Here is a 144,179-nt window from a genome sequence, read left to right as displayed (position 1 = left end):
GCGCCTTTTGTGTTTTTTGGCTAGTAGTTTGCAAGGTTTTTGTTTAACAGGATAAATTGAAGTCCAGGATCAGGGGCCCAGCACAAAATAATGACATCACAGGTAAACCATAAGTTCATTGGTTGGTGATAGCTACTGATTTGACTAGCGGATTGAAGGTGACGAGGGAGAATATTTACATGCTATAAAGTTTAAAAACAAAACTAGAACGAAGTTTTAAAAATCAAATTAAAAATTAATTATAATAGAGATGCCGGACCAGACGATGTGTTGTAACTACATGATGTGGGAGCTGGTGGACCCCATGGTGGTTCATATTGACTACATTTGTAACAAGTGTTGGTTGCTTGAGGAACTCTGACTCTGAGCTGATGAACTGGAGTCTGAGCACCGAACACTGTGACATATCAGGGAAGGGGAGAGGTACCTGGTTGCTGTATTTCAGGTACAGTCACATATAATAAAGGAATGACCTCAAATTCAGTCAGTGGTCAGGAGCAGGAGGGTATGACCATCAGTGAGGCAGCTAGAGGGAGATCAGCTGCATGGAAAATTAGGAAAAATGTTGAAGGGGGGAAAGGGCTGAGCAGAGGTTATTAAAGTTTCCAGAGCAAGTGATAGGATATAGAGAATGGAAAGGGTCAGGAATCTAACTTCACGCACAGCAGACAGGGGACAACTATGAGAAGGGGGGGCAGTCATCACAGAGATGATGTTGTATTTAAATGCATGCCATATACGTAACAAAGTAAATGTGCTAACAGTGCATATTGAAATTGGCAGCAACAATGTTGTGGGTATCACAGAGTTGTGGCTGCATGGAGATCAGGACTGGAAACTAAATATCCAAGGATATATGTCCTATTGAAAGGACAGCCAGATGGGTGGGGGTGGGGGTGGGGGTGGGGTGGAGTGGTGGGGCGGGTATTAGAGATGGGCAGAGTTGCCTTGCCAGTAAGAAATTAAATTAAATCAGTAACAAGAAATGATATACAGTCAGAAGGCATTACATGTGTGTGGGTAGAGTTAATGAACCGCAAAGGAGCAAAGACCCTCATGGGAGTTGTGTACAAGCCTCATAAGAGTGGTCAGGATGTGGGGAAGAAAATAAATCAGGAGATAGAAAAAGCACTATTAAGGAGTCATGGGGAACGTCAATTTGCAGGTGGACTTGTAAAATTAGGTTGATAGTAGATTTCAGGAACAAGGATTTGTAGAATGTATGTGAGATCGTTTTTTTGGAGCCTCTTGTGGCAAGGGACAGGTGATTCTGGATTTGGTATTGCGTAACGAGACAAACCTGATTCTGGAGCTTAAGATGAAGGGGCCTCTAGGGTGCAGTGATCATAAGATAAAAAATTAACCCTGCAGTTTGAGAGGGAGAAACTGGATTCCGATGTAACAGTATTACAGTTGAGTAAAGGCATGAGGGAGGAGCAGGCCAGGATTGATTGGAAAGGGAGACTAGCAAAGAGGTGATGGAGCAGCATTTGGCTGGAGCTTTTGGAGGCACAGCAGAAATTCATCCCAAGGAAGAAGAAACATATTTAAGGGGAGCACAAGGCAACCATGGCTGCCGAGGGAAGTCAGGGACAGCATAAAAAGTTAAAGAAAACGCATACAGTGTGGTGAAGTTTAGTGGGAAGCCTTAAAAAACCTGCAGTGGAGGACAAAATAGCAATAATGGAGTTGGGAGGGGGAAGCGGTGGAGAGGATGAAATATGAGAGTAAGATAGCTGGTAATGTAAAAGAAGATTGCAATAGTTTCTTAGATATCTAAAAGGGAAGAGAGAGGCAAGAGTGAACATTGGACCGCTGCATAATAAGGCATGGAAAAGTAGTAATAGTGAAAAAAAGAAATGGCGAAAGAACTGAATAGGTATTTTTGCATCAGTTTTCACACTGGAAGACACCAGCAGCATACCAGAACTTCAAAACAGTCAGGGGGCAGAGCTGAGGTAGTGGTCATCACTAAAGAGAAGGTGCTGTGGAAGATGAAAGGTCTGAAAGTGGATAGACCAGCTAGACTGGATGGATCACACCCCAGAGTTCTGAAGGAGATAGCTGAGGAGATTCTATTGGTGCTGATCTTTCAGGAATCCCAGGAGTCACGAGGGTTCTAGAGAACTGGAAAATAGTTAATGTAATACCCTGTTTAAGAAGGGAGGCAGGCAGAAGATGGGAAAATACAAGCCGGTTAGCCTGACCTCAGTCATTGGTCAGATTTTAGAGTCCATTATTAAAGTTGATTGCGGATTACTTGGAAATGCATAGTAAAATAGGGCTGAGGCAGCACGGCTACATTAAGTAGAGGTTGTGCCTGATAAATCTGTTAAACCTCTTTGGGGAGGTAACAAGCAGGTTAAACAAAGGTGAGCCAGTGGATGTGATCTATTTGGATTTCCAGAAGGCCTTTGACAAGGTGTGGTATAATTAACTGCTCAATGAGATAAGAGCCCATAGTGTTAGGGGCAAGGTACTGGCATGGAAAAAGGATTGGCTGACTGGCAGAAGACAGAGAGTGGGATTAAGGGCTCTTTTTCAGGATGGCAACCAGTGACTAGTGGAGTTCCACAGGGGTCTGAGTAGGACTATTCACATTAGACACTGAAAATAAATATAAAGGAACTGAGAGTAATTCTGATAGTTTTGCAGATGATATAAAGATAGTAGGAGGGATAGTTGAGGAAGCAGGGAGGCTGCAGAAGGACTTGGACAGTCCAGGACAATGGGCAAAGAAGTAGCAGATGGAATACAATATGGGAAAGTGTGAGGTTATGCACTATGACAGGAGGAATAGAAGCATATAGTATTTTTAAAATGGAGAAAGGCTTCAGAAATCTGAAGCACAAAGGAACTTGGGAGTCCTGGTTCAGGATTTTATCAATATTAACATGCAGGTTCAATTGTCAGTTAGAAAGGCAAATGTAATATTAGCATTCAATTCAAGCTAGCTGGAATACTAGAGCAGGGATGTATGGCTGGGACTGTATAAGGCTGTGGTCAGACCACATATGGAATATTGTGAGCAGTTTTGGACCCCGTATCTAAGGAAGGATGTGCTGGCCCTAGAGGGTATCCAGAGGAGGCTGACAAGAATGATCCCAGGGATGAAAACCTTGTCATATCAGGAGCAGTTAAGGACTGTGGGTCTATACTCAATGGATTTTGCAAGGTTGAGGGGGAACTCATTGAAACTTACAATGAGGACTGGATAGAATGGATGTGGAGAAAATATTTCCACTAGTAGGAGAAACTAGGACCCAAGAGAACAGCCTTAGAATGAGGAGACGACCCTTTAGAACTGAAATGAGGAGGACTTTCTTCAGCCAGAGGGTGGTAAATCTGTGGAACTCATTGCCACAGAGGGCTGTGGAGGCCAAGTAGTTGATTGTATTGATAATTGGTTCAAGAGTTAGGTGGACATGGCAGAAGAATGGGGATGAGAAACATATCAGCCATGATTGAATGGCAGAGCACACTCAAGGGGCTAAAAGGCATCCACACCAGTATTTGTTAAGATTCAATGCCACTATTTCAACTAGGGGAAAGTGAGGACTGCAGATGCTGGAGATCGGAGTTGAGAGTGTTGTGCTAGAAAAGCACAGCAGGTCAGGCAGCATCGGAGCAGCAGGAGAATCGATGTTTCTGGCCTGAAACTTCGATTCTCCTGCTCCTCAAATGCTGCCTGACCTGCTGTGCTTTTCCAGCACCCCTCTCTCGAATGCCACTATTTCAGTCTGAAATACAATTGTGAAGTTACTTTTAAGGATCAAGAATTCATTTTTATAACACTTTTCTTTCCAGATATTGCACCTTAACCTATCAATGGCATATTTTCACACAATCCCCCTTGCGATAAATTTGAGGCTGGTTTATGATGTTCAATTCCCATACTGGCTGAGGTTACCATGAAGGCACCACCTACTCAAACTCAGGTTAAAGTCACCATCAGTCATCTCTCTCTCTGATGAGAGAGCAGCCATATGGTCCTGTGGGACTATGACAACTTTGAAATGATGAGAGGTATATGATTTATATATAATTTTTGTTTTACAGTTTGGATTTCAAACTAATGATTGTTTGTCTATTTTATGAGGAATGTTAATAGTTAACTAGTTCAGACTTTCTAGAACCTTGATTTACTGTGATGGACCAAAGGGCCTTTTAATGTGCTGTAGATCTCTCTGATTGCAAACCATTATGTGCTTCCTGCAATATTAGTGGAAGTTTGTTAATATTGTGCGGCTTTATGACAGATGCGGGAAAATATTTAAACGACTTTAGCTTGCTTTTGGATTTAGAATAATCAAAGATTGATTTTAGTTAAAAAAAAACAGTGATTGGGCAGTTTTTGTGCCATGCAAAAGGCTTGCCTGACGTCAGATACAAATATAGCATCTTCCAAGGAAATAGAGATAGTTTGGAGCAGGTAAGGAAAGAAGTTATGTCGGTGAAACCGAATAGTTTGTGAAACTTCCAGACAAAGAGTGCTTGGTTAGAAATCTGCATTAGTTATTCAAAGCTGAGGAGTTCTATGATCTTAGCTGTGTGAATATTCTAGGGGAAAACACTGTACAGCTCACAGGGCAGGAACTGAGGAAAAACAGTCAAGTCAAAGCTATAGATCGTAGAGTGAAGGAATATTTCTCTGGTTTTTGACTTTCTGTAAAGTGATACATTGCAAAGTAGAATGGGATTTTGTTTTACCATGTGTTTTAAATTTTTGCTAAGTGTGTTATATGTAGATAGCTTGTTTTTTTCACTTTTGTGTAACAAATGTCAGTTTTATTGTTAAAAGTAAATCTGCAGCCTTATGTGCTTATCTTTCAGTGAAAGACTGCTGTGTTAAATTGAAGTAAAGGAAAAAATGGTCTATCGGGCCGGATTTCATTCTGGCATCTGATATATTTAGTTGTAACATCAGCTGGAGTAGCGCAATGTCCAGCACGAGATTCATAAGAGTCAAATTTAAAATAGATTTTCACTGTATAAACAAATGGAAGGCAGGCTGTTGGGCAGGTACACGTGAGTAATCTTAGAGCACATTTCACCGAGCATCTCAGCCGGGCCCATAAGGGCAAACCTGACCTCCTGGTCACAACCTCCCGACTCCCCTTCCCACTCTCTCTCTCTGCCATGTCCATCCTTGGCCTCCTCCATTGCCACAGTGAATCAGACCACAATTTGGAGGGACAATACCTCAGCCTGGGCAGCCGACAGCCTGGAGGATTCAACATTGAATTCTCCAATTACAAATAACCTCCCTTCCCATCTGCTGACTCTCTTTCCAGCCCCTCCGCCACCCTTCCACCCTTTTGACCGACTCCTCTTTCCAGTTACCAACTGGATTCATTCCTCCCATCGACCAACCACCTCGTAGTACCTACCTGCTATGCTCACCTACTACCACCTCACCACAACTCCCCTCTCCAGGCCCATAACTCTTCTCCACACCCACCCACCTTTATCTGCAACTCCCCCTACCTGGTCCCCCAGTTTTATACCCGAAACATCAGACTTCTCCAACTCTTGATGCTGCCTGGTTTGCTGTGCTCTTCCAGCCTCCTGCTTGTCTGCTGGGAATATCTGAGAGGCAATTTCTCCATTCTGGTCCCAACCATTTCTATTGGGTAGGTGAGGTATCAACCTGAAACAAGTGGTATCCTTGTGAATTAATGCGACTGGGTGTTATTGTGCATTTGGGATGAGATTACACTCCACTATCCCTATTGGATAGAAAGTGACCTGGAGACAGAACAGGTTCCCTTGTAGAAACAGGAGCAAGAACATTTGTCCAGGTGTCACAAGTGCCATTGCAATTGGAAATTAACATTCTCCTCCGCCATCTCCACCACCCCCCCCCCCCCCCCCCCCACACACACACACACACACACACAAAATGACTAATGGTGATCGAGGACTGCATGATCTTTACCTGTCAACAACCCATTAATATCCTCTGCTTGCCTATGATAACTTGAAGATTTAGTGATTTGAACTAAGTTGGCTCATGGACTCTCTCTCTCTATAGCAATGCTCCTGGATTCCTATCTGCTATTGTTGCTACAGATTTGAATATCTGCGTGCTGGGACATCTGATTTTTCATTATGCACTGGCATTCGAAATCACAGCAGCAGGAAGTAAGAAACTAAATTGGTGTTATGTGGGCACGGAAGACAGGTGTTTGTTTCTGTTAAATTCTGACTCTACAAAATAACATCAGCTGGCAGGTGTGATGCTTGCTGCTAACTCAAAGAACATCACAGAGAGCCAGGTAATCTGTGAATGAGATCTCAGGCAGCATACCACTGAGAAGGAATGGTGTGTGAGAGACGGAAGTAAACAATCACAATTACTAACACAAGAACATAAGAGATAGGAGCAGAAATAGGCCATTCAGCCCCTCGAGCCTGCCCTACTATTCAACAAGACCATAGCTGATCTACCCCATGCTTAAATTCCTTTTTCATGCCAACTCACCATAGCCCTCAACTCCCTGAGGTTTCAGCAATCTCTTGAAATACTTACGGTGATCTAGTCTACAGACTCTTGGGGATGGAGAATTCCAGACACTCATTAGAATATGAGGAGGAATTCCTTTGCATTTCAGTTTTAAAAGAATGTCCCCTTATTCTGTGACTGTGACCCTCGAGTTCAAGATTCCTCACCAATGGAAGCATCTCCTCATCATTTGCCTGTCAAATCCTGTTAGCATTTTGTATGTTTCAATAAGGCTCAGTGGTTAGACCTGGCTTTGATTCCAGCCTCAGGTGACTGTCTGTGTGGTGTTTTTACCTTCTTCCTGTACCTGCGTGAGTCTTCTCTGGGTACTGCAGTTTCCTTCCAGTCTAAGCATGCACAGGTGGATCAGCCATGCTAAATTGCCGATAGCGTCCAGGGATTTTCAGCCAGGTTGGTTATCCATTGGAAATACGGTTGTAGGTCTGGGTGGGATGCTCTTTGGAGAGGCAGTGTGGGCTCGATGGGCTGAATGGCCTGCTTCCACACTGTAAGGATTCTATGAATTCACCAAAGATCACCGCTCATTCTTCTAAATGCGAATGAATAAAGGCCTAACCTGTTTAGCTGTTCTTGACTTTGCAATATCTTCATTCCAGGAATCAGCCTGAATCTCTCCTGAATAGCCACCAAGGCCTATATATTCTCTTTTTTAAATGCAAGGACCAAAACTGTACACAGTATTCCATGTAAGACCTCACCAACACCCTGTACAGTTTTTTTACAAGACTTTCATATCTTTAAACACCAGCCCCATAACTATAAAGGCCAAAATTCCATTTGATTTCTTAATTACTTGCTGCATCTGCACACAAACATGTTATGTTTCATGTACAAGAACAACCAAATCTCTCTCTGCTGTTCTTTTTACAGCCTTTCTCCATTTAAATAATAGTGTGCCTTGATCCTTCCTACTAAAGTACCACCAACAGAATCCATGAACATCACAACAAGATAATAGATTGAGTGTGGATGTTTCACAGATTCCACTGTGAAAGGGCTGTGTCAGTTCTACACTTCCTCTGGTTTAACCCCTGCATTTAATCATTCTGGGAATGCCAAAATGGATCAAGTGTTGCCTGACTTTCCTGAAGTACCAGGCTCTTTCCCATGGTTCACTTCACTTGAACCAAGTTGTGAAATCAGAATGGCGAATGCAAACTAATGACTTTGACCACCATCATTCCAAGGAGAAAGTGAGGACTGCAGATGCTGGAGATCAGAGCTGAAAATGTATTGCTGGAAAAGCGCAGCAGGTCAGGCAGCATCCAAGGAACAGGAGAATCGACGTTTCGGGCATAAGCCTGAAGCCTGCTGCGCTTTTCCAGCAACACATTTTCAGCACCATCACTCCAACCCTCACTTCAAAACAGATTCCAACCTATAACATACTCTGCAGCTTGGCAGGACCTTCACAACCCTTACTATACCTGTGGATTGTGGAATATATGTATGTATTCTTGTTTCTTAAATTAAAAAATGAATTTTAAGTATATTCCTTCTGATAATGTCATTTTGAAAAATGTTGCAGGCAGAAGCTGGAGCTTTATGAATTCGGTTATTATTTCCAGCATGCCAGGTTGCATTAATAACAAAATGTCAAATTATAAACCATGAATTCTGCAGCAGTCGATGTATTTAAATTTAAGCATATTGCAGACTTAAATAGCTCCAAGCTTCTCTCTCTCAATATTGTATTAACAGGTAAGTAAAACCTATTACTTTCCTGATTAAATGAATTATATTTTGTGTGTGGAATTTGTGGGTAATTATTCCTCGAATTGAGCAAATATACTTAAGCAATTCTAACTGATATGGTAATGGGGTGGTCTGAATGATATTGAATGCATTAGATAGGAAGGGAGAGATTAGCAAAGTTTTCTGATTCACCCCCACATCCAATCCCTCTCATCTTAACATCGGAAATGAATTTGCAATGGAGCTGCACTGAAACACTTCATTCATTAGCTACTTCCTTCAAAAGCAGCTTGATTCATGCAGTGTTCAAGTATAGATCAAATTAAAGAACATTCGTAGTGATGTCTAATAGATGGCATTTTCATTCATCAAGGATCCTTAATCTGCTTTTGACAAAGCCTTTTTTATTGAGGATTTTGAATTATTTGAGTCATTTGTTCAGTCTCCTGGGATGACAACAAGTCCTCAGACTCCAGCTGTTAATTGGAGTAGATTGTGTTGTCTACTCACATTCCCTCTGTTCACCCTGCTTGTTCCCAACCTTAAATACACATTCATGAAAAGTACATTGTAGGCAAATATCAGATTTAATGAAATAAGATTCTGTTTCTGCTTTGTGTTAAACATATTCCTGCAAATCCTTCTGTTCTTTTTTTATTGGTTGAAGGGGTGTGAACATCTTAGACTGGACCAGCATTTACTGCCCATCTACAATTGTCCTTGAGAAGGTGATGGTGATGGGCCGCCTTGAACTGCTGCAGTTCATTCAGTGTAAGGACACCCACAGGTGCTACCAAAAGAGTTCCAGGTTTTGACCCAGCAATAATGAAGGAATGACAATGTAGTTCCAAGTCAGGATGGTGAGTGGCTTGGAGGGGGACGCTGGTTGATTCCTACGTATCTGCTGCCTTTGTCCTGCTGGGTGGTAGAGGTTGCAGATTTGGAAGATGCTATCAAAGCAGTCTTGGTGAATTAATTTTACTATAAACAATGCATTTGGATAAGTGTTTGTTATTTGACAAATTCTATAAAACATACAAACGGAAATATGATTTCATTTCAAGTCTGGTGTTTTCTGTTTCTGTCTCCATGACTTTCCATCAATTCCATTCAACCTTGGATTTCTACCCATGGGCGCTCAGGTTTTGAATTATTGAGTCCACCTTCAGGGTTGAAATGACGTAGAGTGATGCCAACAGTGCAGGTTCCATGCCTGTACTGGCTGAAGTCACCATGAAGGATCCTTTTTCTCAACCCCGTCCCTTGCCTGACACACAATGATCCTTGGGGCAAACTCACTCTCTAATAAACAATTGGCAAGAACCAGGAACTGCTTTCATGTGGCATGGCAAGCAGTAGAGCATACCACTGAATGTATTGCTGCTACTCCCTGTACTGCAATATGAATAATACCACGTCACCAGTTAAAGGTGTGCAGATTTAGCAGTACCCACCTGCCACTTTGCAGCTCAGACATCATGGCCTGGGCTTCTCAGCTTATGTTCTCATATCGGAAAGAAGGTAACTTTTTCCAGCAGCTAAAGTTGTGCCAAAATCTGTTTATTCAATAGTTACTTGATGGGCTTCTACCTTCACTGTCATGGAAAAGCCAAAGATAGCTTTTGCATACAGCAGTGTAGCAGTTGTTGATATATTGGCCACCTCAACATTCTGGAAGAAGAGAGCCACATGCTTGCCTTATATGTCATTGAATACGTAATCAAGATTTCAGGTGTAAGGTTTGGAAATAAACATGCCTGCTCTAATGCTGATATAATTTCAGTGTATTCATAGATTGGGTGTAAGTTACAGCTCACAATTTTGGAACTCTTCACCCTTTCATCCAATGTAGAGGCTGGAGAAACTGCATCTATTGAATACCTCAAATTCTAAACCATTAAAGAGACCTGTTAGAAGTCATCTTATACTTTGCAAGTTAATGCACACTGATACATGCTTGACAATATATGAGAAAAAACTGTTTTTTGTTCTCCTACTTAGTGTGGTAATAAAGACTGTAAGATTATAGATTCCAGTTATAGATATACATGAGAAATTGGGACTGCTAGTGTGTCTCACAGTTCATACTTTCAAGATGTCCCATTGAACCAGGCAAAGCTATTTACAATGATAATGCCTAAGCTTTTGCTTAGACAGACAAATATAGGGTGATATGGGCATAGACCATGAGAAGAACTGAAGAGTTAATAGTTTCAGATATGCAGATAATCAAATGACAGATTGTCTGTTGATGTAATTAAATGGTTTAAAATATATTAATTCTCTTGCCAGCTAAATTCCTATGAAAATTCAACCTTTTATGAGCAATGTATCAAAAAATTGTAGGGTTTTTTTCTTCCAATTAGTTAACGTAGCCCTTCAGATTTTCATGAAAAGTGATGACTCACTTTATCAGGCTTTGCCCAATGTACTTATTTTTCACTTGTTTTTCTTTTCCTTTAGAAGATTGCACTATTACGAACTTTTCTGAATATATTCTTCAGACTTAATGCGTAACTGAAACTTGTTGAGAGCTAGACTGTGCCTGTAGGGTTAATAGGGTTGTTTTGAAGGATTAAAGAAGCTATTATTATTGGAGAGATGTATAAGTACAAAATTCATTCACTCCAGTTTTTAAGTCCAGAGTCGTGCTCACTGTCCTATATTTCTCAGTATGTAAGACACAGAATATGTCCATGCTGATCATCTCATCTGAATGATTTCTATGCAGTTTCTTGCATCGCCATTGCTGATCTCTTCGGCGTAGTGCTGTCAGTCAGTATTGCCCTCCACAACAGCCAGTTTAACAATGGCAGCATTGTTAAACATCACATGGTGCAAATACAGTCTGGCTCTTAAAAAGAGGTTGTATTTTTTAAAATGTTGAATTTCTGCACTGAATGCAATGCAGATAGTGGATTCCAGATTGATGAATGTAGTGGTGGGTCATTAATAAAGTAGGTGGACTGGGGGAAACACCTTATGGTATCATAGATCAGGGTAGGGGGTAGGGTCAGGAGACCCTCTAACCATCCAAAAGGGAGTGGAAGCAAATGACGAGGACATTCAGTCCCTGAAGTTTGGACCAGATTACAGAACTGGCTCAAAGGTAGAAGACAGAGGGTGGTGTTGGAGGGTTGTTTCTCAGAATGGAGGCCTGTGACCAGTGGAGTGCCACAAGGATCAGTGCTGGGTCCGCTACTTTTTGTCATTTACATAAATGATTTGGATGCAAGCATAAGAGGTACAGTTAGTAAGTTTGCAGATGACACCAAAATTGGAGGTCTCATGGACAGTGAAGAGGGTTACCTCAGATTACAACAGGATCTTGACCAGATGGGCCAATGGGCTGAGAAGTGGCAGATGGAGTTTAATTCCAATAAATGCGAGGTGCTGCATTTTGGGAAAGCAAATCCTAGCAGGACTTATACACTTAATGGTAAGGTCTTAGGGAGTGTTGCTGAACAAAGAAACTTTGGTGTACAGGTTCATAGCTCCTTGAAAGTGGAGTCACAGGTAGATAGGATAGTGAAGAAGGCGTTTGGTATGCTTTCCTTTATTGGTCAGAGTATTGAGTACAGGAGTTGGTTAGGCCACTGTTGGAATATTGCGTGCAATTCTGGTCTCCTTCCTATCAGAAAGATGTTGTGAAACTTGAAAGGGTTCAGAAAAGGTTCACCAAGGATGTTGCCAGGGTTGGAGGATTTGATCTATAGGGAGAAGCTGAACAGGCTGGGGCTGTTTTCCCTGGAGTGTTGGAGGCTGAGGGGTGACTTTATAGAGGTTTACAAAATTATGAGGGGCATGGATAGAATAAATAGACAAAGTCTTTTCCCTGGGGTCGGGGAGTCCAGAACTAGAGGGCATAGGTTTAGGGTGAGAGGGGAAAGATATAAAAGAGACCTAAGGGGCAACTTTTTTACACAGAAGGTGATGCATGTATGGAATGAGCTGCCAGAGGAAGTGGTGGAGGCTGATACAATTACAACATTTAAAAGGCATCTGAATGGGTATATGATCAGGAAGGGTTTCGAGGGATATGGGCCAAATGTTGGCAAATAGGTCTAGGTCAGATTGAGATGTGTGGTCGGTGTGAACGTGTTGGACTAAAGGGTCTATTTCCATGCTGTATGACTGTATGTCTCTATAACAGTCTGTAGTCATGGTCATCCGTACCACCCAAAACCTCTCAATCAGTTATCTTTCTTCTTACACTCCCACTACATCTCAATGTAGTTCCTGGTTCCAACAGCTGGGATGGAGAGAGTCTGCTGACCAGGTGAGCCCACAGACTATGGAGGTTTACTGGTGAACTGTGGGGGCAGGTTTATCTGGACAGCCCAGGCATTCTGAGGTTTTAGTTGCCAGAGGCAACTGAATCCTCTGTGGCTGCAACTTCCAAGGTGGGATGGGCTTACAGGCAGTGGAGAAGCAAAGAGGGCCTGACCACCTCTGGAGTGTCCTAAGACGAAACCTCTGAGGGTTTTGTGTGGGTTACCTGTATCCACCCTGTCTCTTTTTGAGGAAGGGGCACCTAGAGTGGTCTTCATGTTCCCTTCGGTCCTGATGTCCAGTGTCTGCTGTGATGGAGTGCAGGTTTTTGCCTCCCTCCAGCAGCCCCTGAGGGGTCTGGACCTGCCCCTCTCCCTGGCAGCTGCCAACCTGTCTATGGGAGCAGACAGATAGTCATGTGACTTCCAGCCTGCTGCAGCTTCTGCGCCGTGAGGGCCATAGTGCCCCACATCCCTGCCTGCTGCTCCTGCCCCTCCCTGTGCATGACAAACTCCCTGATTGCTGAGCCCACCAGGAGGCTGCTCTCCTGCCTGGGCCTGAGCAGGAGCCTGGTCTCCTCCCGAGAGCCAGTGGCCTGGGCCGTTCCTTTCTCAGCCAGCTGTAGGGCTGACCCAGTGAGGGGCTCAGCAGATTGAGAGCCCCCGCACTGTCCCAGTGAGAGGCTCAGCAGATTGGGAACCCCGCACTGTCCCAGTGAGGGGCTCAGCAGATTGGAAACCTCGCACTGTCCCAGTGAGGGGCTCAGCAGATTGGAAACCTCGCACTGTCCCAGTGAGGGGCTCAGCAGATTGAGAACCCCGCACTGTCCCAGTGAGGGGCTCAGCAGATTGAGAACCCCTGCACTGTCGCAGTGAGGGGCTCAGCAGATTGAGAACCCCCGCACTGTCTCAGTGAGGGGCTCAGCAGATTGGGAACTCCACACTGACTAACACCAATATTCCCACAGAGGGGGCAGTACTTGGGCTGGTGGTGGGTACAGGAGGCTGGATGCTTCCTTTAAGGCCTCAGTATTCTCTTGCCCTGAGGTGGAGGGGGGTGGCTGCTAGGGGGAGCCATTCTTTTCACCGTGGAAGTTGTGGGTAGTACACAAGAGAAAAGGATTTAGAAATGTTGTGCAATGGCTGACACTTTTGGCAAGGTTAATGTGAAGGTGCAAGAGAATGAAGAGTGAGGGAGCTTGGTGCAGGTTATAGTGAGAGTTGTAGAGCATGAGCCTTGGTTGCAGGTGAATACACTTGCAGAGATAAAATGAGTACAAGGTACCAGAGAGACAATTGTGAGGTTCACCTGGTGAAGCGATAAAAGTTATTCACCATCTTACGGTAACAGCTGTCCATTTCTCCAGAACATAGTGACTGTGCTGACCAAGGTGACAACATTGGACCAGACCTCTAGGATCTGGGGGGATGCAGCCTCTTCTGCTGATCCTACACGAAAAGAACTGCACTCCTTTAGATAACCCCCTCCATCAGGACCTGCAGGTCCCTGTCAGGGAATCATAATCACACTTCCTCCTCTTCTGACTTTGTTAGATCTCATATTGTCCAATGAGAATCCAAGTGTGGTGGTAGATTCAGATACAACTTTATTTCGGTACAACTTTTCTCACACACATTTCAAACTGTATGCAATTAAAACTTAGAATGTACACACTCCTCCCTTTAATGCTATTGGTCAGCGGTGCTGAGATGTCCCTCTGTAATTGGATGTCTGGTACAGCACCTTAAAGAGATGGACAGACTGGTGGTCCACCCATGGTCATGATATTTTAACAGACTTTAATGATAAGGGGGCTGGGGACTCTTCTATTGCCTGAATCTCTTCTTTGGTGATTTTTCATATATATGTGAATTTATAGTTACTTTGGAATCCATATCTTTGATTATCTGAAGAATGCTAACTAAAGCCTACTCTTAATATTGTAACAGGTTGATTAAATTATTCAAGAGAAATGGCCACTTTGTATAAAATGTTCTTATCTATTTAAGAAATTGCAGCTGTACATTCCACCCCAACCAGTTAACCTTGATTAAACTGTCCTGCTATTGTTTGACGTGCTGAGACTACGTTAAGAAAATATTCTCCCAGGCTTCCTACCTACTGTCAGCCATGTTCTGCTGTAGAGTTAGTCAGGGGCAAGTTGTCAGCTATAAACTGAAACATACAGAATACTGAAAGGCCTGGACAAAGTAGATATTGGGAAGATGTTTCCATTGGTAGGAGAGAATAAGACCCGAGGGCTTAGCCGTAGAGTAAAGGGAAGATCTTTTAGAATGGAGATAAGGGCAATCTTTTTCAGCCAGAGAGTGGTAAATCTGTGGAATTCATTGCCATAGTGCCTGTGGAGGCCAGGTCATTGAGTATATTTAAGACTGAGATAGATAGGTTCTTGAGTATCAAGGAAATCAAGGGTTACAGGGATGTGGGAGAATGGGGTTGAGAAACTTACCAGCCATGATTGAATTAGTGAGCAGACTTGATGGGCTGAATAGCCTAATTTATGCTCCTAGGTCTTTTTAGAACTAAAGTTAGAATCTCTACATTGTGGAAACAGGGCCTTAGGCCCAACAAGTCCACACCGAACCACCGAAGAATGAAGAGTCTTATGGTCTTATTTTGTGCCGCTCAGTCATGGGTAGTCCCTTCAGACTTTGACTGAGCAGGATTACTTTGCAATGTCAGTGTTCATTTGGGTGCTGGGGATGCTGGTCATTCTGTAGATGACTGGTGAGGGGCGTGTGGTTCCAGAACATTGGAGGGATATGGGCCAGGACCAGGCAGGTGGGACTAGTTTAGTTTGGGATTATGTTCAGCATGGACTGGTTGGACCAAAGGGTCTGTTTCCATGCTGTATGACTCTATAACAGTGCATGGTGAAGTGGGACAGGATATTTAAGAAACACCCCACTGGTCCCATTAAATTCTGATCTTTCTTTTGAAGTCTTTCATTTGCTATCATAAGCTGCACAGCTCCTTTGGGCTGTCTACTGTCTCAAGAAGCATTGTTGAGAATTTTTTCTTCATTGCTAACTGCAATATATCTGTGAGGAGACAGTATTTCACAGTGGAGAGGTCAAATTTGATAATTGTGTTGTTATTAAAGGACCCTCTCATTCATCTTATACAATTTCTCTCAGCAGCTTTCCTTCCAGCAGGCTGTAATTGAATTGAAAGTGTGCATTCTTCAGTGTTTGGTGTTGAAATATTAAATTTTATATTTTTATTCGTGTACCAGTGACAGTAAACAGCTTTGTGCCTTTTTAACACATTCCAAAACGGGAAAGGGCACTGATCTAATTAGCAACATCGTAATGGTCTTCCACATAGTCATTCTAGTTGCATATTTCTTAAAAGTTGCTGTTGCCAAAAGAGTTTTCTTTGTGGTAAATACATGAGTTGAAGGAATGCGTCATGTCTACCATTACGCAGGACAAAATCTATTGGAAATTACTTCTTTCTGCAGACATCAAAATAATGACCTTAGAATCCTGAATATTCCATTCAAAAGATATCCCAAAAATAAACCAATTAAAGTGAATGAATCCTGGGAGCAGAAAGACAATCCAGGCATAGCTAGGGAAGATTTTCATGTGTATCATGTATGAGATCAGTTTGTATCACAATGGGAACATTTCAATGATTGTGAATGATAAAGAAAATTTTGTTTACCATGAGGTTGGATTTTCATTCTCTCTGATCCTATTCAGGTGACTCACTGAATGATTTCCAAAACATTATCTGTCACCATTAAGATGGAATTTGTGTGAGCAATACTCTCATTGCTGCTGTGCACAAATACAGCCTTCACAATAATTGGATCAGATATCAAAGCATTTTATACAGTTCCCATTCTGTGTCTCCTGTTTTGGTAAAAGTAAAGCTCCTGGGTATGTTTTTCTTCTCCATGCTCTTCAGTAAGAGTATTATGAAATTCTACAAAAAGATGTATGAGATGTGCAAAACATAAGAGCCAGCCTTTTTTTCTTATTTTCAGTACCCTAAGGCTTTTCATTTTTTAATACTGGCTTTCACATCATACGTGCAAGGTTCAACTTCATTTGCGAACAAAGATAACAAAATGTCACAGAGAGCACTGGTTTATTAATGGATTATATTGATGACAGATGATGTGAATAATTAGCTGCCCAGTAGCAAGCTGTTTGACTCTGACCTTTAACTTACTCAGTCGAAGATTGGATTCTGCCACAAAGTGAGACTTCATTCACATAGCCCTAAATGTGAAGAATTAACCTGTCCACCATGTGTGGGTGTTTATATTTCGTAGAAAATCAGCCCCATTCCCTTGAGGTTATCCTGTTACGACATGACTTTAACGTCTGACTCAGTGTATGACTAAGTCGCTAGATTCCTTGCTTCTCATTAGACTTTAAAGGTAAATTAGATGAAGCACAAGAGAATCACGTATTAAAAAGGTTACTAATTGGTATTCACAATTAATAATTACCAGTTTAGTTCAAATTTGTTGAACTTCCCCATATAGTTTGAAAATCGTCTTGCAGCAAATCTAATTAAGCACACTGATACCAGCCATGACAACAATTTCCCACTTGTGCAGCCACTTCTGCATTCTTTCCTGTAGGCGATCCCTGTTTAGTTTGACTGTTGCTTTCTCATGCTTGGTTTGTCCCTGGTACTTGCTTGGTTCACATTGCTGCTGTTATTTCTGAAATCAGCTAACGTTCCACCATTCCTTCACCAGTTTCAATGTCCTGGCAATCAAACTCTTTAGCTCTGGGAAAGCACATGGTGCTCAGTGCTGACCAAATTAGGAAGGATGGGGCTGATTTCTATTTTTGTCCTACTCCCAAGGTTTGGAACTGGGGGTACATCAGGGCCAGGGAGCCCACTGTGCTTGGGTCAACACCTATGATTTCTGTCCCTGCTCACTCCAGCATTAGCCACAATGGTGTATACAAAAGGGAGCGGATATTACCAATTCTTTATATTATATAGTATAAGAATCAAGTCAGCCAGGTTTCTTATACTAATTACTAAACAATTAGATTCATTGCAAAGAAATGATGCAAAAATAATTAACAAAATGTTTAAAATGTACGCACATGTCCAGTTACTCCTCTTGAAAGATAACATGCACACACAGACAACTGTAACCTACAAATACAAAACTCTGCAGAGTATTATCTCAAAAGAATTTTGTTCAAGTGACAGTTAAATTCAGGGTAGAATAATTATTCACAAATTGTCCAAATGCTGGTCTGACCAAAGTCACATTCCAAACAAACTCTTGATACTAGCGTTTCTTCATTGATCAGCCATGGCTAGTTGAATTATTTTCTGGAGACAGTGATGTTGATTCAGTATATCTGCTTTAAGAATCTTTCACTTGCAGCAATGAGATATTTCAATACACCAAGTTTGGTGAGCGTAGTTTCACAGAAAACATGAGGGAAAAGGCAATTGTCAGTTGGTTGTTTCTCTCTGACTGTCTGTATTCCAAATTAATATATTTTACATTCACAGGCTGGATTGTGTAACTTTGCTCTGAAACGATTATGGAGGCAGGGTGGGATGTTATAGGGGGCCTGATGACATGCACTATGGCAAGATTTGTGGCAGAATTGGATGAGTAGACCTCGAGTGAAGTCTGTTATATTTTATTGTGAGGGGAATTGAGTGCAAGCATAGGAAGGTTATGCTTTGGGTTTTACAGGACATTGGTGAGTGTGTATCTGGAGTATTGTGTGCAGTACTGATCACCATACTTACTGAAGGATGTCACTGCATTAGAACTAGTTCAGAGAAGACTAATATAGAAGAAAGAACTGCGGATGCTGGAAATCTGAAAGAGAAACAGAAATTGCTGGAGAAACTCAGCAGGTCTGGCAGTATCTGAGGAGAGAAAGGAGAGTTAATGCTTCCGGCACAGAATCCCTTCCTTAGAACTGAGTTCGCTGACGAACTGAAAAGGCTAGGCTCTATTCCTCAGAGTTTAGAAGAGGCAGAGGTGAGAGGATTTGACAGAGTGGACGTTGAAAGGACGTTTACTCTTGTGGGAGAATCTCAAACTAGGGGTCATAGTTTTAAAATAAGGGGCTGCCTCCTTAAAACAGAGATGAGGCAACATTTTTTTCTGTTAGGGCTGAGTGCCCTGTGCTTGTCAAGAGAGAGATGTGCTGGAAAAGCACAGCCGGTCAGGCAGCATCCGAGGCACAGGAGCTCTTCATCAGGAATGAGGCTGTGAGCCAAGGAGGCTCCTTTGGCCCACAAGCCTCATTCCTGATGAAGAACTCATGTTTGAAATATTGATTCTCCTGCTCCTCGGATGCTGCCTAATTGGCTATACTTTTCTAGCGCCACAGTCTTGACTCTGATGTCCAGCATCTGCAGTCCTCACTTTCTCCCTGGCCTATGTTTGTTCCTTGTTTGTATGTTCATATTTTGTCAGCTTCCAGGATAGCTGGCAGGGTCCTCTAAGGCCATGGTAGTGATAATCACAGATGACTTGGACATTGGTTGAATAGAATTCTTTCCTTTTAATGAGGTCAGCATGTTATTATATGACACTGTCAACATTACCTGGGTCAAATCTTTAGTACTCTGGACCTAGGGGAAGCCAGTTATTTTGGCAAAGCCTGCAGCATTGGCTGCAGTACTGAACTCAGAATGGAGATTGAGATGTAGCAGTTTGACTTTTGCACAAGTCATGTCGGTTACGGGTCAAGGGGTTGTGAGATCCCCAAATGGATCCTTGGAAGCAGCCAGCTGCATAAACTTATGTGCAGCTATCAGGTTGATGGCTATTGGGATAGGATGGCCATCCACTTCTTCAGATCACACATCCTGCTCCAGCAGATAACACAGTTTTTGGTTAAATCCTCACTCAGTAGCTGCACTGGACTTCACTCATCTGGAGGCAATGACATTGAGGTTTGTCAACTCTTGCCCTCCAGGATCTTCTCCATTGCCTGAGGGGATGTCCTGCTGCAACACTTCATGTGCAGGCAGTTCAGTGGCTGCTGGAAGTTGCTGCTGGTCCTGGGGATTGATGGCATCTTTGTTCCTCCTCGGTTTCTCTGCACCTTTACGACCCCAAGGCCAGAGTAGCAATAACGCTGGATCCACTGAGGACGGTTCCAATCAGCCCATGTGGGGAATATCAGAAACAGACTATTGATTGGTAACATGACTAATCAGCAATCACATCACACACTAATGAGAGTGTACCATGGCCCTCAATACAACAGGACAAGGAAGCCTCCCATGTGGGGGGTCTTAGCATGCCTCTAATGTATTAACCTTATTTAGACAAATGTCATGTCACATAAATGTGGGAGGAAGTTATAAGTGCTCATGGGATTTCTGAAACCCTGACTCCACACTCCTATCCCCAACATCACCCAAAAATAAACACAGCATTTCAAATTAGGGTCCATGTTCTCACATACTTAACGGTTCAATACGGGGTGGGAGGAGTGACCGTGGGAGGGAAACAGCTCTGCACCCTCCTACACCCTTCGGAATTAGTTTGGGAATTGTCAAGAAGATTCTAAAGATCACCTGTGATCACCTCTGCTCCAGAGAGATTGCGCAGATTAATTTGTATCAAACAATGACATGGTAAGGATTGCTAAATAAAAACCGAAAGAACTATGAATGCTGTAAATCAGAAACAAAAACCGAAATTGCTGGAAAAGCTCAGCAGGTCTGACAGCATTTGTGGAGAGAAATCAGAGTTAACTTTTTGGGTTGAGTGACTCTTCCTCAGAACTGATGGTAGCTAAGAAAATGACTAACAGTCCCCATTAACAGGTATTCACCCTCCTAGCCAAATCATTATCCACTCCTTTGTCTGTCTAACTGTTCTTCCCTCTCTTTGGGCTCTATCACTACCTATCTTACTCCTTACCGTCTCCCCTTATCCTATCTCCTGCATATAAACCAACATTTTCCTAGCTACCATCAGTTCTGAGGAATGGTCGTTTCAATCCAAAACTCTGATTTTTCTCCACAGATGCTGAGACCTGCAGAGCTTTTCCAGCAATTTCCGTTTTTGTTTGTGGTAGGGATTGGCCGGGAATTGTCAATTATGTTATCAGTCATTGCATGAGCTCCAAATACAGATCCTTGTGATTGTAGATGTGTTCAGCCTTGAACTTGTCAGTGCAATTTCACCTCGACCAGTGTCACAACAGCCAGATGTGGAGGCTACTCTCGCAGACAAAACACACCATACTTACTCAGCCCACTCTGGGTGTGCTGGCTGCCATTTTCCATCTTTATTGCACACTTGAGATTTGGTTGAAGATAGAAAGCTTTCCAGATCACACTTGAGAGTGAGAGAGAGATCCATAGGTTCTGCCTGTTCTCCTAGGTCTCCTTCTTCGTTGCAATGCTGCTGTCAGGTTGCTTTGCACACAGGGACAGGCACCCATCTTATGCATTGGAACAGAGTGCATCTCAGGTACCTTAGCTTGCTTACTTAACTCTCAAGCATCTGATGCTAACTTGAATGCTCACAACAATGGATGCAGGTACAGTTATACCATTTAAAAGACTTTTGGATAAATATATGAATAGGAAAGGCTTGGAGGGATATCGGCCAAGTCCATGCAAGTGGGACTAGTTTAGTTCAGGAACATGATTGAGTTGCACCTCAGGGTTTGTTTCCATGCTGTATGACACTAACTCTGCATTGCCATCCTTTTTAGCGTATTGCTGCTTCATTCAGGACTCATAATCTCCAATCTTCCCATTCCATTCTGCATTGCAGTCCCTGTCATCTCCATCATTTTGGAGCCTTCCCCATTCCCATACAATCCTTTTAATTAACTGTTTATCTCCCTGGTGTCCCTTAAGCCTCAGGCCTACAACATTTCCAGGTCCACTATTGTTATCCATTGTCCCCCCTTCCCCCACTGCAACCCCCACACCCCCCCCCCCACCCCAACCATCAAAGCCAAAGTGATAGAGACCATTCAAGACCCCTTTCTCACAGTGACCATTCCCAAAAATGCAATATTGACTCCCAGACTTATATCCAGATCTTTTCTTTCACGGTGATTGTCCCTCTGCATCCCAGCATACTGACTCCAATCCCCACATTTGAACTTTCCTCATTTCCCTAAAGCAGCACTGCTCCTTGATATTTATTATCCAACACTCCCTCCCCAAGATTGACTGTGATCCATCCCTCAGAATGACTTGAGAGAACAACAATGATTTAGGACGGCTGGCCCTCTGACTAATTTCTGGACAGTTCCTCTGCTGACATAATGGAGATCCCTGGATTGCAAAAGTGGCCAACTAACTGTGGCCAACCACTTAGACTGAGATCAGATTGATTATGATACCCCTGGCTGACTGTTGCTGCATCCCCTGACTGTCTATTGTCCACCTTGACTGGACTAAGGACTTAACTCCCTTTTGACTTTCAGACATGGCCATATGCTTGCCGTATATGCAATGTATTTGCTGCATAACATTCTGGTATAAGATGTACCTGAAATTGATGGAGCATGGTGTAGTACAGCACCATGTCTGTTCCTTTGAATGTTCAGTGTTGGCAAGCAAGACAAGCCACCTGGCTGTCAGTGCTAAAAGTAAGACAAGCAAACAACTGCTTTGAGATTATGAGTCCTGAATGAAGCAGCAATACGCTAAAAAGGATAGCAATGCAGAGTTAGTGTCATACAGCATGGAAACAAACCCTTAGGTGCAACTCAACCATGTTCCTGAACTAAACTAGTCCCACTTGCATGCACTTGGCCGATATCCCTCCAAGCCTTTCCTATTCATTTATTTATCCAAAAGTCTTTTAAATGGTATAAATATACCTGCATCCATTGTTGTGAGCATTCAAGTTAGTATCAGATGCTTGAGAGTTACGAAAGCAAGCTAAGGTACCTGAGATGCACTCTGTTCCAATGCATAAGATGGGTGTTTGTCACTTGTGCAAAGCAACCTGGCAACAGCATTGCAACGAAAGTGTACAAATGTCATAGTGAAGCATTGAACTGTATTATAAGTGATAAGTAAAAACAGAAATTGCTGGAAAAACTCAGCAGGTCTGGCAGTATCTGTGGAGAGAAATGAGATTTAACATTTCGGTCCAGTGACGACTCTTCAGAATTGTTGGTAGCTATGACAAAGTCAGTTAATTCTGATTTCTCTGACATTTTTCAGCAATTTCTATTTCTGCTTCTGATTTCCAGCATCCACGGTTCTTTTGGGTTTTTTTGTTTTGTATTATGAGTGAACCCGAGATGTGTCATAAGAACGTGGTGAGGCTTATACTTTGCTGACTTCTGTGACTGAGAAGAGTTGCTGCCTGTGAGATGTATCTGGGATGCTGGGGAATGGTGGACAACGTGGAGCTCAGAGAAGACACCAGCAAGAATCAGCTGTAAGTAAGGACACTGACTTTCAAGTTGGGAATTGGTGCTGTTCAGTTTCTCACTCCTACCAGGGGGCTGTATTAACCTGCAGATAAATGAAGTGGGAATAGCTATTAATGAGATGCAAATATATACAATAGAGCCCTCGCCACATCCTAGAAACATTCTCATGGGCTACTGGAACCTGAATTGGAAAACTGGACTTATTTTTCTCTATTAATCTCACTGTATTCTCCTAAAGTTCTCACTGTTTCCTATGTTGTTCAGACACTAAAAATTCTGCCTGTGGTCTCACCCATGGCTCTGTAACATAACTTCCAAACTTGCATGTTCAATTCTTTACCTAATAAGTTTATCACATTTTATTAACTTTCCTAATTACTTCCTGGACCGGCAATTTGCATTTCGTGACGCATATGTTAGAACTCTGTGATTCTCAGAGCTTTGCAATCTCTCACCATTTAGATAATATGTTTCTCTTTTCATGTTTCACAAATTAAAATCTATTTCCCAGATCTTGCCGACTCACTTAATCTAACTACTTTGTTTTTGTCACCTCCTTGTGTCCTCTTTGCAACTCACTTTTCTAGTTATCTTTGTGTTATCAACAAATTTGGCAACCATACCTTCACCCAAATAATATATATAAATTGTACACAGTTGAGGTCCCAACACTGATCCCTATGGCACTACACTGGTTACATAGAACAGTACAGCACAGGAATAGATCATCAGCCCTTGATGTTTGCTGGTCATAAGGCCAATCTAAACTAATCCCTTCTGTATTCCTCCATTTCTTTCATATTCATGTGCTTATATAAAAGTCTCTTCAACACCCCTGGAATCGTGTTCCAGGCACCTACCACTCTTTGTGTAAAAAACTTGCCCCTCACATCGCCTTTGAATTTGCCCCCCTCACCTTAAATACATATCCCGTGGTAGTAGACATTTCAATTTTGGGTAAAGGATTCTAACTGTCAACCCTATCTATACATCTCATAAATTTTATAAACCTCTATCAATCTCCCTCCAGCCTCTGCCACTCCAGAGAAAACAACCCAAGTTTTTCTAGCCTCTCCTTACCCTTTATCTGCTTGAAAATAAAACATCTCTGCCTACGCTCTGCGTCCTGTTAGCCAGCCAATCTTCTATCCATACCATGAGCTTTTATTTTCTGTAATAACTTTTGATGTGACATTTTATCAAATGCTTTTGGGAAATCTAAGTACAGTTCATCTGCTGGTTCCCCTTCATCCACAGCACATGTTATCTTCTCAAAAAGCTACAGTTGATTGGTCAATTCTGATTTCTCTTTCATAAAAGCATGCCTGATTATCTTGAAATTATCTATCATTTTTTTCATTAAAAAACCTAACATTTTCCCTTTGACAGATCTTAAACTGACTGCCTGTTTTTCATGGTACTTGTCTCCTTCCCATTCTGATTAATGGAGTTACATTTCCTATCTTCCAATCTGCTGGGACCATCCCCAGATCGAGTGAGTTTTGGAAAATTAAACCAATGTATTAGTAGCATCACCAGTTACTGAAGTCTTTAGGATTCAGGGATTAATCAGACTGCATTTTCAACAGTTTACTCAGTACTGCATCTCTGGTGATTGTAGTTTTCTTGTATTCTTGCCTGCCTCCAATTCTTGACTTATTATTGCTCTGGGGTATTAAATATTTCTTCCATAGCAAAGACCAATTCAAAATACCTTTTAAATTCATCTGCCATCTCTTTCAATTCCATTATGCATTCTTCAGACTCATTTTCCATAGGACAAATACTCATATTTATCAATTTTTTTCTTAAATATTTATAGAATCTCTTAATATTTGTTTTTATGTTTCTAGCTAGCTTTCTCTCATGTGCTAATTTTTCCCTTTATGTTAGTCATCCCTTTATTTTTTAATATTCTGTCCAATCTTTTGACTTTCCACTTGTCTCTACCCAATTATCTGCTTCTGCATTTACTTTGATACTATGTTTCACCGTTTTAGCTAACCAATAGTGGATTCCTCTCTTAGAATTTTTCTTATTAGTTGGAATGTATATATCCTATGAAGTATCCACTTAAATGTCAGCCAATGTACTTCATTTGACCTATGTACATCAACCTAACTTGAAGAGGGGTGTAGTTGTACTGGAGGCAGTTCAGAGGAGGTTCACTAGGTTGATTCCAGAGATGAGAGGTTTGTCTTACATGGAGAGTTTGAAAAGTTGGACCTTTACTATCTGGAGGTTAGAAGACTGAGAGGCGACCTAATTGAGGTACATGAGATACGAAAGGGGATTGACAAAGTGGATGTAAAAGAATTAGATTCCCTGCAGTATTGAAACAGGCCATTTGGCCCAAAAGGTCCACACTGACCCTCCAAACAATAACTCACCCAGACCCATTCCACTACCCTATATTTATACCTGACGAATGCACCTAACACGATGCACAATCTAGCATGGCCTATTCACCTGGCCTGCACATCTTTGGATTGTGGAAGGAAATCTGAGCACCCAGAGGAAATCCATGTAGACACAGGGAGAATGTGCAAACTCCACACACAGTCACCTGAGGCAGAAATCAAACCCAGGTCCCTGGTGCTGTGAGGCAGCAGTGTTAACCACTGAGCTACTGTGGATGTTTCCTCTTGTAGGGCAATATGGAATGAGAGGTTTTCGTTTTAGAATAAGGAGTAGCAAATTTAAAATAGAGATGAGGAGAACGTACTTCTCTCATAGAGGTCGTAGATTCACTGCCTCAGGGTGTGGTGGATGCTGTCACAGTGACGTGCTTACCAGCTTGTGAACCCAGACTGTTTTAATGTGACCTTCCCACTGACGTGCCAAAGAATGACTTCCAGAGTTCCACGTAACAGTAATGAAAATTACTGGAAATATTTGTCTAGTTCCCTTCTACATGGTTGTGATCTGTCTTCTCATGTAATGAGAGAAAGGGAGTTATTGAATGAGGCAAACATGGCTGGCACTGCTGTTAGTGCTGGTGTACGTTGTCGAAAGCTGCTGGGATGATCCGGGTGAGTCAGTAACAGCACAGAGGGCATTTAGGGTTAGTTGTGTGGGGTGGTTGGGTGCAAACAAGAGTAAGATATGACTTGCAATAGTGAGAGTGGGCAGACCACGAATCTTAGCGGGAGCTGGGTGCAGTGACGGAGATAGAGTGAGCATGACATAACAGTGAGAAGATTGTGATACTTATCCTGATGGAACGGAAGTCATTGACCTTAGAGTCATCGAGATGTACAGCATGAAAACAGGCCCTTCGTCCAACCCGTTCGTGCCGACCAGATATCCCAACCCAATCTAGTAAACCTCTATAAGGTTACCCCTCAGCCTCCGATGCTCCAGGGAAAACAGCCCCAGCCTGTTCAGCCTCTGCCTATAGCTCAAATCCTCCAATCCTGGCAACGTCCTTGTAAATCTTTTCTGAACTCTTTCAAGTTTCGCAACATCTTTCCGATAGGAAGGAGAACATAATTGCACGCAATATTCCAACAGTGGCCTAACCAATGACCTGTACAGCTGCAACATGACCTCCCAACTCCTGTACTCAAAACTCTGACCAATAAAGGAAAGCATACCAAACGCCTTCTTCACTATCCTACCTACCTGCAACTCCACTTTCAAGGAGCTATGAACCTGTACTCCAAGGTCTCTTTGTTCAGCAACACGCCCGAGGACTTTACAATTAAGTGTATAAGTCTTGCTAAGATTTGCTTTCCCAAAATGCAGCACCTCGCATTTATCTGAATTAAACTCCACCTTCTCACAGCATTGCTGACTGCTCCTCCGCACATTGATAAGGGTGGTGCTGGAAAAGCACAGCAGTTCAGGAAAGCCTTTCTTAATGAAGTGCTTTTGCCCAAAACGTCGATTTTTCCTGCTCCTTGGATACTGCCTGAACTGCTGTGCTTTTCCAACACCACTCTAATTTTGATTCTGATCTCCAGCATCTGCAGTCCTTATTTTTGCCTTCGCACATTGAGACAGCACTGACCTGGGTTATGATCTTGGACCAGGCATCTGGTGGCATGACCCCCTCTGCTCATCCACTGGGAAATAGACTTCCACTCCCCTAGCCAACTGGGAACCATCTCCTCCACGTGCCTGCTGAAGAATTGCGGTGCCACTTCCTTTTCTCTGACATCTTTTGGATGAATGTCCGTAGGCCACCTTCAAAATGTCAGTGCTCATCTACGTGCATGGGGATCTTCATACAGATGGCCTGGGCACCAGGGGTGCTGCACTTTTGGCAAATATCCAGTGAGTGGTGAATTCTTCCATGGTAACATGGTGAGAGGATCGAGTGAGGGGGACGCTAGAAGGGTGGGGAAGGAAGTTAATGAGGTGAGTTTGGCAAGATACGGGAGAAATCTTGATCAGTCTCATGGAGAGAAATCCTTCAACGAACCTTTTGCAGCTGACCTTTAAAACATTAAGATTCAACCTGAAAATGTTCTTCCCACCAGCATTCAACCACACATAGGAATGAAAAACTATATGTAAAACCAATATTTCTTGATTTTCAAATGCTCCTTGTTGCTGACACAAATTGTTAATGAGATCACAGCAGCATCATTGAAGCAAAGAATCCTATTGTGCAGGAGACCATTTGGCCTCATTGGCTTCTTTGGTGTAAAGATATCCCGTTGCCTTGCACTGTCCCCATCAGCTTGCACTTTTCTCCTATCTACATACTTAACCAATTCCATTTTGAAAGTTAACTGCTTTTCAGGTACAACATCCCAGGACACAACAATGGAGAACAAGTTAACTATTTAAAGGACCAGTATTGTAGCCTCTGATGGCTTTCCATGATTGTTAAGACTGAACCTCAGAGATGGTGCAGTTCTTTTGGAGCTGACTCTATTTGATTGGTTTTCTTGCATTCCACAGTGTTGGAGGTTGTTGGGGTAATAAGGGAAAGGTGATGGCTTAGTGGTATTATTGCTAGACTTTTGATTCGGAGACCCAGGTTCAAATCCCGCTGTGGCAGTTGGTGGAATTTGAATCCAATGGGAAAAGAAAATCTGGAAATAAGTATCTAGAATTACCATTAAACCATTGTTGATTGTCCTAAAAAAAAAACCTATCTGGCTCACTAATGTCATTCAGGGAAGGAATTTTGCCATCTCATCTTGTCTGGCCTACATGTGACTCCAGACCCACGACAATGTTGTTGACTCTCAATTGCCCTCTGAATTGGCCTAGCAAGCCATTCAGGTGTACCAATCACTGCCAAGTCTCAAAGGAAGAAGGCAGCTTATCCCCACCTTCTCAAGGGCAGCTAGGGATGGGGTAATAAATGCTAGCCTAGTCAGTGATGCAGAAATCACATAAAAATGCATTTTTAAAAAAAATCACGCTTGGTATATTCTTACTTGGTGTGGTGGCAAAGATTTATGAACAGAAGCTGTAGACATGACATTAAATCAACATGCATAAGAATATTTTTCTTCAGCTGATTGCAAAGCTTTAGAAGCTGTGTGCATTCTGCAATCTATGACGTGACACTTTAAAGCCTGAAGGCCTTGGCACATGAAAATCATTGACCTTCTGATACAATTGTAGCATCCTGAAATCCAGGTTACCATGTGTGCAGTTTTCCCGTCTAACAGTGAGGTCCACCCAACGAATTGGGCACCAACATTTGCAAAGAGTTCATGGAAATCGCAGCATTGTATTTGTTTCTGTGGCAACAGAAAACAAACAAAAAAACTCCAGTGTTTCTGAAACCATTTATAAATGCATCACAGTTGTTAGCGCTCTTGCAGTAACTGTGGATTTTTGACACTATATTTGCTGGCTAGCATTATACAAAACTGCTCACCAAAGTGTCTGAAATTTCAACAGCTTTCAACCAGGTTCTAGAGTGGAATCTTGTACCTTAAGGACATCACAGCTCCCACTGTTAGTGCCACTGAATTCCTGTTTTCTTGGAGAAGCATATCTTCTTGTCACGTTTTCCGGGCAGGAGCCAATCCATGATTTTTCTCCCTCCAGAGCACAGGAAGGCTACACATCATCAGTATCAGCAATGACCCAGTTGATGGCACACTTCTCTCCATTAGAAGAATGTGAGTTGAAGTCTCACACAGTAGACTTGAGCACATAATCGAACTAGTGAGTGAGGCAGTACGGCAGGAGGTGCAGTCTTTTTGACAAAACCATTAAACTGAGACCTGATCTGTTGCCAGAGGTAGACATAAAGAATGTCTTGGCACTATTTTAAAGAAGGCTGTGGAGTTCTTGTGCCCTGGCTAATATTTATCATTCAACCGGCATCGCCAAAAAGGCTTCATCTGACCATTGCTGTTTGGCTGTGTGCGAAATTGGCAGCCAGGTTTCCTATGTTTCAGAAGGTGTATATCATTGGCTGTTGAGTGCTTTTGAAATGGTTTGAGGTCAGAAAAGGTGAGAGGAAATTGCGTGCCTTTCTCTGTGTAAGCACACATCTCCAATGTGTAAATTCTGTTAAGTTTTCAGGACGTCTTGGTCACAATCAATGAATTGAAACATTCACTTCCAGAGTCTGGCATCTATTAGATTTTATCAGCTTGTCAACACAGTAAAAAGATCTGAAATAATATTGAGCCACGGTGGACTTATGATGAATGACAACCAGTAAGCAGATGCATGCGTGCTGATTATCCGACACAACTGCACTCTTCCTATTGACAAACAATGGAAACCCACGTGAGGGGATGAAAGGAAATGGCTCCTTCTCCTAGGGTGGATTACTCTCTATCTGTGCAAGTGTACGTGGTTATAAAGCACTGCTACTTCAATCTCACTGTGATCGCTTTAATCTCACAAGGGGGTGAAACTCTTAATGTTTTGATTTTTAATTTAATTTTCAGTGCGTGGCAAAGTTGGAATTAGTGTAGAGTGTCAGCCACAAACTAAAATGAAATGTTATGTTTTCTGAAAAAAAATGTTGAAAATTTGGAAGAAAGTATACAATATGTGAATTGCAACTTTTTCTATTCAAGACTTGTGGATGCTGGGTCAATTGAAATTTTTCAACACAGAGGTTGATAATGTTTTGTTCAGTCAGAAGATTGGAAAATGGAACCAAGGCAGGTAGGTACAGTCAATATCCAGTTCAGACATAATGGAACTGAATGGTATGAGCAGGCTTGATGGCTGAATGACCTGTTTCTGTTCAGTCCACTTTCCTTGGGTTTCTTTTTCACACTATTTGCTGGTGTAATATATGCATGTGTCTATAATTTGCCCATGACCTAGGGCATAGAGTCAGTTTTGAAATTGCTGCAAAATCTAAATGAATGTGTGGTGACAATGGCCAAAATATCTGCTTGCACACATTCAAAGACAAATTGATCTCATTCAATATGCACAGTGTAACTGTTTCTTAATGATGCTCCCTTCAGGGCTATCATTCAAGTGCAATCGTGGTTGGTGCCACTTGTCATGTGAAATGCTTTTTTTCCTCTTGCTATTGTTTATTTTTCATGCTTATCTGTGTTTTCAAGCACTTCTATAGCTGAAACTCAACTTCACACTAAAGGCAGCAGGGCTTACTTGTACTGTTTGCTGATGTACAGTGCATGTAAAATAATTACACTCCAGCTAAGGAGCAAAAGTCCTATTAATTAACTCAATTGTTAATTTAATACTCTGGCTGCAGATCCTGAATCAGGTCTTAGATTTGAGTCTTCATCCAGCCTCTCTTCGCAATCAGGATATGGTCAATGTTGCACCCTCAACAATGTTACAGACGGGGAAGAGAGTTGTTTTTAAATTCTTCTCTCATTCCATCTTTAAACACAATGGTTTTATTTTGAACAGTCTGCAATGTGTTTTCCAAAGGAGAGACACTTACAAACACAAACACATACACACAACTCTCAAATTTCCTTGGATTGCAGGAAGGGCATAGCTAGCTGAAGGTAGGAGTTTCAAAATTCTTTGTAAAGTTGGCCAAGGTGCAGCAAAATGAGGTTCACAGAGAGTAGGTGGCAATGTAATTTAACTCTAGATTCACCTTTTCATATCCATTGCCTTATGCAAAACCAGCAGGTTATATTAGCAGCTGGGTGGCAACAAATGTTTATTGGTCAATTGCCTGCCAACAGCCGCGTGATTGGTGGTCAGGTAACTGAACAGCTATGAGCTGAGAATGCATTACAGAGAAGGGGTTTGATCTCCACCAGCTCAGAAGCCGTGTGTCTGTTCTCTTTAAAGCACTCTTTAAACCCGAAAAAAATCCAGCTAACTTTTCCTTTAACAGTTGTTTTAAACTGTAACTTTTAACTGATATGTCAGAGACATTTTGCAAGTAGACCAGCCACCCCATGCCTCTTGAAAACCGATGGAAACATTCGGAAAAGGGGTGCCAGGAAGAAATGTTTGGATCAGCAAGAGCCAACTCAGTAGAATTTCCACGTCAAACACTACTAAATCGTCTTTATCTCCTCTGTCCATGTGTTTTCCATGTCAATAAATCTGTCTCTGTGTGCATATGTAACGGAAAGTTTATAATTGGATTAGAGTTTTAAATAGTAATGTTATATGCTGATTGTTTATAACTGTTTGCCAAACTAGAGTCTAATTTTTTATAATAAATAGTAACTTTTGTTCAGTGCAGAAATCTGGTCCATGCTTTTTTGTCAAGCTATGTCTGAAAATTAGGTAAATTGGAGAATATTATATACTTGTTTACAAATAGTTAACTTCAACAGTTGCTGGAATACTGTGGCTTAATTTCCAGTAAAATACATCACTGAGCTGTGATAATAGTAAAGTTGTTTTAAATATTTTTAAAATTACCGTTGTGTCTTATGGATATGACAATGTGATGGAACTGCTAGTATCAGCTACTTTCATTTCCAGTGGTATCCTGATCGTTTCATTATGAGTAGATATACTTCATTAAGTGTTAAAATAGTGTCTTGTGTTCATTGGATTTAAGTATTTAAAAGCAGCTGATTGGCATTAATAAAACTCATAGTCCTGAGAAACTAAATTTTTAAATTGTACCATCCATATTACCCAGTCTATAACATAGTCTTGTTTCATTTATTATGATTGATATTTCTTGTGAAAATATTTTTCATAAACCATCTTTCATAAAGCTATTGGCCTGCAAATTTTGGATAAACATCAGTGTTTGATAATAAAAAAATTCTTGTGTATCAGCAAACTCTATGCTAATCAATGAGTTCCAAGGTGTATAAATCTCTACTTGAACATCTGCATGTAATGTGTGTTACAGTGCTGATCCCACACAAACTGCAGGCTGCTGTTCTATGCACATTCAATAAATTAATGTGGCGAGAAACAGGAAGCATTAACAAAATATAATCAGTAAGAATCCTGACCTTGAATTGGAACTTGACTGTTTTTAGGGCAGGATGGGGAGGAGGTGGTAAATGAAAATTTAATGGTTGGCTTTCTGAAAATAAGCTATTGTAATAGTGCGAACAGCAATTAGTTTTAAGTGCATTACAAAAATTGATGTCATGTATATTTTCCCCACTTAGCTGGGAGACTAATTTTACATGCTTCAAGTAATCAAATTTTAGAATGAAAATAAAGGTTGATTTTACTAATTTACTTTTAGAAATCACTATGTAGCAATACCATTTACAGAACATCAACATTATATGGATTTTTAAATGAAAATATCTTTCACTGGGGTACAGTTTTTGCAGGTCCTTACAAAATCTATGTTAAAAGAAAATTCCCTTTCTCCTTGTTGATTCTGTAAAGGTCAGCATTAACAATGTATCAAATGTCTTGTGTCCAAGCTTGTGCAGTAACCTTTAAAAGGAGTAAAAAAGGATTTTTTTTTAAAAAATGTAGATTTAGAGGTTTACTGCAGACAAATGCTAATACTGTCCACAAAACTGAAGTTTGGTTTTGCCTTTGAGGCAGCCAAGGGTATTTTCAATAACAGTTTCTTAATGTGCTCAATTGGTAAACTACATCAAAAGTGACAGTTTGTGTATGCATATAATTAAAATAAATGATTACTGGCAACACAAGCAGATACAACTACCAATTTCAAAAACTGGCACTTGTGTGGAATAATTCCATGCTTCTCTCTCAGATACAGAATTACCTATTGCAAAAGCACAATCTAAAGGAAGAAGCCTTTCCGTTCAATAAATTTAGAAGTTAGTCTAATTCCATGTAATTCACTTTTGTGAGATAAAGTGCCTTAAAAGGGCAAGTGTTTTTTTTATCTTTGTAATTTGTGAAGCTTTTGAGTAAAAATGCAGTTTATTTAGAGATTGCCGGCTAAGGGATTAACTCATCTGCAACCTTATTAAACAGCAAATGCATTTGCATTATGATAAGTTGAGATCAGAGGTGTTAAATATACAGTCAGTGGACATCATTCAGACCTTGTCATTTTGTATGCCATGTTCACTAGTGTGATATGAAAACTATTTTCTGCAGCTAACATTTCATGATTTTGTTCCTTTTCATGTGTCACCTCATCAGCAGATGTTTATTTACAGCCAGGCTGCTGGCAAGAAGGTCTTTTATGTCTACAGCGAACCTCTGTGCCCATATATATGGTTGCTCATTTAACATGGTGGAATCAGAAGTAATCTGCTCCTGTTTGTAAAATGTTTCAGGCAGCACAATACATTAATGTTTTGGAAAGCGATTTAAAGAGTGGTAAGAGGTGAACGTGTTATGAGTTTGGAAATCAGGTAGGGGATGCTTTCTCTCCAAGCAGGTTCATAGAATTCATCTAAGTGAACCGTATCTTTTGCAGTCCAGAAGGTGTATTTTGTTTCGATGGTAATAAGGTAATTATCTGAAGTCCATGAGGGACCATAGGCATGTCTCGCTGTTAGAGGGAGACAAGTGTTCCTATAGTTTGAGGGACACCAGTCTGTATCAAGCATGGGACAAGGTAAGGTGGAACTGGCCTGTATGAACTGTTCATCATAGCACTGTATGATCTGAGTTTGAATAGCTGCACTTATTTGCAGTAGTCTACTTGCTGATTATACAACAAGCCATTGTATTCAGGTTGAAAGCCAGAATGTATAAATGGAAGAGCTAAAAATATGCATTTATAATAAAATCTTGAAGTATAGCTGAAAAGAATATGGCCAACTTACTAAAGTGTGAGCTTAGCAACAAAAAAATCCATAAATTTTAAGATGTTCCTTTTCAAAGGAAGTTCTTTAAATTGCCAACTCTTCGAGCTTGATTTTGATGGGAAGGTCAGGATTGGGAAAACTCCAGACTTAGCCAGACCTGTCTCTGTGTGCATGTTGGGAGCATTTACAACGTTTCATACAGGCAGGTGGGGCTGAGATGAGACAAGCCCATCCATCAGAAGTAGTTCAGGGGCAGAGCTGAATCCTGCAGGAGGAGGATCACATCATGTTATAGGTGCATGATAAGAGCAAGCCTGGAAGCTGTACTGCTGTAAAGGTGGGGGTGGGGGTGGGGGAGATGCTGGAGGTCACGTGAAGACTTGTGGCAAGAGACACCAGTCACCTGAGTAAGAACTATAATTGTTGACCAAAAGGTTAGTTATACTGGAAGAGATGGTCTTCTGTGGGACACCAAAGCATTAATGTTGTCTGTTGAACCAGTCAATGCCGCAGTCATTAAAATGTGGCTAAAGCTTCACAATGGGATGGGCTTCAGATTAGTATGACAGGGCCAAAGGGCCTGTACTGCGCTGTAATGTTCTATGTTCTATTAACCCCCAGCCATGCACATTTCCAGTCAACCCTAACAGTTTGAAATTGAGAAGGTTGGATATAGGAGCCGAGGTAGGCCTGTCAGCCCATCTAGGTAAAAACAATGACTGCAGACGCTGGAAACCAGAGTTTAGATTAGAGTGGTGCTGGAAAAGCACAGCAGTTCAGGCAGCATCCGAGAAGCAGTAAAATCTAGCCTGTTCCATCATTCACATGGATTGTGGTTGATGATCTACCTTGATGCTATTTTGTAGGAACATAGGTGACAGGAAGTGAGATAACTGCTCAGGGGCTGATATCTAGACTTTGCATGTGCATCCTTAGCTGTTTCACTTACCTGCGATATATCTTCTATATGTACCCAAATGTGTCCTGCCATTACCCTCCCTCCTGCCAAATATATTCGCTGATTGCCTGAGATCTGCACTCATGAACACACCATGCAACTCTGGCAGGAAAACAATCAAACGTGATCCCACCCAGCATTTGTGCTACCCCCTACTTCCATCAGCACCACTGTCACCTGTTGCCTCCTGCTGCCAATTGATATTCAGGTCCCTGCATGTGAATGGACACAGGTTAAAAATTAGGCTCCATGAAGCAAGACTCCAGGTTTGTTCATGTGCTTTTCTATCACTGTCATTGCCAAAATGTCACAGAGAAGGCTCCCCTTCCTCAGAGAGTCGGGGAGGCTCACCAGCCCAGCTTTGTGACCAGGATCTGAAGCCCTTGCAAAGCCAGAAGAGTATATTATACCTAAGAGAAAGTTTGAAACCTCTGAGCATCACAAAGAGAGAATAGTCCAAAATAGTAGCAGGGGAGTCTCAATGCTCCTGGTTAGGGAGCTGAAGATGGCTCCTACAATGTGCTGTACTCTGTCAAGGGGAAATTGTTTGGCAGAGGCAAATGCTTGTCCGATGGGTGACTGCTGCGTGATACATCAGCTGGAACATACTTGGTGGAATGGACTGTTCCAATCAGCTGATAATTTCTGCCTTGTCAGTGGTGGACTATCTTCTGGGAGTCAGAAGGTGAGTTATTCATTGCTAAGTTCTCAGTCTCTAACTTGGTCTTATGACCGGAGAATTTAAATAGTTGGTCTAGATATGTTTTTGATTAATGGCAGAACCCCCAGGATGTTGATAGCAGGGCATTCATCAATGAGAATGTTTTTGAGCATCAGAAGGAAATGTTTAGATTCCCTCTTTTTGGGCATGGTCGGTGTTTAGCTCTGCCACTGATCAGTTCAAAGTTGAATGTTGCACAGGTCTTAAGAGTTATGGGAACATACTGATTTAGTATCTGAGGAGTTGCAAATAGCACTGATCTTTAAATCATCTGTGAATATCTTCACTTCTGCCCTTTAAAGCAATGGAAGATGGTTGGACCTAAAAGATTACCCAGAGGAACACCTGCACTAATGTTTTGGGACTGAAATAATTTACATTCAAGAACTACAATCATCTTCCTTTATTTTATGTGCAACTTCAACCATTAGAAAAGCCCTCCCCACATCCTCTGATTCCCATTAACTTCAATTTTGCGAGGGTGCCTTGATGCCACATTTGGTGCATTGATGTCAAAAGCAGTCACTCTCACCTCCCTTCAGGGATTCAGCTCTACTGTCCATGTTTGGACCAAGGTTGTAATAAGGACTTGAGCACGGGGTCCACGATGTTGGTTTTATTGGGATAGCTTGTCAATGGTCGCTGCTGGTTCTGGAGCGAAAGTACAGAGTACTACAGCTGGGATGATCTCAGGGCCCATAGCATTTGAAGTAACCAGCGCTTTCATTCATTTCTTATTATCAAATGGAAGCTATTTAATTTGTAGAAGAAAATGCTGGGTATCTCAGGAGGAGGCCCACATTGCACTTGAGCTGAAGATGAATGCAAATGCTTTAATCTTGTCTTTTGCACTGATATTCTGGCTTCACAATCTTTCAGGACCAGCATGTTTGATGAACCTCTTCTTCCTGTTAGTTGTTTAATTGTCCACCACCATTCACAACTAGACAAGGCGGGACTGCAGAGCTTGGATTTGATCCTGTGGTTGAGGGGTGGCTTAGCTCTATCTACCACTTGCTGCTTATCTTGTTTGCCATGCAATTAGTCGTGTGTTGTAGCTTCACCAAGTTGAACTCATTTTCAAGTATTCTTGGTACTGCTCCTGGCATGTCTGCCTGCACTCTTCATTGAACCAGGCTTGATATCCTGGCTTGTTTGCAATGGTGGAATGAAGGACATGCCAGGCTGTGCAGTTACAGATTGTGATTGAATTCAGTTTTACTGTTGTTGCTGGCCCACAATGTCTCCTACAAAGACTGGACCTGATCTCCAAAAGGCGGCTTTACTAGGCAATCATAAGGAGTAGGAGCAGACCCCCATTTGGCCCCTTGAGCCTTTCCACAATTCAATATAATCACATCTTATCTTTTTGTGACTTCAATTCTTTTTGTGCTGCCATCCATACCCCTGAACTCCCTTCTTTTTATACATGGGTATCGCTGGTTGGGCCAGCACTTTTTGCCCATCCTTAGTTGTCCTTGGGGAGGTGGTGGTGAGCTGCATTTTTGAACTGCTGTAGTCCACTTGCTGTAAACTGATCCACATTGCCATTAGGGAGGAAATTTCAGGATTTTGACCCATTGGCACTGAAGGAATGGTGATATATTTCCAAATCAGGATGGTGAGTGGCTTGGGAGGGGATGTTACAGGGGGTGGACATTCTCATATATTTACTGCCCTTGCTGCCAGGTAACTGCTCTGACTTTCATGGCCAATTATTGCCATCTACCTTTTTGGGCAAGGAGAGGAAAGTTCGAAGTAGTGTGGAAACGAGATGAGTTGGGCTAATAATGACATGTCCATGCATGGAACTGAGATAATTGCGAGTAATTAACAAAATTCAGAACTTTCCAACTATTACTAAAGGGAAAATTAGAAGTTTTTTCTTGATGTCAAGAATCTGTGTTAGCATGGACAGAAGATTAGTTAACTAACAGGAAGCAAAGAGTGGGGATAAATGAGTGCTTTTCTAGTTGGCAATCAGTGACTGTTCATGCACATCAGGGATCAGTGTTGGGACCACAATTATTCATAATTTACATGGATGATTTGGAGTTGGGACTATGTGTAGTGTGTCAAGGTTTGCAAATGACACTAAGATGAGTGGTAAAGCAAAATGTGCAGAGGACTGTGAAAGTTTGCAGAGGAACATAGTTGAAGTGAGTGGGCAAAGTTCTGGCAGATGGAGTACAAATGTTAATACATGGGAAGTCATCCATTTTGGTAGGAATAACAGTGAAAAGAGCTACTATTTAAATGGTAAGCAATTACAGCACACTGCTGTGCACAGGGACATGGGTGTCCTTGTGCATGAATCACAGAAGGTTGTTCTGCAGGTGCAGCAGGTAATTAATAAGGCAAATGGAATGTTGTCCTCCATTGCTAAAGGAATTAACTTTAAAAGTAGAAAGGTTATGTTGCAGCTGTGTAGGGTACTGGTGAGGCCACACTCGGAGTATTGCATGCAGTTTTGGTCTCAATACTTGAGAAAGGGTGTACTAGTACTGGAGGGGATGCAGAGGAGATTCACTAGGTTGATTCTGCTGATGAGGGGATTGGTTTATGAGGAGAGACTGAGGTAGACTGGGATTATAATCATTAGAATTTAGTAGAATGAGAGGGGATCTTATAGAAACATAAAATTATGAAGAGAATAGATAGGATAGAGGTAGAGAGGATGTTTCCACTGGTGGGTGAAACTAGGACAAGAGGGCATTGCCTCGAAATTAGGGGGAGCAGATTTGGAACTGAATTGAGGGAATTCTTCACCAAAAAAGTTGTGAATCTGTGGAATTCCCTGCCAAGTGAAATAATTGGACTTTCTCATTGAAAGTTTTTAAAGCTAAGATAGATAATTCTTTGAGCAGTAAAGGAATTAAGGGTTATGGTGACAGGGTGGGTAAGTGGAGCTGAGGTCATGAAAAGATCAGCCATGATCCTATTGAATGGCGGAGCAGGATCAGATGGCCGACTTCTGCTCCGAGTGCTTGTGTTCTTGTTTAGCACTTTCCCTAATTTTCTTGCCATTGCCCACCCTGCTCAAAAGAGTGAAAAATCCAGTCCATCAGTATGGTTTTGGACCTCAGGAAATGTGATGTAAAAAAAACTCGCTTTAGAAAATGTGTCATTTGCAGAACGCTGGGACTATTTCCCTTCCTGTCACCTTGACAAAGAAATAAGACGAGGCTTGGAAGAGACAATGCTGAAAAGACATGGAGTTGAATTTTCTACTTCCTGGTGTGGTGAGAGTAATGATGGCAATGATGAGAAAATAGGGTGGGAATGGAGAAGTCAAGATTTTCGACATTGAGAAAAAAATTCCCTCTCAATCATTAAATAGTGGCTTCAGAATCTCACCTTTGACTAAGGATCACCTTCCTTCCATGCATTTGGACCTCATCAGAGCCCTATCTCACTCTATTTATATCCCACATTCAATTCTCTTCTATTACACCAAGAAACTAGGCAGCACAAATTCCCAATAGGGGTATATCAGAGTCGAGAATGTGGTGCTGGAAAGGCAGTGCAGGTCAGGCAGTATCCGAGGAGCAGGGGAATCGACATTTCGGGCATAAGCTCTTCATCAGGAATCTGGGGTAAATCAGAGCATGTACCTGGAGGCTGCAGCACATTGATCTTCTGTCCTGGACATAGTGTCACCCGGTTCTTTTGTACATCGCCTGCTTCATGGCCACCAAGCCCTTCTCTACTCTTCATCCATTCAATTCCACTCTGGCAAAGCACCAGTCTCACCACATCACCACCCCTGCTCATGGAACAACTTGGCCACCTAAGGCCTTCAACACTTTACTTTGGACTTGATGGTCACGTACAACTTGTGTGTCTCTGCCAGGTTGTTTTGTGCACAAGGATGTGTGCCCATCTCATGTATCCACATAGGATGCTTTAGCAAGGACATGGGCATCTTATGGCTCTTGACATGTTTTCTTAGTGTTCACTGCTGACTTTAACACTGAGTTAGGGGTTGATGAGCTCAGTTAGCTGCACGGCTGATTTGTGGTACAGAATGGTGCCAATAGTATGGGTTCAATTCCCACACTGGCTGAGGTTACCAAAAATGTCCCACCTTTTCAGTTTTGTCCCTCACCACTAATCATCTCTCTCTTGAGTGAGAGAGCAGCCCTATGATTCTCAACTTTACCTTTACTCTACAGGCTGCCAGCCTCTATATGATTAGATTAGATTACCTACAGTGTGGAAACAGGCCCTTTGGCCCAACAAGTCCACACTAACCCTTCAAAGACCAATGCACCCAAACCAATTCCCCTCCGTTCACCCCTGACCAATGCACCTAACACTATGGGCAATTTAGCATAACCAGTTCACCTGACCTCCACATCTTTGGACTGTGGGAGGAAACCGGAGCACTCGGAAGAAACCTCCTGTGAGGAAACCCACGCAGACACTGGGAGAATGTGCAAACTCCACACAGACAGTTGCCCGAGGTGGGTATTGAACACGTGTCCCTGGCACTGTGAGGCAGCAGTGCTAACCACTGAGCCACCGTGGTGCCCATATGGGCCACTTAGAGCACAAGCTCTGCAAAACGAAGTTTCAGGCTGTGAGCCACTATGGTTCAGATTACTTTTTAGCACAGAAAGGTAAATGCTTCAATCAGGGAAAGGTAGCCTGGACACAAATTTCAGCCTAGGCCAGTGCTGTGCTCTGAGTGCAATGTGATGCCCAGCAGCACAGGAAGAAGGTCAATGATCTTCTGCACTCTGCCAGGGTATGCCCTGCCACCTTCCCTCTGCTACCTCACCTTGGGCTGCCCATGTCACTGAATGGCACCTTGCAGCTTCTATGCCATCTCACACACACACAGACAAAGGGGAAGAGTCCTCAGTATGGGGTGATGGGAGATTATAGTCAGTCAGGGGATACAGTCACAGTCAAGGGACTGGTCTGATTCCAGTACAGGAGCTTGGTGATGGTTAAGTAGAAGCAGTGTGGGCATTAATAAGGATGCTGTTGAGACATTAGTTGGTTGGAGGTGGTGATGGGGAGCTGTGAGGAAGGCCAGTTTTTCTTCCAATAAAACAAGAGAGGGATTGAATGTAATGGAAGTGGATACAAGAGCTATTAAAGGTCATTTAGGGGCAGCGAAAATGTTGAGGTGTCTGCTGAGTAAGTAGGAAGCACTGAGTTAGTTGTTTAGATTAGATTACTTTACAGTGTGGAAACAGGCCCTTCGGCCCAACAAGTCCACACCGACCCGCCGAAGCGCAAACCACCCATACCCCTACATTTACCCCTTACCTAACACTACGGACAATTTAGCATGGCCAATTCACCTGACCTGCACGTCTTTGGACTGTGGGAGGAAACCGGAGCACCCGGAGGAAACCCACGCAGATACGGGGAGAATGTGCAAACGCCACACACACAGTCGCCGGAGGGAGGAATTGAACCCGGGTCTCTGGCGCTGTGAGGCAGCAGTGCTAACCACTGTGCCACCGTGCCGCCCGGTGTTCATGCAGGTAAGAAAGGTGAGAGCTGTTGAATGGGTTGTAGTCCATCAGCTTTGGTGGGTTCAGCAAGTGAATGAATGCTGACCCTGTGAAGGTGAGGTAGCAGAGGAAAGGTGGCAGGACATACCCTTGCAGAGTGCAGAAGATCATTGACCTTGTTCCTGTGCTGCTGGGCATCACATTGCACTCAGAGCACAGCACAGGCCTAGGCTGAAATTTGTGTCCAGGCTACCTTTCCCTGGTTGTGTGGTCTTCTTTGGTGGGCAGCAGGGAAGGAGTGGCCCTCATTTCCAGCACCCCATCCAGGAACACCTCCAGATCCCTGTTCTGGAAGCGGGGAGCCTTCTCTCTCAGGCATTTTCTCATCAAGCACTGCCCGTTGCAAGAGAGTTCCTGGCTTTATATGTCTGAAGCACTGAAACATTGAAATTTAACTAGAGAATTGGAAGCATGGAATTTGGAATGCCTGTGCCTCATTTGCCACACAATTATGCCCAATGATTAATGAGGTGAAAGTAGAAGATAGTGAGAAAATTCACCCTTGGCTCTGGTCAACCGACACCATGAAACTCCATCCTCCACCACATTTTAACAGAAAATTCAGCCCACCTTCTAGCAATCTCTCATTTTCACTTTTATGCTGTATGCCACATTGATTTGGAACAAAACAAGCAAACTCCATGTCTATGTTTGTCAAAAATATTTAAGGGAATGTCAATGCCTGTCAGAGGTATTTTTATGTGCAATTTGTAAGTATCTGCTCCTCTTATGCTTGTCAAATTAGTTGTAAGTAGCACTATAATCATATTGACAGGTTAATGTCCTTCTTTGCCTCTGCTGAGTGTTAAGCTCCTTCATTTTATTTTTTTATGAATAGATAGACAATCCAAAATGTCATAGAGTCAAATGTTAGTGCCGGAAAAGTAAACATTTTCATACCTTTTGACACTTACCATTAACCATTGTCCCCATGTCAGGAACAATTCGTGGGCACTTAATCCCTCAAATTTGCCTCAATCATGCACTCGAACCACAATACCTATTTACTAATGACAGTTTTGTGCTGTAAAGATACAGTTGGGAACTGTTCTTTTAAATTTGTTTTACGTAGGACATCTAATAAGCAAAGAAGGCTTTCATTTAATCATTCAGGGTGAAATCCAAGTCCAAAAGGCGGAAGGATAATTGCAGTACCAGATCCCAAACTGTATGATTCTGTTGTATTGTCACTCAGTGCTTAAATGTTAGTTATTTGGCTGAACGCACCCAGTTTGCAATGAAAGGAATAAATGCATTCCATCTAATGTGTGTCTAAATTTTATTTGCTTCCCTATTTATTACTAGGAGAACCAAGCTGTAACAACCAGTTATATGAATTAGTCCTGATGGTTTGTGAGAATGCAGATTAAGCTGATGATTTTATTTTAGTTGCTATATCTCAGAGATCCTGGCTACTTTGAGTCTGCCAGCCTTGTTCAGCACTTTGGTACCCATTGACATTTTATAGATTTTATAACATCGTGAGGGGTATAGATAAGGTGTATTTTCCATAGGGTGGGGATTCTAAGACCAGAGGGCATATGTTTAAGGTGAGAGGAGAAAGAGTAATTTTGTTTTACACAGAAAGTGGTTCATGTGTGGAATGAACTTCCAGAGGAAGTGATAGATGTGGGTACAGTTACAAGATTTAAAAAATATTTAGATAATTACATGAATAAGAAATGTTCAGAGGGCTTTGAGCCATGCGTAGGCAGGTGGGACTAGTTTCATTTGGGATTATGGTTGGCATGGACTGGTTGGACTGAAGGGTTTGTTTCCATATTATATGATTCTATAACTCTATGAGATGGGCACTGATGGCAGCTGCCTCAAACATGGGCAATGATATTGGCATTCCTCCATTCATAAGATTGTGGGTGCTTCTGAAAATCTACTTCTTTGTTTCAGTCCTGAGATTGTGATCAGAGCTGAGAACTTCAGCAATTTAATTCCTGCATGTAGCTGGACAGACATCATCAGGTTATCCAAGTACCAATCAACTTAAAAAGTTTTACTCATCTGTCCCCATGCAAACAGGAAACAAAGGCATTTGCAATAATATCGCTGAACTTTTGTTTTATGTTGCACAATGTACAGGTTGTGAAGGTAGAAGATAAATATCCTGAGAAAATATTTTTCAAGAGAATAACTTGGATAAAGATTGTTAAAATCTCTGGATTAATAATTTAACAGCATCCCAGCAATAGCACATTATATTTTGGGGAACTTGTGTTCTTCATCAAATTTTTAAACACCCAATAAAAACCACGATGGAACAAAGTGTGACCTTTTTGGGGTTTGAATGACAACATGGTAGTAGGAAATCTGAAATTGTCTCTGATTTTCAGTGATTGCCATCTCTGGGGGTGGAGCCACCATGCAGACTCTGTCAAAGCCCTGAGTGACAGACTAACCTGCGTTTCCTGAAGTTGAGTGCTATAGGTTTCAGATCTATCCAGAGATGACACTCCAGCTTCTATATATAGAGCAAATTTTATTCCCAATGCTTTAGAATGGCTGATATGTGCTCCAGTTGTAGTTTCCAGCTCTTTATTCTGTTAGCTCTGATGAAGTCATCTCCACTTCAAAGGTTAGCTTACTCTCTCTCCAAGGATGTTATCTGACCTGCTGTGATCTCCAGCATTTGTCTTCAGTTCAGATTCCAGCATTTGCAGTCATTTGTTCCTAGTATCCTTTATTCTGTTTGTTTACTTGTCTGTCTGTCAGTCAATGCCCAGGCTTTTAGCCAACTAAGCACACCACCGAATATCAATAGTAAACATAATCAATTATAGAACAAAGGAACACCATAATGGGCAATTTCAAAGTGGTTTGATGGTGAATGTTGATAATTCAGCGTAAATGGCCCCTTTCCCCCCCATCCCAACCTCCCCTACCCCTATTCCCCTCTAACTCCAAGCCAATGGCACATTATCTGCCTCAGTGTCCGTTTTTACATGATAATCACTCCTGTGGAGTGCTTCAGGCCATTTTACCTTGTCAATTAACATAAATGCATGCTGCACTGCATTGGCCTAGAATTTGTTTCCTGATCAATTCCAATGGTCTGCATAGCGTTGGATTCCATGAGAGACAGCGAGAGAAGAAAACAGTGCTGAATCATTTCATTTGGATAAATGTAGGTCTTGATAAATATTCCATTTGAAACTGGTGACAAATCAGACAGGCAGTATTGACAATTCCTCTCTCCTACTGCAACCTACTTGTACTTCAGTGGATTTTTCAGTATGGATCAAATACAGTTGCCAATCCAAGCAGCCTACATTTTTGGAACTAAGGAGTCCATCGCTGTCATATTAGTAAAGACAAGTGAGCAACTGAGTGGTCAATCTTCCTTGACAAGAGTTATTGATTTGCCCTTCTTGGCACAACAATAATGCACCACTTGACTGCCAAGCGCCCACTTCTGTCTGTCTTACTATGTCTGTGCTTTAGTATTTGCTTCTCTTTCAATAGGGCAGTTAAACACTCTGGTTCCAACAGCAAACTGTGGTTATGAAATCTTTGGAATTGCTCCTGCCCCATTATCGGACGTTTCTGAATTTATAATAGCAACAACATTTTGCTGCTTTTCTGGCAAAGTTATGGTGAATGAGCAAGTGTAGCTCTAAGAACAATTATAGACCATCGTGGGCCCTGGCAATGCCAGCTCCTTCCATATGTTACCTTACTTTCTCTTTTTGATGTTGGCATATTATGATTTTTTTATGGGAAATGAGTGTCACTGGCAAAGCCAGTGTTTACTTCCCATCTCTAAGTGCTCTTCAGCTGAGGGGCTTGCGATGCTAACACGAATGCAGTTAAGTGTCAGCCACATTGCTGTGCGTCTGGAGTCACAAGTAGGCCAGACGACGAAAGAAGGCATATTTCTTTATTTCAAATACATTAGTGAACCAGATGTTTTATTTTAATGACAATTGACAGTGGTTTTATGGTCAAAAAGAGTGGTGCTGGTGAAGCACAACTGGTCAGGCAGCATCTCAGGAGCAGGAAAGTCGACGTTTTGAGTATAAGCCCTTCATCATTCCTGATGAAGAACGCGTGCTCAGAACATTGACTCTCTCGCTCCTCGGTTCCTACCTGACCAGCTGTGCTTTCCCAGCACCACACTTTTTGACTCAGTTCTCCAACATCTGCAGTCCTCACTTTCTCCTAATGGTTTTACGGTCACGATTAATGAGCTTAGTTTTCAATTCTAGCATTTTTTGACTGAATTAAAATTCCAACAGTTTCTGTGGTGGGATTTTAACTCCTATTCACAAAGCATTAGCTTGGGTATCTGAGTTACCAGTCTATAATGTAAATCAATAGCTAAGACGACAATGCCTTCATCTCCTGTGCTATCAATAGAACTGCAGAAAGTTTACAGTATTGAAACAATGCAAACTGGTATGCACAAGTGTTTATGTGCCACTTGAGTCTCTTCCAACCATTTCCCTCTAATCATATCAATGCTCTTTACTTTAAGTGTTTATCTAGCTTGCCTTTACATGCCCCTTGAAAACATTTATATTGATTATGTTAAATATTTGTTACGGTAACAAGTTCCACATTCAAACCAATCCTGAGCCAAAATGTTTTCTTCCTGAATTTCTTTTACAACTTGTGACTGACTATTTAGTACTAATGGCATCTAATTTTGGTCATCTCATAAATGAGAACGCAATAACACAGATGCTGCAGTCACCAGTGAGGAAGTAATTTTGTCATTCACTGTCCTGATTGTTGCCCAGAGTTTCTATGAGTGTTGCGAGTATAGACATGCTGTTATTCCAGCTACATACAAAACAATGAATGAGATTGAAAAATTGCTATTGAGCAACATAGATTGTAAACTAAGAAATGTAAGTTAGTTTAAATTCTGAACAAATAGTGAAGAAGGACTAAAAGAAGATTTGACTCTGTACGTGGGAGGGAGAAAGAAACACAGGAGTTAGAAAATGTGAAAGGAAAAACAAATTTTGGCATCTTCAGCACTAAATTAATTCTAAACAAATGAGATTACAAACTTTTAAAATATTTTCCCACTGCCAGGAAGTTGGTTTCACTTACTCTTAAAAACACCACGCCACATCTATTCTGTGCTTACTGGGCAACTAGTAGTTAAGCCTCACAACCTCATGCATTTACATGGATTTCACCGCTGAGTCGGACCAGCAAGGTCTGTTATAGTGCAGCACGTGCAGTAATAGGGTGTCCCTGACAGCAACTTACAGCTTTCTGTGTTTATGTGCAGCAGATATTAAAAATGACTGTTGGATTTACTCTATTACAATGATAAGTGTAGCACTGTAATAAGTGCATCGGCATTATTGACATTGCAAAATCCAAGCCCTTCTCTATGTGTACCCTATCAAACCTCCTCATAATGACCTCACTTTCCTCATGTCGAACCCTTCACTTCTCAAGAGAAAAGAGTCTCGTCTTAGGCTATTTGCTGAGACCAGCTACATAGTCCTGATGTTTTCTATATCAAATTCAGATTTTCAACATGCATGGTTTTTCTCTTGATGTCTCCTGCAGGGATTAAAATGATTCATTTGTATCCTGCTGTGCTTTAAATACAACTTGGGCTCAGTGTTGATCTTGGCTGTTCTTTCTTCAGGATACATATCCGATTATTCAAAAGCACAGCTACAGACGATGGCACAATTTCTAAGAGATCAGCTTCTGTGCTTAAACAGTTAATGGAATATAAAATCAAAAAGGTCTTCAAAGAATTGCATATTTAATAAATACATAAATTAAAATGCAGATGTCTGAAGATTTAAGTTTCATGTCTTGACAGCTGCTTGCTGACAGAGGAATCCACATGTGAAGCAAAAATAAATGACAATTTGAGCTGCCAGTGTTAATCTCTGTCTGAAAGGGACTTCGAACTAGTGACTCTGGAGTGGAACCTATACTGTTCCTTCAAAGATTCTTAAAGCAGCTGAGGTGAAATGATAAGAGGTTTGCAAAGGAAAGCACAATTGAATCCTCATTGCTGCTTAAATTGCAATCTGAGCCAAACTGTCCCTATCATAGCCATAAGTTGAGAATCTCCTGATCACATCACCACTCCATTTCCCATGGCTTCTAGTCCAAGAACGATAACAGAAGGTGTTTATTTACAAGCCCGCTGCATTGCTGCAAAAATGCTCGTCAATGTTCTTCATTAATGGGTTGCTATTGGATCTAAAATGGTTTGGAATGCAAATAAAATGTTGGAATAGAAAGAAGACTGACTGACTGTAAGAATAGGAGGAGGGATGTTTAGCCCCCGGCTCTGTTATATCACTCAGTGAAGTTTTAGCCAATCCATTTGCCTGTCTAACAAAAATCTATCAATCTCGGTCTTGAACATTTTTATTGACCCAATCTCATAGGGTACAGATATTTCCTTGTGTGGAGAACTGCTCACTGATTCATTTTGTAATTCGCCTATTTCTAGGGGCAGGATTTTCACTAGAGGTTTCTATATCCCACTAACAGGCTTATATTAGGATCAGAAGGTAATACTTTATGGGAAGTGGACTGTCATTGTGATTTTCCCTGAGCTGGCCAATTAAATTCCTTGAGGATGGATTTCCTGTTCAATTAACAATGGTGAATGGGTTTTCAAAGCTGGAGGTCTATAGGAGGCCTTTGTAAAAGCAGCAGCAGAACACCACAGCAGGTAGGTAAGGGAGAAAGTGTCCCAAACTGGAGTTGGTCTCTCTCCAACTTCGTAGCCGAACTGACACAGAGGACTGGGGTGGTTAATGGTATGAAGTGGGGCAGGTATTGCTGTGAAGAAGAGGGAACCAGCATGATCAGCGTTTTCCAAACCCTGGGTCACTATTCCGATTTGTGTCATGGAAGCAATGAATGGGGCAATGAGCTCCCCTCCCCAGTGACTGCCCTTGTTTAATCCTGCCCTTGCACTGTTTTCCCTTTGGCCTCTCTTTTCGAGTGATATTATTGTGATCTGCACTTTCTTGTTGTATTATTGAGGTAAGCCAGTTCTTTGGGAAAAAATTTTTTTTACACATCCTCTACTGGATCAGATGTCAACACGGGTGTACGCTTTCTGACCAGTTTAAAAATTCCACCTGCAGGCTGGTGATCGTAACTTGGCTTATGCTGGGATATGGGCTACCAGGTCAGCCATGCCTTCCTGTTAGCTGCCATTCATTGAACATAACGGGTAATGAGAATGATTACATAATGTGGGTGGTGGGGATGGGAAAAGCGAGTGTGTGTTATAATGTGTGTAATTTGGGGTGTGCGAGATGGTGGGGGAGTGAGATTGCGGGGAATGGTGGAGAATTACTGAAATCCTAAAATGACCCAAAGTTTATCTGACTCATCTCAATTTTATCAAGGTAGTCTTTCGGGAGCTTCACTGTGATGGCACTACACATTGGTAATGTTGAATGCAAATACAAGCGTCAATAGTATTTAGCGCTTTCCGCCAAAGTCCATGAGATGGAGTGGTCAAAGGAAGTAATAGACAAGTGAGCGCATAAAATAATAATATTTATACTGTATTTTTCCAACCACAAGTTTTCATATGTGTATGAGACCTTATATGTTCATGTATAACGCACAAACTTTAATAATTGTGTACTGGATGCTCTCTGCTATTTTAATGTTCTTTTGTTTTCGTTCACATCTGGCTGATGTTTGGAAGTGCTGCTCTAGATTAAGTAAAATAACCTGTGTAATCGGGCAGGAAACTTAATATGGGCCACAGCTAAATATTTGCAGATGGGTCACTGTGAATAGCGTCAAAATAATTGAGGATGAAGTTAGTGGTCTTGAGTTATTTGTGCACTTGTTGCTTAAAATTGTAACCCCTGTGTAGCAGCAATAAATGGCGCAACTAGGCTGAATGATGCAGTCAATATAGTGACCTATAAACCCAAAGGTTTCACTACAGTGTCGGAGTATGGAGACAACAGTTGCTCTATACCCTGAGTTTTATTGAGTTGTGGAGGTTGGTGTTGAGCACTTGCTGCTGTAATTGACATATGGGACAGATATAAGATCAAAAAGACCAACTTTACCCCAATAGACGTCCAGATGTAGATCACAGCCATAAATGCTTCCATTCTATTGATTGAACTTTCAAAAAAAGTTGACAAACAACTATTTAAATGGTGATGTATTCTGAGTAAAGGAAATCATGTCAAACTGACAGATAATAGCTCAGAAACCCATAATCATAACTAAATATATGGCATTGAACAATGAAGTGAGAGAAATCAAAGAAAACCATGTCAAAATGAAGAGCTGGGTATTGTACAATAAGAGATTGGTCAAAACCAAGACAAAAACTATATTAAAACTAAAGGCATTTGCAACTGGGATTCAACAGACCTTGAATACCACGTTAAACATGATTAAACTGCAGATTGCTCTGGTTAGTTCACACTTTGAATATCATATCTGGTATTAATTACTGTGACACAAGTAAATATGCAACCTCAGAAGATGCACAGAAAAGAGCTATAGACTGGTGTCTATTGCCTTAAGAATGAAAGATGAGGAAAATAGTTGACAACTAGGCCTGCTCACCCTTTGAAAATAGGTGACTGAGAGAGACCATATAAAGGGGAAGAACAGGTAAATGCAGAACTTGACTTCCAGAGAAAAATTGCACAAAGGGTTGCACGATTAAACTTATGGAAATTAAATTTAGAATTCACTGCGGGAAATTCTTTACAGAAATAGGGGCCAACATGTGGACTGGATTTTCATGGAGGATATTGGAGGCAAACATCCTGGATTGTTTCAGTTAGTGGAGGGATTGTTTGTTTTATTTTGGCTGACGCACCAACATGGGTTGGGTGATACTCTTCTCCATCTATCCAGCTTGATGTTGCACAGCAATACATGAGCAGGATATAAGTGGAACACCTAAGATGCTTGCCCTGGGGGTAAAATCCCTTGTAAGTGTTTTGATACCTTTCTCCTCATTCCTTTCCCAACTACTGCCTCTCCCAACCCCTTTCCCATTGCTGTTCAATTGAAGTGGTGGAGAATCTAACCTCTAGACATTTCCACGAAATGCTCAAAAATGTGCCTTGCTTTAGGCTCTAATGTCTGAGTGGGACCCTTCAGTGTGTCACAATAATTAAAATTTCAAACCCAGTTCGGAAAGGAAATGTAAGGTTAGCTCTATAGCAAGTGGGCAAACATTATGAATGTTCTAGATATTTCTTTCCACCCTTTGACGCAGCAATGCACTGCTATTCAAAGGGAGCAGTCTTGCTTTTAACACAGTATGTCCGTTTCTTTCTTTGTTTCAACTCCCACACACTAAATATGTGGGAGTTGATGGTTATGAGTGACAGTGAGTAATCTTATGGCTACATAGTATAACGAGAGTGGTATTGTCAGATCTCTTTGAGCAGCTTTTTCCACCATATAGAGTATACTCAGTTCTTACAAACATTTGAGATCAGAGGGGAAAAATTTGACTTTCAAAAGTGTGCCTTTATCCACAATCATTAAAATAACTAGCTTACTTTTCATGTAAATAATAGGCAGATTTGTAATGTTTTTAAGACAAACCTTGCCTTTGTCTCAGGAGAATATTCTTGAAACTCCCTCTTGTGTGGTACGACTGTAAGGTGTCAGAAGTAATGATGATTTATATTGTTTTTAGATAATAGATGTTTCTAAGGTCACATAAAACACTGTTATATTCTGTACTGTGTTCTGCGATTCTATTGTGAGCAACATTCAATAAAATATACTAGTTAAAATAAAGACTCAATATAGGATAATGTTTTGTAAAACTTTCATTATATGTAAATTATTCTGTGATGAACAGGTACATGTTATAGAGCTTCTGTCTGGCATACAATTAAATCAAGTCAATAGTGCAAAGACCTCTGGCATTTTAAAATTATCCCCAGCAGTTTAAAAACCATGGTGGATAGAAATGGTTTAGAAAGGAGTGTTTAAAACAGCTCATTTCCTAACCCTGACTCTGAACCTAATTAAATAAGTGTTTCCATTGTATTGAAGGTTTTATTTGAGTAGGTGGTTGACCAACTTGCTCTGGACAGATGGGTCTGCTTTTATAATAAACCAGAAGTCACACGGTGCCTGGTTATAATCCAACAGGTTTATTTGACTATACAAGCATTCAAAGCACTGCTCCACTTCACCTGACGAAGGAGCACTGCTCTGGAAGCTTGTGATGTCAAATAAACCTGTTGGATTATGACCTGGTGTCGTGTGACTTCTGACTTTGTCCACCCCAGTCCAACACCAGCACCTCCACATCTTGGTTATAATGTGTGGATGGTACTCAATTCCTCAGATTTTAGCAACAATTTAAATTTAGCACTGGCCAACCAGATATGCCAGTGTCCTGGGAATACAGGCAAAAGCAGATGGATCCAGAGGGTAAATATTTTAAAGCACTGCTTGTGGAGTGTTCCCCCATTTCCTTGAATGAATATTCTGCTGCAATCAATTGCAACCTCCTACCCTTTTTGAATTTCTTTGCCTGATCTCTGTCTTCACTGAATTGCTAATCCAGCATCCTCACTAATCCATGATTGGCTGCAGTCATCCCCAAAGCTTTCTGATTGAACATTTTACTATCGGTGCTTTCAACCAGCAGCCAGCTCGCCTGACTGACCCGCAGTCTCATAATCGTAAAGAGGCCTTTGCTTTGAATTTGGCAAAACCTCTATACTCACAAAACACACCCTTTTTTGGCACTCCACTCAGCAAGGTATTTGTTGTTCTCTTGTAGAGAACCATCTGAAATGCCTTGGGTGAATTAACTGCCATCAACGCATCTTGTTAGTATTAACCTAAGGTTGGGTTCCTGTGGTGGTATGAGTGATGTGGGTTATGGTGAGATCTTGCTCGGCCTTATGGCGAGAATCTCTCCAAACAACCTGATTCAATTCACATGTAGCCAAAATTCAATCCTTAAATTATAGATACCAAATGGGGAAAGATGCCTAAATGAAGATCTTAGAAGATAGGTGCAGCTTTGATAAACAGTATATGCTATTAAATTGTACTACTCATGATGTTACGTCTAATAGTATATGATTGTTTCTTATGTAACATTGGGTTGAACCTAAGTTTATATCCATCTTTCTGTTAATTATGTAGGCTTAATACAAGAATACCAATTTAGAGAGACTGCAAAACACTGGTTAGCACCATTCAGGAACAGTCCTTTATGTCCTGAGGGGCAATGTGTTAGTTAAACCTTTCAGCTACTAAGTGCCTTATCCAACACTGCCCAATCCACAAACACGTCTCACTCTGCCTTCCTCATTTCCTGTAAATCCTGGCGCCACGTAATCTAACAGAACACATGGAGACCACTCAACCCATCAACCCTATACTGGCTTTCTGATAAAGCTCTCTGAGTAATTGGTCTCTGCTACTCTTTTCTATAGCCCTGCAATTTAATTCCTTTCAAGAATGCATCCAGTTTTACTTTCAAAGTTATTGTTGAATCTACTTCCACTGCCCTTTCAAGCAATGTATTCCATACAATAGCAATTAGACATGTTTTTAAAAAAGTCTCCTATCTCCCTTCTGTTCCTTAGCCAACATTCTTAAAATGGTGTTCTTTTGTTATCAACATTTCTTATTTGCAAATCATTGGCAATTTTGAACATTTCCACTTAACATCCCTTAACCTTTTCTAAGAAGAAGAAATGCATATTGACCTTGTCATATTCTTATAGTTTCTTTATAAGCTAAAGGCTACTCAAGTATGATGCAGTTGATACATCTCGCTGATATGATGAATCAGTCAGATTGTTCACATCTGAAATTATTTTTTATGGAACAGTCGAACGCTTGATTTTATTTCACAGTTTTCCAAAACTTGCTCAAACAAAGTAAGTTGAAGCTTATCAGGATTGAAGAAATAGATTGCAGGCACTGTTATTACTTGCTCATGTATTTCATTCAGGTCTTGTGGATGTCATTTTATAGTTTACCACAGACGAGCAGTGTGTTAATTCAGCCCATGTAAATAGGATAAGCTTCATTCTGTAGGGATGGTAATCCCCTGCTTGAGGTGGTGAGATTAATATTGAGCATGAGAAGTTAATTGAGTGAGAATTCAAATGTCAGATTCTTGCCATTGTGATAAATCTCTGAAATGAGATGGCGAGATGATCTTCCTGCTGTCAGGTGGCGAGAAGCCTATGTGCATGTGTTTGCATCTCATCAATAGTACAACTCACCAGAAATAGCTTCCCCTTCCCAATTAATTTTTGCACAATCAACATAGCCGATACTTCAGAAACGTGACTGCATAAACCAACTTTGTACTTTGGCCTCCAGTCAATGGTTATCTTTAATGGTGACATGAATAGACAGGAGATTCTGTGGTCGCTAATGAGACTTTTCGATAGAGAACAAAACAAGAACGTAACGATGGTTTGTTGCCTTCCGGGTGTCAGGGTCAGGGATGTCTTGGATCGAGTCCACAGGATTCTTTAAGGGTAGGATGAGCATCCAGAAGTCGTGGTACACATCAGTACTAATGACATAGCAAGAAAAATGGATGATGACCTGAAAAGTGAATAGAGGGAGTTAGCTTGGAAGCTAAAAGGCAGGACGAGCAGAATAATAATCTCAGGATTGCTACCTGTGCCAGGGGCTAGAGACGCTAGGAACAGAGCGAGTGCAGTTGAACACGTAGCTGCAGAGCTGGTGTAGGAGGGAGAGCTTCAGATATATTGATTATTGGGATACCTTCTGGGGAAGGTGGGACCTGTACAAGGAGGACCGATTGCATCTAAACTGGAGGGGCATCAATACCCCGGATATGGGAGGTTTGCGAGAGCTCTTCTGGAGGGTTTAAACTAGTTTGTTTGAGGGGGGTGAACAAGAGCTAGGGGTAGCTGGTGAACAGGCAGACACAGTGTGCAGAGAGTCTGTGAGGATAGATAGACAGTTGATAGGGAAACGTTACAGTCAGCTAGATGGCTAGAAGTATGTCTATTTTAACGCAAGAAGTGTCAGGCATAAGGATGATGAACTTAGAGCATGGATCAGAACTTGGGGTTGCGATGCTGTGGCCATTACGGAGACTTGGATATCATAGGGACATGGATGGTTGTTGGATGCTCCAGGGTTAGCTGTTTCAAAAAGAGTAGGGAGGGAGGTAAAAGAGTTGGGGGAGTGGCATTGCTAATCAGGGATAGTATAACTGCTGCAGAAAGGGAGGTCGTTGAGGAGGGTTTGTTTGAAGAGTCAGAATGGGTGGAAGTCAGAAATAGGAAAGGAGCAGTCACTTTATTGGGGGGTTTCCATAGACTCTCCAATAACAACAGAGACATAGAGGAGCAGATTGGGAGGCAGATTTTGGAAATGTGCAGAAGTAACAGGGTTGTTGTCATGGGTGACTTCAATTTCCCTAATATTGATTGGAACCACCTTAGTACAAATAGTTTGGATGGAGCAGATTTTATCAGGTGTGTCCAGGAAGAATTCCTGACTCAGTATGTAGATAGGCCGACTAGAGGGGCGGTCATATTGGATTTGGTGCTTGGCAACAAATCAGGTCAGGTGTCAGATCTCTCAGTAGGAGGGCATTTCGGTCATAGTGATCAGAACTTCCTGACCTTTACTTTCCCATAACATCTGGTCCTTTCCGTCTCCGTGAGTATTGTATTTAATTGGGGGAGGTGGAATTGCAATGCTATGAACAGGAATTGTGGAGCTTAAATTTGGAGCAGATTTTCTCAGGGAAATGCATGACAGAAATGTGGAGGTTGTTTGGGGAACACTTGCTGTGAGTGCTGAGTAGGTTTGTCCCACTGAGGCAAGGAATGATGGTAGGGTGAAGGAACGTTGGATGACAAAGGATGTGGGACATCTAGTCAAGAGGAAGAAGGAAGCTTACTTAAGGTTGAGGAAGCAAGGATCAGACAGGGCTCTAGAGGGTTACAAGGTAGCTATGAAGGAACTGAAGATGGACTTAAGAGAGCAAGGAGAAAGCATGAAAAAGCCTTAGCAGGTAGGATTAAGGAAAATCCCAAGGCATTCTACACTTATATGAGGAACAAAAGGATGGCTTGGACAGGTTGATATTAAGAAGGAGGATGTGCTCGAACCTTTGAAAAACATGAGGATAGATATGTCTCCTGGGACAAATGGGATACACCCAAAGTTACTGTGGGAAGTGAGGGAAGAGATTTCTGCGCCTTTGGTGATGATCTTTGCATCCTCACTGTCCACTGGAGTAGTACCAGATGATTAGAGAGTGGCAAATGTTATTCCTTGTTCAAGAAAGGGAATAAGGATAACCCTGGGAATTACAGACCAGTCAGTCTTACGTCGGTGGTGGGCAAATTACTGGAGAGGATTCTGAGAGGCAGGATTTATGAATACTTGAAAATGCATAGCTTGATTAGAGATAGTTGGCATTGCTTTGTGAGGAGAGTTGACGTTTTAGACATAAGCCCTTCCTCAGGAATGAGGCTTGTGGGCTAACGGGGCCTGAGAGAGAAATGGGATGGAGGTGGGATGGGGGGGAGGTAGCTGGGAATGTGACAGGTAAATGAAGGTGCGGGAGAAGGTGATAGATCAGAGAAGAGGGTGGAGAGATAGGTGGGAAGGAAGATGGACAGGTAGGACTGTTCAAGAGGGCGGTGTTGAGTTGGGAGGTTGGGACTGGATACAGTTGGGAGAGGGTAAATGGGGAAACTGGTGAAATCCGCATTGACCCCGTGTAGTTGAAGTGTCCCATCTTGAGATTTTGTTGCACCACCTTACATGAGGTCCGGTTAATTAATGGGAATGGGATGGGGCAATGTTAGACCAGACGGTGACCCAGAAAGAGTAAATGTCTCCAAACCTCTACAACGTTGGTGGCTTGGAGTGGTCTTTTCAAGAATCACAACAATGCTGAATTACACAGAACACATTCTGCTTGGGATCCTGACAAGGTGTGAGACCAACCTCTGATAGGACATAACCCTGCGTTTCATGGGGAAGATTGTCAGGGTTAAAGCATCCCTTACAGAATCCCTGACAGTGGATAAAGCACAGCAGAGGTTAGCCCAACAGTTTTTCTTGTGTGGGAACTGCTGCAGGAGACAATGGAGATACTTCACCTTGTCCCCTTTGAGTGGGTAATCAGACAGCCAAAGCATTCAGCTTTCTGCAGGTTCAGGGTGTGAGAAATTGTACATATATAGTAATCAGAGCACCCCATCATAAACCAGCAATCTTTCGCAACAGAAAAGAATTCCATTCCCTCAATTCTCAAATCATTGTGACTAAATCTAACATAAATCTACGATATCTAGACCAGTCAATCTACTGGTCTAGGTCTCGTAGATTTATGTTAGATATTCAGGGAGCTGTCTCTTACATCCTGGATCAACCTCTTTCAAAGGCCTTTGTCCCCTTCACAGGAGAAAAGGAATACCCCTCCATTTAGCTCTGTACTTATCGTAGATGGAGATGTGATTTGGCCCTTGGCCACCCTCACAATATTAAATATCACAGCTTTGAGACCTTCAGAAGTGTGAGGGAATGCCCCGTCCCCACCCCCCACCCCAGATCCAATGAAGACACTGCCATCGCCTCCAGAAGGTATATGTGCAGGGTCCACAATTCAAATACCTGGACCTGGCTCTTGCCATAGACCTGACCATGACCCTGTGTTCCTGAGATTTATTTGCAGTGCCTTGATTCTATATATATGCATGATTTCCTGATGGATAGTAATCCACTTAGCTGAGTACGAGAGAGGTTCCAAGATATGCAATTGAAATGCAGCGCATCCTTTTATTAGTTGAAAATGCTCACATCTTTTACTTTCTGGTGGGATAATAAGACTACAACAGAGATTAGAACTGTGCAAGTGAATATACATTTCCAAAAGTGCAAATTATGTGCAATAATTGACCAGCCAAGCCAGAGATATGACCTTTGAAGGTTACTCTCTTGCTAGTGCAGGCCTGACATCTCCAGCTGGGGTGGAGCGAGCCTGCTGACTGATTGGAAATTTTGATGTGTATCCTTTTGGCCTCGAGGGCCTTGGCCTGCTCAGATTGTCCGTCATAGAAACTCCTTGACCTCAGTTGTTGGAGGCAAAGTGATTGCTGGCAGAGAGAAGGTGAATGGGCAGGTTGCCTCAGGAAGGCTCTGGGAAGAAGTTTCCAATGTAGCCAGCATGATAGTCATCCTCTCTGTGAATGCCTATTGCACACCTTGGCTTTGTGAGCTAAAAGGGTCCTTGGAGTGGATGCCTCAGTGCTCCACCCTTTCACATTGCAATTGGTATTGAGCACCCATGGCGAGAGTGAGAAAGTGCAGGTCTGAATGCATGTCCCAGCAGCCTGGTCTCCCAGGCAGCCACCAGCCTTTCCATTAAAGACAGCAAGAAGCTCACATGAGGGAGCGGCCAGCAGCAATAATGCAGATGGACTTGCCAACCCTCCATACCTGCTTGATGTTTCCCTGCCCCACTCGGCACAGGTTGACCAGGCAGCACGGCAAGTACAGAGGCACACCTTTCTGCATGAGGCTGAACAGGTGCTTGTTCTCCAAGTGTCAGAGATCTCCGATGTTTCTTCCAACACTGGGTGCAGACATGTGTTAATGGTGTACTCTGTAAATTGTGTCACCCAGCTGGAATATGCAGAGAGGAGATTGTCTTTATTCTAATGGTTGGTGCAAGTGGATGTCCTGCTGCTGTATCCTCTGATAAGTGGTGCTGGTGCAGATAGGGCTCACACTATAGCCTGTGGCACTGGGCCCAATGCTAGTTATTGAGGAAAACATTACCAGGTGAAGATGCAGAATAGCTGTGCAGCCCAATATGTTTGCCATTGTGCTCATCCAGGAAGATCAAAGTTTTCTCATTGGTATTTGGCCAATTCATGTCTCTTCATCACCACAGTGAAGATTCTCGTCTTCAGCCATCTTAAATGCTCCATCCTCAAAGGAGAGTTGGATGAAGAACTTTATATATGGTACCCTGTCCCATTGCACATCTTGGCCATTTTGTCATGGTTGTCTAGTTGCCTTTGAGAAGGTGGTGATGAGCAGCTGCCTTTAATCCCTGTGGTCTATTTGGTGAAATTTGATCCACAATACTGTTGTGAGGAAGGAAGTTTCAGATTTTGATCCAATGACTGAAAGAACAGGGACATTGTTCCAAGTCAGGATGGTGAGTGGCTCAGAGAGGAACTTGCAGATAGTGGTGTTTCCATGTCCTGTCCTTGTCCTTCTAGATGGTAGTGGCTGTGGGTTTGGAAGGTTCTGTCTAAGGATCTTTGGTGAATTTCAGCAGTCCATATTGCAGATAGTACACACTGCTGTTACTGAGCGTTGGTGAGGTAGAGAGTGAATATTTGTGGCATGTGGTGCCAATCAAGTGAACTGCTTTGTCCTCAGTGATGTCAAGCTTGTTAAATGTTGGTGGAGATGTTTCCACCTGGGCAAGTGGGAAGTATTGAATCATAATCCTGACTTGTGCCTTGTATGTGATGGTCAGGATTTCAGAAGTCAGGAAGTGAGTTACTCATTGTATTAACCCTAACCTCTGACCTGCTCTTTTAGCCACAGTTTTCATAAAGCCATTTCTGGTCAGTGGTAACCCCCAGGATCTTGATAGTGGGTGATTCAGTGATGGTAATGCTATTGAATGTCAAGAGGTAATGGTTAGATTTTCTCTTGTTGGAGATGGCTATTGCCTGTCCTCATATGGCGTGAATGTAATTGCCACTTTGCCTGGAAATGTGTCCTGCTCTTGTTGCATTTGAACATGGACTGCTTCAGTATCTGAGGAATTGCAGGTAGATAGGATAGTGGAGAAGGCATTTGATTTGCTTTCCTTTATTGGTCAGAGCATTGAGTATAAGAGTCGGGAGGTCATGTTGCGGCTATACAAGACATTGGATAATCCACTTTTGGAATACAGTATACACTTCTGGTCCCCTTCCTATTGGAAGGATGTTGTGAAACTTGAAAGGGTTCAGAAAAGGTGTACAAGGATTTTGTCAGGGTTGGAGGATTTGAGCTATCGGGAGAAGCTGAATAGACTGGGGCTGTTTTCCCTGGAGTGTCAGAGGCTGAGGGGTGACCTCATAGAGTTTTATAAAATCATGAGGGGCATTGATAAGTTAAATAGACAAGGCCTTTTCCCTGGGGTGGGGGAGTTCAGAACTGGAGGGTATAGGTTTAGGGTGAGAGGGGAAAAATTTAAAAGGGAACTTTATCATGCAAAGGAATGAAATGATTCCTGATGAAGAGCTTATGCCCAAAACATCAATTCTCCTTCTCCTTGGATGCTGCCTGACCTGAGCTTCTCCAGCATCACACTCTCGACTCTGATCTTCAGCATCTGCAGTCCTCACTTTCTCCTACATGATATACCTAGTTGCATTCATAGTTAACTGTAACTACAAGTTGTAGTCTAAGCTGTTAATAAATGTGACTGGGCTTTGCAAGTATACTGAGTCCATGCCATTGAATTTGTGTTATTTACTTATAACACAAAGTTGCACAACTCATGTAAGCCACTGAGTGCACATAATGTATGTGATACTGAGTCTTGGGTTGTGACTCAGATAGTAGGATTGTGCAGAAAATCGAACCCTACTTGTCAATGCATATACCAAAAGTGTCTCACTTAATCACCAAAATAATCAGTTGTTTCTCTTTATTACAGCTATCTATATCAAAAGATAATTTCACCAGGTTTTCTTCAGTTAACTAAAAAATAACTTGTTATTAGAAAGACACTTGTGCTTTAAATTTAAAAAAGTTGCTAAATTCTCTCCTGAATGTTTTCATCTGTCTTGCATAAAACAAAAAAAACCGTGTGAGTTAACAATTACATGAATTTTATTTTTAGAAACAAAGTTAAAAGTGAAACTAAAATTAAAGAGTTGGATGTTTGAAAGATGCTTCCAAATGTTGCTGGTGTTCTCGATCTAACCATCTTCAGCAGTTTTTTTGGTGACCTTTTCATCAAGGTAACTTCAGAAGTTGGAGATGTTTGCTGATGATTTTGTGCTGTTCTGTACTTGTTGGAACTCCTTGGATAATGAAGCAATCCATGTCTGGATTGCAGCCAGACCTGAGCACCATTCAGGCTGTTGTTGTTAAGTCACAAAGTGACATTAGTGCTACATGATTGCCAGGCAATACCACACCCAACAATAAAAAATCAAAACATTTCACCTTGACATTCATTGCATTTCAATCAGTGAATACATCACCAAACATCCTGTGGGTTATCAGTGATCAGATGTTTAACTAGACCAGCTTTATAAAGACTGTTATTTTCAGAACAGGTCAGACGCTTGGAATCCTCAATTAACTAACCTTCTGAATCTTTAGTGTCTGTCCTCTATCTGAAAGACACAAGTCAGGAGTGTGATAGAATATTCTGCACTTGTCTGGATGGGTACAGCTCAAATAACATCCAAGAAGTTCAACATCATTCAGGACAAAGCAGCCTACTTGCTTTGCACCCTAGCCACCACTTTCAGTATTTACTGCCTTCATCACTGATGCCCAATAGCAATAGTATGTGACAACTATGAGATACTTTGAAGCAACTTGCAAAGGTTCTTTTGACAGCACCTCCCAAACTCAAGACCATTATTAATTAGAAGACAATGGGTGTCTTGGTGGATGGATGTTCCCCTCCTTGCCACAAGCTTTCCTTCACTGTCACTGGGTCAATACCATGGGACTCCCCAACAGCTCATCGGGCTGCTCAACAGTTCAAGGGGGCAAATTGCCACTACTTCCTCAAGGACAATTGGAGATGAGCAATGAACGCCCGCAGTCCACAAATGAAACAAGTACACAGTTATTCTCAGGAACTGGTTCAGATCTGAATTCTGACAGTGAACGAATACATCCCTAAAATATTAACCAGCCTCCAGGATGCACCCTTAAACTCTCATAGCAATGGGATAATTCACACTCAATCTGCATGTGTCACTTTGGGCCATTGCTAAACTCATCAAGGCCATTTCCTAAAGTAGGCTTCTTGCACATGTAAAGTTACAGGCCAAACAGTCCTTTAAGTAGTCTTTGGGAAAATATATTTTTGATGGGCTGGTTTGAATTACTCATGATTCTTCAGCCGCCTGCTTACATAGATTAGGATTCGAACATTCCAATAACTTTTTCCATAGTCCCTTCCCCTTCTTTTACTCCCACTCGTTTTTTTCTATGTAAAATCTCCATATCCCCAACTCCCCCACCACTTCCACAAATTTCCCGGGACCTACTACCTTGCAGATGCCAGTGTCTTTGTTGCCTTCAATGCACAGTTACTTTTTGGAGGATCCACCAGTTACTCAGTTATTCATGGATTATCGCTGAAGTTCGAGGGCCCAATTTTTGATCAGTCTCAGACACCCATTTTGAGACAGGTCTGTGCATCTTCATTTTCGTTGTCGTGATTGTTCCCTCTGACTTGACATTCCTGATGCTCGCTCACTTGTTAAAAGTAAAATATGAACCACTGCAATATTGACAACTCAGCATCATCCAAAAACACTTCTCAAAATGCCACAGCAGTATGTAAGTACTGAGATGGTAAAGAAACATGCATACCACTGATAAAACAATCTAGCACAATGTCACTCCTGCCAGGAATTGCTATTAGAATGCGTACATGCTTCAGTTGTGTCTATTTTCAAAATCACTGTGTACTACAAAGGTATTTGACAGAGCCCTGGCCTTTAAAACTCGATGAATATCCATGGCGATAGCAAACATATGGCTTCCGCTGTGCGCACACTGTGTAGATATGCTTCAGGCAATGCAATAAAATTGCACTCTGTCAGCAAAGTTCAATACAGTTGGGTGGGGCAACATCAACATGGAGTGTCTCTGCCCTATTTAATTGTGGAAAGGTACATGATAATAGAAGACACATCATTACATTGACGAAATGAAAATAATTTGATCTTGATGAAGCAACAACATTGATGAGCCTCCACTGAACCTTATAAAAATAACAGGACATCAATCGGGATATATTGCACTGTGAAACAGGTGTACTTACTAATGAAAGGTGGCCATCTCAGCAGGACGCAGGTTTGTTTTCTGCAAAAGGATTGTGTTGATAATAATGATATAGCCAAGAGGGATATCTTGTGTTCTGTGGAGATCAAAGCAAATAAAAAAAACTTAAGGGGATTAAAATTGGATAAAACGGTAGCAGGGAACACAGTAATTCATGCTGATTCAATTCAAAGCAGATAGCAGATCAAATTCAGACAGCATGCTTATACAAATGATCTAGCCAGTGCTATTGTGGCTTGGACCCCTCAGATGCAGACAATATTATAAATGCTAGCACCACTGAATATTAGCCTTCATTGCTTAAAACTGAAGTGCATTGTGGCTAGGACAGTTCAAATCATTGCAATGTTCAGCATGCAAATGTCTGCATAGGTTGGAGCTCCAAGGGCACCCATTGCTCATGCTAATTTTTTTGTGTAAGAAGGACACCAGTGAGGAAATATCCGAAACACAAAAGGGATTGACCAAAATGTTGGAAAACTTACAAATTGCTGAAAATTTGATGCTGGAAGTCTGAAAACAAGATGCTGAAAATACTAACAACATCTATGGAGCAAGAAACAGAAATGAACTTTTGAGTCAAAAACATTTGCAACAGACAGTTCAAAGAATTCAAAGGCCCCATATCTCATTTCATCATACACGGCTCCAGATGGGAGCAGAAAGCCGCAAATGGAGGATCATCGACTCTGTGAAAGCCACTCTTTGGTCTACCCAAAATTTGTTGGTCTTCCAGAGCAAAGAGTTGAAAAGGGTGGCATTGGAAAAGCACGGACAGCATCCGAGGAGCAGGAGAGTCGACGTTTCAGCCATAAGCCCTTCATTCCTGTGCTTTTCCAGCACCACCCTTTTCAACTCTGGCTTCTACAGCATCTGCAATGCTCACGTTCTCCTCTTCCAGAGCAAGGAGTTGACCTTGACCAACTTCTGCATACTGGCACATTCCAAGGTCCAGGACTAATCGCTGAGTGATGTGATTAAAGCTTGAGGCAGCTGCTGTCAAGCCATAGTGGGTAAAGACCACCATCTAAGGTGGTCAAAGTTAAATGGCGGTCCGTTCAGTTATCAGACCCTCCCGAAGCCTCAAATACATGTAAATGTAATCTTGTACAGGTAAGAAATGCCTTTGATTTGTTTGCTAGTGCATCAAACTCCAATATTTGTTTGTTTCTTCGTATGCTATTGTACAGAACCAAACTGCTTCAGTGACTTATGTACGTAAATTGAGATATTTTTCTGAATAATGTATATTTTTGAAAATAAGAAAAAAAAAATCTTTGAAGTGAGTGGGCTAAAATATGGCAACTTGGGGTCAGTGTGGGAATTAGTGTGAGATCTAAGAAACACTGATCCAAGCATTTTCTAAATGTTGGGAACTATGGAACAGCAGAGAGATTTATTGGTCCAAGTGCAGAAATTATTAGAAGGCACAAAAACATAATTAAAAAGGCTTGATGGAATATATGTCTCCATCTCAAAGAGGCTAGAATAGAAAGCAGTGGAAACTTTGCTACGGAAATAATAAACTTTAGTTAGATTTTTAAAAATTGTTTTTGCTCCAGAGGCTTTTGCCTTGTTTTCATTGCCAGTCTCGAAAGGGGATCTGTACTTGTCATTCACCTGGCCAGAGCTGACCAAAAGCAGAGTGCGGAATGAGAAGTGATGGGGATGGTGGAAGAAGTGGTTGCAGGGAACCGCGATCCCTGTCATTTGAAATATTTCTTGTTTTATAGGGCTAAAAGATCAGCCCCACCCTCACTTCATGTTTACCTATGAGTATGTGAAATTTTAAGGTCCTTCCCGACTCCTTTCGTTACATCATAAAGCAAGTACAAGGGCATTGCAAAGTTTCTGAACTCCTGTTTTTGACACTGTCCAGACAAAATCCACCCACTTAACTGTAAATAATATTTCTAACAAAATATTCAAAACAGGATCTAACATTTCAGGCATTTAGCCTTGGGATAATGACGAATGAAAGCTGCACAGAAGCCAAGGCCCCCTTTCTACGGTCCGAGTTGTTGTATTCTGGTAAGTGTTTAAAGCTTTTCAGTGGTTTAGTGTTTATGTGTGAATAAATTGGTGATTGTGTAGAGTTTAGAGAGTCAGTGGGTGGGTGGAGAGAGGATTAAGCAAGTTCTCTTATGGGAGCTATTTCAATTCGATTGGATCAAGGAAAGTTGGAGTGGGATAGACAGTTTGGTTTGGTGAAGTGATTTGGGGTGGAATGGTAAAAGCTGGTCAGGTTGGGTTGGGGGGAATGGGTGTCATGAGGAGAGACAGAGAATTGGAGGGGAGGTCAGAGGGGGTCAGGTGCTGGGGGCTAGTCAGGTCACATCATGGAGAAAAGGATTCGTTGGGAAGGGAGATGCTTGAGAAGGTGAGAGTTGGGAATCTTAGCCATTGTGAAAGGCAAGTTGGGTCTGATTAATGGGAGCTGAAAATGACCCCATGGCTCAACACTTCAACTTCCCCTCCCACTCCACCAAGGACATGCAGGCCCTTGGACTCCTCCATCGCCAGACCATAGCAACACGACGGCTGGAGGAAGAGCACCTCATCTTCAGCCTAGAAACCCTCCAACCACAAGGGATGAACTCAGATTTCTCCAGTTTCCTCACTTCCCCTCACCCCACCTTGTCTCAGTCCCAACTCTCGAATTCAGCACCACCTTCCTAACCTGCAATCTTCTTCCTGACCTCTCCGCCCCCACCCCCACTTCGGCCTATCACCCTCACCTTATCACCCTTACCTTTACCTCCTTCCACCTATCGCATTTCCAACGCCCCTCCCCCAGGTCCCTCCTCCTTACCTTTTATCTTAGCCTGCTTGGCACACTTTCCTCATTCCTGAAGAAGGGCTCATGCCCGAAACGTCGATTCTCCTGCTCCTTGGATGCTGCCTGACCTGCTGCGCTTTTCCAGCAACACATTTTCAGCTCTGATCTCCAGCATCTGCAGTCCTCACTTTCTCCTGATTAATGGGAGGGCTACGATTGGAATTTGGAGGTGAGTCAGTTGGTAGGTTGAGAGGAAAGTTGTGGGGGTTCATCATGTTAGGCTGAGGGGTGTTGGGAGGTTCAAGGGGCATATGGGAGATGTAGGTTATACGTCACTCAAGAGTTACCCAAGGATTCTTCTATGTAACCTGGGTAATCATTGACGTAAGTACATTGTAACTGTCTGACGTCTCCATCAACTTACTCAGGAAGTTCTGGCTGGGACAGAGGATTAGCCATTGGAAGTTCAAAATCATGGACAACTCCTGGTCAGTATTTCAGGGCTTTCACGAGACTCTATCACACACCTTGGGTGGCCAGTTTGATCTCTGGTAATCTATGCCATTGTCACATTGTCATAGACTGTTACATTGTCATTAATTGTCTTTCTCCTTAATTTCTGAGTTTCCTCTCAAACATTAAATGTGAGGTCTGGGTGGGATGCAGTTCAGAGGATTGGTGTGGACTCGATGGGCTGAATGATCTGCTTCTACACTGTAGGATTCTGCCACAGGAACTGTGAAGTCTGTTTTGTGGTCTTTACAACCCAGTTTTGAGATAATATTTCTTTAGCGAGTCTGGCCTTTGCTGTTCAGTTGTCTTTCTCAGGAAGCTTCCAGTGATTTGTAAGAAGTATAGAATAATGGATTCACTTAGTAACAGTCTCTTATTTATCAATTAAAAAGTACCAGTTCTCAACAACTGCAGGAAAAGTAACTGGCTTTTCTTTTTTAAATGTAAACAGCTGTTTACAGCAGTGAACAGGCAGCTTCTGCTGAGAACAATAGCACACCCTTCTATGTCTGTGTCTCTGTACCTTGTTTCCAGTTCAAACCTACTCAGTCAGCTGAGAACCAATCAGCTTTACTTGCAAATAGCTCCTCGGCTCATGATTACAGGGACCCACAGCCACAAAAGAACAGAGATTGTAACAGATGTTGAATTCCTTGCTCTGTAATTATGCAGCCATCCTGGTAAATCCCTGTTTTTTTTAAAACAGAACAGTTCTTTCTCATTTCAGTCCACAGGTTTTAAAGACACACACAAAAAAAACATGGTCCTTACACCTTCAACAATTTGCTTTGGAGCTGATGAAGTTTATGACTTGCAGCTTTCTGCCAGGTCACTTTACACACAGTGACAACCTTGTATCTCATTCATCTGTGCAGGAATGGTTTTGTCCTGACATAGATAACTGTATTTTATCACCCTTGGCTTGTTTTCTTAGTATTCACTCACTTTTGTGCTTATGTGGAAGCTGCCAGCCTCTGTCTATTTCACCTTGCTTTCTGAATGCACGCTGACTTGAGCACCGAGCGACAGGTCACCAATCTTGGGGTTTAGCTTGTGGTTTTGCGCAGGTGGAGAGGCAAGCAGCTTATGATGATGAAGAGCAGTGAACAGTCAATCTTGTCTTATGACACATATCTCATGAAAGCACTGGACCTTTAATATAGCTAGATGACATCTCAACATGTGATCTTCTCATATAAAAGGTCTCCCATTTTGCTTTCTATGCTGTCAGTTGGTCAGTGAGTTAGCTAGTTAGTTAAGCAGTCAATCAGTTAGCTAGCCAGGTAACTACATATATAATGTAAAGTAACAAAGTAAACACAGAAGCCAGACTACAGGTAAGTCTGGGATGTCTTATTAGTGTACATGATTAGTTGTGAATATAATTCCACATATCTGTCTCTACAAGAACTTGAGTCACTGTTGAATGTGTTACATGGGCTAGCATTATAGAAAACCACATTTTACCAGTTGCCAGTCAGCCAATGGGCTTGTCTGATTACAGGAGATGGTATTGGCCATGCTCATTCCTACAAGTCAAGTGCAAGCAGTCTGAAGATTTTGTTCAGACATCAACCTGGTGGCTGGCTAAGTTTTCCTACAATTTGACAGAGGGTAGTACCTGACAGGGGTTTGCGACGTGAACTATGGTGAAATGTGGGGTTGCATCGTGTGAGAAGTCTGGTGAGGTACATCTCCACATAAGGACAATTTCACCCCCTGGCTGACTTGATGTTCCTCACATCCACTCTCATGCCTCTTTCCCTTAACCCTGATCCCCTTACTAATCATGAATCTATTTGTCTCAGTCTGATATATATTCAAGGACCTGTCTCCATGCTGTACTTGGCAAAGCGTTCCAACGATTCATCATCTTCTGAGAGAAGCAATTCCTCCACCTCTCTGTCTTAAATTGGCATTCTTTATTCTAAGGCCATGCCCTCTGGTCCTAGAACTCTCCCATGAGGGGAAACATCCCCTCACCATTTACCCTGACAAGCTCTTGAAGAAACCTATATGTTTCATCGCAAACACTTCTGATTTTTCTAAATTCCAATGAAGAGAGTACCAACCAGTTTATGCACATAGTTCTTCAATACCAGCGATCATCCTAGTGAACCTTCTCTAACTGCCTCCAATGAAATAATATCCTTCTGTAGATAAGGGGACCAAAACTGCTCACAGTGCTCCAGGTGTGGTCTCACCAGCACCTTGTACAGGTGCAGTAAGACTTCCCTACTGCTTTACTCCAATCTCCTTGAAATAAGGGCCAACATTCAGCCTTCCTGATTACCTGCTGCATTTGCCTGCTAGCTTTCTGTGTTTCGTGTACAAGAATCCCCCAAGTCTCTTTGTGTTACAGCTTCCTGCAATCTTTTTCCATTTAAATAATATTCTGTTCTTTTGCTTTCCCTTTCAAAATGAACAACTTCACATTTTCTCACATTATACTCTATTTACCAGCTTTTTGCCTATTTACATAATCTATCACTATTTCTCTGTAATCTCTTTTTATCCCTCTCACAACATGCATATCTGCCTATTTTGGTGTCACCAACAAATCTGGCTACAGTACATTTATTTCCTTCCTCCAAATGTCCACTTGTTCCTCCTGAAAAGCTGCTCTTGCTTCCCCAGTTCCTCAGCACTTTGCCTGAGGTAGTAGCCTCCAGGGGTGGCTACTGTCAATAAACCACCCTCCATATGCCACCACGCCCTCCAAAGCTGTTTGACATCCCCATACACCTTGTCATCCCTCCCATTACCATCATTGCATCTACCTCTCCAAAATACCTGTTATTCTCTTCCACCACCAACATCCCCCCCTACCCCACTCTCGCCAACTGCCTTGACACCTCCATCCCTATGGACAGCAATCGCCCAGTTGCCACCATGCTTGCACCCTCCTTAATGAACGATGAACCCATCCCATGACTGTATTTGCCTCAGGCACTGAGGTAGCCCTCACAAGTCCTCTCATCTGATTCTACCGCAAAGCCTGCAATAGCCCCACATCACTCCACCCCTGCACAGTTCTGCCCTTGCTTTCATAGGACGTGGGGAACAGGGGTTTGCTGTGAAAAGCTGAGGATGAGAGTTGTGCTCAGAATTCAAAAGATAGAACGAGCTAATTGGGCTGATACTTTTTTTCTCTGTGTCCTTTTATGTTTTTACAATCATAATGAGATTAGAACAGGTGGCCACATTCAACCTAAAACGTTTCACCATTCAGCAAGAACATCAAGGTGCTTATTACAAGAGCTGAATGACCTTTAGATAGTGAGAAATCAAACAATACAAACTGATGGACTTAATAGTCTAATGCTTGCTCTAAGAAAATTGAATAGGCACAATAAAAGGCACCCAACCTGCTGCCATTAAGCATAACAAAGAAAACTCATTCCCACTCACAATTGACTCTCTAAACTGCAGGAACATCACATTTAATGACAAGAACTATTTCTCTTGTACTTTTGAAATACTATGTACAAAAATCAGCAACTCTTCATTTACTGAATGGATCTCCATTTTCGAAAAGTGCCCACCTTTTCATTTATGCGATTTAAGAGTGAAAAGAAAAGAGACTCTTTCATATCCTTGAATCTGAAGAAAGGAATCAATAAGAAATATAGCTTCACATGTTGTGGAAAATTGGACTTTCATCTCTTTTATTGATTCAGTGATTATGGAATTTGTTGTTCTGTTGTCAGGTTTGCAGGATCATAAGGTCATTTAGAAATCCATTTGACCCACTTTGTTCATCCAGCCAAAGTGACCCTAAAATGGCCCCTCCTTTGAAATGGGTAATATTGTTTGAAATGATTCCAGGATATTTGATAGCCGCCTCCTATCAGACCATCCTTTCCATGTACTGGCCACTTTGTGTGAAGGACAACTTCCTGAAATTAGCCATAAACCTACTTTTCACTAGTTAATCCAAAAGATCCAAAACAATGAAACAGCATATAAAACAATAATTGCTGCTCCTGGAATTTGAGGAAATCACCTCCAAACCTAAAATACCTCAAAAAGGGAACAGCTCTTACAACCACATTTTTTTTCCCGTCCTCCATTTTGGATTACCCAGAATCCTCTTAAGTTTAGTTTAGGGTGAGAGGGGAAAGATATAAAAAGGTCTCAAGGGGCAACCTGTTCATGCACAGGGTGGTGCATGTATGGAATGAGTTACCAGAGGAAGTGGTGGAGGCTAGTACAATTGCAGCATTTAAAAGACATTTGGATGGGTACATGAATAAGAAGGGTTTAGAAGGATATGGGACTCGATTGGGTGTGGATATCTGATCTGGCATTGATGAGTTGGACTGAAGGGTCTGTTTCCATGCTTTATTTCTCCATGACTTTATGACTGTAATCCCTTTTTCTAGTTTTGTTGTTTAACTTAGGTATTAGCCTATAATTAGCCATTCTATTTCCTTAACTACCTTGGCTATGTCTTTAAAAAAAAACCTCATGGGTGTCCTCTGTCAATCTGTTTGATTTCCCCAATGACCCTCAGAGCCATTAAGATTAAAAAAAATTGCAGATGCTAAAAATCTGAAATAAAAGCGAAGTGCTTGGGAAGAGTTTTCCTGGACTTGAAGCATTAACTCTGTTTCACCAGAGATGCTGCCGGATCTGCTGAGCTTTTCCAGCACTTTGTGTTTTTGTTTTAGATCCTCAAAGCCAACTTCTGACAACTGTTTCCTCCTCAATGCTTCTGCCACCAGCACAATTAGAATCCCTAATCCCTCACAATATTTGTTTCGCTGCAGAGGAATATAAACAGTTTACGGAATTGGGCAAAGAATTGGCTATGGTTGAGTTGGTTGGGCCTATACTTAATGGAATTTCGAAGAACAGGAGGCCACCTATTGAAAGATATAGAATTCTGAGGAGAATTGACAGCTTGTTTCCCCTTGTGGCAGAGTCTAGGACCAGAGGGCCTAATCTCAGAATCAGGGGTTGCACAATTAGGACAGAGATGAGGAGGAATTTCTTCTCTCAGAAGGTAGGGAATCTGTGGAATTCTTTATCGCAGAGGGTTGTAGAGGCTCAGTTAATTATATTCAAAGTGGAGATAGACAAATTTTTAATCAGTAAAGGAATCAAGGGTTACTGGGAAATTGGAGTTAAGAGTTATTAGATCAGCTGTGATCTCATTGAACAGTGGAGCAGAATTGAAGGGCTGAATGAACTTCTGCTCCTACATCATATGGTCTTATAATGTCTCCAATAGACCAACTTGCTCTCAGCGCAGTTTGGTCCACAGCCTTGTGCTGTGGATATCTCTCATAAACAGGCCTGCTGGTGGGGCACCTGCAAGAAAACATTGTAAAGCTGTCCAGCAGGTTAAACAAATTATTAGGCCCAGGGATCCAGCCTGAAAAACATCCCCTCACCCATGCCCAACACTGAAAGAACCTCTGGGCTAAAGTTCAGGCCTTCAATTTCTCCACTCTTGCCTCATTTCCAAGTCCCGTGACATGAGCTATCAGCCTCATCACCAACCTGTTTCCATCATTTGAATAATTCCACTGTGTCTTCATTATGAGAATTGGATCCAGGTGTTCCGTGATCTGATCAGAGCGGCCTAGAGTCTGGCGACCACTTCTCCTGGCTTTTATCCAAATGTATAGGAAGCATCTTCAAAATGCTGTTTGTTTATTGTTGTTCTCTAGACTTGAGATCTCTCTGAGATTTCTCCTTCGCCTGTGCGCTGTTTCAACACAATTCATGGTATGAATTTACAAAGCTGATCTTTTTTTTTCTATGTGCAGTCATTTATATTTGTCTGACTTTATATCCATTGCTGCAAAATTTATGGATTATAGCTTTATAAATGCACAACAATCAACCAAATCTTCCGATCTGGGTCCTACTTCTGAACCAGAGCAGACACAAGTTTGTCTCAACAGGAGTTTTTTGGCAGAGAAAAGAACCTTTCCAGCTTAAGCAGTCCAGTCTAGCCCAGCAATCTACTTGTGCTGCAGCAAACTGCATGGGAATTGAAACTACACACCGTTTGATGGCAGGAGCTGCTGTATTCCATGGTCTAAAGGTCCTGAAGCCCATTTGACAGCTACTGAGAGAAGGTAAGTGTATAAAGTCAGTGAGGGATCGGGCTTCCAAATGGTGGAGGGTGAGCCTGCCAAGTGGATGATGGGTACAGGTGCCAGATAGGTACATCACATATGAGATGGGTGTAGGCTTTCAGCATAAGAGTCCTGATGAAGAGCCTCTGCTCAAACTGTTGACTCTCCTGCTCCTCGGATGTTGCCTGACCAGCTGTGCTTTTACAGCAACACACTTTTTGACTCTGATCTCCAGCATCTGCAGTCCTAGTTCTCTCTAGGTTGTGTGGGGCCTGGGTCAGTGGCCGTGGCGCATGGGGAAAGTTGGCAAGTGTCAGCTGTGTTTCTAAAGTGCCTGAGCGAGAGGGAGGGGTGAAGGCATTGGTGAGTTTAGATGGAGACCAATTTAATTGAAGCAAATGTTAATCCCTGTAACATTTCCTCGGTAACTATTAAGCTAAGATTTTTAGAATCTCCTAAACTCTCTGAGTTTAATGCAGTGAGGAGCTGTTCTTTGGCAGATTCCAGATGTTGTGTAATTTCCCCGTTGGAGATGTCACTGCCTTGGCAATCCCAGCGGAGTCAGCATAGGGACTCGAGTCAATGCTTAACTCTAGCCTATGCTTCTGAGTACCTTCAATCAGAAGATCTGGGCCAACCTTTGCTCATGTGTTGCTTAATAGGGAGAAAGTCAAACATTATAACATCCAGTGAATTTTGAACTTCAGAAATTGACTAATGTTGTAAATATTTACCCATGTTTGCAGGAATTTTGTGCAAATATTAATACATTCCATACACTCGTTCCAATATGAACAAACTTTCAGAATTCCTAAGTGAATATACCAAAAGCTACTGAGGTTCTGCCACTACTATTCAGATGGAGTCAGAGTTGAAAAGTGTGACGCTGGAAAGGCACAGCCGGTCAGGCAGCATCAGAAACGCAGGAAAGTTGACGCTTCAAGCATATGCTCTTCCTAAACCCATTCCTGATAAAGGGCTTACGCGCGGAGTGTTGACTCTCCTGCTCCTCAGATGCTGGGGTCTAGATTAGAGTAGTGCTGGAAAAGCACAGCAGTTCAGCAACATCCGAGGAGCAGGAAAATTGACATTTCGGGCAAAAGCCCTTCATCAGGAATACAGGCAGAGAGCCTGAAGGGTGTTCCTCAGATGCTGCCTGACCTGTTGTGCTTTTCCAGCGCCATACTTTTCGACTCTGATTTCTCCAGCATTTGCGATCCTCACTCTCTCTCAGAAGGTGAAGTCAGTCAGTGTCTCAAGGGAAAACATTACAGAGGGAAAATGACTTTTTTCACACTACACAACAGTTTATTGGTAAATCAACAAACACAGAGCAACAAAGAAACTTGTAGACTCTCTGGGATTCCCTTGCAGAATGCTAAAAGGCTGAAGGTCGTAATTTGCAAGCTCCCAAGTGTAAATATATATGAGGAAATAGAAATTGCCAGCTTGTGACAATTGCAGGGGATATTTGCATTGCTCTGCAGAAACAGTTTACCCATTTTAAAAATGTAGTTCTCGGTTTTCAGCTTGGCATTGCTGCAGATTTGAGCAGCAGTTTTTCCACTATTTGCACACTGGGCCAGCACAGCGAGAACACAGATTAATGATCACCTCCAGACAGCAGCGTATCATCAATACAGCTCATTATCATTTTACAGAAGAACTTTGCGTCAGTCGCCAGTAGTCGGGTTACGGTAACTGATGGCCCACCTCTAGAGTTTTCAACAGCCAAGAGATTTCAAGTCGGTCCCTGATGCGCTTTAATTCAAAACAGGCAAAGGTTTGCGAGGGAGCGCGGTGTGAATTCTGAGATAAAAACACACTGGCTTCGCCACAGTACGGTGCAGAACAACTGAGCCGATCTTTTCACAGCTGCTGCCGTAATCCCAAGGTAAAGGTACATCTCAAATATTGAACCAGTCAATTTACCCAATTGGGGCTTTCTAGCAAGTCTGGGATAGCAGCAGGGTGTTCAATAGTTGAGCTACTGAGACTAATGACTCACCTTAAATTTCTCCTTCTTTCTGATGGTTACTTGCTTCTGACAAGATTAACAACCCAAGACACACACACAAAAAGGAAATACTGATCTAGTTTCAATAAATTGAGCGATTACTATTGTTCTTGTATTTAATGGAATGCCAATAAAGAAAATACGTGTACTACGTTATTACATATTTATATATGCTTCCCAATCCAGCAACCATGCATTACTTATTCATATCCTGTCATCTTACTGTTCATGCAATGGTTTGCAAGGTCATGGAAGTATAAACTGATTTGACAGCATTGGGAAGGCATTGTACAATTAATGAAAGCACCTTGAGGTCCCAGTGACAGGAAGGCTATTGGTGTGCAGATCTGACATGTGGGGTTCACATTAGGCACTTAATTCTTTGCATAACATGGATTGATAAGGTAGTTATAACTGATGTTGTGTTCAGAGGTTGTAACTTTTTTATTATGAATAGGGTAATCAACTTTAACTGCTTTCTTTTTTAAAAAAACTGTCATTGCGTTTGGTACTGGTTTGAAGGGGGTTAAAATACCAGGACAGTTTGCATAATCTTAACTGACAGTTGTGAGAATCTATATTAAATGGTGATTAATTTCCAATATTTAAGATGATTAAAGGAGCTAATGGGTTAGATAAAGAGAAAGCATTTATTCTGATAGAATGTCCAGAATAGGGAGGCACAACGTTAAAATATGAGCAAGCTTATTCAGAGTCATGACAGGAAGTAATCTTTCACATAAAGGGTATCCCCTCCAAAAGGCAGTTAATTAAATTGAAAATTCCAAACTTGGGTTTGGTAGATTTTTATTCAGCAAAGGTATTAGGAAATTTGGAGTTATTTTGATCAAGGTGTTATGACGCAGCTGTGGAGTGGGTTGGACTTGAACTCAGCCTTCCTGGCCTAAAGACACTACCACTACACTACAAATACGTTCAATGAAGAAATCTGGAGATGATTTCCGATCAACGTGTTCAGATGCTTTTACATATCTCTGGAACAGGTGGGACTTAAACCCAGGCCTCCTGACTCAGAGGTAAAGGCACTACCACTGCACCACACGAGATTGCTCTATTAGTGCGGCACGGTGGCTCAATGGTTAGCATGACTGCCTCACAGCGCCAGGGACCTGGGTTCAATTCCACCCTCAAGCAACTGTCTGTGTGGAGTGTGCACATTCTCCCCGTGTCCACGTGGGTTTCCTCTGGGTGGTCCAGTTTCCTCCCACAGTCCAAAGATGTGCGGAATTGCCCTGTAGTGTCCAGGGAGGTGCAGATGAGGTGAATTAGCCAAGGTAAATGCAGGATTACATAGATGAGGTGAGTCTGGGTGGGCTCAATGGGCCAAATGCTTCCACACTGTAGGGACTCTATGATTAAGAAATTTGGCAGCAAGCAGGTAGATACAGATCTAATTAAATGACAGAATGGATTCAAGGAGATGAATGGATTTCTTGTGTTCCTATGCTTCCCATTTTATTAGCTGCCTCAGTGCATCCTGAGGATAGCTGGGTCATTTGAAATCTTTGGTGATGTTATGGATCAGACCAAACCCCTTCAAAATACTTCAAGAAGGTAGCCTAAACCCTAACTTTTTCTTATTTGAAAGGTAGATGTAAAATGGGTGTTCCAGATGTGATGCAGCTACTCAAATCACTCGATGTTAAGGAAAACAATTTATTTAACCACTATAGTTAAAATACAAACAAAAGAAAAAGGAATTTAAAATAACTTAACTATTGGAAAACTTAACTGAATAATCAATACAGTATCTATTGCTAATTACCTGTTCCAATATAGTAATATCCCATAAACACACCTCTTGGCAAAAAAGTAAATTCAGACACAGATTCTTATATGATATTTAATATCAAGAGAGGTCTCAGACAAAGTCACAGTTAGGAATCATTTCCTGAAGCTCCCACTCTTCTATGACCCAAAAAGCTTCTCACTGTTACAGCTAAAAACAAACCCAGATAGTCTGATTGGGGACAATGCACCCCTCCATTGATACATTTTTTTTAAAAAGTAAAAGCCTCTTAACCTATTGACTCAGGCCAGCTCCTGTAGTCACCTCTGCCTTTACAATCTCTCTTCCAAAAACTCAGGACAACATAACCGTTTTAAAGTGATTGCAGTGTCACGGTGATCATCGCTGCTCATTTGTGAGATCACCCAGAGGCCAGATAAGGGGCCCATGCTCAGGGTAACAACATGGTAGTAGTAGAACTTGCGAATTTTTCTGGCTGGAGAGGGAGAAACCCAGGCAACATTGGCTCCGTACAGTGGATCCTATGGGAAGAAGGCAAATGCAATGTTAGCATTCGCTTTGGTAGGGCTAGAATATGAGACTAAGATTACTACTGAGGCTGTATCAGGTTCTAATCAGACTGCATTTGGAATATTGTGAATAGTGTTAGGACCTATATCTAAGGAAGGATGTGCTGGCCTTGGAGGGGATCCACAGGAGATTTACAAGGATGATCCCAGGGATAAAGGTCTTATCACATGAGGAGCGGTTGAATCTGCACTTGATGGAGTTCAGTAGGATGGGTGAGGGGCTGTCAGATTGAAACTTACAGAATACTGAGAGACCTAGATAGAATTGATGTGAAGGTGATGTTTCAACTAGGACGAGTGACGAGCCCCTGAGAGCATAACCTCAGAGTGAAAGCATGTCTCTTTAGAACTGAGATGAACAGGAATTTCTTCAGCCAGAGAGTGTTGAGTCTGTGGAACACACCGCTGCAGAAGGCTGTGGAGGCAAAGTCATTGAATGTATTTAAGACAGACATAGATAAGTTTTTGATAAGTAAAGGGATCATGAGAGAAGGCAGGAGAGGTGAGTTGGATAGAACATTAGCTTGGTCATGAAAAGCGCAGGGTAGTTGTGGAGGGCTGTTTTTCTGACTGGAAGTCTGTGACCAGTGGTGTTCCGCAAGGGTCAGTGCTGGGATCTCAGTTATATGAAATATATATAAATGATTTGGCTCAACATAGGTGGTCTGATTTGTAAGTTTACCGACAGCATAAAGATTGGTGGAGTTGTGGATAATGAGGAAGGTTGTCAAAGGGTACACTAGAATATGTTGGGCAGAGAAATGGCAGATGGAGTTTAATCAGACAAGTATGAAGTGATGCATGTTGGGAGGTCAAATGCAAGAGAAAGTATACAGTAAATGCCACGACTCTTGGGAAGGAAGGATCTTGGGGTGCAGTTCCATAGCTCCCTGAAGTGGCTACACATGTAGATGAAGTGGTAAAGAAGGCGTACGGCAGGCTTGTCTTTATCGTTTGGGGCACTGAGTTATTTCAATTCCCCCTCCCACTCCACCAAGGATATGCAGGTCTTTGGACTCCTCCATCGTCAGACCACAGCGAAATGACGGTTGGAGGAAGAACGCCTCATCTTCCGGCTAGGAACCCTCCAACCACAAGGGATGAACTCGGATTTCACCAGTTTCCTCATTTCCCCTCCCCCCAGCCTGTCTCAGTCAAATCCATCAAATTCAGCACCGCCTTCCTAACCTGCAATCTTCTTCCCGACCTCTCCGCCCCCACCCCAGTCTGACCTATCACCCTCACCTTGACCTCTTTCCACCTATCACATTTCCGACGCCCCTCCCCCAAGTCCCTCCTCCCTATCTTTTATCTTAGCCTGCTGGACCAACTTTCCTCATTCCTGAAGAAGGGCTAATGCCCGAAACATCGATTCTCCTGTTCCCTAGATGCTGCCTGACCTGCTGCGTTTTTCCAGCAACACATTTCCATCTCTGATCTCCAGCATCTGCAGACCTCACTTTCTCCGCACTGAGTATAAAAGTTGGTGAGTCATGTTGCAACTGTATGAATTTTTTGTTGGAGTATTGTGTACAGTTATTGTCGCCACACTATAGGAAGGATGTGGAGTCTTGGAGAGGTTGCAAAAGAGGCTTACCAAGATGTTGCCGAGATTGAAGTTTACGAACTATAAGGAGAGGTTGGATGAACTTGCACTCTTTTCACTAGAGTGTCGGAGGCTGAGGGGTGACCTGATAGGGGTATATAAAATCATGAGAAGCTTGATAGGGTGAAAATGTCAAATACTACAGGATGTAAGTTTAAAGTGAGAGGGAAAAAATTTGAGATATGCGAGGCAAGTTTCTTACAGAGGGTAGTTGATGCCTGGAACACGCTGTCAGGGGAGGCGGTAGAAGTAAACACGATAGCAATGTTCAAGACACATTTAGACAGACACATGAACAGGCTGGGAATACAAGAATATGGACCATGTACATGCAGATAGGATTAATTTAGAATGGCATCATGGTCTGCATGGACATGATGGGCTGAAGAGCCTGTTCCTGTACTGTGCTTTATGGGATTGAGAAACATATCAGCTATGATGGAATATGGGGCCGACTCAGTGGGCCAAATGGCGCATTTCTGCTCCCGTATCTTATGGTCTTGTGGTTTTGGTCCAAAATGGATAACCTCACACTTCCTTAGACTGAACTCCAGCTGCCACAGTTCTGCCCATTCACTTAGTCTATCAATATGGCTTTGTAATTTTATGCTGTCATCTACATTGTCTACAATGCCGCCTAAGTTTATATCATCAGCAAATTTGGATATATGACTTTCTATGCCATTATCCAAGCTGTTTATAAATAATATGAATAATTTAGGCTCTAACACAGATCCTTGTGGGACACCACTGGTCACACCATGCCAATTTGAGTACCTCCCATTTTTCCTACTTTCTGTTACCTACCACTCAAATAATTTCCCAGCCATATCAGCAATTTGCCCTCAGTTCAGTCAGCTTCTATCTTAGTTAACAGCCTCTTATGTGGGATTTTATCAAAGTGGAAGTCTATTTAAGCATCATTGATAGATATTCCCCTCTTCAAAACATTCCATGAGGTTTGTCAGGCATGACCTATCTGTTATGAATCCACGCTGACTCCTTGATCAAGTGAAAGTTTTCACGGTGCTCAGATACTCCATCCTTGATTATAGATTACAGCAAATTCCCTGGAAGTTAGCTTAGCTGGTCTATAATTCCCTGATTTTTCTCTTCCACTCTTAAAAACAGAGTTTTCCAGCAATATCCATTTTCATTTCACTCATCTTTCCCATTTGCATATTTTTAATTGAAGAGGCACATGACAATAAGAGGCAAATGCAAGGCCATGAGGAGAAACAATCAAAGGCTCTGAAGCAGATCAATACTGTAATTAGTGCATTTATTATCAGTGTCATTCAGCATGATTTGGATCTCTTACTTGCTTTGTGACATCAGTGGAAATCTTGACCATACCTCTGATACTAATGGGCATCAATGTATGTTGTGTAGTTCAAAGTGTATTGCTTGGAGCCACTTTGAAGGGACACAATTAGTAAGGTGTAATTTGTTGACATGGATCACTCGGGAAGGAATTACTAATGCCCTTCTAAGAGTATCAAACAAATTGAACAAGCACTTTTATTCAAAGTTTGTGAGAAGATTTGTAGCTCGGGTGCTCGTTGCTGTGGTTCTGTTCGCCGAGCTGGAAGTTTTTGTTGCAAACGTTTCGTCCCCTGTCTATGAGGATGTCACCTAGACAGGGGACGAAACGTTTGCAACAAAAACTTCCAGCTCGGCGAACAGAACCACAGCAAGCACTTTTATTCGTGAGAAATACTTGCTCAAATTTCTCTCAATGGGTCTCTGATCTGAAGGTGTGATTGATGCGGTTTGAATGATGCTGTTCTTTGAGAGTGACAGCATTCATGAGAATGTAGAACAGCATAGCTCAAAGAACAGGTCCTTCGACCCACCATGTTGTGCTGAACATGATGCCAAATTAATCTAATCCCTTCTGCCAGCCCTCAGTCCATATCCCTCCATTCCTTACATATTCATGTGTTTATCTAAAAGTCCCTTAAATGCCCCTATCATATCTGTCTCAACCTCTGGCAGCCCGTTCCAGACTCTTGACACTCTCTGTGTAAAAAAACTTGCTCCTCACACCTCCTTTGAACATTCCCCCTCTCACCTTAAATGCATGCCCCCTGGTATTAGACATTTCAAGTCTGGGGAAAAAAGATTCTGACTGTCAACCCTATCTATGCATCTCATAATTTTATAGACTTCTATCCAGTCTCCCCTCAACCTGCTCTGCTCCAGAGAAGACATCCTGAATTTTTCTGGCCTCTCCTCATAGCTTAAAGCGTCTAATCCAGGCAGCATGCTGGTAAACCTCTTTTGCAGTCTCTCCAAGTCTCTCTACGTCCTTCCTGTAATCAGGTGACCAGAACTAAATGCAATGCTCGTGTGGGAGGAAGTGAGGACTGCAGATGCTGGAGATCAAAGTCAAAAAGTGTGATGCTGGAAAATCACAGTGGGTCAGGCAGCATCCGAGGAGCAGGAGAATCGACATTTCAGGCATAAGCTCGATGAAGAGCTTGTGCTTGAAACGTCGACTGTCCTGCTCCTCGGATGCTGCCTGATTGGCTGTGCTTTTCCAGCACCACACTTTTTGATGGCAGTACTTGTGTGGCCTAACAAAAGTCTTATAAAGCTGCAACGTAACATCCTGACTTTTGTACTCAGTTCCCCGACCAATAAAGGCAAGCATGCCTTTCATTAGTTCATAATTTCTGCCTCTCAAATGTATTGTTCAAGTGCATTCCTTTTACCAGTATCAATTTTAGATGCATTCAGTATAGGCAAACATCATACCAGTAGATTGTATTTAAGTCTGCTGTGCTTTGTCTATGAATAAATACATTAGGCAGCTCAGTTTAAAAATAAATGAGGAAATGTCATGAGTCAGGTCTAAACAAGATGGCAGTTTGAAATCCTGGATATAGGCTTCACCAAGCTAATCTGCTCCAAGCCTCTGTTCCGTTATGACTGTTAATAATTTCAGCAGGGATGTTTTACTGATCCCTTAGTGGAAATAAAAGGTTCTGTATTTTTCATAAAAATATGCATTGCGTGTAGTCCACTGTTATTCTAAGAAGAATAGATTCTTCTCAAAATGAATCCACACTTTGATGAGCGTACTGGGACTTTCACTAAATTCATTTGTCATTTGAGCCGTCAATTATAATTTCACTGAAATTGCTTGGAATGGCAACGAGGTAAGAATACTCCTCGTCAGTTTCAGGAGTTATGGCTCAATATTTGATGAAAAAAAACCTCAGCAATTTGTGCTAATGCAATTGCTGCTTTATCCTCAAAATATTTTACTGATTTTCTTTAATCGTGTAAAAATAAATCTGGAACATCAAAAGTCCCAAGAAAGGTATCACATTGATTTGCATTTTCTATCATTTATAGAGTCATAGAGATGTACAGCATAGAAACAGACCCTTCGGTCCAACTCATCCATGCCGACCAGATATCTTAAACTAATCTAGTCCCATTTGCCAGCACTTGGCCTATATTCCTCTAAACCCTTCCTATTCATGCACCTATCCAAATGCATTTTAAATGTTGTAATTGTACCAGCCTCCACCACTTCCTCTGGCAGCTCATTCCATACACACACCACCCTCTGCATGAAAAAATTACCTCTTAGGTCCCCTTTAAATTTTTCCCTTCTCACCCTAAACCTATGCCCTTTAGTTCTGGACTCTCCCAACCCAGGGAAAATACCTTGTCTATTTATCCTATCCATGCCCATCATGATTTTATAAATCTGTATAAGGTCATCCCTCAGCCTCCAACGCTCCAGGGAAAACAGCCCCAGCCTGTTGAGCATCTTCCTATAGCTCAAATGCTCCAACCCTGGCAACATCTTGTAAATCTTTTCTGAACCTATTCAAATTTCACAACATCCTTCCAATAGGAGAGAGACCAGAACTGCACACAATATTCTAAAAGTGGCCTAACCAATTTCCTGTACAGCCACAACATGACCTCCCAACTCCTATACTCAATGCTCTGACCAATAAAGGAAGCATACCAAATGCTTTCTTCACTGTCCTATCTACCTGCGACTCCACTTTCAAGGAACTATGAACCTGCACTCCAAGGTCTCTTTGTTCAGTAACACTCTCCAGGACTTTACCTTTATAGAGTCATAGAATCATGGAGATGTTCAGCACGGAAAAGACCTTCGGTCCAACTTGTCCAAACCAACCACATCTCCCAACCTAATCTAGTCCCACTTGCCAGCACCCAGCCCATATCCCTCCAAACCCTCCCTATTCGTATACCCATTCAGATGTCTTGTAAGTGTTGCAATTGGACCAGCCTCCACCACTTCCTCTGGTGGCTCATTCCGTACACGTACCACCCTCTTCTTCACTATCCTATCTATCTGCGACTCTACTTTCAAGGAGCTATGAACCTGCACTCCAAGGTCTTTTTGTTCAGCAACATTCCCTAGGACCTTACCTTTAAGTGTAAAAGTCCTGCTAAGATTTGCTTTCCAAAATACAACACCTCGCATTTATCTAAATTAAACTCCATCTGCCACTCCTCAGCCCATTGGCCCATCTCATCAAGATCTTGTTGTAATCTGAGGTAACCCTCTTCGCTGAACATTGTCATAATGAGTGAAACTTGTTTGTTATTCATTTGTTGCGGGTTCCGGTGACACCATTGCCAGTAACTACTTTAGGCAATTGCCATAGTAAGTTTGGCAGAGAAAATGAGAACCCTTTAAAGCAACAGTATCTTGCAAATATATCTTTGAAATAACAGCATCAAAGAACAAAATTTTACCATAAACCACATGGAGACAGATATTATAATGGGTAAACAATGTGTCTTAGAGAGTGAAAGGAATACTACAGAGCCAAGGAGGCTGGCAGGAAGAGGATTCCAGAGGTAAGGGTCTGGGCAGCTTTTTGTGGTGAAAATTAGGGGTTTACAAAAGCCTGGAATTGGAGATATGAAGTGAGCTTGGAGGTTCGCTTTCAGTTTATAGACATTGAGATGAGCAATGCCTTAGAGGAATCTAAAAACAGGATGAGAATATAAAAATCAAAACCAAACTAAACATTGCCATTTTTAGTTGTATTCGCAAGTCATAGAGTCATACTGCATGGGAACAGGTCTTTTGGTCCAACTAGTACATACCGATCATGCTCCCAAACTAAACTAGTCCCACTTGCCTGTGTTTGGCCTGTATCCATTCTAATCTTTTCTATTTATGAACTTTTCTAAATGTCTTTTAATTGTTGTAATTGTACCTGCATCCACCACTTCCTCTGGTAGTTCCTTCCATACACAAACCACTCCGTGTGTAAAAACAAGTTGCTCTTGTCCTTTTTAACACTTTCTCCTCTTACCTTAAAAAATGTGACCCCTAGTTTTGAACTCCCTGACCATTGAGAAAAGGCCCTTGTTTTTAACATTATCTATGTCCTCATGTTTTTTTAAACCTCTGTAAGGTCATCCCTCAGCCTCTGATGTTCCAATGGAAAAAGTCCCAGCCTATCCAGCCTATTTTTTAACTCAAAACCTCCATTCCTGGCAATATCCTGGTAAATCTTTTCTGAACCCTCCCCAATTTAATAACATTCTACCATTGGCAGGGTGGCCAGAATGGCATACAGTACTCCAGAAGAGGCCTCACCAACATCCTGTACAACCTCAACATAACTCCTATGCTCAGAGGTCTAAGCAAAGAAGGTAAGCATGCCAAATGCCTTCTTACAGGCTAAGCTCAAATTTATTCTTGTAACTGGAGCTGGTGGTCAAACCATAGTGGAAGGGTGCTGGTTGGATAAACAACGGGAAGCTTACCAACGTTTAGCAAGTAAATGGCATGGGTTTAGTTGGTGTGACTCCCAGTTGTAAGTTCCCACACTTTCAAGTTCCTCAGCTTTGAGTTGTTCGAAATGGTTGTTTTTGTCGGCCTGATTGTTTCTGAATGTAAATGAGGAGTCATGGTAGCAATTTAGATAAAAGAGGCTAGAATTTTGCACGTATTTGTGTCGAGAGATACGTATAAATGGGCATATATGAAATAGCCAGGATAAAATATTAAGAAACTCAGGCCCAGAATGTGTCACTCAAATTGGCCACAATTCTCCCCTCCCTTAAAGCGGCAAGAATGGGAAATAATCGGGTGAGTTGGTCCCAGAGCGATACTTCCTGCAACTTAGCAAATAAGTGGTAGGTAAGAAGCTCCATTCGGGACTTTCTCGATTCACCTGTAATTGAGGCCCTTAGGTTGTCAATTAACAGTCACTTAGGAGCTTTGACTCAATCCCTCCGACTGACATCTTCTGCAAGCCATCACACTGCAACGATAGGCCAAGAAAAGTGCCAAAGTTTATCAGTCAGCACTTAAAAAGCTAATTGATGTGCACACTGTGGCAATCTTTCTCAATAGCATGCAAACTGATATCCAACAGTCCCATCTCCACACTTAGTCTCAATGGTGGAAAATTGCACACAGTAATATACTAGAACTGAATTTCCTAACTCCGTGATAACTGTTGATTGATCCCTGCCTCTGATGATAGTGTGACATATTGTAATGGTTGCACCATCAGCTTTAACAGCCATAAACATCAATTTCGTGCACTTGAAAAACAGATGCCATTGAACCCAGAATCTAGACAGACCAGGAAATAGCCACTTTATTCTGACATAATATTATGGTATTTCGACTGTTTTAAAACATTTATTCTTGCTGATATCTATACTATATTTCTTCTTTACATCTATTTTTAATGGTATATGTCAGAGTCACATTAAAAATAAAAGAAACCTTCAACAATTACATGTTGTTCAATATGCAATGCCTAATGTGCACAAATGATAGTTAGATGGTTTCAAAATGCCATTTGCATAGCCAAAAACATGGTTATTTTGGATATTTTCTCTGAATCCTGATTGTTTCTCTTGATCTATGTTCCAGTGAATAACAAAATGATCATAAAATTTGGATATAAATAGGCTTTGTCAAAATGGATGCAGTTTTTGGGAGCCACTTTCTGATTATGCACCCACTGAAGACTGATTTGACTCGTGTTAAAAGAAAAATTTCTGCATCCATAGTTTTCTCTTACTTTGTAGTTCATAACAAATTTTCTGTTCTGCAGTCATCTCTACTACCTTGATAAAGAATAGAAAATATCACCATCTCCAGGGGTCTAACTTCACAGTGCAGGGACAGTAGCTGTTGTTAAGATGATGCATTTTTATGCAATGAATGGGGCTGGGTGCCTCTTTTAATCTATAAGTTGTAAAAGAAATGGTGTTATTGTAAACTAGTCCTCAGCATGATTCTAAAATAAATCTCTCCGTATTTTTCTACCTGTCTCAGTTTTCATGAACAGCACCTCCTTTACAGCCCAGATTAAAAACAGAGTGCTGACTTAGAAAATGATTTGCAACGCAGGAGTAAAAATACCAATTGGAATTGATTTGAAGTATTCAGGTAAATCAACGTTGAACCTAAAACCACTAGATTCTAAAAAAGTATCATATTGGAGTCAAAAGATTAATTCTGTTTCTCTCTATACAGATGCTGCCAGACCTACTGAGTTTCCCCTGTATTTTCTGTGTTTTTGGATTCTCAGCATCCACAGTATTTTCGCTCTATTTCAGTGTGGCCCCTCTTGATTTTCTCAGTCATGCTCAAGATTTCCCAATCTGTACATACCTGGCAGCAACTAATTTGTGCAAGAGACATTTGAGTCAGTGAATAGATCCTTTAACACTAGCCAGGCCATTTATCTTGTGTAGACTATAAAACTGTAACCAACTATGAAAAAGAGCCAAAACTTGTAGAATTCCCGCAACAGCCAGGAGCTACAGCTCTGCACTACCTCGTTCACTTGCAACATCTTTGATTATTAAAGGCCTTAAATGATGCTCCCAGAATAATTCACTAGAAAATAGTAGGGAGTTGGCTAAAACGGCAAATGTTATATATTAACTGCACTATGCTAAATTCATATCTCACTCGATTGATGACATTGCTGCCATCTTCATCATCTGACTAACAATGATTAGATTCTCCTTCTCTTCCTCCCTTGCCCCATTCCCGTAAATTGGCAGATTTGGAACACACCAGTATTGTAATATTACACAGATCTCAGAAAGGGTCAAGTAGAGATGACTTCTATCTTATTCTCTGTACATTCAGTAAATTATGTGACAATTATGTAAACAGGCAATCAGCCTGTATGTATGTAATATAACAGTAACATAAGTAAGCATAGAAACCAAAGAATATGTAAAACTGAGATATCATATCTTTGTACATAGTGATGTTAATAAACCCTCAAGACTTATGCCTCAGTAAGAACCTGGTCTTTATTATGTATCTTACATAGGCTAACATTTGGGAAGCACTCAGTCCATATCATACTGCAGAGATGTTTTATCTCATGAAAATTACACCGTGGTGGGTGAAAGTGGGCACTAGAAATTAATATTTGGGAGTAGAAGCAAGTGGAAACAAGTAGCACTAGATGTTAGTTGCAGCAAATTGGTATCAAAGGCTGAAAGGTGATAGTGACAGTGACAATTGTGAAGTGTTTTTAACCATCATCTGTTTGAGTTTATAGCTGAAGTTAGAGCTGAACATTGAACGACCAAGACTTAAGGCTGGAACCTATATTGAACTACAGCAACCACGATGGAGGAACCACAATGTGAGTACACTCTCTCCCTTAAAGAAAAAGGGAGATCCTTGTGTGTTCAGTTTAAAGCTGGTAGTTTTTCAAGAGACAGCTGTAATCTAGCAAAACAATCCCAGAATGAAATACAGCCGAAGAGACGGGAAAAAAAGCATTGAATAAACACAATCAGTCAATTCCACCAATTTATTTTCTTCAGAAATGGCACAAAAACTGTGCCACATCATGCAGCTGTGAGTTCTTTTTAGCAATTTAACAAATCAAATGTAAAGAATATCTAATAAAAAAGGAGAACACAGCTAAGAGGAAAGAAGGAGGTAGTTGATGAGTGGATGAAGACCTCCAACAGGCCATGCCATGTGTCAGTGCAAACATGTAACAATGGAAGTAGAATTTACAAAAAAGAATTGATGTTTCTTCCGTGACATTGAGTTGTGTCTCCTCCGCCCAGTTGGAATTTTCAAGCTCTAGATTAGATACATATTCTTGACAGTTGACTGTGCGATATGGAATAATTTTCCATTACTTCCTGAAATGATAAGGAGGAAATCTGAACAAGTGTAGCCAGCCAAAAACAACTCTGTTCTCTAACGATATCTTTAGCACCAAAACACTGGCATACCACTCTTCAGCAGTTTGCTGTTACAATTCAGAAATGTATCTTTGCCTCAGACTGCTAAGTGAAACACAGTATCTGTACTGAGAAAAGATACGGGTGAACTCCAGTAAGTCACTTCATTTTGAAGTGTAATGTGGTTGGTTAAGGATATCAATGACAGATTTCATCTTGAACAAACAATGAGATTAGTATTATTCACCTGTTTCGGTGCCATGTTACAGACAAAGTCCAGCATGACTATTAACTGAATTCAATAGCTTTGTGTGAATTAAGGCTGTTTGTTACTCATTCTGTAACTGGGAAGGATCTATAACTTGCTTTTCACTTTTGTAAGCATAGTATGTGTGTGTGATTTACTTTTTTACTTGTGTAACTTTAATAATCTGTAGAATTCCATGCCCAGTGAAGTAATTGAGGGTTTTGAAACTAAAATAATTTTTTTGAAGGAATTAAGGGTTATGGTAAGTGGGCGGGTAAGTGGAGTTGAGGCCACAAAAAGATCAGCAACGATCTTATTGAATGGTGGAGCAGGCTCGAAGGGCCAGGCGGAGTACACCTGTTCCCGGTTCTTGTGAGATGTGGTTTATTATCACTGAAACACGAGACATATATACAAGCAAGTCTATAATCCCCATCTTTCACTCTAATTTCCTGAGTAGCATTTGAATATGATAGAGGTACCTGGGACTTCGATGTTGTGGCCATTTCAGAGACATGGATAGAGCAGGGTGAGGAATGGATATTGCAGGTTCCAGGGTTTAGATCTTTCATTAAAAACAGGCAAGGCGGTAAAAGGGGGGGAGGCGTGGCCTTGTTAGTCAAAGATAATATAATGGTGGCTGAGAGAACGTTTGATGAGGACTTGTCTACTGAGGTAGTGTGGGCTGAGGTTAGAAACAGGAGAGGAGAGCTCACACTTCTTGGAATTTTTTATAGGCCTCTGCAGAGTTCCAGGGAGGTGGAAGAGAGCTTTAGCGACATTATTCTGGGTAGGAGTGAAAGGAACAGGGTGGTCATTATGGGGACTTTAACTTCCCCAACACTGATTGGAAATGTTATAGCTCTAGCACGTCGGATGGATCAGTTTTTGTCCAATGTGTACAGGAGGGTTTCCTGACACAGTATGTCGAAGGGCCGGCGAGGGGAGGCCACACTGGATCTGGTGCTTGGTAATTTAGTTGTAGGTGAGCACTTTGGAGAGAATGATCATAATTCAGTTATGTTTAGTTTAGCGATGGAAAGGGATAGGTACATGCCACAGGTCAAGAGTTATCGATGGGGCAAGGGCAATTATAATGCGATTAGGCAAGAATTGGGATGCATAGAATGGGGCAGCAAAATGCAGGAGATGCAGACAATCGAAATGTGGAGCTAGTTTAATGAACAGATGTTGCGTGTCCTTGATAGGTATGTCCCTGTCAGGCAGGGAGCAAGTGATAAGGTAAGGGAACCGTGGTTTACTACAGAAATTGCATCTCTTGTTAAGAAGACGGAGGCTTATGTGTTGATGAGGCAAGATGGTTCAGATGAGGCGATGGAGAGTTACAGATCAGCTAGGAAGGATTTAAAGAGAGAGTTAAGAACAGCAAAGAGAGGACACAAGCAGTATTTAGTAAATGGAATAAAGGAGAACCCTAAAGCTTTCTATAGGAATGTGAGGAATAAAAGGATGGTTAGGGTAGGAATAGGGCCAGTCAAAGACAGAAATGGGAAGTTGAGTGTGGACCCTGTAGAGATCGAGAGGTGCTAAATGAACATTTCTCATTGGTGTTCACTCAGAAAAAGGAGAATATTGTAGAGGAGAAGAATGAGGTGCGAGGTATTAGACTAGAAAGGATTGACGTTAGTTATGTACAGGTATTATCAGTTCTAGAAGGAGTGAAAGTAGACAAGTCCCGTGGGCCGGATGGGATTTATCCGAGGATTCTGTGGGAAGCTAGGGAGAAGATAGCAGAGCCTTTGTCTTTAATATTTGAGTCATCATTGTCTACAGGTTTAGTACCTGAGGACTGGAGGTTTGCAAATGTTGTGCCATTGTTCAAGAAGGGCAGCAGAGATGACCCAGGTAATTATAGACCAGTGAGCCTTACTTCTGTTGTAGGAAAGGTTTTGGAAAGGATTATAACAGATAAGATTTATAATCATCTAGCAAGCAACAATTTGATTTCAGATAGTCAACATGGTTTCGTCAAGGGCAGGTCGTGTCTCACAAACCTCATTGAATTTTTTGAGAAGGTGACCAAGCATGTGAATGAGGGTAGGGCAGTTGACGTGGTATACATGGACTTCAGTAAAGCCTTTGATAAGGTTCCACATGGTAGGCTGATGGAGAAAATGCAGAGGCATGGAATTGAGGGTGATTTAGCAGTTTGGGTTAGAAACTGGCTTTCTGAAAGAAGGCAGCGAGTGGTGGTTGATGGAAAATATTCAGTCTGGAGTCCAGTTACTAGTGGTGTGCCACAAGGATCTGTTTTGGGACCACTGCTGTTTGTCATTTTTATAAATGACTTAGACACTGGCATAGGTGGATGGATTAGTAAATTTGCAGACGACACTAAAGTCGGTGGAGTAGTGGACAGTTTGGAAGAATGTTACAGGTTGCAGGGGGACTTGCATAAACTGCAGAATTGGACTGAGAGGTGACAAGTGGAGTTCAATGCAGCTAAATGTGAGGTGATGCACTTTGGGAAGAATAACAGGATGGCAGAGTACTGGGTCAATGGAGAGATTCTTGGTAGTGTGGATGTGCAAAAGGATCTTGGAGTCCATGTGCATAGATCCCTGAAAGTTGCCACCCAGGTGGATAGTGCTGTTAAGAAGGCATACGGTATGTTAGGTTTCATTGGTAGAGGGATTGAGTTCCGGAACTGCAATATCATGCTGCAACTATACAAAACGCTGGTGCGGCCACACTTGGTGTATTGTGTACAGCTCTGGTCGCCCCATTACAGAAAGGATGTGGAAGCATTGGAAAAGGTGCAGAGGAGAATTACCAGGATGTTGACTGATCTGGAGGGAAGAGCTGAAAATGTGTTGCTGGAAAAGCGCAGCAGGTCAGGTAGCATCCAAGGAACAGGAGAATCGACATTTCGGGCATAAGCCCTTCTTCAGGAATGAGGAAAGTGTGCCCAGCAGGCTAAGATAAAAGGTAGGGAGGAGGGACTTGGGGGAGGGGCGTTGGAAATGCGATAGGTGGAAGGAGGTCAAGGTGAGGGTGATAGGCCGGAGTGGGGTGGGGGCGGAGAGGTCAGGAAGAAGATTGCAGGTTAGGAAGGCAGTGCTGAGTTCGAGGGATTTGACTGAGACAAGGTGGGGGGAGGGGAAATGAGGAAACTGGATAAATCTGAGTTCATCCCTTGTGTTTGGAGGGTTCCTAGGCGGAAGATGAGGCACTCTTCTTCCAACCGTCATGTTGCTATGGTCTGGCGATGGAGGAGTCCAAGGACCTGCATGTCCTTGGTGGAGTGGGAGGGGGAGTTGAAGTGTTGAGCCACGGGGGATCTGGAGGGAATGTCTTATGAGGAAAGGCTGAGAGACTTGGGTCAGTTCTCATTGGAAAGAAGAAGGCTAAGGGGGGATTTGATAGAGGCATACATGATGATCAGAGGATTAGACAGGGTAGACAGAGAAAGACTATTTCCTCGGATGATGACATCAGTTTGTACGAGAGGGCATAACTACAAATTGAAGGGTGATGGGTTTAAGAAAGATGTCAGAGGCAAGTTCTTTACGCAGAGAGTGGTAAGGGCGTGGAATGCCCTACCTGCTAATGTAGTCAACTCAGCCACATTAGGGAGATTTAAACAATCCTTAGATAAGCACATGGATGATTTTGGGATAGTGGGGGGGGGAGGTCGAGCTGAGAATAGTTCACAGGTCGGCGCAACATTGAGGGCTGAAGGGCCTGTTCTGCGCTTTATTGTTCTATGTTCTATGTTGTATATATATGTTCTAGTACTTGACCCTTTCTGAGATCTGTGTAATATTACAACACCGGTGTGTTCCAAATGCCTGTGCCCTCACATTAGTTGAAAATCTTCTTTGGAAGCACAGAATGGTAAAGAACTTTATATTACCCCAAGTACAGCTGTCCGAATTGAAGTTGAGGCTGTCCTTCCTGCTGCTTGCTGCTGATGTTTGCTCTGCAGTGTGAGTGAGGGGCCCTTCTTATTCGAGCAGCCTTCATACAATAGTTATCCAGCTCATTCCTCAATACAGTGCCTTGCTGTCATTTAGTATCTGATTATCATAATCCAGTTACTCCATGTAAATTGAGTTTCTGTACCAGGAAGGATGTTACAGAAGACAGTATTGGATATTATAATTTTTCTATTGATTGAGCCAACCCTAGGAGCCAGGCTGTCTCAGAAACAATACCAGTGTTGTGGGGATCTGTACTGAAAACAACAAATGCTGGAGATTACAGCGAGTCAGGCAGCATCCGTGGAGAGAGTACAAGCTAATGTTTCAACTCTGGATGGCCCTTCATCAGAGCTGACATGTGAAGGGGACAACATTTTTGCAATGGTGGAGGGCAGGGGCGATGCTGTTTGAGTGCTGGAGAGAATGGATGTTGATAGTGCAGATTAAGTGATGGGAATGTGAGAATGGTAGAATAATGGTGTGTCTAACTGCTGGATTGGAAAGACCAGACAATACCATTGAGGTGGGGGTAGGGGAGAGAGAGTGTGGTGATAGAAAATGTAATAAGCAAAGCTAAAAGGAAAGGAAAGAACAATCTGAAGGTGTAGACCTCAATATTGAGTTCAGAAGATTGTAATGTGCCTAGTTTGAAGATGAGATGTTTCCTCTCCAGTTTGCACTGTGATTCGCTGGAGCATTGCAGCCTGCTGAGGACAGGCAGGTGGGCATATGGGCAGTACGCTGTGTTAAAATGAACGGCTACAGGAAAGCCAGGGTCAGGCTTATGCACGGACCAGCGGTATTCTCTTATGTCCAGTTGTCTGTGCATGCTGCAATGCTCCTGCACAGATGCTGTCCCCTCCATGCTTCACGTCAGCTCTAATGAGAAGTCATCAGGACTTGAAATGTTAGTTTGCTCTCTCTCCATGGATGCTGCCTGACCCACTGTGATCTCCAGAATTTTTTCTTTTCCTTATCAGCATTGGTTTATCAACACCTATTCAATAGTCAATCAATGTGAATGGCTTGCAAGCTTCCTGGCATGTGATCTCACTTCCACTGTCTTAATTAACACCTATTCAATATAATCAATCAAGATAAATGCCTTGCATATCTTGTCTGGCCCGATCTAATTCCCAGCATGCTGTTCAATTGGCCAGTTTTCCTAGCATGCTATTAGTAGGGCAAAAGGGACATTCTGTGACTTACGCTGTCCCCAAATCTTCGTGAAGTACTGAGTCCTTAAAACCATCAGAGAAAGATAGGGCTTGCATTATTTTTAGCTTAATGAAAGTGTGTCGAATGTTTTGGAGGGTTTCTCATTGTGGGGCCTTGTGGTCTTTTATGCTGTATCTTACCAAACCCGCCTTGTTATTATTTACCCTGCCCCAGGATGTCTTCCATATCTGATTTCTGCACATCATATTAGATTAGATTAGATTACTTTTTTTTTTAGATTAGATTAGATTAGATTACTTACAGTGTGGAAACAGGCCCTTCGGCCCAACAAGTCCACACCGACCCGCCGAAGCGTAACCAACCCAGACCCATTCTCCTACATTTATCCCTTCACCTAACACTACGGGCAATTTAGCGTGGCCAATTCACCTAACCTGCACATTTTTGGATTGTGGGAGGAAACCGGAGCACCCGGAGGAAACCCACGCAGACACGGGGAGAATGTGCAAACTCCACACAGAGAGTCGCCTGAGGTGGGAATTGAACCCGGGTCTCTGGCGCTGTGAAGCAGCAGTGCTAACCACTGTGCTACCGTGCCGCCCACCGTGCATATCATGCACCATTCCCAGAATGACTTGCTTCTCTAAGGATATCCCAGAATGTACTAGCATTCCTTGCATCCATGCCACCTTTAAAAGCCTATTGTATTGTCTGTCTGCAGCTGCTCTGCATGGCTGCTGACCTTTGCCCCAGACATGGCAGACAGAGGAAATTGACGTCCCACTGAATGGACAGGATCTGAAAGCCTTGTCAGACAGCATTTTGCCCCAGGATCAGCAGTAGAGACCAGGACCCCAAACCTCTCCAGGCTAGTCCCAGTTGCCATCCAGGTCAGTGCAGTCCTAGTCATCTGGAGAAATGTGCAGCACTAAGGGAAGAAGATCATCTACACTCTGCCATCATAAGCATCACTGTCCTCCTCTCTGCTACTTCTGACTCACTCTGTTTCTGCCTACTCCCTCTGGGGCTAATCCTCTCCTTTCACCGCCCCCCCCCCACCACCTCACTCTCCCCACTTCCCCTCACCCACTACAAACCCCAATGCCATGAATCCTGCATTCCCTCTTTACTGCTGACTCACTTATAGGGAACAAAAACAGAAGTTGCTGGTAAAGCTCAGCAGGTCTGGCAGCATCAGTGAAGAGAGATCGATGTGAACGTTTCAGGTCCGGTGACCCTTTCTCAGAATTGTTCTCTTCATTGATTTCTCTTCACAGATGCTGCCAGACCTGCTGAGCCTTTCCAGCAGCTCATGTATTTGTTTCTGGTTTACAGAGTCTGCGTTTTTTTCAGTTTCACTCATTTGGAACATCTCCCCACCTGCACCAACAGTAATTGCTGTGCCAGCTAATGCCATAATATCTTTCTCTCTGTCATTCCATCAGGAAAAGTGCCACCAATGTGCTCGAAAGAGTCTGGAGGAGAGGTGTTACCCAACATTTAGCTCCTCACCCCATTATGAAAGGGGTGACTGCCTCAATCAGGACCAGAACTGGTATCAGAATATGCCCTTGGTTTACTGTGCCAAGACCCCGAAGTTAAGACTATCCCCCTTGATTTGACTGAGGTCTGTTGGTAACAGTGATAAATTCCCAACTTTGTGTCTGTGCTAAATGGCATGGCAATTCAGCACTAACATGAGCCTGGTATCTCTGGCAAAAAGGACAAAAAAATCAAGGCAGGGATTCTGGGAGCATCTAAATAGAGTCTATTTAGCATCTAAGTAAGTGAGTTCTGTAACAGTGAGAGAACAGCCCAGAGATGTAGCCTGGTGCAGTCCATGAGCTGGGTGCATGTCCCTGAGAGCACAGTGTCTTTGCTGCAGCATTACAATGAGAGTTACTGGTGCAGTTCAAGCTGCAGCATTGAATTGTAGGCATGTCCTGTACATTGATTGGAAATGTGTCATTAGGTTTCATAGAGACTGGCACATGTTAGATGCTAACGTTTGTAGATGTGGAGTGTGTGTGGCTGATGCCCGGGGAGTGTGAGTGGCTGGTGCCTGTGGATTGTGTGTAGTTGGTGCCCTTGGAGTGTACCCTGAGATAAAGCATAGAACAGTTTAGCACTGCACAGGCCCTTTGGCCCTTGATGTTATGCCAGACTCTTATCCTACTCTAAGATCAAACTAACCTACATACACTTCATTTTGCTATCATCCATGTGTCGCTTAAATGTCCGTAATGCATCTGACTTGACTACCACCACTGGCAGTGCATTCCACACACCCGCCACTCTCTGTGTAAAAAACTGACCTCTGATGTCTCCCCTAAACCTTAGTCCAAACACCTTAAAATTTTTGTCCCCTCATGATAGTCATTTCTGCCTGGTTCACTCTAGTCATACCTCTCATCATCTTGTATAACTCTATCAAGTTACCTCTCACCCTTCTCCCCTCCAATGAAAAAAGCCCTAGCTCCCTCAATCTTTCTTCATAAGACACGCCCTCCAGTTAAGGCAACATCCTGGTAAATCTCCTCTACACCCTCTCCAAAGCTTCCACATCCTTCCTATAATGTGATGTTGGTGCCCAATGTCCAACGTGGAGGTAGTTTGCAGCAAGCAGAGAGCTGAATCCACCAGATGCTCACTCCGCTTTCCTTGGCCAGCTTTCCCAAAGTCAAGCTGGTTTGGTGAGTTTGGTGGGATGGAAGCTGAATATTAATTTGTTAAATTGTGGCATTAACAGGGCATTTAGGAAATGTTAATCCCATCAATTAGCATCTTGTGAGATTCTCACCATGGCTAAGAATGATTCTTGCCCTGCCACTTGTGAAAAGCATCAAAGATGGCATTAGTTGTTCCCATATCTTCAATGCAGCTGTCACCCAGTTGTTACAAATCTCACTCTAGCCCATGTTGCCCTGACCTTTATAAGGTTCCACCCATAGTTTCATAATGTTTGATGCTACACGTTTCTTGTTACAGTAAGAGATATCAGTGTTGTGTATATTCTGTACAGGTAGTCTAATTGTGTTGAGTATTGAAAATGGTTTATTCAACTTGCTGTTTTATCTTGCAGCAAATGATGACCCCCATTATTCAAGAACTGTTCTGCCAACAAACATATTCAAAAAGAGCCTTTAATTCTGTTTTTTGATAGACAATTAGGTGGTAAATGTACTGCTAGTTACAATTGTAGGTATACTTGCGTGCTTTCAACTTTGGTAATTTAACGATACAACAGTGACAGTACTCTTAAAGCGATAAATTGGCTATGAAGTGCTTGGAAGATTCTGAAGTGCTGAAAGGCACTACAAAAATGCAAAAGCATTCTTTCTAGTTGCTTTTCCTTAGTTGGGAGTTTTAGTTACTCCCTTACACCCCTTTCTCCTTTGAGAAACTGTTAAAGAAGACCTTGCTGTCTGAGAGTATTAAACAATTCAACTGAACAATCAAGCTTCACAATGGATCACATTTTTCTTTAGATGGGATATCAGTTTTTTGTTGTGACCAAGCACCATTATCCAGGATAGGAAGAAAATTTCCTAAATTGGATTGCTGATTCAAAATTACTCCAGACCTGCTTAGCGCCTCAGCAATATATTTAAAAGTCCCTGAAGCCTGACTTTCACTCTAAAACTCCACTTTAATCTTTTGAATAAAGCATTTCTCAAATTCGTCAGTACATAACCGTAAAAAGATCATCAAGCATGCTTTGCAAATATGCCTAAAAATATTTCTCTTTTTGTTGTCAGTAAAACATTGGGGAGTCTGCTTTTTGTTGAACACAGCCTCCTTTCAGCAAAACAGATTTCACAGAAAAAGTCCACCCCCTCAAGGCATAATTCAGGCCATAAATGTACTTGTTTAGTTTTCATAGTCTCTCTTCTACATCATGTACCTCTTACAGTTTCAGAAACTGCTCTCCGAGAGTGTGGCTTTTATTGTCAGCTTCTATGATTATGTGGTCAAGAGTGGAAATGACTTTCAGAATTACTTTTCCTGCTGTGGGAGAGTTCACTTAAATATCTGTAACTTCAAGGCCTTGTTCAAAAGCAAGCAGCCTTATTTTAGCCTTGCAAAAGTTTGTACAAGACAATTTTCTGATTCAGTATGTGGATGTACCTACTAGAGAAGGTGCAAAACTTGACCTACTCTTGGGAAATAAGGCAGGGCAGGTGATCGAGGTGTCAGTGGGGGAGCACTTTGGGGCCAGCCACCATAATTTTATTAGTTTTAAAATAGACCAGATCTAAAAGTTGAAGTTCTAAATTGGAGAAAGGACAATTTTGACGGTATTAGGCAAGAACTTTCAAAAGCTGATTGGAGTCAGATGTTCGCAGGTAAAGGGACGGCTGGAAAATGGGAAGCCTTTAAAAATGAGATAACAAGAATCCAGAGAAAGTATATTCCTGTCAGGGTGAAAGGGAAGGCTGGTAACTATAGGGAATGCTGGATGACTAAAGAAATTGAGGCTTTGGTTAAGAAAAAGAAGGAAGCATATGTCAGGAATAGACAGGATAGATCGAGTGAATCCTTAGAAGAATATAAAGAAAGTAGGAGTATACTTAAGAGGGAAATCAGGAGGGCAAAACGGGGACATGAGATAGTTTTGGCAAATAGAATTAAGCAGAATCCAAAGGGGTTTTACAAATATATGAAGGACAAAAGGGTAACTAGGGAGAGAATAGGGCCCCTCAAAGATCAGCAGGGCAGCCTTTGTGTGGAGTCACAGAAAATGGGGGAGATACTAAATGAATATTTTGCATCAGTATTTACTGTGGAAAAGGATATGGAAGATATAGACTGTAGGGAAATAGATGGTCTTGCAAAATGTCCAGATTACAGAGGAGGAAATGCTGGATGTCTTGAAATGGTTAAAGGTGGATAAATCCCCAGGACCTGATCAGGTGTACCCAAGAACTCTGTGGGAAGCTAGAGAAGTGATTACTGGGCCTCTTGCTGAGATATTTGTATCATCGATAGTCACAGGTGAGGTGCCGGAAAACTGGAGGTTGGCAAATGTGGTGCTACTGTTTAAGAAGGGCGGTAAAGACAAGCCAGGGAACTATAGACCAGTGAGCCTGATCTTGGTGGTGGGCAAGTTGTTGGAGGGAATCCTGAGGGACAGGATGTACATGTATTTGGAAAGGCAAGGACTGATTCGGGATAGTCAACATGGCTTTGTGCGTGGGAAATCATGTTTCACAAACTTGATTGAGTTTTTTGATGAAGTAACAAAGAGGATTGATGAGGGCAGAGCAGTAGATGTGATCTATATAGACTTCAGTAAGGCGTTCGACAAGGTTCCCCATGGGAGACTGATTGGCAAGGTTAGATCTCATGGAATACAGGGAGAACTAGCCATTTGGATACAGAACTGGCTCAAAGGTAGAAGACAGCAGGTGGTGGTGGAGGGTTGTTTTTCAGACTGGAGGCCTGTGACCAGTGGAGTGCCACAAGGATCGGTGCTGGGCCCTCTACTTTTTGTCATTTTCATAAATGATTTGGATGCGAGCATAAGAGGTACAGTTAGTAAGTTTGCAGATGACACCAAAATTGGAGGTGTAGTGGACAGCGAAGAGGGTTACCTCAGATTACAACAGGATCTAGACCAGATGGGCCAATGGGCTGCGAAGTGGCAGATGGAGTTTAATTCAGATAAATGCGAGGTGCTGCATTTTGGGAAAGCAAATCTTAGCAGGACTTATACACTTAATGGTAAGGTCCTAGGGAGTGTTGCTGAACAAAGAGACCTCGGAGTGCAGGTTCATAGCTCCTTGAAAGTGGAGTCGCAGGTAGATAGGATAGTGAAGAAGGCGTTTGCTATGCTTTCCTTTATTGGTCAGAGTATTGAATACAGGAGTTGGTAGGTCATGTTGCGGCTGTACAGGACATTGGTTAGGCCACTGTTGGACTATTACGTGCAATTCTGGTCTCCTTCCTATCGGAAAGATGTTGTGAAACTTGAAAGGGTTCAGAAAAGGTTTACAAGGATGTTGCCAGGGTTGGAGGATCTGAGCTACAGGGAGAGGCTGAACAGGCTGGGGCTGTTTTCCCTGGAGCATTGGAGGCTTAAGGGGGACCTTATAGAAGTTTACAAAATTATGAGGGGCATGGATAGGATAAATAGGCAAAGTCTTTTCCCTGGGGTCGGGAAGTCCAGAACTAGAGGGAATAAGTTTAGGGTGAGGGGGAAAGATATAAAAGAGACCTAAGGGGCAACTTTTTCACGCAGAGGGTAGTACGTGTATGGAATGAGCTGCCAGAGGAAGTGGTGGAGGCTGGTACAATTGCAACATTTAAAAGGCATTTGGATGGGTATATGAATAGGAAAGGTTTGGAGGGATATAGGCCGGGTGCTGGCAGGTGGGACTAGATTGGGTTGGGATATCTGGTCGGCATGGATGGGTTGGACCGAAGGGTCTGTTTCCATGTTGTACATCTCTATGACTCTATAAGTCCCATCTGCAAGGATCTTTTCCTCACAGATCTATTTATGTGGTAAGTCTTATTGTCTCCCCTATCTGGTACTTCACAATAAATGTTAAATTCCTTCCAACTGTTAATTTTGCATTGCATGTCATTATTTTGCCCTGGAGTGTATTTGCAATCACTAAGTGTCACGCTGATCCAGACTTGCACTTTCAGACCTGCACTTTCAGACCTGCCCTGAGATTGTTCTGTGGACCTCAGTTTGTTGCGTAATCACTTCGAGCTGCGACCATTTCTGTGGAATCCAACTTGCTTTGAAGTTACTATGTTCGAGGAGAAAGTGAGGACTGCAGATGCTGGAGATCAGAGCTGAAAATGTGTTGCTGGAAAAGCGCAGCAGGTCAGGCAGCATCCAAGGAACAGGAGAATCGACGTTTCGGGCATAAGCCCTTCTTCAGGAATGAGGAAAGTGTGTCCAACAGGCTAAGATAAAAGGTAGGGAGGAGGGACTTGGGGCAGGGGCGTTGGAATTGCGATAGGTGGAGGGAGGTCAAGGTGAGGGTGATAGGCCGGAGTGGGGTGGGGGCGGAGAGGTCAGGAAGAAGATTGCAGGTTAGGAAGGCAGTGCTGAGTTCGAGGGATTTGACTGAGACAAGGTGGGGGGAGGGGAAATGAGGAAACTGGAGAAATCTGAGTTCATCCCTTGTGGTTGGAGGGTTCCCAGGCAGAAGATGAGGCGCTCTTCCTCCAACCGTCGTGTTGCCATGGTCTGGCGATGGAGGAGTCCAAGGACCTGCATGTCCTTGGTGGAGTGGGAGGGGGAGTTAAAGTGTTGGGCTACGGGGTGGTTGGGTTGGTTGGTCCGGGTGTCCCAGAGGTGTTCTCTGAAACGTTCCGCAAGTAGGCGGCCTGTCTCCCCAATATAGAGGAGGCCACATCGGGTGCAGCGGATGCAATAGATGATGTGTGTGGAGGTGCAGGTGAATTTGTGGCGGATATGGAAGTGTCCCTTGGGGCCTAGGAGGGAAGTAAGGGGAGAGGTATGGGCGCAAGTTTTGCATTTCTTGCGGTTGCAGGGGAAAGTGCCGGGAGTGGAGGTTGGGTTGGTGGGGGGGTGTGGACCTGACGAGGGAGTCACGGAGGGAGTGGTCTTTTCGGAACGCTGATCCCTTATCAGCGTTCATATATTTCCCTCCCCTCCCCTATCAGCGTTCCTATGACAAGGTTATAGGTTACTATGACAAGTTACTATGACAAGGTTACTTGTGCAGTTAAAGTCTCCCTCATGTGACTGTTTTCTAGTGCAAGAGTTACTCTCAGATGCACTCTTAAACTTTCACTGTATGCTTATAATTTTCATTCTTCTATCCCATTCGGCCATCAACTTGAACATCAGTAGCTTTTCCTTCACATCTTGAAATAGTTGTATCCCTTTATTCACTGGATCTTTAAATATTTGTCACCCAATTAGCCATTTTAGGCAGTTGGTCTTCAGATGCGATAGGCCTGTCCTGTCCGCCATGATCAATCAATCTATCAACATCTGGCTCCTGATCAATTGCTCCCTTTTACACAGAACTGTAATTGTGAAGCATGTTGAGCGTATGAGGTACAGGATCCCTCATCACCTACTATCAATGGAGTGGAGGTGCCAGTGTTGGACTGGGGTGGACAAGGTCAGAGGTCACACAACACAAGGTTATAGGCCAACAGGTTTATTTGAAATCACAAGCTTTCGGAAGGCAGCCACTTCATCAGGTGAAATGAGAGAGAAGAGCACACAGACACACAGTTTATAAGCAAGAGATCTAGGACAGAGGAGTCAAAAGATATAAACTGGTGTGAGTGGAATGCCGAGTAATAAGTCTCTACAGGTGACCAAGTGTGTTAGATGGTGTGAGTCAAGTGGCAACCAGAATAACCAGCAAAGGGATGACCTATAATTGGATTAAATGAGACAAAGCGATAATTACAAAAGTTAAAAATAAGGTGGTGCTGGAAACAAATCGAATGATTGGAATAACATGGTAGGTATAAGAGTTGCATGATGAGGGTCTAACCAAAGTAATGAGGAATCCAAACCCGTGCAAACTAATGAAGGTAGAGAGATTATAACAATTTATCACAGTGCTGGTATCTAAACAGGACAGTGAGGAAGATTTTTCAGATACAGAACAGTGTGTTGTGGTCACATGTAGCACAACATGAACCCAAGATCATAGTCGAGGCCATCCTCGTGGGTACGGAACTTGCTATCAGTTTCTGCTTGGCGATTCTATGTTGTTGTGTATCTTGAATTCTGCCCTGGAGAACGCTTACCTGAAGATCGGAGGCTGATTGTCCTTGACCGCTGAAGTGTTCTCCAACTGGGAGGGAACATTTCTGTCTGGCGATTGTTTCACAGTAACCATTCATCTCTTGCCATGGTGTCTGCATGATCTCACCAATATACTATGCCTCGGGACATCCTTGCCTGCAATGTATGAGATAGACAGCATTGGCCAAGTCACGTGTTTCTGCCATGTATGTGGTGGGTGGTGTTCCATGTGTAATGGTAGTATCCATGACAATGATCTGACTTTTCTTGCAGTGATTGCTGTGGCAGGGTTCTGTGGTGTTGCAGTTGATGTTGTCCTGAAGGCTGGGTAGTTTGCTGTGAACGTTGGTCTGTTTATGGTTTGGCGGTTGTTTGAAGATGAGAAGTGGAGGTGTATGGATGATCTTGGTGAGATGTTCGTCGTCATCGATGACATGTTGAAGGCTGCGAAGAACATGGTGTAGTCTCTCTGTTCCGGGGAAGTACTGGACGACGAAGGGTACTCTGTCGGTCTTATCCTGTGTCCGATTCCTGAGCAGGTCATTGCAGTTTTTCACAGCGGCACGTCGGAACTGGCAATCGATGAGTTGGGCATCGTACCCTGTGCTTATGAGGGCATCCTTCGGCACCTTCAGGTGTCTGATGCATTCTGCTTCATCTGAGCAGGTCCTGTGTAAGCACAGGGCTTGTTCGTAGGGGATGGATTCTTGAATATGTTGAGGGTGGATGCTAGAGAAGTGCAGCATTGTGAAGTTATCCATGGGCTTCTGGTAGAGTGAGGTACTGAGATGTCTGTCTTTGATGGAGACGCGTGTGTCCAAGAATGAGACTGATTCTGAAGAGTAGTCTGGGATAAGTCTCATAGTGAGATGAAACGCGTTGATATTGCTAGCAGTCGTTTCAGTGATTTCTAACCATGAGTCCATGACTGTGCTATATTCTTCACAGCCTTCAACGTGTCATCAATTACAATGAGCGTCTCACCAAGATCGTCCCTATGCCTCCACTTCTCGCCTTCAAACAAACACCAAACCTTAAACAGACCATCATTCACAGCAAACTACCCAGCCTTCAGGACAACATTGACAACAACATCACACAATCCTGCCAGGGCAACCTCTGCAAGACATGCCAGGTCATCGACATGGGTGCCAACATCACATGTGGGAACACCACCTACCACGTACATGACAAATACTCAAGTGACCGGCCAATGTTGTCTATCTCATATGCTGCATGCAAGGTATGCCCCAAGACATTGTATATTGGCAGACTCTATCTCAACGGATGAATGGACACTGTGCACCAATCACCAGACAGGAATGTTCCCTCCCAGTCGGGGAACTCTTCAGGGGTCAGGGTCATTCAGTCTCTGACCTTTGGGTAAGCATCCTGAAAGGCAGACTTTGAGATACACAATAAAGCAGAATCGTCAAGCAGAAACTGAAAGCCAAGTTCTGTACCCACGAAGATGGCCTCGATCATGATCTTGGGTTCATGTTGTGCTATGTGTGATCCCAACACACTGTTCTGTATCTATAAAAACTTCCTCACTGTCCTGTTTTGACACCATCACCTTGATGAATTGTAATGATCTCTCTACCTTAATTAGTTTGTACAGTTTTAGATGACTTATTACTTTGGTTAGACCCTCAGCAAGTGACTGTTATAACTATCATGTTATTCCAGTCATTTGGTTTGTCTCCAGCACCACCTTACTTTTTATTTTTTGTAATTATCTCTCTGCCTCATTTAATCAGATTATAGGTCATCCCTTCGCTGGTTATTCAGCTGCCTCCACTTTACTCACACCGTCTGATACTCTTGGTCATCTGCAGAGACTTATTATTTGACACTCCACTCACACCAGTTGTATGATCTTGTGATCTCTTTGCTCTTGATCTCTCTGCCTATAAACTCTGTGTTCTGTGTGCATCTTGTTCACTTCACTTGACAAAGGAGCTGTGCTCAGACAGCTTGTGATTTCAAATAAACTTGTTGGACTGTAACCTGGTGTCATGTGACTTCTGACTTTGACCTACTATCAATAGGTTAGATTCTGAGATTACTTAATCTCTATTAAACCTGAGGAATGGACCTTAAAAGTTTCGTTACCACATTGGTTAATGACCGTCTTGCCATCAAACCTTATTGCATTGACAACAGTTTTCCTTTCATTACTACCTTTGCTTTTGTAAGACACTGTAGCCACAGAAATAAAATCCATCTTGGATGATCTTAAAAAGAATTGTAGCTCTCCCAATTTCCTCTGAGACCTTGGCCTTGATGAAAGTTCTTCTCTTCAAAAGTAAAGCATCCGAATGAAAAACTATGAGCAAATTGTTGTCCCCTCATGAGTATCACCCAACGCAGAAGTTAATCTTGCATTTCTCTCAAAACAATTAATAGTGACTGCCTCTGTCTATCTGAAGCACGCAGTTTGCATTAATTGCTCCTGCCACTGCAGTTGTCAACCTGCAGATTGATTGATCTGCTAAAATTATATGCAGTATCTATCACTGCGTGATTGCTTTCATGAAGTGTATTTCTGAAAAGATGTTCATGTGCCATATTTATGACCAGAATGTTCATGTTTACACATCTCTAAACTCACCCTTAGTGCATTCCCATTCAATATCAGTTAGAAACAAAGCCAGTGTCCAAAGTTTGGCCCTTATCTCTTTCTCATGACATTGCCTGGAGTCATCCTTTTGCCCTTGCTACATGAAACCTTGTTATTTGCAAACTATTCATAATTCATGGACCTACACGCGCTCAGATTGTCACCTCCATGAGCTTATCACTGAACCCTCTTCCACTTATGTGACCTTGCATTGCTAGCATATCAAGATCAATTAGACTCATTGACTCATACCGTTAGTCCTTGACCCACGTCTCTCCACCCAAAAACCCCCGCTTCCCCATCACCAGCACCACCACCAAGTCTTTGATCCTATTATTTACATTTTCCCCATCGCTCTCCAAAGTTTCAAACATCAGAGTTAGTCTCTGGGGCATTTAAAAAATGTCCTTGACTGCTTTCAGATTTGATTCTGAGATGAATGGTTTGGCACACATCCGCAGCTCATGACTTGAGAGGTGCATTTTTTTCATTATTTGTAGAACGTTTGATGAGTGTCCATATTTCTTCAAAGTCAGAGTGATATGTCCACATTCCTACAGGTTTTCATTTCAAAGAAACAAATACCATCTGATTTCTCCTTCTGGTACGTTGCAATGTTTCCATGACGTGCAATCTCAGCTGTTCTGTTTTTACAAAATCAATTCCTTCTTATTGGCATTCTTGGATCCATACTCCTTCCCCCGGCTGAAGCCTCCCTAGCTTGATGGTAGTGTTTGAAGTTCCCTCATTTACTTTTCTCTTTGCACTTCCTCATGTTTTCTCCCTCTATCATGATCACTCATGATGATACAAGATTTTCATTATCCAGAAAGTGTTGAGTGCTGCAATTCTTGTCTCCTTCCAATCAAAAATTCTGTTGTTGATAATCCATTTTACAACAGTGATGAACTATTCAATTGAGCCAAATTAATGCCATTATTTTTTCTTCAGAGGTTCCTTTGTAGCTCTGACTCCTCATTCTGTTTCACCATTTTCTTGTGGACCGTGAGATGAATTTGTCACCTGAATGAATCTGAATTCCTTGGAAAATTCTTTAAAACACCTGTTTGTGAAACGTACTCCATTTTCAGATACAATCATGCCAGAAATGCCACACGCTAAATAAATTCACTTTGATGATTGAATCAGTGTCCTCTCCAATACTATGCGGATAGTTTATCTCAATCCACCTTAGATAATAGTCAAAGATAAATATTTTACCTTTAACCTCAGATAAGATCTTTCCCAAGGCCTTGATTGAATTTATGATGGTGCTAAATGGTCTTTCTGTTCCTGACCGTTGATTGGACAGATTTGACAGTTGGACATAACTTCCTCAGTTGAATGAGTATTATTTGGTTACTGAGTTGACTATTGGGCTTTTGTTTTTTGATATGCCAAGATGCCTTTGATTTAGTTTTTGTGGAATATCCATTCTGGAGATGTTTTAGCTATTGGCAGTCTTTTATTAAAGGCTAAAAAATCATCTACAATTGTGTGATTTTTCATAGCTCAAAACATTACCTTAATATAGAGTTTCTGAAGATTGATGTTGGTCATCCATCCTGACAATATCTTCTAATCTGAGACATTTTTCATCTCTGTTTGAGCTTCTTTAATCTTTTTTTCTTTGTTGCTATTTTGTTATCAATGATATATATGCTTCTAGTTCTAGTATCGACTTCAAATCTTGTTTATCAGACTGTTCAGCTGGTACTCTTGATACAGTATCTACTGTTCTTTGACACGGAGCTTGTATGTAGTCTGTTTGAGTTGTATCTCATCCAATACAATCTGAAACATCGAATGCAAGGTAACATCTTTACAAATTCTTTTGCATTGAAAAGTCAAGTTAATGTTTTAACATTTCTGATAATAATAAACCTGAGCCCCATGACATAATGTGAGAACATGTCGCATGCTTGTGTTGTAGTTAAGGCTTCCTTTTTGATTGTGGCTCAGCTTTCCTGTTTCTTTTCGAGACCTTGAAACATAATATGCTAACTTATATCTCCCGCCTTCCTGGACTGGTAGCAATTGTACACCCACAGCTATTATGGAGTTAGCAAGTGTGGGGTATGAATACATCAGAATTGTATTTAGAATAACTTCTCTACTTGACATTCTGTCAATATTGTTGGTCCTGTCTCAACAGCATTCTCAATGGTCTGTTGATGCAGATAGATTAGGCATCAACTTCCCAATGTGATTATAAACACATCGAGAAATCTTTGCAGCTCTGTTATGCTCTTGGATTATGTGAATTATATGAACCCCCTTCGTTCATTATTTTGTAAACAGTGTACTCTGCATCAGTTTAGCTGGGCTACCATGTAAATGGTGTTGAATGTTATGCATCCCTGTTTCTGAACTTATGATTGAGGGGAAGTTATTGATGAAGAATCTAAAGATGATTGTGCCCAGGAGATTATCCTGATGAACTCTTGCAGCCAGGTCCTCAAGTCTATGATCACCTCAAAGTTTGTGAGAAGATTTGTAGCTCGGGTGCTCATTGTTGTGGTTCTGTTCGCCGAGCTGGGAATTTGTGTTGCAGACGTTTCGTCCCCTGTCTGGGTGACATCCTCAGTGCTTGGGAGCCTCCTGTGAAGCGCTTCTGTGATCTTTCCTCCGGCATTTGTAGTGGTTTGAATCTGCCGCTTCCGGTTGTCAGTTCCAGCTGTCCGTTGCAGTGGTCGGTATATTGGGTCCAGGTTGATGTGCTTATTGATTGAATCTGTGGATGAGTGCCATGCCTCTAGGAATTCCCTGGCTGTTCTCTGTTTGGCCTGTCCTATAATAGTAGTGTTGTCCCAGTCGAACTCATGTTGCTTATCATCTGCGTGTGTGACTACTAAGGATAGCTGGTCGTGTCGTTTCGTGACTAGTTGATGTTCATGGATGTGGATCGTTAGCTGTCTTCCTGTTTGTCCTATGTAGTGTTTTGTGCAGTCCTTGCATGGGATTTTGTACACTACATTGGTTTTTCTCATGCTGGGTTTTGGGTCTTTCGTTCTGATGAGTTGTTGTCTGAGAGTGTCTGTTGGTTTGTGTGCTGTTATGAGTCCTAGTGGTCGCAGTAGTCTGGCTGTCAGTTCGGAAGTGCTCTTGATGTATGGTAACGTGGCTAGTCCTTTGGGTTGCGGCATGTCCTCATTCCATTGTCTTTCCCTTAGGCATCTGTTGATGAAATTGCGCAGGTATCCGTTTTTGGCGAATACATTGTATAGGTGTTCTTCCTTTTTTTGTAGTTCTGGTGTGCTGCAGTGTGTTGTGGCCCTTTTGAACAGTGTCTTGATGTAACTTCTTTTGTGTGTGTTGGGATGGTTGCTTTCGTAGTTCAGGACTTGGTCTGTGTGTGTGGCTTTCCTGTATACCTTGGTGGTGAATTCTCCGTTCGGTGTTCTCTGTACCATCATAGGACTACATACATAGGACAACCAGGAAGTCAGCTAACGATTCTCATCCATGAACTAGCCACAAAATGACACGACCAGCTATCCTTAGTAGCCACACATGCAGGAGAAAGTGAGGGCTGCAGATGCTGGAGATCAGAGCTGAAAATGTGTTGCTGGAAAAGCGCAGCAGGTCAGGCAGCATCCAAGGAACAGGAGAATCGACGTTTCGGGCATAGCCACACATGCAGATGACAAGCAACATGAGTTCGACTGGGACAACACTACTATTATAGGACAAGCCAAACAGAGAACAGCCAGGGAATTCCTAGAGGCATGGCACTCATCCACAGATTCAATCAATAAGCACATCGACCTGGACCCAATATACCGACCAATACAACGGACAGCTGGAACTGACAACTGGAAGCAGCAGATTCAAACCACTACAAATGCCGGAGGAAAGATCACAGAAGCGCTTCACAGGAGGCTCCCAAGCACTGAGGATGTCACCTAGACAGGGGACGAAACGTCTGCAACACAAATTCCCAGCTCGGTGAACAGAACCACAACATCTATGATCACCTTTCAGGACAATTAGGGATGGTCAAACAGTCTTGATCCTTTAAATGGAATAATGCATAGGTTTATTTCAAAATATCCTAACAAAATGCCTCACCTAAAAGTGATAAACCACATAAATCTAAAAGAATTTAAAATACAATTTATAGACTTATTTCTGCTCCTTATCATTCCAGTATATTGATTTAAAATCCTCAAATTCATTGTGCTTAACCTCTTCCTTTAAAGTCTGACTCAACTTTGGTTATCATGTTTTCAGAGTGAGACATATGTAGAAAATCAACTTGCACTTTGGGGATAAAAATAACTATGGAGCAGATTCCCAAGGGCCTGTTATTGAATAAATCATGAATTAAGTATTGGAAATGTATTTCGAAGAAAAATGAATTCGCTAGTAAGCTTACAGATTTCTACTGAAGGAGGAGTGGTTGGAATGAGGTGAATCATTGTGACAAATTAACGTTTGTAGTGAATGAAGACTGGAATTAACAACAGTAAAAGAGAAAAAGTTTAAAACTTCTGTTTTGTCTTAGTGGAACAGCAAGTAGCACACATGTTTAAAGCACACTTTGCATGCTGTGTTTGAAGGTCTAGAGAAAAAGAAAATGGCCAATAGATTGGATCTGGTCAAAATTTATCATCTTGCCAATGAAGGCAGACCTAACAGAAGGCAGCAATTATGAAGCAATTAACTAAATTAGTAACAGAAGCAAAATACTGCTGAATGCTATATCTAGTGGGGTCAGGAATAAAATCAATCAAGAACTTGCTGAAGAGGTGAAAGCAAGATTCAAAAGAATTGCACAGATATGGATAATAAGATTATAGAATGTTTTGGGAGGCATCTCTTGTTTCTATTGGTTTGTCCCAAGTTTTATTTCTATCGGTTGCTTACAGCTTCCAAGTTGAACTTAATACTGAAGGGACTCAGTAGGAAACCAGAACAAATGGTGCTTTAGAATGAACATATGTCAGAATGTGCCAACATTTAGAAGAGGTTTTGCTTCCCAGCTTCATTTTCTACATCATTGCTTTGATGGGGAGCAACAAATAATGGAGAATGTAGTTATGGAGTCAAAGAGAAGGACAATATATGATCTGCAATACACATTATTACACAAAAATATAAAAGGAAATTTAAAAACTTCTGATAAAAGTTTACAAGATGGATATAAAAAGAACTAAAAACTGGATGCTGCCTATCTCCTTAGAGCTAAAATCCAAAGGTAAAATGCAGGGCTTAAATTGCTTGGTAAAACATGTTGTATTAGTAATGTGTTGAGAATGCAAGTATTGTTTTGTTGTGTTTTTATACTGATTCAAAGCATCTATTTTGAAGAAAACGCACATTAACAGATGGTGGCTTGGTGAGGTCTATTGATAGATTCCTGGGCAGCATTGTTGAAAAAGCAACCTAATGAAAATGTGTTGAGTACACAATGAAGTTACATTCACTATGTGGAGTGCTAAGGAATGATACTGAGGTGTTATACAATACTGCAGTTACACTGAAGATATATTTTGAAGCAGACTGCAGTAATGCAGGAGTTCTGCTCCGAGGCATGGCTTGCTGTGGAATGAGACCGGCAACAACAGATCATTTTTCATCTTTGCTTGGACACATGTACTGTACTACTTCCAGAGTAATGGTAATAGAACACCAGCTGAGTGTGTTATAATCATTAAAATATGAATTTATACATAATAATATGTGACCTACTGACAGTACTTACACCATACATAGTAAGAAATGGAATCACAGAATTGTAATGGTGCAGAAGCAAGCCATTCAGCCCATTTTGTCTGTACCAGCTCTCTGAACATTTTAAATTTGTGCCAATGTTGTGCCTTCTTCCCAGGAATCCAGTATATTGTTTCCATTTAAATAATCTTCCAATGCCCTCTTAAATGGATCAATTGACCCTGGCTCCCCAACAGGCCCAGGCAGTGCGTTCCATAACCCAACTACTCACTGCTTGGAAAAACTTCCTCTTGCCATTCATTTGCTTCTTTTGCAAAACACTTTAATATTGTGCCGCTTGGTTCTCAAATATGAGGGCAGTTTCTTCCTATGTACACTGTCCAGACCCCTAATGATTTTGGAAACTTCTATTTAATCTTCTCTCCTCCAAGGAAAATTATCCCCACTTCTCCAATCTTCCCTCATTATTGAAGTTTCTCATCGGTGAACCCATTCTCCTAAACCTCTCCTGCACTGTCTCCAATGCATTCACATCCTTCCTATAGTGTGGTGCTCAGAATTATACCCACTACACCAGCTGAGGTCTAACAAATATCTTATAAAAGCTCATCATAACATCCCTGCTCTTGTACTCATATGTCTCTGTTTACGAAGCCTAGAAAACAATATGCTTTGCTAACAGCTCTCTCCATTTGTTCTGCTACATTTTAATGGATTGCGTGCAAAAGCAGCCAGGTCTGTCTGCTCAAAAACATTGTTTAAAATAATACCCTTTATTTTATACTTGTAAATTGAACTTGTCTGCCCACTTCGCCAATGTGTTAATGTCCTTTTGAAGCTCTACACTACCATCTTCAGAGTTTACAATTTCCCATTTTGTGTTGCATACCAAGGTCTGGATTGTATTATATCTCAGGTAAAGCAAGGGTCCCAGTAGCAACCCCTAGGAACTTTGCTACAAATCTTCTCCCAGCTGAAAATGTTTATTAGCCATTACTCTCTGTTTCTTATCCCTTAGCCAATTTTGTGTCATGTTGCTACTATCCCTTTTATTCCATGCCTGATAGGTTTCCTCTTGAGTTTGTTCTACTGCACTGCATTGAATGCCTTTTGGAAATCTATGTACACCACATCAGCACTCTTATATTAAAAACAACCAAACTTGCCTCGACTAGAGATCTGAGATGAAAATAGGAAAAGTTGGAGAAACTCAGCAGATCTGGTAGCATCTGTGGAATTTGAAACAGAGTTAACATTTCACACCTGGGTTTGATTCTTCTCCTGAACATTGGACTCAGAATGTTAACTCTGTTTCTCCACAGATACTGCCAGAGTAGGTCAGTTTACTTTCTGTTTTTACATCAACAGCCTTCCCCCTCATGAACCTAAGCTATTTCCTCTTCAAAAATACTCCAATTTCGACATGATTTTCCCTGAACAGGTCCATGCTGACACTTTCTGAATCAATCAGTACCTTTCCCTGTGACTAATAATTTGATTCTGAATAATTTACTGTAGAAACTACCCTGCCTCCAAACTGAGTGTTCTGTCATTTGTGGGTCAATCTTTACAACTACCTATGAACAAATGCGTAATTTTTGCAATTCTACAATCCTTATCAACTTTAAGTACTGACAGCTTATCTAACATCCTCCTTATCAATTTTAAACTATTCTAGTGAATGAAATTTCTCCTCTGTCACTATGGACTAGAAAATCTGCCTTATACCTAGAGTCAAATCTAAAGTATTTATTTAATATCTCAGCCACACCTCTTGCCTCTAAGGCCCTTTTAATCCCAAATTGCCCATATTCACCCTTTCATCAAATTTTTACTGTTCATTCTTTGAGAAGACTTTGGAATTTATTTTTATGTTAGGCGCCAGTGTTTTGTTCATAATCCCTCTTTGCTCACCTCCCTTCTGAACCTACTGTTCCCAGCTTAGACTCACTTGCATTTACTCTCTGACACTTGTCGTAAGCACACCTTTACTACTATAATTTAATTTGTATCATCTTTCTTAGCCACCAAGCTCTGGATTTATTTGTCTTATCTTTCCACTTTGAGGGAAAATGTCCAACCCAGCTCCTTTTTGAAACTGTAACCCAAATCATTCTATTAATGCTTTTCCTGCCAGTCTATCTGGCCTAGCCCTATCGAAATTGATCCTCCATCAGTTGATTATTGACCAATGTAATTTTTTTACGACCATCTTAAACATCATGATACAGTGACTACTTTCATCTAAATACTGTTCAACCATCACTTGATCTAATTGGCTCACCTCATTTTGAAGAATCAAGCCTTGCAATGCCTCTTTTCTTGTTGGACAGGGCACATTCTGATGTAAAGAATTCTCTTGAACACAATCTAGGTATGCTTGTCTCTTTCTGCCTCTTACTCTACTATCATATAGGTATTACCAGACATATAGGTAACTACAGTCCCCCATTATAACTACTCTGTGATGTTTGCTCTTCTCTGTAATTTCCTTGAAGATCTGTTCCTTTATAGCCTTCCCACTAACTGGTGGTCTATAGATTACACAAAGCAATGTAAATTCCTCCCTTCTTATTCCTTAACTCCCGCCAAATCAATCCAATCCTAGTACCTTCTGAAACATTCTCTTTCTCCAATGCTGTCCTTGAACAAAAATGCTCCCTTCCTGTTTTTCTCTTTCCTACCTTTTCTGAACACCTTATATCTAGAAACATCCAAATCTGCTCTTTCTTAAACTAAGTCTCTATTATCACTGCATCACCATAATCACACATAACAATCATTGCCTACAACTTCCCAGTATTATTATCAATACTGCATGCATTCCCGTACCTGCAATGTAATGCTGAATTAGATTAGATTTCATTACTATCTCTCTTACCCTGACTCCACCTAATAACTATTCTCTATTTTAGTGGCTTCTGGTTTTCCTGGCTGTTTGTGCATTCTGGTATTACTTCCTAAATTCTCTCCTGCTACCCACATCTCCGGTAAGTGAATTTAAACCCTTCCCCAGCAGTAGTACATGGAACTCAGTAATGACACTTTTTGGCTGTAACCCATCTGACGTGCACAGATTCCGTCTCCCCAACCAAGTCCCAGTGCTTGAGGAACCTAAAGCCTACTTTCCTGCACCATCTTTCCAACAATGCCTTATCTTCCTGTTTCTGCACTGATTTGCATGTGGCATTGGATATATTCCAGAGATAACTCATGTTTGCTGATTTTCTATCAAGCTCCCTTAGCTCATTTGATCGCAGGACCACATTTCCCCTCTTCCTACTTAAGTTGTAAGTACCAATGTGGCCCACAGTCTCTGGATGTTCACCTTCACCCAGAAGAAAATCTTGCAATCAAATCCTGGAATAATGTTGATGGCTCCAGAAAATGCACATCTTTGGATTGTACAGTTACAACAAAAAATAAGAGTTGGCATAATTTTACTCTGTTGATTAACAATGTAAGTGTATTATTTAACCACTAATAATCAACTGTTTCAATATGGGCAGCATCCAATAAATACACTTTTGGCAAAAGACAATTCTACAACGTTATTACCCCATTATTATTCTTGCATTATTATTCGTTGTCTCTGTGTCTCTCTCTCTCTCTCTCGTCCAGAAGAAGGAAAAACCAAAGGGAAATCTGCCCCTTTTCATTTTTAAGAGGAAGCCTCGCTGTCTAAGATTTCAGTCTTGCAGCAGAAAACTCAAGATTTCAGCTCCAGCAGCCAGCAAAGAAAACACCAACTAACTGAAGGGAAAAACCAAAATCCTTTTGGGGCTGTTTAAGCCTGACCATTCACGATTCTTTTGTTACTAAACAAAAAGCACCCAGGGAGAGCTCAAAGCAGTTTACCAACTGCCTGTCTATAGGAGACATTTCAGCATCACTGTGACAACATCTCTCTGCAAAAGAAATAGTGCAGAACACATCTCTTAAACGCACAGTATCGCCACACCACTCTTTCAAGGATACATCACTCTGGCGACCTCCAAGTGAAGCGAAGCTGTTGTCTCCTGCTTTCTATTTATATGTTTGTCCTGGATGGGGTTCCTGGGGTTTGTGATGATGTTACCTAGCCAGGTAATGAAACGTCTGGATATCAAACCTACAGCTCAGCGAGCAAACCTACACCCTAAACCTCAACCTGAGCTACAAACCTTGCGATACATCTCTCTCTCCATTATCCAGAATAGAAAGCTGATTGGTGAGGCAGGACCTCTGGTGCACTACCTTCCTATATCTCCAGGATTGCCGGGGGAGATCACCGATTCTCTACCTGCCTGCTTGCTCCTAACCTGCGATATGATCACCTCCTTTGAAAGTACCATCCATGTAGTTTTCTGCTTCACAGATGCACCTCAATGAGTGCTCATGCTCTGAATCCTGGAGATCAAGATCGTGCTGTATTGGATTTGGTGTAAGATTGCATCCTCAGTAGGGCCTCATGTCTCCATACTTTCTTGTTAATTTTATCGTGCTGCCGTCTATATCTAAAACCATGGAAAGTCAGGTGAATAAAAAAGTGTATTGTGTTTTCAGAATTATGTAAATTTTTTGCATGATATATTTTTGTCTGCTTGCTTGCTAATTGGTTATAATAGTTGTGTTGTCCTTAAAGTGATAAACTACACTATTTTATAAGTTGCATTAAAGTCACAATGATTAATAATTGACACCATATTTGATTTCCGTTACAACACCGGACTGTAGCAAAGGATATTAATTGTACTGCCTTTTCTGGTCTATATGAGGTTGTTAATATAATTTAATGTGACAATTTGAGTGCATGCTAAAATGGCATAGATGTAAGGAGGTGTCCTCCCTTAGCAAACATTTTCCACAGTATCTGCCTCCCTGGCTTTATCTATCATTTAATGTATGAGCAGCAGCTCCCACACAGTTTTCAATTGCTCATGATTTGCTCTCTTACAATGGAATTTATCATCACTTGCTGAGACACAGATGTTGGAGTGTGATTTTGGAATGTTCATGTCTTTTGTAGTAAATATTTTTCTATTATTTAGTTGAAGAGGTACCTTTGACAGAAAATGCTCTGACAGAAGCACCATATTCCTCAAATGATCTGATGCCTTAAGAGACACTGAACAGAAGTTGCTGGAAAAGCTCAGCAGGTCAGGCAGCATCTGTGAAGAGAGATCAGAGTTGACATTTCAGGTCCGGTGTCCCTTCGTCAGAACAATAACTCTGATCTCTCTTCACAGATGCTGCCAGACCTGCTGAGCTTTTCCCTCAACTTCTGTTTTTGTTTCTGATTTACAGCATCCACAGTTTTTTTGGTTTTTTGGTTTTCCTTGGGAGAAGGCTGGAGATATTCTGATGCTTTTTTCATTCGCCTGCCAACAGAGGTGGGTTGATCAGTAATTATAAAGGACCAGAGAAGATGGAACCTAGTTTCTAGGAGAAGGGAAGGTTGACAGTAGATTTGATAGAGGTGCACAAAATCATGAGCGATCTGGAGAGAGTAGGTAGGGAGAAGATGCAGTTTAGTTTCTGATCAATAGCAATCCTTTGGTTATTGATAGTAGTCGGCCGCTTAAAATGATAACTGCCTCCCTCAGAGCATTGTGGGTCAACATGCGTCAAATGGACTGCAGTGGTTCAAGAAGGCAGCTGACCACCGCCTTCTCAATGGCAAGTAGGGTTGGGCAATAACTGCTGACCCAGTCAGCAACACTCACATCACATGAATGAAAGCAAAATGCCAAGGACATGAATGTCAAGGAGAGATGATGGTTATTGTTTGGCATTTTGTAGTATATATGTGACTATAGATTGCAGTGCCTGAGCTAAACTTTAAAGCTGCAAAAAATCCCAATCTTCTGGTATTGATGCAGGACCCCACCCTCTTTCACCTCATTGGATAACATTTGTGGTTTGTTCTGTGTGGACATGTCTTAAATTCAAGAGCATCTTATTGGCAACATTACCCATGTTGCCATGTTATGCATCAATCTAGAAGGTATGGATCTCGTAGCTCAAAATTGAAGCTAAGGTCCTAATGTCAATATACAGCTCATGCCAGGTAAATATTATTTGAAAAGTGGGGCCCAATATGTATACACTGAATGCAAGTCTAATCATGTGATTTTGTAACAAAATAATTGGGATCATATTGTAGCTGCCACTTATTAGTCTGCATCTCGATGTTGTCAAGATCTTGCTTCATACGAACATGGACTGCTCCAGTGTTTGGACACTGGTTAATGATGCTGAATATTGGACAATTATCAGTGGATATCTCCATTTCTGACCTTATGATTAGAAGGAAATTCAGTGATAAAGCAGTTGAAGATGGTTGGGCATAGGACACAACGCCAAAGTGCACCTGCAGTGATGAGCTGGAACTGAGATGATTGACCTCCATCACCTTCCTTAGTACCAGGTATCACTTCAATGAACAGACTGTTCCCCTGATTCTAACTGACTTCTATTTTGCTCAGTTGCCACATATTGCTTTGGACGATCACTCTCACCTCATCTCTTGAGTTCAGCTTTGTCCATGTTTGGACCTTGGCTATAATTAGGTTAATGGTCGAGCAGTCCTGGTGGAACCCAAACCGAGTATCTCATCTGCATGATTGCACCTCAGACTCGTAGGGTCTTCCAGTCTGGACTTTATTGTTAAATTCTGAACTGGGACTTGAACCCACAACGTTCTGACTCCAAGAGGAGGTAACTATCACTGAGCAGATACCTGTGTAATATAAGCACTTCTCAGACGTTGCCTACACTTTGTACAACTGTTAAAATAACTGTTCAGCCTAATTTCTGAAGTTGAGCTACAATCTCAATTTCAGAGTTAGCCGTGCATGGGCAGATATCCAATGGTTATTTTGTTGGCAAATTTGTCTTTTAATATAAATAGAATTGGTTGTGCAGCTAGCATACCAGCTAGTCCCTATTTGAAATAAATTCTACAATATAAAAATAATCTTTCTCAGTTTCTATTGGCTACAAAGATATTTTTATGAAATATTGGGCAGGGGCTAGGTGACTTTTAAGACAATGAGTACATGTGAACTGGATCATCGAATCCCTACATTGTGTGGGAAGTCTAAACAGGGAAAGATTCTGAGGGCTTTAGGAAGTAAGCTGCATCCTACCAATGTATGGGTTTTACTATAGTCAAGGAACGTACATTTTAGATCTACTCACGAGCCCAGAGACCTCTGATTTAGCTTGCTTTATTGGTTTTATGTTGGGTTGCAACCTGGCAACAGCAAATAAGTGAGGACAGCCTCATGTAAGACACAAAAGGGTCTTTGTAACTTGCCCTGTGCAACATAAATTGTCTCACACCCATTAGGCTCCCCACCACCCCCACCACCAGAGAGCCATTCCCCCCCCAGGAATTGATCCCAAGTACCAGCGTCAATCAAGCACCCTCCTGGATGGGTGAATTGCCAGGGCCAGTAGTAGGTGCACATAGATTTGAACCATTACAGATGGAAGCTCAGACTTGTGAAGCTTCAGCCCTCCTGTCTACGGAACCCACCGCAGTATATATTCAGATCTTTGACTTAGAATTACTGAGCCTCAAATCTGAATAGGGGCTCGAGGAAATACATTATATTCTGTTGATGTGGTAATTTCTGAAAAAAGAGTTATAATAACATGGTTGGAGATAACATAGCATGGTTTAGTGCCGTAGACATTGTCCCTCTGCTTTTGAGGTCTGGTTTATGGACTGACAGCTGAATACACTGGACACTAGAAATGTGAGCATGTTTAGATATAATTTAGATTAGATTGAGGATAGTCATACCTTTTTCTCAGGTCATTTAATTTTTAAAATTTATTTTCTAATCAACCTGTTTATATGGTAAAAATTCTATGATAGGGTAAATTATACATAATCTGCAGAGACAAATGTCTGAATAGTTCAAATGACTTTTCACCACTCAATACTTTCCAATGTCCTCCATATACCCTGATTATAGTTCTCCAGTTTTCTCTCCAACTTTTGCTTGTGTTTGCACATATGAAAAAAGTCATGTATTATTCTGTGACAAAAATGTATTGGATACTCACCCTCTTCACTTTATTTAACACAATTTTGTCAGCTGCAAATTAGCTCATGTAAATTCAGGTTGTGAAATTGAGCTCAGTGCGTTATCAATGAAAGCTTTGTAATGAGGGTAAACAGTGTTTACAACTGACTGTGGTTGAGCACCCTTGTCCCCTTGCATATTTACAAGTCTTTTGTTATTGATTTCAATGGGGAGAAGGGAGACACAAAATAACCATTTAAAATGGGTTACCAATTCCTCATTCACTTAACATAACCCACCTTCTTCAGTTGCATTTTCCTCAACACTGGAATTAAATAATCATCCAGGCTTTATTAATTCTCCATGTGTAGAACTTGCTTACACCATCTTCGTGAACATTCATATATTACGCAGAGGTGACTGATGCAATTATTAATAGTAATGTTGCATTGTGGTATGATGTTTATTATGGTATGTTGTTAATAAATAACTATGCCGCCTCAGAGGTTGTTAGGCTATGTTTCTCTTGCACTCCACATATGGTATCCATTCTCTAAGGTCCCCAGCTCATTTTAATCACATAAATCATTTAACAGACTATTCTGTGGCTGATTACTTAAGCATATACTTAATTAAACAGTTACTTCTAAAACATATATTTTGCAAATATTATCTAAGAATGTGTATAACCATAAAATTGCCATTTTTTTAAAAGCTGTTTAATCTTATTGTAATACATTAGAGTCAGGGTCGAGAGTGTGGTGCTGGAAAAGCACAGCAGGTCAGGCAGCACCCGAGGACCAGGAGAATTGGCGTTTTGGGCATAAGCCCTTCACCAGGAATGCGGTTAGTCGGTTGCCGGAGATGGAGAGGTCCAGAAAGGGGAGGGAGGTGTCTGAGATGGTCCCGGTGAACTTGAAGTCAGGGAAGGTATTGGTAAAGTTGATGAACTGTTCAACCTCCTTGGGGGAGTGCGAGGTTGCGCTGATACAGTCATCGATATAACGGAGGAACAGGTAGGGGGTGGTGCTGGCATAACTGCGAAAGATGGACTGTTCCATGTAGGCATAGCTGGATCCCATGCCCATTAAGAGGATTGAGGTTGAGGACCAGTTCAGCCAGGTGGATGAGGGTGTCGGTGGAAGGGTACTGGTTGGGATGACATCTGGGGAAGAAAAGGAGAGCTTGGAGGCCTTTGTTGTGGCGGATAAATGGTGATGATGAGGGGTTGGGTGCCAGGGAAACGAAAATCTTGGCGGAGGTGAAGGGCGTGGGTGGTGTCCTGAACGTAGGTGGGGAGTTCCTGGACTAAAGGGGACAGGATGGTGTCAAGGTTGGCAGAGGTGAGTTCGGTGGAACAGGAGCAGGCTGAGACAATGGGTCGATCGGGGAAGTCAGGTTTGTGGATCTTTGGTAGGAGGTAGAATCGTGTGGTACAGAGTTCGTGGACAATGAAATTGGAGGCTGTGGATGGGAGATCCCCAGAGGTGATGAGATTGTGGATGGTCTGGGAGATGATGGTTTGGTGATGGGAGGTGAGGTCGTGGTCGAGGGGGCAGTCGGAGGAGGTGTTTGTGAGTTGGCATCAGGCTTCAACGGTTTAGAGATTGATGCGCCAAACTACCATTGCGTCCCCCTTATCTGCAGGTTTGATGGTGAGGTTGGGGTTGGAGCAGAGGGAGTGGAGGGCTGCGTGTGTGAAGGCGAGAGGTTGGTGTGGGTGAGGGGTGTGAACAGGTTGAGGTGGTCAGGGTCACGGTGGCAGTTAGAAATGAAGAGGTTGAGAGGGGAGTAACAGGCCAGAATGGGGTGTCCAGGTGGATGGGGTGTGTTGGAGACAAGAGAAGGGGTCCTTGGTGGGTTAGTGGGAGTCTGGTTGAAAAAGTGAGCACGGAGGTGGAGGAAGAAATGTTCGAAGTTGTGACTTGTGTGTCGAACTCATTAATGAGGCAGCATAGAAGAACGAAGGTGAGGTCTTTGCTGAGGACTAAACATTTGTCCTCAGTGAGGGGGAGATCTGGGGGAATGGTAAACACACGGTAGGGATGGGAGCCAAGACCTGCGGTGGGGCTGGAGCTGGGACTGGGTGTGGGGGCGAAGACAGTCACTTGAGTGGACAGGATCATAGCATCAGGGGTGATATCACCAACGGAGTGTTAGAGTAATGGTATGGATAATCTTAGCTGAGTTTGCTTATGTAGAAATATGGGGCTGAACTCTCCCAAAATTTGGCTAGACTTCAGTTTTGGGGAGCCTCATGGAGGGTTTCTCTGTGTGAGCTCTCACTGGTTTTCTTGCACTGTTTAATGGTCTTTACCTCATTAAGCATGCACCACGCCGCCATAATGCTGTTCTCATGCTGTCTCACACTCAGCAGCAGCAGCAGAACTGCTCGTTGGTACCGGAACCTGACAGTGTTCATGCCACCAGTACATTTTCGTAATCCCGGCTGACCACCAGTTCAATTGCCACAAGCCAGAGATTGCTCTTCACAGATCCACTGCTTGAGGATTTCTAAGGGATATGGCCAATGCCGTAAAGTGCCATGCCAGTTTACTGCCAGGGACCTGGAGGTCCTGGTGGTTGGGATGGTACAGAGGAAGATGTCGCCTTTCATCAGGACAACTTGGGAAGACTATGGCACCAGTGGGTCTGATATTCTCACTCAGGTCAGTGCTGATTCTGTGGTCTAGAGGAATGTCCAACTCTATACAAAGAAGGTTAACGACTTCCACGTCTGGAATAACTGGACAAGACAATGGCAAACACATCCCCGTCATCCCTGCGAAGTCCACCTTACTAACATCTGAGGGTTAATGCCAAAATCGGGAGAACTGTCTCACAGACAATTCAAGCAACTGCCTGACAGCGAGTAATACAGCACAGAAACAGACCCTTCAGTCCATGCCGACCAGATATCCTGAATTAATATAGTCCCATTTGCCAGCATTTGGCCCATATCCCTCTAAACCCTTCCTATTCATAGACCCATTCAGATGCCTTTTAAATGTTGTAATTGTACAAGTCTCCACCACTTCCTCTGGCAGCTCATTCCATAAACACACCACCCTCTGCATAAAAAGTTGCCCCTTAAGTCTTTTTTTAAATCTTTCCCCTCTCACCTCTAGGTTTGGATTCCCCACCCTGGGGAAAAGACATTGTCACACTCACAGAATCATACCTTGCAGACAATGTCCCAGACACCACCATCACCATCCCTGGATATGCCCTGTCCCACCATCAGGACAGACCCAGCAGAGTGGCAGCACAGTGGTATACATTTGAGAGGGAGTGATCCTTACATTGACTCTGGACCCCATGATGTCACATAGCTTCAGATTAAGGAAGCCTCCTGTTGATTAACAAATACTGTCCTTCCTCAGCTGATGAATTAGTATTCTGCCATGTTGAACAAAACTGGGAGGAAGCATTGACTGTGACAAGGGCACAAAAAGTATTCTGGAGTCCACACCAAGAGTGGCTTGGCAGCAGCAGTACCTATTATGCTGGTTGGGTCCTAAAGAGCATAACTGCCAGACTGGGTCTGCAGTAGGTGGAGAAGGAATCAACAGATGGGAAAAACGTGACTACATCCTTCCCAATCTGATGGCTGCAGGTGTATCTGACCATGAGAGTATCAGTAAGAGTGACCACTGCGCAGTCCTTGTGGAGATGAAATCCCGCCTTCACATTGAGAATAACCTCCATCATTGTGCTAAATTTTAGAGACTTCAAACAGAGCTAGCAACTCAAAACTGGGCATCCATGAGACATTGTGGGCCATCGACAAAAGCAGATTTGTACTCCAGCGCAATCTGTAACCTCTTGGCCCAATATATCCCCCACAGAAACATTACCATCAAGCAAAGGGATCAACCCTGGTTCAATGGAGAGTGTAGGAGGGCATGTCAGGAGCAGCACCAGGCAGACCTGAAGATGAGGTGTCAAGCTGGTGAAGCCACAAGACATGACTATTTGTGTACCAAACAGAATAAGCAAGAAGAGCTAAACAATTCCATAATCAACAGATCATTTCTACGGTCGGCAGTCCTGCCTCATGGAGTTGTGAATGGCGGTGGACAGTTAAACAGCTCACTGGAGGAGAAAGCTGCACAAATGTCCCCATTCTCAATGATGGCAGAGCTTAACACATCAGCGCAAAAGATAAGGGTGAAGCAATTGCAGCAGTCTTCAAGCACAAGCGCCAAGTGGATGATCCATCTCGGTGACTTCCAATTGTCCTCAGCATCATAGATGCCAGTCTTCAGCCAATTTGGTTCACTCACGTGATGTCAGGGAATAGTCGTAGAGATTGGACATTGCTAAGGCTATGGGCCCTAATAATATTCTGGCAATGATATTGAAGACACGTACTTCAGAAATTGCCACATATCTAGCCAAGCTGTTCCAGTATAACAAAAGCACTGGCATTTGCAGTACTACATTGAAAAATTGCCCAGGTATGTCCTGAGCACAGGTAAGGATTGAGATTTGAACCCATGCCCCAAAGCATTACTTGGAACTAGACCAGTGATATTACCTTTAAAATATCGCATCCTAAGGCTGGTGCATTATCAGCTAGAATTTCACACTGAACCATAGCAGGAGATATTGGGACAGCATTCCTGAAGAAGGGCTTATGCCCGAAACGTCAATTCTCCTGCTCCTTGGATGCTGCCTGACCTGCTGCGCTTTTCCAGCAACACATTTTACAGCTAACCAAAGCTGAGTTAAAAAGGCACCAAAAGTTCCAAGCAGTGTCTTAAACTAGGAGGAAGAATCGGAGAGGTGGAAATCTTTGGAAGTAAGTTTATGGGCTCTAGCAATGCCAATGGTGGGTGAAAATATTAAGAATGTAGAAAGCTTAGGTTTAGAGGAGGTCTGAGATCTCTGAGAGTTGCAGGGCTGAAGAAGATTTCAGAGATGGGGACTAATGAGGTTCTGGTGGGAATTGAACGCAAAGATGAGAACTTTAAATTCAAAGTGGTGCTCACTTTCAATGGATATCGGTGAGCACGGAGATACCATGTGACTGAATCTTGGTGCATGTCAGGAGCAGGGCAAACATTTTGGATGACCTGAAGTTTGCAGGTGGAAGAGACAGTGTTTCACGGTAATCTTCACATTTACTTGTGTGCGGTTGCAATAATCCCATTTGGTTTCTTTTTGAGATTAGTTAGTGACAATGAATTGTGTTAGGAGTCAGACCAAATTCAACATTCAAAATGACCACAATTGGAATTTGTTTCCCGTACTTTCGTTATGTGTTCATAAGAAATAGGGGCAGGAATAGGCCACAAATCCTGTTGAGCCTGCTCCGCCATTCAATAAGTTCATGGCTGACCTTTTCGTGGATTTAGCTCCACTTACACACCCACTTGCCATAACCCTGTCTATCGTTGCCTTAAAAACATTCCACAAGGTGGCCTCAACTGCTTCACTGAGCAGGGAATTCCACAGATTCACAACCGTTTGGGTGAATAAGTTCCTCCTCAACTCAATCCTAAATCTGCTCCCCCTTATTTTAAGGCTATGTCCCTTAATTCTAGTTTCACCCACCAGTGGAAACAACCTTCCTGCTTCTAGCTTATCTATTCGCTTCATTATTTTATGTTTCTGTAAGATCCTCCTGCATTGTTCTAAATTCCAATGAGTAAAGTCCCATTCTAGTCATTCATTCCTCATAAGGCAACACCCTCGATTCTGGAATCAGCCTAGAAAAAATAAACAACAAAATCCTTTCAGATGCTGTAAATCTGCAAAATCACCAGTTCAGTGCTTATCACTCATTGTCTCACTGGATGAACTTGACAGCCTGAATGACACATTGCTGAGTCCCATTTGTCATATCAATCAAGGTCACCAAGTCCCTGTGGAAGCTACATGTGTGAATGCTCTTTTCTTCATAATCATCAATCTGCAACAGTCTGAGGAGGCAAATCTCCTGCCAGTCCAGTTCATGGCCTGCCCATCTAATCCTTGCTGTCACTGACAGGTTAGTATGATGATTCAAAAGCAGCAAATATACATGCAAAGTAATTCTGTGCTACTGTCCTGAATATTTCAGGTGAATGAACGTTCACTTTCTGCTGGTGCTGGAGAGGAGGAATAAGAAAATTCCCAAAGGAGGGTTCATGTACCAGTCTCTGAGAATCAGGCTGTAGCTTCTGAAACATTTACATGCTCAGAAGGAGATTTTGCTTAACCTTCCATGTCGCAGTGACACACAGCTCATGGGATATCAGTTATAAAATCTGTGAATACTAAAGAATTAGAAATTAGTATTGGAATCCCACATCAGATCCATTAGCAACACAATGTAATAAAGCAATGGTTTTGCAGTAAGGAATAAGTAACGAGATGTGTCCCCGAAGAGTCTCTCGACCATTTCAATGTCAAAAAATTTCTGAATGTTTCCGGTTGTAAAAAGAAAATGGATAAACTTTCAAGTTCATCAATTAACTTTAAGTTTTGTAATTAATTTATTTAGCTTTTACTGTACAATGTTACTGTCAGGTGAGGAAGGTTGAATTGGCCCCTTTATAAGATACCCCTCAGTGTGTTGCAGCAACCTTTTTTCTAAACATGTAGTATATCACATTTAAATTGTAGCACTGGTCAAAATTAAGGAGATGATTATAAGTGTATCTGTAACTTTCCACATGTGTAAATGTACCACAATGTGAGTCAAATTGAAATCCTAAGCTGGTTAGATTCATAGAATCCCTACAGTATGGAAGCAGGCCATTCATTCCATTGGATCCATGCCAACTGTCTAAATAGCATCCAATCCAGACCTACACTCTATGCCGTAACCCTTCACTTCCTATGGCTAATCTACCTGGCTTCAAATCCCTGAACACTATGAGCAATTTAGCATGGCTAATCCATCTAACATTTACATTTTTTGACTGTGGGAGGAAACCCACGCAAACACAGGGAGAATGTGCAACTCCACATTGCCACCTGAGGGTGGAATTGAAGCTGCGTCTCTGGTGCAGTGAGGTAGCAGTGCGAACCACTGAGCCACTGTCTTGAAACATTCAGGATCATTCAGCAAATATCTATTACTGGGCACTGTGTTTAGCGGGCAGTGTTAGTTGGGATTGGTCAATATTTACTTGTGAAAGGATATGCATTTGATCTGCCAGTCTCTTAGGTGTACAGCCTATATACCTGGCATCACATGATCATTTAAATTCATATAACACATTAGCCATTTATGTAACATGCAGAATGCGTTTTCAATTTACTAGCAGTATTCTGTTAGGGTTGGGAATCACCCATATATTTAGCAACATGAAACAGCTAGCTTTTGAAATACTTTATCCTTCGAATTTCTGATAGATTGGACACTTTTTGGAACCAAAGGTTACGGTCTTAGGATTGATCGTAAGTTTTCTTGGTATGTGGCCAGAAATGGTGTGATCAGGTCAGCCAATATCCTGTAGGATGGAGATGATGTGCTCTATTTCAGCATGAAGCTTGCACAATGAATGCTGATAAAGCCAATCTTACAGCATGTGGAGCTATAGGAATCCTAATGAATAATTGCATCAAACAACATATTTTTTGGATTAGTGGTGCTGGAAGAGCACAGCAGTTCAGGCAGCATCTGAGGAGCAGCAAAATCGATGTTTCGGCCAAAAGCCCTATTCCTGATGAAGGGCTTTTGCCCGAAACGTCGATTTTGCTGCTCTTCGGATTCCACTAATCCAGAATCTGGTTTCCAGCATCTGCAGTCATTGTTTTTACCTTGTTGATTTTAACCCTACTGCGAATCCTCTTGCAAGGATGCCTGCCTTGAAGAAGTTTTCCTCCTCTCTCTACAAGAATCTCAGGGAGTCCCTCTCCCACTGCAACTCCCAGGTCATTTCCTCTGCCCTGAAGCTCTTCAACCATGTCCTGAAACAAACTCACTAGCTTTATTCCTGATGAAGGGGTTTTGCCCGAAACGTTGATTTTGCTGCTCCTCGGATGCTGCCTGAACTGCTGTGCTCTTCCAGCACCACTAATCCAAAATTGGTTTCCAGCATCTGCAGTCATTGTTTTTACCTATCAAACAACATATCCCTTCTGTTTGCAACAAGGAAGGTACTGAGTGTATCTCAATGATCCACCCTTACAAAATCCACAACATAGTCCAACATTAGATGTAGAATATTATAGATTCAATTAGGATTTTCATTTGGGTTTGTGGTGTGATGCACTTCCATGTACAGGAAGCTGCATATATTAATGTACAAGGGCCTGTTCCTTACAGGCAGATGGAACATTTATACACTCTGTAGTTGTTTCAAATCAACAAAATAATCAACAGTGATTCATTGTTTCGTGGCCAATCAGAGTCAATCTGCCAGATTTTAAATGTAAACAAAGCCTGGCAGCTAACTGTCGATCATCATCAACTAATGCATTCTCCATGAGAATACCTCTCCCAGTGAAAGTTAGCTTGACAAACAGATATCTTTTTTTCAGCAATACTCAAGTAAATGGATATTCTTTGGTCTGGAGGAAGACTTGTCGTGGTGTTCCATAGTATTTGATTTGGTTTGATTTATTACTGTCACATGTGCTGAGATACAGTGAAAAGTATTATTTTGTGTGCTAACCAGACAAAGCATATCTTACAAAAGTAATAGAACAGACTGCAGAATATAGTGTTACAGCTACAGAGACGTTGGAGAGAAAGATCAACTCCAGTGTATTGGTATTGGGATCTGCCTTTTCCATATAAAATCATGAGCCAATCTTTAGAATATAGGGGACAGTTTCAACATTTGCAGATGATATAATTCTATAAAGGCTGGAAACATTATAAACTGTGAGACTAACAATGTAGAATTTCAGAAGGATGTTGACAAGTTAGTGGAGTTGGCAAATAGGTGGCAGATGAGGTTCAATGCAGAGAAACATGGGGTAATACAGTTTATTAGGACAAATCTTCCATGGTCCAGATGTTTTATTAATTTACAGACAAGCTACACGTATAAATAAATATTCACTTGTACAGCTCTAATGTTCGATGTTGTCACAGTTCCCTGCTAACTTCTGACATAGCTGTCTGAGGTGAAATCAATAGAGCATCTTTCTCCATTTCAAAGAAATGCTGCCATCTTTGAATATCTATGTCAACAATGGAGCTGTGTGGACTGCTACTAAGTCTAATGGTGTGAATAGTTCACAAAACGTTGATGAGAAAAGTCTTAACAAGACCTTAGCAAACTCTCAAGTAATGTAGAGCAACTAAGCCCTTGCCAAGGCTCAGCATTACAATAACAGAACTGCCACTGAGCCATTTTGACTTCCAACTTGTCACTTTATCCAGGTTCTCGTGGGCTTTTCTAGCCAACTGTGACATGGGGATCTCTTCAAAAACGTTGCTGAACTCCTGGTGGATAATATCAAAGATTACCTTATACGTCTCAAAACATTCAATAGATTTAGCTAACTACAGGCCTTCCTTAACAAATGCATTCTCTCTGTCCTCAATTTAGTCCATATCTTTCTAAATGACTATCCGTGTCAGAATTTGATCCTAATAATTTTCCCACCATTGAGGCTTGTTTGACTGTCTGTAAATATTCAGTTTATCCCTTTTTCCTTTGGTAAGTAGAAAAGCTACATTACACTCTTTGAAGACAAGTAGAGAGGGTTTCCTATGGTGTTCTGGTCATGATTTATCACTCACCATAACAGATTATTTGGCCACTGTCTCATTATTGTTTATGGCACCTTGCAATTGGATGGATGTTTTTTTTTCCTACATTGCAACAGTAAGTGCTCCAAATAACCTCCTTTAACTATAAATTGTTGTGATGTCTTGCAGTCATGACAAGCACAGCATGGCACATTGGCTCTCAGTGGTTAGCACTGCTGCCTTGCAGCACCAGACACCCAGTTTGATTTCACCCTTGGTTGTCTATCTGTCTGGATATTGCATTTTCTTCCCATGTCTGTGTGGGTTTCCTCCAGCTGCTCTGGTTTCCTCCCACACTCCAAAGATGTGGAGGTTAGGTGGAATGGCCATGCTAAAGTACTCTGCAGCACCCAGGCTTGCATAGGCTAGGTGGATTTGCCATGGTAACTGTGGTGTTATGGGATAGATAGGGGTGGGGGATGCTCTACAGAGGGTTGGTGCAGACCCGATGGGCCAAATGGCCTCTTTGTGGGCATTCTATGATTCTGAATGAAGATTCTTTCTTCATATAAGTCTTGTTTATCTCTTTGTAAATCTGCCTAGTTTATTTAAATATTAAAAGTATCAAAAATGCTCACCTCTTCCTTTCCCTCCTGGCTCAAACCCTATTCAATCTCACATATAAATTTTAAACGACTAGGAGCATAGTCAGCACAATTGTGTATCATTTTGAGCATATATTATTCTCCCAAGTAGGAAGCTGCCTAAAATATGCCCCATATTTACAGCCAGAGATATAGGCAATTGGAGGCAAAAATCAATTTTAGAGGTAGTATTGTTTGGCCAAGCATCTTAATCTTTTCCTCCTGCCTATTAATCCCTCCACCTAAATGAATCTTCATCCATAAAATTGGCCCTGTTCCATGGGTCCTACCTTGGCTTTTTATGGTGGGAATTATCCTTTGTTTCCTGGCCAATCCTTCAATCAACATCAAGAAAGCAGAGGACTGAACCCTCCCAGGCCTTGAACTGATGAGATATTTCAGGAAAAATCTGGAGAGATATTTAGTGAGGTCCTTCTTGATGTTGAGACTAAAAATTGCAACTTCCAACCAGGTTGAGGTCATTGAGCTTGCTTGCTCCCTCAGTGCAAAATCACTTTGTACCTACCTGGGCACTCACAACACTCTGGCCTTGCCTTGACTTTTTGTCCACTAAAAGGCAAGTGGAGCTAATCAGGGCCCATTGCTGTTGGTGCAGGGAATCTGGGGAACTTGTTTGTGAGGTGAGGTTCTTGCTTGTGAGCACGAAAGGCTTATTAACAGTAAGTTAATCTCTCATCATTAATAGATACACTCATATTCTGCAACCTGCTGGATAGAAACTAAATGCCGAGAATTTCCAACACGAGAGCCAGCGTGGTTAACTGGCGACTCCAGCTTATCACTTGTCTCTTTGGACATCCGGTACCAGTGTATCAGAAAACACTTCATGGACAGTGACTGTACCCCACATCCATAGATGTTTAGATCTGGAAGAGACCAGCCTCTCTACATCATTATAGCACATCTCTGATCCACTTACAGTGCTCTGCTTCACTATAAAACTGCACTTTGGAGTGCACTGGCACCTCTCATTGCAACGTCAGTGCAAGGATGCTGCACATGCTTAGACAGGCACCCAGCTCATGGACTGGACCAGCATGCATCTTAGGACTGCTTGCTTGCTCCCTCAGTGCTCATTCACTCTGTACCTTCCTGGGCACTCATAACACTCTGGCTTTCCCTTGACTTTTTGTCCACTAAAAGTCAAGTGGAGCTAATCACGGCCGACTGCTGTTGGTGGAGGGTGCCTGGGGAACTTGTTTGTAGGGATTGGTGTCAGGATGCTGGGATGCAGATGGCATTGCCATTGTGAAAGGGGTCACCCTAACCTATAAAGAACGGGGAGACAATCCTGAGAGAGAAAGGGGTAATGCGTGGTTGGGGATTTTCCTTGACAGTCACCAGCATCTTGGCTTTGTTTGAGAGGCACCAATTTCACCTTGGCTGCCATGTCTCGATCAAATACCACCAACTGTACAGGGTAACTTTGGATTGTTAGCATCTAACTGGGTCATAACATCATTTTAAATAAGGCATCAGTGCCAGGGATCCTGGGATATCCCGACTGTGGCGAATATTTCTCCCTATGGCAAGTGGGACACTGCAGCTAGCATTGGATGAGAGGGATATGGTATGTTGATAAGACGTGAGTCTGATGCAGTTGTGTGAGAAAATGCACTAGGCTGGACCAAAAGAAACCCTCCGTGAAACATATAGTACTGACAGAGTGCATCAAATGATACTTAGCTGACTTCTGGTGAGCATCAATGCAAATTATCGGGTCATTGCCATGTCGCTAATTGGGAAAATTGGCAGTCATGTTACCAGTAGTAATAATGATTTCACTTGAAAAGTGTTCCCTCAGTATAAAATACTTTGGGATTGTGTGAAAGGTGTTGTAGGAATTCATGTTTTTATTAAAGCCAGGTGGAATGCAACAGCATGTAAGCAGGGTTCTGACTGGTTGGAACAGAAATGCAGGGCAATAGCTACGTGTAAATTCAAGTCACCTCTGTCAGGTTCTCTCCCAACCCCAGGACAGTCCAAAAGGCTGTCTGGTCTATGAAGTTGAGCATTGACACAATCAGCACAGGGCAGGTTTGAGTGGGAGGGAGGCTTGTAATTGCTGTCCTAAGATTGCCAATAAAGGCGCAGCATGTTACCTACCACACAGGCTGAACTTTCCTGGTGTTCCACTTCCACAACTTGGGAATTTGCATTGCACCTCCAGTGGAGTCACTAGTTTGGAGCAGGAACAGCTCCAAGTAAACCTCTAACTGTAGTTTTGTGTTACAGCAAGTTTATTCTATTGCACTGACTAGCTAATACATTAACATTTTTCTAAGCAAGATTATCAGTGCTAAGTGTTGAAATGCACTTTAAACTGTGTTGTAGATAGTCTACTTGCTGCAGAGGAAAAAGCTTTTGAAACATATAGTGGATTTTAACTCATAAAATCACAAAACAAAAACAAACATATTTTCACTGAAAAGAATAGCAATACAATCTTTTTGTATTCTCTACAGATTTTGGGTACAGCCTGTATATATATTGAAGTGTGGCACTCTCATGCAAGGCAAAATTAGATGTGAAATGGTGTGATTCCTAACTCTGATAGCAGGAGTTCATCAGCATCCCACAAGAGTCCTGATGTGGTTCTGTCAGACACTATTAGCTTGGACAATGTGGTCTGATTTTCTTTGTCGTTTGAGGGCTCAATTTACTTTATTTTTGCAAAATGTTTTTGTCACAGTTATGCCGTGTGATTGAGCTAAATTGCTGCCACTCATTTTGATAATGAAATCAGCGGGTGTAATCTTTACATCCTGAGAGACAGGAGTATTGATAAGAATAACAATAAGCATCACCAAGGACATCCCAATTTGTTTAATTATCTGAGAGAAGTGAATCATCGCCGCTACAGTGTTCAAAGAGGCAAACTCTGACATTTCTACTCGATCATAAAAATGCTGGAGAAAACAGTTTTCCAAGAAATCCATTTTACTCTACAGATTTTGTTATTGTATTCTGACTGATATCAATGTCGTTACAACTGGATTGAAACCAAAGTGTACCAGAGAATTTGATTATTAATACCGATAGTTATAATTGACTTCAATCATGGTGTCTTTATATTTCTTCCCGGCTTTATCCATCTTCTGAATACTGTCCTACCTGATGGGTATGGGTGGCACATTGTTTCCTTGCCTGCATTTTAACCCTTTATCTTATGTGACTGGGCAGCTGTGTGTCATTTGGGCCATAGACGTCACAAAGTTGCCAAGAGTAACTTTGTGCTCACCCACAGGTTTAATTCCTTCCATGCTCTATATTTATAACAGTTGCATAAATTCTTGACTATTTTGTTTTACCAGCAGGTGTAAAATATTCCACAGAGGAAGCAAAACCTCACTGCCTTCCATATACTTACAGCACGGGTTAGGCGATAGAGTTAGGAGCAAGACATTCAGATCAATTCTATTTTTATTCCCACTCACCAACCTTGAGATGGAGCTATTCAAAAACCAAGCACTTTTTCACAATTTATTAACTTTAAAGCATTGGAAATTTGGTACCAGATTGTTCCACTGAATGCTGGAATGCATCATGGTGAAATAAATTTGTCAATAATTGAATGTACTTTTAAGATGGAGTTAATCTTGCCTTTGAGTCAGAAGGTTCTTGAACACTTCATTTAGAGTGAAATTCCAGTGTCATACTGATGGAGTGCTGCACTTTTGATAGTGTCACAAAGCTGGTCCTTTTTCTAAAAGCTGTTCCTTCTTCTCAAGGTTACCCAGTCCTTGATTTTTTTTCAGAGGTTTTGTAAAACAGCGCAGACTCCGAATTGGCTGAAGTGATACAGAGATGAAAGGGTTTACTGAGAGGCTTGTTGTTTATATGTAAACAAATGAGTCTTCAGGCCAAAGCACTTATGTTTTAGAAGTAACCTGTAGAGTCATTGGGGTGTGGCCAGCTTTCTTGCTGTGTGGTTTAGTTCAGATCTTCAGTTAATTCAGTTGTAGCAGGGGACATATGAAACAGGCTGCTGAACTCTCTCCTTCTGTCCTTCTAACTTCGACCTGTAAGCCTCTGTTTCATTTTTACTCTGTGTTTAAGGGGTTTGTTTATTGGGATTGTTGCGTATTTTTGAAGCACCATAATGAAGTCTAGTTTGGATATACTGAGTTTTGTGGGTATTCTGTATTCTGTTGTTTGTGTTTCATTCCTTAGTTTTGTGAATAAATTTTTTGTCTGTTTTAAAACCTGGTAGTCAACTTAGTTAACTTACTCCGGGTGATTTTCGCTATACACTTACTGAAAACAAATAGCAAAGTTACGGTCTGGGCTGCCTGCTTAAGAATGTTTTGATCTGGCATAGTCCACAACAGTAGTGTTGACTTTGAGATGGAAATTAAATAAACAATCTGATTGCCCTCTTTGATGGTCATAAAAGATGCCACAGCAATGCTGCAATATTTTTAAAGAACTGTGAGGGGAGGGGAAAGTTCACCTCAGTAGCCCTCAAAAGCATCTCTAAACCGAATTGTCAGGTCATGTACCATACTGCTATTGCTGCAACATTGCTATGTACAAATTGACTTTTGTGTTTCCTTCATTACAAGTCAACACGTTGACTGTATTACTGCTTTGAAATGATCTGAGGTCAGGAAGAGACTAGATAATTACAAGCTCTTTCATTTTTTTAATTGAAGCTTTTCCATCGATATTATAGTTTAGTAAATCTCTTAGTTGAAACCAGTCCATATCTATAATATCTGTGCCTTTAGCACTTTGAAGTAATCAATATCATCTCTCAGTCCATTTCAAGTGATGAGATTAATGGCACAGATTGCACATAGTCTGGACTGGACTACTTTCCAAGCCTTCATTTAGGTGTATTTCTGCTTTGTATATGTCTTTGACGGATTTGTTAAATTTCAGCATGACCCTTTGGTAATTCTCATTGGTGCCTCAGCTGTTCCTATTTGACTAAGAATGGTGCGGAGATGAAGTATTATATGGAGTTTCCCAATCATTTATAAAGCAGCTGAATTCTTCACATATTATTGTTTTGTTTTCATTTCAGGGATGTGGGTGTCACTGGCTGTGCCAGCATTTATTGCCAGTCCCTCATTACCTTTGAGTAGGTTGTAGTGAGCTACATTCTTGAATCACTGCAGTTTGTTTGGTGTAGGTATGTCCACAATTGTGCCAGAGAAGGAGTTGCAAGATTTTGAGCTGGCAACAGTTAAGAACTGCCAATATATTTCCAAGACAGCATGATGAGTGACTTGGTGAGGAACCTGCTGTCAGTATATTTCCATGTATCTGCTGCTCTTGTCCTTCTGTAGAGGTTGTTAGTATGGAGTTATTGTCTAAAGAGCCTTAGTGAAATTCTGTAGTGCATCTTGTTTATAGTTACACTTTTGTTATTGTGCATTTTTGGTGGAGGAAAGGTATGTTTGTGGCTGAGGTGCCAATCAAGCAGGCTGCTTTGTCCATGGATGATGACAAGCTTCTTGTGAGTTACAGTAGCACTCTTTTACACAAGTGGGGAATATTCTATCACACTCATGACAAGTGTGACACTTGTGACTTGCAAACGAACTTTGACCTTTCAGATAATGAGTTACTTATCACAGGAATCTTGCCTCTAACCTGTTTGTGTATTTACAGTACTCATTTGGCTCATCACGTTTAGATTCTGGGCAATGATAACCCCCAGCATTATGATGGTTGATGATTCAATTATGGGAATGTCATTGAATGTTGAGGAACAGTCATTAGAATATCTCTTGTTGTAGAAGCATCTTAGCCATGTACTTATGTGACTTGCACAATATCTCCACTTGTCAGCCCAAATCTGGACATTGTCTCGGTTTGGCTACACTTGGACATACAGCGCATTGTTGTCACATGCCCCAAGTTAGGAATGTCGTACAAATAAAATGTCTTTTCAGGCACTCTGCAATTAATATGGCCAAGTGAGGACGAATGATCAGCTTTTTGCTTTTTACCATTCTCATTCAGTCACAACAAGTATTACATTTTCAGCATACAGCTTTTATAGTTCAAGTATAACTTAGTTCTATTGATCAAAATAAAGGAGAAATCCAAGGTTTTCTTGACTGACAGAAAAGGAATGGTAATGCCTACTACCCTCCAAAATGTTATAAAAATATTCCGTCAAACGCAAACACAAAAACGGCTAATAAGCTAAAAAAAAAGGTCTGTAGACAGTGCAGCTGCAGCTTAAGGTTCTTAGTGTCCTCGAGTTGCGAGAGTGGAAAAGCCAATAACTTAACCATTGTCCTGCTTCCTCAGGAGTGGTGAAGCTTTCAGGTAATCTTAATTTCTCAGTGAACTGTGATTTTCCAAGTGACTTGAACCAGCAGTGGTTTCTGAGATTAATAGGAAGAGAGAGAGAAGGGCTTTTGCTAGGCTTAGTGTTATCATTCAATGTTGATTTCTGTTTTTTTCTTGCTCAAAAGCTGCTGTTAATATACAATTTCCTTGCAGGTTCTGGAATCTGTGTCATTGTTTAATTCCATGCTGAATAGCCGTTGGTAATCTTACATTTCTGGAATATGAAGTTATGAGGCAAGTATGAGAAAATCGCAGGGTGAAAATTACTTGACACCTCACTGAGTTTCACGGCTTCTTGATTAAAATGTTAATTTTGAAGCAGTTGTTTTGTGTATTAAGTGGGGGGGGGGGGGAAGACCAGGGCTAGTCAGTAAACACTGTAACTATGTTAGGTCAGTGTTCTTTATAAATCATTTTGTCCACGGAATTCTCAGGTATTAAGGTCAAATTATGAAAGTTGAATATCAATAGTTCCTTTTCACTATGATCATTGATGTTAGCTGATCTAACTCCCAGTAGTCAGAATGGTAGTTGACTATGGAAACATAATTCGTTCGTGTGAGAATACAATCCACTCCAAGCTTCAACTATGATCTGTCTGTGATGGGTGTGTCATATGTTACCCATTAGCTTTCTTAACTTGGTATTCATTCTCTGAGAAACAAAGCTCACTCACTTCAATAATTTTAGTCCGAGACAAGATCTGAATCAGTAGTGTCATTTATTTTACCCTTGCAAGAGGGTGCGATGTCCACTGTCTACAAGGCAGGGACACACACACACACACTGATTTCAACGAATACACGATATTTATGTAATTTGGTTCCTTTTTTTTATCCCATTGCTTCTCCCCGTTTACATCTTCCACTTCTCTAAGTCCGGCACCCATTACTCCTGTTTATCTCTTGCCTTAACCGGCCTTATCTGTGACAAAATGCTTATTTCTGGCCTCACAAGGCCGTTTGACCACATCCTGCTGTGGCCCATTGTTAGGTATTATCTACTCCCTCCATCTGTGCTTTCCCCAACCATACTGATCCTTATGACCTTCTAATTGGGGTTTGTTCCTGTGTTTCTGTAAAAGTGGGAAACAGATGCTTATAACTACTGCTTGTGCAAGCATATCTGGCTTAACGTACAACTTCACAGCACCTTATCTATTTGTCTGTAACATCTCCCATTGTTTTGTAGTCACGTTTCATTCTTGCATACAATTTTAGCTAATACAAAAACAATTATGTGTTTCCTCCACATAGTTTGCATTCTAGTTGACTCAGCTCTTAGTTGAAACAATTACACACTGGTGTGAGTTCATTTACCTTGCATAAGTAATTATAATTGCAGAAGAAACACTACTTTACCTATATCCCACAATTCGAAGCAGTGCACTGACGGGTCCTTACTCTCATTGTTCAGATTTGGCCGATGCTCTTAGGGATGGAGACTCTATTTTCTATGTATGAGATGCTACCTTGGGCTATCACATTATCTCCGTGTGCCCAAGATTCCTGTAGCAACAGGTGTGCCTTAAATATTTTCAGGCCATCCTTTCAACATTACTTACTGCAGCACTTGGAGAATTGCACCTTGTTATTTAGATTGCTGAATGTGAGGGAGATGCTTGTCTTTCAGACTCTATGTATCTGTGGGGCTGATGCCTGCCAGCTGATGTTAAGCTGCCACTTCTTATTGAAGCCGGAAAATCTCACTCTCTTTTAGCATTTTCAACTTTCTCCATATGGAGTGCTGCTCTCATTGGCACATGAACAACGTACATCTGCTCCCCTTGCTTGCAGGTCCAGATATCACTGTGAGTGAAGAAATATTATTTGCAGATACTTTGGCACAGGGTAGAAGTAGTTTGGGAAAGATGTTTTGAAGTAGTTCCTGGTTGGGCTCCACTGTTATTTTGTCTCTCTTAAATAGGTTTGATTAAAATACTCTTGAGCAAAGACAATAGCTAGGCACACTCTGTCAATCTGAGTGTAATGTTGTTCAGTTTACATTAATGCCCTGGTTGCAAATGTAACTGCTTATACCTTGCTGTTTTCAGATTGCTCCCAGTCTCGTCTCACAAGTATCACATTTCAAAGTGACTTTGTCATTGACATCACAGTACCTCAGTGCTGGTGCTGTTGTCACTAGTTGTATAATCTAGTGAAATCCATTTTTTTTTCTTTGCTTCAGTACCACTTCACGTCCTCAACAGTGGGCTTGTGTAGAAGTTCACAATCTGATCACAAGCAAGGCAAGGACTTTGCAAAGTATTACATGAACCCATCAGACTGTTGCACTGTTTTCACATGTGTCAGTTGCGGCATTTTGATTACAGTTCTTCACCTTGTCAGGATTAGAACAGAATCCTTTGGCTGTCAGCACATGCACTACATAGTTTACTTTAAGCATCTCCAGTTGCATTGTTTTCTTGCTCAGCTTCAGCTTCATCTGGCAACCTCTGTTTAGCAGTCTAACTGACATTACACTTTCGCTTAATGGTCTGTCCCTACCATTCTGACAGCCACAATCACTTTTAGAACTGGCAATGCAAACCTATTGAGTAGAATAGAGTGACAAGTCAGTGACTGGCATCTCTCCAGCAGTCATGTTTGTAGGCTTGCTTTGTTCCTTTCTAGCTAAACACTCCAGCAAATCATTCAGCTTCTTGAAGTCAGAGCTCTACCTTTTCCTGGCCTGACTTGCTTTCCTTTCTTCTGGATACTATCCTCCACAATATTTACATCCTGTGTCCTGGTCTTGGCTGGATTTTCTGCAAATATTTCTTTTTTTGCAAAATGTTGAGTCGATGCTGGAATGAGTTTCAGCATAATGCAACATCTCAGCTGTTCTCCAATTAATATGCCCTAACTGACCATTGACAACCTCAGAGCATCTGCACATCTCAAAAGCTTTTAATGAATATAAGATTTTCCACTCAATAGACAGTTGCTCTCACAGTGGGACCTTTTATATCTAAGACAATTTTACCTCTTGTGAGATTGTCTTTCAATTGTCCAAACTCTCTGGATTCAATTAAATGTATCATTACAGTCACACACTGATCAATTGTCTCCCTTTCCCCTGAGCTCCGAGGTTGAACACATACAGCTTATAAGTCATATTAATATGTGGTTGAAAATCTATCTTCAAAATGTGCAAAATCGCTGTCTGGTTTTTGTGCTCATTAAGATCTGGACTGTATTTACAACTTGTCCTACACATACAGCAGTTTTGCCACTCCTTTTTGCTTGGTTTTCTTTTATAGTCATTTCTGTAGCTATTCCATCGTTTTGCCACTGAGAGTCGGAAAAATTCCAATTCCACCTCGTGCCTCCTTTCATTTCCATAACAGCAGGAGTGGAAAATACCCAGCCATTTTGATTCATCCAGTAATTCAGTACTGCAGCTTGCTTTCTTTTAACTTCTTTGCTGTTCCTTTCCATATCTGGCTCTCTTGTGCTCTGAGATTGATGACAATTTCCAACAAGCCACATCATGCTTCAAGTTCCAATCTCTTAAGAATTATATAGGGAGAAGAAGATAAACAGCCAGTCCCACTCTGCTGATCCCACTAGCTTCTGTCGTTCCCCTGTGCCCAAAGATCTGCAGTTTGAAAATCAATCACATCAAGACCCATAGCAGAAACTTGCAGGCCTGAGTGGAATGGAGAGACAATGAAGACTGAATTACATCGATTTAGTTAAAAATCACACAACACCAGGTTATGGTCCAACAGTTTTATTTGGAAGTACAAGCTTTTGGAGCACTGTTCCTTCATCAGGTAGCTAGTGGGGCATCAGTTGTATGACATTTCGATCTTTTACTATAAATTCTGTGTGCTATGATCCTACCCAACAAGCTACCTGATGAAGGAGCAGCGCTCTGAAAGCTTGCACTTCCAAATAAACCTGCTGGACTATAACCTGGTGTTGTGCGATTTTTAACTTTGTCCATCCCAGTCCAACACTGGCACTTCCAAACCATTACATAGACTTGTTAGCTCTCACACTTCTAATGTTGTAAACGTGAGCTTTCTGAGCCATTGTTGTCATTCTTCTCTCAGCCTTTGTGAAATACTGCAGACAATTATTATAAACAATGAATGATGTCAAGTTTATTTCTGACAAATCCTCAAATTCGAAGTGACCACCATCTCTTTGTATAACACCGTTGGTAAATTTGCACCACAACTGTTAGAATGTCTTGCAGGCAAGGTAATGGTAAACTATATCCACTATGCATTAATATACCATTTTAGCAAGATTATTTAGAGACATTTTCTCTAAAGTTATCAACATCTTTGTTATTATCAAGCAACTGATTAGATCTAGACTGAACTAAATTCGTGGATGTTGAAATTTCATCCCAGACAGTAGCATAAAAAGAGCAGGATTAACTCAGCTGCCCATTGTATCCTTTTTAGTTCCATTGCACTCACATGTCCATTCATTAACATATCCTGACCACTTCCCTCTTCACTAATGCCAATATGTCTGATCTATCATTTCTTTGTTCACATTTGACTCCTGAATCATTCATCCTTTGGTTTCGGAGTTCTTAAGTGAAATATATGAAACAGAGCTATGTATTTTTACCTTGAAAGTTCTTGGAAGCTGAGGCCAGGGCTGACTGGTATAGAGACCTAATTTAAAATGTCTGCTAGAGGCACTGCTGTTTGAACAGCTTGCCAAGCTCATTGTCAAGGTTACTTTCCTGAAGTGCCTGAGGCCAGCCAGCTCTAATGAAACCATGTTCTACCAATGAAGATGGGCAAGGTAACAAAAATAGTAAGATAAGGTGCCTGATAACTGCTGATTTATTTCCCACCTGCAAAATATTTCCACACAAACCTCATTGTGCAATGCATTTTCTTCTCTTCCTAAGCCTGCTCCGTGGTGTAGGCTCCCCTACCTTCCCAGACAGTTCATTCTAGATTCCCCATTGCCTGCTGAGTCAACAAGTTTTTTCTCCCCCCCCAAATCCTGTCTGAATCTCCTGCACCTTACCCTAAAACAACACCCTTTCATGATTGACCCCTCAACCAAAGGGACCAGCTGCTCTCTATTCACTCTGTCCATACCCCTAATAATCTTAGATACCTCGATCATGTCTCCCCTCAGTCTTCTCTGCTCGAGAGAAAACAATCCAAGCCTATCTAGTGTCTCCTTATGGCTCAATTTCTCCAACACAAGCAACATCCTGATAATCCTCCCCTGTACCCCCTCTAGTGCTATCACATTCCTTCCTGTAATTAGATGACCAGAACGGCGCACAGTTCTCCAGCTGTGGCCTGACCAATGCTTTGTACAAATCCAACATTACTTCCCTGCTTTTCTACTCTATTCCATGACTGATGAAAGCAAGTATACCATATGCTTTCTTAACAATCCTTTCATGTGTTCTGCCAGTTTGAGGGATCTGTGAATAATTACCCCCAAATCCCTCTGTTCCTCTAAGATACCCAGCCTCCTGCCATTCATTAATACTCCCTGATCTTGTTGCTTCTTCCAAAATGCATCACCTAGAACTTATCAGGGTTAGCAGGGATCCTGGGACTCTTTTCACTGGAGTTGAGGGGTAACCTTATAAAGGTTTACAAAATCATGAGGGGAGTAGGTAAAGTAAATAGCAAGAGTCTTTTCCCTGGGGTGGGGCTGTTCGAAACTAGGGGCTATATTCTTAATGTGAGGGGAGAAAGATTCAAATAAGGACATGAGAGGCAACTTTTTTAAACAGGGGAGTGGTTTATGTGTGGAATGAACTGCCAGAGGAAGTGATGATGCAGTTACAGTTACAATGTTTAAAGGATATTTGGATAAGTACACAAATAGGAAAGATTTGGAGGGATATGGACCAAATGTAGCAAGTGGGACTAGTTTAGTTTGGGAAAGTGGTCAGCGTGGACTAGTTGGACCGAAAGATCTGTTTTCATGCTGTATGACTCTATGATTCTACAAGCACCATCTGCTACTGGCCTGTCCATCTGACCAACCAATCTATATCTTGTAACCTACAATTATCTTCGTGATTAACCACACTACCAATCTTGGTGTCGTCTGCAAATATGCTTAACATTTCCCCACATTTTCATCTGTATCATTTCTGTACATAACAAACAGTAAGAGTCCCAGTATTGATGCTTATGGTTATGTTGCGGGACACTGGCCTGCAGTCACTCAAACAGCCTTCGACCCCTACCCTTTGTGTCCTACTACTAAGCCAATTTCTGATCCATCTTACCAAGTTTCCCTCATTTCTATGTGCTTTAACCTTCTTAGTCAGTCTCCCATGTGGAACCTTGTCAAAAGCTTTGCTAAAATCCACATAAACTACATCAACTAAACTTCCCTCATCCACACACTTAATCGCATTTTTAAAAATAATTGAAACAGACTTGTTAGGCATGACCTTCCTCTGACAAAGCCATGCTGACTAGCTCTAATTAACCCTTGCCTTTCCAAGTGGGTATTAATTTGCCCCTTCAGATTATTTTCCAATAGTTTCCCTACCACTGATGTGAGACTCACTGGCCTGTAATTTCCTGGTTCATCTCTACTGCCCTTCTTGAAAAATGGAACGATATTAGCCATCCTCCAATCCTCTGGCACTACTCCCTTCCCCCACGGCCAGGGAGGAATTAAAAATTTGTATCAGAGCCTCCCACAGCAGCCTGGGATGCAATTAGAGTCATAGAGATGTACAGCACAGAAACAGACTCTTCGGTCCAGCTTGTCCATGCCGACCAGATATCCTAACCTAATCTAGTCCCATTTGCCAGCACTTGGCCCATATCTCTTCATCCAGGCCAGGGGATTTATTTGTTTGTAAGCCCAACAGAACCTCCAATAACTCCCCATTCCCTATGTCAAACTGTGCAAGTCCCTCACAGTCCCTTTTCCTGAATTCTGTATCTTTCTGTTCTCCTGTTCCAGAGTGAAGACTGAAGAAAAGTATTCATTCAACACCCTTCCAACATCCTGTGGCTTCACACACAGGTTGTCCCTTTAGTCCCTAATGGGCCCTAATCTTTCTCTGATTAACTTGTTCCCTTTACTGTATTTATAAAATACCTTAGGATTCTCCCTAATCCTATTCGCAATTCCTTTCTCATGCCCCCTTTTTGATCTTCTAATTGCTTTCATAAGTTTCCTCCTGCACTTCCTGTATTCCTCACAAAAAAAAATCATTTCATCTAGGGCCGCAGGAGCTGAATTGTCCCCTTTGTACTTGTGAAAAGCCCTACTCTATTTCCTTATCCAGTCCTGAATTATTCTAGCCATCCAGGGTACTCTGAATTTATTGCTTCTACGTTTCCCTCAAGAGGGTTCATTTTGGAACTCTCCTCACCTCCTTTTTGAATGCTCCCTATTGTCCTGTTGCAGACTTACCCGCAAGAAGCTGTTCCAAGTCTACCTTCTCTCAATCCAAAGCTGTCTTTTCCTTGGTCCAAAACAAAATTGAACTGTATTGTGTTGTGGTCACTATCACCTAAATGTTCCCCCACTGCCACATAGAACACTTGAATGGTTTCTTTCCCCAGCACCAGATCTAGTACTGACTGCACTGTCCTATGTTGGGCCTTCTACGTATTGATACAAAATCTCTTTGGGATACATTTTCAAAAATCTGCCCCCTCTAAACTCTGACTAGATTCCCTACAGTGTGGAAACAGGTCCTTCAGCCCAACAAGTCCACACTGACCCTTCGAAGAGAAACCCACCCCACTATATTTACCTATGACTAATACACCTTACACTATGGGCAATTTAGCGTGACCAATTCACCTGACCTGCACATCTTTTGACTGTGGGAGGAAACCAGAGCACCCGGAGGAAACCCACACAGACACGGGGCAAATGTGCAAACTCCACACAGACAGTTGCCTGAGGTGGGAATTGAACCCGGGTCCTTGGCGCTGTGAGGCAGCAGTGCTAACCACTGAGCCACTGTGCCGCCCTTTATCCCAGTTTATGTTGGGAAAGTTGAAATCCCCTGGTATAGTTACCTGACTGTTACTCTTACACACCTCTGTGAGGAGACTTGATATTTGATGTAGTTCGCGCTGATTCTTTGGGATGTATAATACACTCCCAGTAAAGTAGCTTCCTCTTAACATTCCTCTGTTCGATCCACAAAGACTCTTTTGAGGACCCTTCCAAGACATCATCATCTCCTTACTGCAGTACTGACACTTGAATTAATGGTGCTACACCACCAACCTTTTTACACCCTCCTCTGACTCGTCTAAAGATCCTGTATCCTGGAATGTTGAGTTGCCAGTCCAGCCCTTCCCAGACCATGTGTCTGTGGTGGCAACAATATCATACTTCCATGTGTCAATCCATGTCATTAACTCATCAGTTTTACCTATTACACCCCAAGCATTAAAGTAAATTCTGGATCAGTGGTGCTGGAAGAGCACAGCAATTCAGGCAGCATCCGAAAAGCTTCGAAATCGACGTTTCGGGCAAAAGCCCTTCATCAGGAATAAAGGCAGAGAGCCTGAAGCGTGGAGAGATAAGCTAGAGGAAGGTGGGGGTGGGGACAGAGTAGCATAGAGTACAATAGGTCAGTGGGGGAGGAGATGAAGGTGATAGGTCAGGGAGGAGAGGGTGGAGTGGATAGGTGGAAAAGGAGCTGGGCAGGTCGGACAAGTCCGGACAAGTCAAGGGGATCGTGTTGCTGGAGGTTAGAAATTAGGATGAGGTGGGGGAAGGGGAAATGAGGAAGCTGTTGAAATCCACATTGATGCCCTGGGGTTGAAGTGTTCCGAGGCGGAAGATGAGGCGTTCTTCTTCCATGCGTCTGGCGGTGAGGGAGCGGCGGTGGAGGAGGCCCAGCACCTCCATATCCTCGGCAGAGTGGGAGGGGGAGTTGAAATGTTGAGCCACGGGGCGGTTTGGTTGATTGGTGCGGGTGTCTCAGAGATGTTCCCTAAAGCGCTCTGCTAGGAGGCGCCCAGTCTCCCCAATGTAGAGGAGACCGCATCGGGAGCAACGGATACAATAAATGATATGAGTGGATGTGCAGGTAAAACTTTGATGGATGTGGAAGGCTCCTTTAGATGGAGGTGAGGGAGGAGGTGTGGGCACAGGTTTTACAGTTCCTGCGGTAGCAGGGGAAAGTTCCAGGATGGGAGGGTGGGTCGTAGGGGGGCGTGGACCTGACCAGGTAGTCACGGAGGGAACGGTCTTTGCGGAAGGCGGAGAGGGGTGTGGAGGGAAATATATTCCTGGTGGTGGGGTCTGTTTGGAGGTGGCGGAAATGTCGGCGGATGATTTGGTTTATGCGAAGGTTGGTAGGGTGGAAGGTGAGCACCAGGGGCGTTCTGTCCTTGTTGCGGTTGGAGGGGTTGGGTCTGAGGGCGGAGGTGCGGGATGTGGACGAGATGTGTTGGAGGGCATCTTTAACCACATGGGAAGGGAAATTGCGGTCTCTAAATAAGGAGGCCATCTCGTGTGTTCTATGGTGGAACTGGTCCTCCTGGGAGCAGATACGGCGGAGGCGGAGGAATTGGGAATACGGGATGGCATTTTTGCAAGAGGTAGGGTGGGAAGAGATGTAATCCAGGTAGCTGTGGGAGTCGGTGGGTTTGTAGAAAATGTCAGTGTCAAGTTGGTCGTCATTAATGGAGATGGAGAGGTCCAGGAATCCTGATTGTGAAAGTAAGCTTGGAGGCGGAGGCGTTGGAAGAATTGTTCGATGTCACGGTGTGTATTAAATTCATTGATGCGTGGACGGAGGGGGACGAAGGTGAGTCCTTTGCTGAGGACTGATCGTTCGTCCTCAGTGAGGGGGAGGTCTGGAGGGATGGTGAAAACTCGGCAGGGCTGGGAGCTGGGAGCTGGTGTGGGTGTAGAGCTGGGAGTGGGGTCGGAGCCAGTACCTGGAGTGGGTGTGATGGTGGGGGGAATGGGGGTAGAGTCATGAGCAGGGGTAGTGTTCCCCTCGGGGTTCTGGGGGGTGGGGTTAGTGACAGTGGGGTCTGTGGGGGGGCGTGTCAGCAGAATGCAGGTGAGTGGCGCTGATGGGGCGGAAGTGGTGGCAGACACGGCAGTAGGGGTGGCGGAAGTCACTGAGCTTGTGGCATCGGCGATGATGTGAGGGCCGGAAGTGGCTGTGGGAATGGCCATGATGGGGGCAGAAGTGACATCATCAATCAGCGTGGGGGTGGTAGCTGCATCAGCTGCATGGCTAATGGTGTTTCCGAGGCCAGGGGAATCTTCTGGAATGTTCAAGGAGCGCTGGTTATGGAGGTGGGTAGATAAAAGTTTGTTGTACTTACAGTTTTTGAGTTTGAGATGGAATTGAAATAC

At 42.1% G+C, this 144,179-nt stretch overlaps 2 long non-coding RNA genes and 1 pseudogene across 2 annotated transcripts; 1 reads left to right on the top strand and 2 right to left on the bottom strand.

Moving 5' to 3' along the window:
* Positions 1-51,724: 51,724 nt before the first annotated feature.
* LOC148149171 (uncharacterized) lies at positions 51,725-73,740 on the bottom strand. Its single transcript, XR_015758187.1, has 4 exons — positions 73,652-73,740; positions 71,060-71,267; positions 62,240-62,335; positions 51,725-53,760 (listed from the first exon to the last, which is right to left on the bottom strand). It is a non-coding gene; the product is annotated as an uncharacterized LOC148149171 (long non-coding RNA).
* LOC122554563 (uncharacterized) lies at positions 73,190-114,401 on the top strand. Its single transcript, XR_006313026.2, has 3 exons — positions 73,190-73,537; positions 86,168-86,254; positions 112,856-114,401. It is a non-coding gene; the product is annotated as an uncharacterized LOC122554563 (long non-coding RNA).
* On the bottom strand, positions 100,782-101,479 carry LOC148149170 (uncharacterized; annotated as a pseudogene).
* Positions 114,402-144,179: the final 29,778 nt, after the last annotated feature.

The sequence above is a fragment of the Chiloscyllium plagiosum genome, unplaced genomic scaffold (assembly GCF_037043375.1).
Source record: "Chiloscyllium plagiosum isolate Xiang-an unplaced genomic scaffold, Cpla_swu_hap1 HiC_scaffold_9, whole genome shotgun sequence".
Lineage (NCBI taxonomy): Eukaryota > Metazoa > Chordata > Chondrichthyes > Orectolobiformes > Hemiscylliidae > Chiloscyllium > Chiloscyllium plagiosum.
Note: the sequence above shows the minus strand (reverse complement) of the source record. Positions and strands in the feature narration are given on the sequence as shown.